General features: G+C 38.7%; 9 protein-coding genes, 2 non-coding genes and 1 pseudogene across 19 annotated transcripts; 6 read left to right on the forward strand and 6 right to left on the reverse strand.

Moving 5' to 3' along the window:
• The first annotated feature begins 955 nt into the window (after positions 1 to 955).
• LOC146462498 (thimet oligopeptidase-like) lies at positions 956 to 8,779 on the forward strand. The gene is made up of 10 exons (XM_085085350.1): positions 956 to 1,058; positions 1,732 to 1,806; positions 3,215 to 3,288; positions 3,384 to 3,487; positions 3,588 to 3,670; positions 4,437 to 4,481; positions 5,704 to 5,767; positions 6,438 to 6,505; positions 7,270 to 7,386; positions 8,357 to 8,779. Exons 2-10 carry the CDS (start codon positions 1,747 to 1,749, stop codon positions 8,438 to 8,440), a joined length of 699 nt encoding a protein of 232 aa, XP_084941476.1. The 5' UTR covers positions 956 to 1,058; positions 1,732 to 1,746; the 3' UTR covers positions 8,441 to 8,779.
• Positions 8,780 to 12,167: 3,388 nt separating this feature from the next.
• On the reverse strand, positions 12,168 to 78,776 carry LOC146462499 (uncharacterized). 5 transcript variants are annotated; one of them, XR_014857102.1, is made up of 11 exons: positions 78,642 to 78,776; positions 52,650 to 53,117; positions 50,215 to 51,055; positions 48,532 to 48,772; positions 46,810 to 46,908; positions 46,314 to 46,405; positions 45,360 to 45,490; positions 20,681 to 20,755; positions 19,025 to 19,079; positions 18,278 to 18,383; positions 12,168 to 13,465 (listed from the first exon to the last, which is right to left on the reverse strand). XR_014857102.1 is itself a non-coding variant. In XM_085085505.1 (7 exons), exons 2-7 carry the CDS (start codon positions 53,093 to 53,095, stop codon positions 45,386 to 45,388), a joined length of 1,824 nt encoding a protein of 607 aa, XP_084941631.1. In that variant the 5' UTR covers positions 53,096 to 53,117; positions 78,642 to 78,776; the 3' UTR covers positions 42,214 to 45,385. The 5 variants fall into 5 exon arrangements, 1 of the variants encoding a protein (XP_084941631.1); XR_014857103.1 differs by lacking the exon at positions 78,642 to 78,776 and adding an exon at positions 53,637 to 53,731; XR_014857104.1 differs by lacking the exons at positions 12,168 to 13,465; positions 18,278 to 18,383; positions 19,025 to 19,079; positions 20,681 to 20,755 and adding an exon at positions 42,178 to 42,204 and having other exon boundaries at positions 42,472 to 45,490.
• Trnat-ggu (transfer RNA threonine (anticodon GGU)) lies at positions 15,909 to 15,981 on the reverse strand. The gene has a single exon. It is a non-coding gene; the product is annotated as a tRNA-Thr (tRNA).
• Positions 16,159 to 16,231, reverse strand: Trnat-ggu (transfer RNA threonine (anticodon GGU)). The gene has a single exon. It is a non-coding gene; the product is annotated as a tRNA-Thr (tRNA).
• LOC146462502 (thioredoxin-like) lies at positions 24,091 to 33,805 on the forward strand. 2 transcript variants are annotated; one of them, XM_085085509.1, is made up of 6 exons: positions 24,091 to 24,137; positions 27,519 to 27,603; positions 29,548 to 29,658; positions 30,959 to 31,018; positions 32,017 to 32,082; positions 33,070 to 33,805. In XM_085085509.1, the coding sequence occupies exons 2-6, from the start codon at positions 27,583 to 27,585 to the stop codon at positions 33,130 to 33,132; spliced, it is 321 nt and encodes a 106-aa protein (XP_084941635.1). In that variant the 5' UTR covers positions 24,091 to 24,137; positions 27,519 to 27,582; the 3' UTR covers positions 33,133 to 33,805. The 2 variants fall into 2 exon arrangements, with proteins under 2 accessions (XP_084941635.1, XP_084941634.1); XM_085085508.1 differs by having other exon boundaries at positions 24,112 to 24,186.
• Positions 35,122 to 40,461, forward strand: LOC146462503 (uncharacterized). Its single transcript, XM_085085510.1, has 4 exons — positions 35,122 to 35,703; positions 37,378 to 37,517; positions 39,098 to 39,234; positions 39,835 to 40,461. The coding sequence occupies exons 1-4, from the start codon at positions 35,344 to 35,346 to the stop codon at positions 40,386 to 40,388; spliced, it is 1,191 nt and encodes a 396-aa protein (XP_084941636.1). The 5' UTR covers positions 35,122 to 35,343; the 3' UTR covers positions 40,389 to 40,461.
• Positions 78,777 to 83,812: 5,036 nt separating the features above from the next.
• Positions 83,813 to 84,801, reverse strand: LOC146462504 (myosin-2 essential light chain pseudogene; annotated as a pseudogene). The gene has a single exon (XR_014857070.1). The product of XR_014857070.1 is annotated as a myosin-2 essential light chain pseudogene (transcript).
• Positions 84,802 to 90,456: 5,655 nt separating this feature from the next.
• On the reverse strand, positions 90,457 to 92,857 carry LOC146462505 (melanocortin receptor 4-like). The gene has a single exon (XM_085085472.1). The coding sequence runs from the start codon at positions 92,405 to 92,407 to the stop codon at positions 91,418 to 91,420; it is 990 nt and encodes a 329-aa protein (XP_084941598.1). The 5' UTR covers positions 92,408 to 92,857; the 3' UTR covers positions 90,457 to 91,417.
• Positions 92,858 to 101,485: 8,628 nt separating this feature from the next.
• LOC146462506 (uncharacterized) lies at positions 101,486 to 104,035 on the forward strand. Its single transcript, XM_085085506.1, has one exon. It carries the CDS (start codon positions 101,761 to 101,763, stop codon positions 102,757 to 102,759), a length of 999 nt encoding a protein of 332 aa, XP_084941632.1. The 5' UTR covers positions 101,486 to 101,760; the 3' UTR covers positions 102,760 to 104,035.
• Positions 103,533 to 114,515, reverse strand: LOC146462507 (uncharacterized). Its single transcript, XM_085085507.1, has 2 exons — positions 112,585 to 114,515; positions 103,533 to 105,237 (listed from the first exon to the last, which is right to left on the reverse strand). The coding sequence occupies exons 1-2, from the start codon at positions 113,306 to 113,308 to the stop codon at positions 105,203 to 105,205; spliced, it is 759 nt and encodes a 252-aa protein (XP_084941633.1). The 5' UTR covers positions 113,309 to 114,515; the 3' UTR covers positions 103,533 to 105,202.
• A 1,913-nt stretch (positions 114,516 to 116,428) lies between these two features.
• On the forward strand, positions 116,429 to 127,251 carry LOC146462508 (very-long-chain enoyl-CoA reductase-like). 2 transcript variants are annotated; one of them, XM_085085474.1, is made up of 15 exons: positions 116,429 to 116,558; positions 118,392 to 118,442; positions 119,981 to 120,032; positions 120,396 to 120,440; positions 120,557 to 120,637; positions 120,762 to 120,784; positions 121,424 to 121,536; positions 122,499 to 122,604; positions 122,764 to 122,780; positions 123,664 to 123,719; positions 124,363 to 124,406; positions 124,870 to 124,927; positions 125,537 to 125,625; positions 126,155 to 126,200; positions 126,811 to 127,251. In XM_085085474.1, exons 1-15 carry the CDS (start codon positions 116,553 to 116,555, stop codon positions 126,936 to 126,938), a joined length of 915 nt encoding a protein of 304 aa, XP_084941600.1. In that variant the 5' UTR covers positions 116,429 to 116,552; the 3' UTR covers positions 126,939 to 127,251. The 2 variants fall into 2 exon arrangements, with proteins under 2 accessions (XP_084941600.1, XP_084941601.1); XM_085085475.1 differs by lacking the exon at positions 120,762 to 120,784 and having other exon boundaries at positions 120,557 to 120,670; positions 121,434 to 121,536; positions 126,811 to 127,009.
• A 951-nt stretch (positions 127,252 to 128,202) lies between these two features.
• LOC146462509 (uncharacterized) lies at positions 128,203 to 138,546 on the forward strand. Of its 2 annotated transcripts, XM_085085500.1 has the most exons (7): positions 128,209 to 128,253; positions 133,342 to 133,379; positions 133,976 to 134,088; positions 134,812 to 135,008; positions 136,139 to 136,247; positions 136,915 to 137,062; positions 137,868 to 138,546. In XM_085085500.1, the coding sequence occupies exons 1-7, from the start codon at positions 128,217 to 128,219 to the stop codon at positions 138,066 to 138,068; spliced, it is 843 nt and encodes a 280-aa protein (XP_084941626.1). In that variant the 5' UTR covers positions 128,209 to 128,216; the 3' UTR covers positions 138,069 to 138,546. The 2 variants fall into 2 exon arrangements, with proteins under 2 accessions (XP_084941627.1, XP_084941626.1); XM_085085501.1 differs by lacking the exon at positions 133,342 to 133,379 and having other exon boundaries at positions 128,203 to 128,253.
• The last annotated feature ends 4,594 nt before the right edge of the window (positions 138,547 to 143,140 follow it).

Genomic DNA, 143,140 nt, shown 5'->3' on the forward strand with positions numbered 1-143,140 from the left:
TCATGCTGGATATCCTTTGATGGACTAGCATCCCATCCAGGAAGGCAGGTGGGGGGGGGGGGGGGGTAGTAACACTCCTAGTCACTTCATGCTGGATATCCTTTGATGGACTAGCATCCCATCCAGGAAGGCAGGTGGAGAGGGGGGAGGGTTGTAATACTCCTAGTCACTTCATGCTGGATATCCTTTGATGGACTAGCATCCCATCCAGGAAGGCCGGGGGGGGGGGGGGGGGGGGGGGTAGTAATACTCCTACTCACTTCATGCTGGATATCCTTTGATGGACTAGCATCCCATCCAGGAAGGCAGGTGGAGAGGGGGGAGGGTTGTAATACTCCTAGTCACTTCATGCTGGATATCCTTTGATGGACTAGCATCCCATCCAGGAAGGCGGGGGGGGGGGGGGGGGGGGTTGTAATACTCCTAGTCACTTCATGCTGGATATCCTTTGATGGACTAGCATCCCATCCAGGAAGGCAGGCGGGGGGGGGGGGAGGGTTGTAATACACCTAATCACTTCATGCTGGATATCCTTTGATGGACTAGCATCCCATCCAGGAAGGCCAGGGGGGAGGGGGGTAGTAATACTCCTAGTCACTTCATGCTGGATATCCTTTGATGGACTAGCATCCCATCCAGGAAGGCAGGTGGGGGGAGGGGGGGGGTAGTAACACTCCTAGTCACTTCATGCTGGATATCCTTTGATGGACTAGCATCCCATCCAGGGGGGTCAGTAGTGAAACTTTTAGTCACTTTGTGTTACTTAACATGTAAACCAGGCTAAGCTCTATTCACGTGGTCCATTCAGGCTTAAGTACTGCTATGCCTACCTTGCCTTTACCTGCAAGCTTGTTACACTGCATGATGCACTCTTTAACCACCAGCAGCAGAGAGCAAAGTTATGTGTATTTGAGACTGTTTCTTTTTTTTTTTTTTGGTTGAGAGGTTGTTTTACAGAATTAACAAAACTATATTATTGTAATTAGAAGCTGTGTCAACTTTTTTTTTCTACTATTATTTTTTAGCCTGGATGTTTGCTGGCTAATGGTACAAGACAGGTACAGATTTTTAACAACAAACGTATCTTTAAGATACTGGAAGTATTTATTTAAATTCTTTATTGGAGATTGGAAGAGCTTTAAATACTGTATAGTACTGAAAAATAATTATTTGTGGCCATCATAATACAAACTTAACACCAAAGGTAAAGACGTTCCTAGAAATATAATTAGACTACCACAAAAGACAATTGAAAATAATATACATATCTAATATTTATGGCTGTACTTATTCAAAATTCCTAGCTAACATGCACATTTTCAATCTGAAAAAGCCTAATAACTGACACTGTGACAGTTTAATACAAATCTTGAAATGCAGCAAAACAGGTAAAATTACATTGATGCTAAGTGAAACTCACAGTAGAAATAGTCATAGTTTATGACCTATACAATACAGTACAAAATTTATTTTGCCATGTACACAACATTTACAGCACAGGGTGGAAAAAATGAAGAAAATTAAGGAAAGAAGACAAATGGCGAGAAAACCTGAAAGAAACCACAAGGCTTATAACAAGTCAGGCTTCCTCACTTAAAATAACTAGTCTAGTCTAATATTAGAAGCTAAGTAAAGTTGCTCAATGACACCTGTATACTTTAATTTCTAATGACTGTGTCATACCAGTCATTGACAGCATCTTGACATAACTATTATTCTGTCTTGTTGCAGCTTTCTGTTGCAGCTATGGTTGCAAACTTCACCAGACCAACAGGGGACCATCCATCTTTGCTGACACATCAAGAGGTAGGAACTTTTTGAGGTGCTGTTTTACCTGGCATTGTTTTTTTTTTTTTTTTTTTTTTGTGGTCTAGAACTTGCAACACAGCACTGTTGCAAGGTAAGCTGCAAACAGAACTGTATGGAGGAAGGAAAGGAGGAAGGAAGGAAAGAGGATAGGAAGGAAGGAGGGAGGGAGGAAGGAAGGAAGGAAGGAAGGAAGGAGGGAGGGAGGGAGGAAGGAAGGAAGGAAGGAAGGAAGGAAGGAAGGAAGGGAGAAAGGGAGAAATGGATTAAGGAGGGAAGGAAGGAAGGGAGAAATGGATTAAGGAGGGAGGAAGGAAGGAAGGAATGGAGGGAGGGAGGAAGGGAGAAATAAAGGAAGGAGGGAGGAAGGAAGGAAAGAAGGAGGGAGGAAGGAAGGAAGGAAGGAATGGAGGGAGGGAGGAAGGGAGAAATGAAGGAAGGAAGGAGGGAGGGAGGAAGGAAGGAGGGAGTAAGGAATGAAGGAAGGAATAGAGGGAGGGAGGAAGGGAGAAATGAAGGAAGGAGGGAAGAAGGAAGGAAGGAAGGAAGGGAGAAATGGATTAAGGAGGGAGGAAGGAGGGGAGAAATGGATTAAGGAGGGAGGAAGGAAGGAAGGGAGGAATGGATTAAGGAGGGAGGAAGGAAGGAAGGAAGGAAGGGAGGGAGGGAGAAATGGACTAAGGAGGAAGGAAGGGAGGGAGGGAGAAATGGATTCAGGAGGGAGGAAGGAAGGAAGGAATGGAGGGAGGAAGGGAGAAATAAAGGAAGGAGGGAGGGAGGAAGGAAGGGAGAAATAAAGGAAGGAGGGAGGAAGGAAGGAAGGAAGGAAGGAGGGAAGGAAGGAAGGAGGAAGGGAGGAAGGAAGGAAGGAAGGGAGAAATGAAGGAAGGAGGGAGGAAGGAAGGGAGAAATGAAGGAGGGAGGAAGGAAGGAATGGAGGGAGGGAGGAAAAGGAAGGGGGAAGGAAGGAAGGGAGAGAAGAATGAATGGAGGGAGGGGGAAGGATGGAAGGAAGGAAGGAAGGAAGGAAGGAAGGAAGTAAGTAGAGAGAAGGGAGGGAATACAGACAGCAATTTATGATCACTTAATGGGGCCACAATAAAGAAGAAGGATTTCTAAACTTATTGATCACAGATGTTACAACCAATAATCATCAGAGTCAAGAGGATTGTGTTTCAAAAAATACCATCAACTGGTAGCTCAGCGTCCACTTGACTCGGATGATAAGTTGTAGAAATGTCAGCCAATGTAAAAACAGGAGGCCATCTCAGGGCTACACTCAACCAGATATCATGAATATTTCTCCAACGGTTTCAAGGGGATTGATGTCAATTTTAATAGAAGTGCTGTTTATTTGTTGTTTTGATTTTTTTTTGGATGCTATTCACTGTGTCTGTATTCTTTTCAGGTGGAGACATTCTTTCATGAATTTGGCCATGTAATGCATCAGTTATGTGCCAAAACAGACTTTGCGTTGTTCAGGTAAATGTTACTGTAACAGTACAGTTTCCTGGTGATTTCAGTAATCAAAGTAACCAGTTTCCTTGTTCGAATCCCCCTATTGTTTGCTCTTGCAGTGGTACTCATGTAGAGAGAGATTTTGTAGAAGCCCCATCTCAGATGTTGGAAAACTGGTGCTGGGAGAAAGAACCTCTTCGCCGCATGTCAAGTCATTATAAAGGTGCAAAAAAATGAATAAATCAATGTAGTGAGAGTATTTGTCTTTCACTAGTGTAGACCAGATTCTGGAGAGACAGAAACATTTTTGTTTCTACTCGCAGACTCAAGTGCTCTTCCTGATGAAATGCTTGATAAGCTGATAGCCTCTCGAAATTGCAACACTGGAGTGTTCAACTTGAGACAGGTGAGCAGTACCATAAGACCACAGGACAGTAGCTTTTCTAAGGAGCTTTTGTTTGAATGGTCAGACTTCAGGATTTCATCCACAGATTCTAAAGTTAGAATCACCTTGTAGAGCGTAATAAACAGCACTACAGTGGCACTGCTCAGTAGCTAAAGCTTTCATTTGAATGGTCACACTTTAGGATTTTATCCACAGACTCAAAAGTTAGAATCACCTTGTACAGCGTAATAAACAGTACCACAGGAAAGTACTGCTCAGTAGCTTTCATTTGAATGGTCACACTTTAGGATTTCATCCACGGATTCAAAAGTTAGAATCACCTTGTACAGCGTAATAAACAGTACCACAGGAAAGTACTGCTCAGTAGCTTTCGTTTGAATGGTCACACTTTAGGATTTCATTCACGGATTCAAAAGTTAGAACCACTTTGTACAGCATAATAAACAGCACCACAGGAAACTACTGCTCAGTAGCTTTCATTTGAATGGTTGCACTTTAGGATTTCATCCACAGACTCAAAAGCTAGAACCACCTTGGGGTGGAAGGGTAGAAGAATATACACAACATGAGCTTGTATAAAATGGTAATAAATTAATGGTTTGCAGCAGTGCAGATTGCCCTAGGACAGATCAGTGGAGAAACTTAGCCACAATTTTCCTCAGAGTTTTGTTAAAAAGCAAAGTTGACATATAATTTGAGGCTCCCAGCCTTTTAATTGGAAACTCCAGCTTGCTCTTTTCTGTTTGTCATGTCTTTTCTTCCGCAGGTTCTGCTGGCAACATTTGATCAAACAATACACACTCAGGCAAAGGTAGCGTGTCTTTTTTCTTTATTTACTTGTTTTGTTTAGTTTCCTGATGAACAAAAACAATTCAGCATCCATCCGCTTAAATCTTCCACTTTGAAAAGGAATGCCTTTTTATTGAAGTAAATCTTCCTTCTCTAAGGTAAAATTGGTGAAAGCTTATTGTGTAGAAGTGCGCTTCATACATTGTTCCAGATAACTTTCAAAATCAGAGAGTCAATGAAGAATTTTGAGGGGTCAATAGCTCTGGTTCTCTTTAAATCTTCTTAAGTTTGCCATTCATTTTGTCGGGTCAGGAAGCCAGGCTTCTCAGGTTTTTGGCCTGAGACCCCTCTCTTATCTGGAACACTGTTCATGTAATCCCTTTGGCATCCAGAATCAATTCATGCAGGAGCAAATTTAACCTTCTTAAATTAGAAAATAGGAAAATCACCTTCACGCCTCTTTAAATTTAATGCTCAGCAGATTTGTCAGAGTGATTAGCTTTGAAGAAGGGCAAACGCTCAAAATGTTAGCACCCAAATCTTCATCGGCAGTTCAAAATATACGTTTCAAATATTTACATTTATTTATTCATCCTTTACGGGTATATAATTTACAAACTCACAATATGACCAGCTCCCAGTTGGCTTGATAAAGATCCTACACAGTACATAAGCTCTTCACCAACAAGTAGTTTTTATCTTTCTCCAATAACGTATTTTCCTCTCCTAAGCCTAATTTAACTAGCAGAGCTCTTCAACCAGTATTATAAATTCTATTTCCCCCTATTTTATTCAACTGCACAGAGGTAGTGGACAACACGAAAGCCTTGCTCCTTTGGCCACTACGTACTTCTTCCGTATAATGTAAAATCACTAAATAAATTGCTCTACACGTTTAATTTTTTTTTCTTCCTATAAAATATATTGTATTTCGTTGTAATAAGACAGTGTGAATAAAATTGAATTGAATTGAATAGCTCAGTTGGTAGAGCACTGCACCGGCATCGCAGAGGTCATGGGTTCGAATCCCGTTCAAGCCTAATTTTTGGTCAGGCTTTCTTTTTGCAACTGCTTAAGTTGCGTAGTAACTGCGAGGATCTTCTATTTGATTTATCAACTCTGTTGACAAAACAAACATTCGTTTCTACTCCCCACTGACACGGCATCTTATCCCCTTATAAATAGATTTGTTTTAATTAGTCAATTTAATTAATTTTGGTTTTTGAATCATGGACTCATGACAGGCAAACACTGCAGAAATCTATGCTAAACTGGCCAGTGAGATTCTCTGTATACCCTCTACTCCAGGTTTGTATATTAGGCACTTTTTTGCCTTAATTTATAACTTGCCTATATGATATGCTGTTAGGTCTTGCTTTGTAGTTAATTCTTCCATACAAACCCGTACCAATGTTGTAATCATTCAAACCATCATGTAAACTCACTCTTTGCTCTTGGAGGCCCCAATGTTGGTCTTTGTTATTTTTGACATGCTCTTTCCATTTTGTTTGTTGTTAACTAACACCCTATCATTAAGTGAAAATTAGACTACGTGATGTCCTGGCCTCTTGCCTCAGTAAATCTACACGGAAACTAGCTTTGGGGGAGGGGTTGGTGGGGTTGTTCCTTGTAGCAGTCTGTATGGGGAGGCTTCGCCCAAAGTGGGTGCCGTTTTTTTCTCACCCTCGTGGTATGCCAAAAGTTAACTTTAAGCAAATTGATGTCCAAGTCCGCACATCGTCCTTACACGTACATATAACAGAATGTAATATACAACCAAGAGGTGTCACTGTAGTTCATAGCCCATTTTACAGTTGTGTGCTTAGTGACCTGCCCTTGGATTGTAAGCGAGGCTCGTGGTGACCTCACTACTTGTGAAAGGGTAAGGGTCAAACTTCAAGCACCCCCTCCCTCCACCCATCCCACCCCACCTCCCCCAAGGTACTGACTTATTGCTGAGGGCCTCTGTATCTTGCAGGTACAAACATGCCAGCATCTTTTGGGCATCTCGCGGGTGGCTATGATGCTCAGTATTACGGATACCTGGTAAGAGAATGTTGTCATTTAATCATGCAGAACATTTATCAAAATGTTACACACATAGTGTCTGTGTTATGGCACAATATTTACTCAGTCTGCAAATGTGTTATCGTGCTGTACTTTTGCTTGAAAGAAAAATTGATTGAAAAAATGTGCTGTTATGTTTTAAGCTTGATCCTGTTTTTGTGGCTTACAAGAAAGTTTTTCAAAATCTGTTTCAGGCAAACTTACGGTTGGTTTCCATATGATCTCCTGACCTCTGAAGAAAATAGTTAGCGATCGTAGCGATCCGTATTGAAATGTGACAGCCAATGGAGTGATTAGTGATTAGGGTTAATTTTATTAGCCTTGGCTGCGCCAGCATGCACTGAAGAGTGAGCATTTTGAGTACAGCAATCTGCCTTTGCTCATCTCTGTTCTGTAGTGGAAATGAAATCAATTTGTTGCTAAATCCAGATTAATCAACTGACTGACTGACTGACTGACTGTTTGGCTGGCTGGCTGGCTGACTGACTGACGGACGGACTGACTGGCTGACTGACTGGCTGGCCGACTGGCTGACTTGCTGACTGACTGACTGACTGACTGACTGACTGACTGACTGACTGACTGACTGACTGACTGACTGGCTGGCTGGCTGGCTGGCTGACTGACTGACTGACTGACTGGCTAATTGATTGATTGATTGATTGATTGATTGATTGATTGATTGATTGATTGATTGATTGATTGATTGATTGAATGACTGACTGATTTATTTTATTTTTCAGTGGAGCGAAGTATTTTCAATGGATATGTTTCACACCCGGTTCAAGAAAGAAGGAATTATGAACCCTACAGTAGGACTGGACTACAGAAAGTTAATCTTGCAGCCTGGAGGCACTTTGGTAAGTAATCAAGTAAAAACTTGCCTTAAGGATATTTAACAAATATTCGCAGAAGTAAATATCCACCAGTGTCCACTCACTCTGACGCAAAGAATTGTTTTATTATATAATTATCAAACTACCAAACAGCGACTAGCATGCCCCCACAACTCAGTTTTTTGTGATACTGGCGAAAATACTCGCACGCAAAATCCAGGACATTCAGAACATTGCATAAATACTGTCCGGCATTTGTTTAGCTAATCAGATCGCACAGAAACCACCATGCAGAGGTTTGGTATAGAACACTTTTGCAGTCGGGATTGCGCACATTAACCAGTATCATTTTGGCGGGAAAAGGAAATAGCTGTTGTCATTTTACTACGAACACTTTTGCAACTCGGATTACGCGCGTCAACCAGTTTCATTTTGGCGTTAAAATAAGATAGCTGTCATCATTTTACTACGAATCTTTAGTGAGAACAGCATAGTGGCAAAAAAAGTCTTCCAAACATTGGTGATATCGTCTTTTTGGTATCAGGAAAGGACTTAGCTATTATCATTCAAAACAATTGTGTCAAGTTTGTCACGAAGCATTGTGGGATATATATCTCTTCTCAGTTCTCTGTTGTTAGCGCAGGAAGAAAATCGTTCCCATTCAAAAAATCTGTAGTACTACCATAGATTTTTATAAATCGGGCTGATTTCCGTGTACTCATTCATTTTCTTTGTCAAAATGGGCCAAATCGGCCTGATTTTGGACATCTTCTGGTGTAAATACGGGCAAAAATACTGGCATTTGAAATGTGTCTTTTCCTACTTTTATGGTTTTCAAAGGGTTTTAAAACACAAATTTCAACAGTTTTCGAACTGATTTTCCTAACGTTGTCTCCAAAAATTGTCAGTATTATGGACATTCGTGAACTCTTTTTAAGAGTCCCTCGTTTCCTATGGAGAGTGACAAATATTTCTCCATTGTTTTTTTCTCCAGGACGCTTCTGAAATGTTGAAGAACTTTCTCGGACGTGAACCTAACCAAGAAGCCTTCCTCACTAGCAAAGGACTAAAGAATTAAAACTCCAATCACCCAACCTGCACTTTATTATGAGACTGTTAGTTTCAAGAGTCGAACCTTCCCATCAGTTGTGTTTGTAAGCAACGTTGCATCTTTTCAGTACCAAGGATAATGTACTGTTTAAATTCTCGGTTGTAAACCCAGCGACCACACGCAAATCAAGTTGTTCCCTCAACAAGTTCCTTCATTGAGAACTGAAAGGTTTTACTTGCCAACGAATATTTGGCACCGTTAGACGGTTTTGTGGTAAATGGACTTAGCTACATGTGATATAGCACACACTAGTACACACCAGATGAAGCGCTGATTCCAAGAATAAAAGCCACTTCATTCTGTTGATTTGTTGTCATTTGAATTTAATTCTTGTTACCTTGTAGGTGGAAATTAAATTTTTTTGTGGTGTCTTTGGGTCGCGTTCTTTTTCAGACAGAACGCTTATCAAAATGAAAGGAGTCGCGTGATGAAACTACATTGTCTGCCCAACTGGGAAGGAGTGTATGTCATTATCTCATGTGCGTTAACCAAGCGTTGGACTAGAAAGCGTCACGTGACATGACTTAGACTGGGAAGGAGCACGTGATCTTTGGTGATGTGAGTAGGGGCATGGTGATATCCCCTGGATGGATTGTCACAGGTAGCCAAAGGGAAATCCGATTTAGAAGCAAGCCTTTGCTGAATAACTGCCGTGATAGTGTAACGACCAACAGCGTGATGTTTGTTCATAGAATGAGTATGCATAAGGGGTAAGTCCGGGCATGAAGCCTGGGTTGGTTTAGTCGTAAAACATCGTTAGTGCCATGGGAATTTGCGAGTCAAGAGGACTCAGAAGAATTGAAGTTAACATCGGGAATAGGTCGACGCCGCTTGGGACAATGGAGCATGGGATGGTCCATGGCACAAACTCGGCATTTGTGATGCCCTGCATCTGATGCACTCATATTATCACATGGACAAGAACCGAGAAAGTTCCACTGCCAACAAGCCTTTGACTGGAAAGAATCGGACTTGGAAGACCGTGTAATGGCATTGCTGACAGAAGAGGACCTGCTCCCAGCCAATGTATTTGAGCATAGCTGTTGGGTCGAAGACCAAAGGTAAAAAGATTTCCAGAGGGGGGTGGGTGTGTATGTGTGTGTGTGGGGGGGGGGGGGGTTAAACAAAGTGCCTTGTAAATGGAAAATCCTAGGGGTGGGGGATTGTATGTAAAATTCCCTCTGCGGTGGGAGGTAAGGATATTTTCTGGACCCACACCTTAAATTTTCACCAAATTAAAGTTGAATTCGTCTTACCTAAACATATCGTTTACATTTCCATTTTAAAAAATGGGAGTCACCAAGCTGTTTCTTTTAGTTACATAATTGTATATTCACACATAAGTTCACACATTTTTTTACAACTTTTATAGGTGCTATAATAGTAACCAATAAAGTTGACAAAACGATTATAACTTTTTCTCCAATAATTAGGCATTTATTAGGTACCATCATTATAGTATCCTCTGATAAAAGGTGGTAGTTACGATTGATCAGATTATAACTGAGGGAAGTACAAGAAACTTGAGGATCGAGGATTGAGTAGTGAAGTTCGAGTTCCAAGGGACTGTCAACTTTTGCGTGGTACTGTACATCCAACCATTTCATGTACAGCTGTTTCGACAAAGGTTGTCCAAAAAAAGCATAAAAGTGTATGCGACAATGCCGTAAGGTAGTCTGGGAAATACCCAATAAATTTCAATAATAGCTCAGAATCCATATTGCCCACCATCAAGTCTTCACTGTACAGTCAAGGCATTATGGATTCTGAGCTTTTATTGAAATTTATTGGGTATTTCCCAGTCTACCTTTCAGCATTGTTGCGTACGCTTTTATGCTTTTTTGGACAACCTTTGTCGAAACAGCTGTATACTTATGCTGAGTATACTAAGTTGGTAAACAGAAGATCGGTGTCATTTGGAAATGTTTTAAAGGAGAATGCTAGCTGAAAATCATTTGGTCATGTTTTATATTTTCTCCACATGCAAAAAGTTGTCCATATGACTTTCTGTAGAACAGCAGACAAGGTGATGTTGATTTTACAAATTTTTAAATTTTCATGAAATAGGATCCCACATTATTTGTGGTCTTGTTGCATACACTGTAGACGCAAATCTGTTATCTAATAACATCAACTGAAATGGTTGTATCTAGTGTGTATAGCATAAAGATTCCAGCATCTATTTTAAGTTTTGGTACAGTGTAGGTATGTCCAGAAATGCACACGACTTAGCTGTGCACACAACAAAGGGTCAAGGGTTTTGATGAAAAGTCAAGGTCTAGATTTCATAATAATTATGAATGAGCTGAGTACAAAAGGGTACAGTGGAAGCGATGAAAATATTAATGAAAAATTAGAAAAGTAGTAAATCTGCCAGAATTGCCATTATGCGCACTTCTGGACATAAGTGCTCCTACGGCCAATGTTGGTGTTGAATTTCCATGTTGTTTAGAAGCAGCTTAGTTTTCCTTAATTGTAAGGTTTTTGTCTCATTCAACCACAAGATGCCACCAGAATAGACTGTAGTTTTTTTTATTTAAGTCCCCAATAAGAAATTTAGGTGGTTCTGAACAATATGAAAGTTCAAGTTCCAGTCATTAATACGATATTTTCAGTTTCAACCATTCAATTGTATCTCTCCTTATATCAATGGGCGGGAATTCATTTTTCGATATAATTCTCATTGCAGATAACTTGATATTTGTTGTTCGCTCTTAGAGTGTATGGTATATTGTAACTAATTCACAGGGTTGACAGGCTTGAAGAGAGGGGTATGTGACTTGGTCTTAAATCCAAATTTTTCAAATAATCTCCATTTGACTTGCACTCAAAGTCGAGGAATTGGCTCATTTCTCGTTTAACTTGACCAAAGAAATCACTTATAAAATCTGCGAAGAACAGCTGTTTTGGAACAATATTCAGATTTGAAGGTCAAATTGTCACTTATGCCTCCTCCGGCAAACCCTTTTGTAATTAGTTGTTAAGAGTGACTATCCTTAAGAATCTCATATTCAGTTTTGATCTAAAAAAAATAGATTTTGCTCATAACTCTTCCATCAACTTCTCTTGGCAAGAAGGTAACAAATATGAAATACGAACAAAGAAAATTAAATTTCTCCGTTGTTATTTCATATTTGTCACCTACTTGCCAAGAGAAGTTGACGGAAGAGTTATCAGTGAAATCTATTATTTTTAGGTCAAAATTAAATACGAGGTTCTTTATTGAAAATTGTAAACATTTAATAAAATAAGCTGTTCTCATCTTTTTAAATTCTGTATTTCCACAAGGTATAAAGTGGCCGTATTTTTCACCAACATCCAATTGTAATAAATTGTGCTGCTAATAAAAAATTGTATGCAATATTGTGCTGAGTTTTTTGGTGTGGATCTTACATTTTGATTTTTCCTATGAATACTCAGAGATGGAATATATTAATAAAAATGAGATGCAGATGACGTAATAAATATGCGCACATTAATATGCATGAGCAATGACGTTAAAACTCATTTGCATGGATGAATATTTATTGGCATTAGACTCAGATTCAAAATCAGAATCAGGTCCAAACTTGATTTTGATACTGATTCCGATTCCGAGTAGACTCAGAATCGGTATTAGAATCAAGTTTGTACCCGATTCTGATTCTGAATCTGAGTCTAATGCAATGCATATTTATGTACATGCAAATGAGATTTGACGTCATCCAGCATTAATAATTGATGCGGACGTTATTCATGAAATTTTAATTCATTCTGTCATCATGCATATTGAATTATCATTCAAGTTTAATATATTCCAGAAATCACAGTACAGTAACCAACACCAGCTGTAAAACACTTCATGGTTTTTATTCATTTTCCTTGTTTACATAGTACCTTCTGATTTCTAACTTTCATATACTAAAATTAAGACCCAATACAATATTTATTTTTATCTATAATTTAAATGCTGTGAACAAGATAACTATACAAAATGACATTTTTAAATTTTAGAGACAAGTTCAAAAACGAATTTGCCACATTAAAAAATAGCAAAATTATAAAATTTCAGCAATCAAATCCAATGAAATACAATAGTCTGTATCATAACATCATCCTACCACTATACACGCTGGTTTTAAGCTTAATTTACATAATACTATACACTCTCCTTTCTGGCTTGGTTTTCATCCTAATACTGAACACTTTGGTTTTCAGCTTAATTTTCATCCTAATGCTTTACACTATGGTTTTTGGCCTAATTCTCATCCCAATACCATACACTTTGATTTTTGGCCTAATTTTAATCCTAATACTACATGTATATACTCTGATTTTTGCCTAATTTTCATCGTAATACTATACACTTTGATTTTCGGCTTAATTTTCATCCTAATACTATTCACTTTCGCTTTCACGTGAATTTTCATCTTAATGCTATACAATTTGGTCTTCGGCTTAATTTTCATCCTAATACTATACACTATGGTTTTTGGCTTAATTTTCCTCCTAATGCTGTACACTTTGGTTTGTGGCTTAATTTTTATTCTTATGCTATACACTTTGGCTTTCAGCTTAATTTTCATTCTAATACCGTAATGTACGAGAATCTGAAGCTTGGCATCCTCTTTTATACTGGTTGTGAACAGCATTTTATTTCCTGCTCCTGCAGTTCAAATTGTGGCCTTTTTAGAAACTAAAATTGTTGTGATGGATATCATTTTGGCCACCTTTCAAGGTTCATACAGTTGCATGCTCAGTTGTTTCTTTTTAAATTTGTGATTCAAAAATTAGAGTGTAAGAAAGCATATCCAAACAGTAAACTACGACAAAATCGAAAATTTTCCGAACGAAAATGATTTAGTCAAATTTCATATTTTTCTTATACAATCTAAATAGCAGTAGACATCATATTTACGGTGTTGTAGTCAGCGTTCCTTTCTTCTCTCCTTGGTGTTCTTTCCTCGCATTTCTTGTTCCACTTTCCGAAATCCAACTTGAGATGGATGGTACCTGAAACAAACGGAATTCAAAATACGTCTTGATTCAGTGATTCATAAATAAGTTCTTTCTTTGGTTATGACAATTAATAGTCAGAACAACGGGTTCGCCAAAAGCTTGCCTTGATCAAGGAATTTTCCTTGATTCTAGTTGTCCCATGCAAATTCCGTTTATCTTCAGGACAGGATACTGCATGACAAAATCAAGGCCAAGCGTGTATAAAATTTTTAACCCGTTCATTTGCCATTTGTTTTGTCAATAAATCCGCTAATTGGTCTTCTTGAAAAACTGAATTTTTTTTACAACTACCTGACCTGATTAACAGTTAAAATCACTTTTTTTTTTTTTTCGGGTAACATTTTGACAGTGCAAATGCCATTTCTGTTATCAATGCTCCTGTTTGATATTTCGCACTTTGCTAAAAAAAACCAATCTGATATTCTAAGATTTTCTTGTAGCCAATGTTATGTGCTTTCCATCAATTTGTTTTGTTCCTAAAAAGCGTGCAACATTGTTCATGTTGTATGAATAAAATATGACCAATTAACGCTCATTGTGATTCACCAAAAACAATAGAACAATAGAACCCAGAACCTACTTCTAGGTAAATTTGACGCTCTTTATCGCACAAAGCCTCCATGGCTCGCGCTTCTTGACTTAAACACATGACGGCCTATATCTCTGCCATCATTTAATTTAAGTTGCGTTGACTTGAGACGAATGGGGAGGGGGTTCCAACCACACACCGGCCGTTTTACTTCTTTTTTTCTGAAGATATATTTTTTTTACCAAGGAATTAGTTTCTTTTTTTTACTTCAAAATTTCGGTAATAATTTTTTTAAAGAGCACACTGTTAAAAAAATTAAAAGTGAAAAAAAAAATACTAATTTCTGGTAAAAAAAATTAATATCTTGGGAAAAAAAGAACAAGAACATCTAAGTTTAAGAAAAAAGAAGTAAAACTGCCGGTTGGTGGTTGGAACCCCTCCTCCCCTCCCCTCATCTTAAGTCAGACAACTTAAATAAACAAAGGCAGAGATATAGGCCGTCATGTGTTTAAGTCAAGAAGTGCGACCTTATTCACTAGGCCACGGAGGCTTTGTGTAATAAAGAGCAGTCAAATTTTCCTAGACGTAGACGTTGTTAACCTAGTAGTAGAAGTCAAGAATTTGTCACAAATTCAGCTACATTTACCCTCAACGACCATCAAATTGACTCCCACAGTTCCACTAATGAAGCCGACTACATATAAACGATGTATACCTAAGAAAAACTTGTAGAGTGCTTTCTCATTTTAACTTGTCTTTAGAATTGAATTTTTCTACCACCATTTGATGAGATACATTTACCCCGATGAGTAAATAAAAAACGGCTATGTACGGTGCAATAACTTAAAGTTAAAATCTGCTTGTCATTAGTGAGAAAAGATAAAGCTCTAAATTTCAAACAAGAGCCAAGTGTAACATCTCTATTCCGGGGTGAAAGAGCAGAAAATCTAAACAAAATGGAACCAAAATGTTTGACTTATGCTAGACAAGAGTCTTTTGAGTCTGTGAATGAAATCCTAAAGTGTGTCCATTCAAATGAAAGAGCTCCACTGAGCAGTACTTCCCTGTGGTGCTGTTTATTATGCAGTACAAGGTGGTTCTACCTTTTGAGTACGTGGATGAAATCCTAAAGTGTGACCATTCAAATGAAAGCTACTGAGCAGTACTTTCCTGTGGTGCTGTTTCCCTGATTATGCTGTACAAGGTGGTTCTAACTTTTGATTCTGCCGATGAAATCCTAAAGTTTGACCATTCAAATGAAAGCCACTGAGCAGTACTTTCCTGTGTTGCTATTTATTATACTGTACAAGCTGGTTCTAACTTTTGATTCTGCCGATGAAATCCTAAAGTGAGACCATTCAAATGAAAGCCACTGCAGAGCAGTACTTTCCTGTGGTGCTGTTTATTATGCTGTACAAGGTGGTTCAAACTTTTGATTCTGCGGATGAAATCCTAAAGTGAGACCATTCAAATGAAAGCTACTGAGCAGTACTTTCCTGTGGTATTGTTCATTATGCTCTACAAGGTGGTTCTAACTTACGAGTCTGTGGTTGAACTAATTATTTTCTTCAGTGACATTTCTGCCAAAATTAATTTTTACAAAAATAGCAAAACCGCTCCATACTTAAACAATTCAAAGTTTGAATGACAAACTAGAACCTCGATAGAAAGAAAAGCGCCAAAATTTCTAACTATATTTGCTAATGTATACAAAAATCAGATACGTAATTCAATTTATTAAATTTCAACCAGCTTTGAGCGCTACCAAAGGCATTTAAGAGTCATGTTAAGAGATACATTGTGAACCAAAACTAATTCCAACAACAGAATACCTGAAAGTGAGAAGTGATCATCGCAGTGAATTTTCCAATTTATGCAATTGGAAATTGGAAGCCTGAAAAAAAATTCAGGCTTCAACGGGATTCGAACCCGTGACCTCCGCGTTACCAGTGCGATGCTCTACCAACTGAGCTATGAAGCCACACATTGGGAGCAAGGTCAATTGTAGGTTCCCATTTTCCCGTGAGAGGAGTGAAACGATGTAAAGTATATGAAATAATTCATATATGAACTGCGGATATAGATAAAAGTGCGAAGTGATCATCGCAGTGAATTTTCCAATTTATGCAATTGGAAATTGGAAGCCTGAAAAAAATTCAGGCTTCAACGGGATTCGAACCCGTGACCTCCGCGTTACCAGTGCGATGCTCTACCAACTGAGCTATGAAGCCACACATTGGGAGCAAGGTCAATTGTAGGTTCCCATTTTCCCGTGAGAGGAGTGAAACGATGTAAAGTATATGAAATAATTCATATATGAACTGCGGATATAGATGAAAGTGAGAAGTGATCATCGCAGTGAATTTTCCAATTTATGCAATTGGAAATTGGAAGCCTGAAAAAAATTCAGTCGCTAGGTGTGAGTGGTCTTTAAAACAAACTGTTGCTTAGTGAATCCTAACCACAAGTTAAACAAACATAAACTTCGTTTTGTCAAAATACATCGACTGTAAGCTGATTGACAGTTTAGCCTTCTTCTTTGTTTGAAAGTACTTTGCAATAAATTTAAAATATCACTTAAAGGTTTAAATTATGTGATTTTGAAAGCATTTGTGTGAAATTTTTAATAAAGAAACAGAAGCTACGTGTACATGTACATATATCATGAACTGACAACACAAAAATATTATAATTTATAATTTTACTGCAGGTGCAAATGTCAAAATTGAAAACGTGTAAATTTTCGATAGACAATCCCAAATGTTGCAGTTATGGAAACAAATTTGCAACGCGACTACTATTTTTAACATGTCAAAAAATTGAAGGCTTAATCATTTTGGATTGTTTTCATTCATGACAGTTTACTCTAAAAGATTTTGTTCCAAAACTGTGACTGATAGAGTGTCATTATAAAGTGTTTAATTAAATTTAAGTGTGCAAATTATTTACAGTGGAGATAAGAATAAAAGTGTACAAGGTCCTACAGGTGAATGCAGAGCAATAGCACAAGCAAATTTACCTTCAATCCAATTACTTGTTCTGTCAGGGTTATAGCATACAAATTTTAAAAAGAAGATTTTGTTATACAGTGACGGTCAGAGCAAAGTGAACCAAAAAAAGCATGTACAGTAACATGCGCCCGTTAAAAATGCACACCAGCATCTGCACGTTTGATATGCACATAAAAAACATGTTCACTGAAGTTAATAAGTATGACGTATTTCAGCTACACATATCTTCAAAAAGTCAAATCACAACTGACACAGTGGTATACTACCATTTTGTCATTCCTTTCGACTTCCTACCCTATTTAATTCACGTTTTCCTTGTCTTTTCTCCTGTGTTGCCTTTAAAGAAGCTCAAAAAATTAAAGTTCTTCATTATTTTAGTCCTCCCAAAAACCTTTCCTTATTCTTGTATCTTTGATATTGTGGCTCATTCTGCCTTCTTACTTAGCATTTAAAGTCATTCTTTCTTTTTGTCATCCTGGCCCTCCTACATTTGTAGATAAGTTTTGCTACCTGTGGCGCCAAGAAATTGTACATGTAAAATTATACACCTAATAACGTTGAAGTTGAAGTTGACCTTACTGTTTGATGTATTGTTTAACGCTGTCATTTTATTGTTATTTTCATTGGCTTTTTTGAGAACACAAACAACGCTAGCTATTACTGTTATTAATAAGAAATTAATTTGACAGTTAATTGTAGCAATCGAAGAGGCATGTTAAAAAGTCTCCGAAGTCGCGATTTAGGTCGCAATTTTTTTTTAACAAAAATTGTGCCTGAATTTTTGCATGTTGCCTTCAACTGACTTTTAAAAGTAATAATACCTTCAAGTTGATGTTTTTTTCCCCCGCCGGTTTACACTTTATTTTCAAGATAAAACAAAGCCAAAATATTGAAGAATCACTGAATGTGTGCAAGGAAGCAGACACTTGAATGTGTTTAACCTTGCATGGACCATGAATCAGGGCTGTCACTAAGATTTCAAGTTGCTGGATAAATGCAACAAGTAGGCGGGGAATCAAACAGCTAGGAATTTCTTTTGGTTCCATTTTAATTTCTTCTATTTTCCTATGAAAATAGCCGGGGGCCACGTTATTAGTAACCGGGGGAAATCCCCGGCCCCCGCCTCTTACTGACAGCCCTGGACCATGCATGACAATATGCTGCATTCTGACCATACAATGTGCCCCCTAACCAAAATGTACGATAAATACATTTAGTCTTTTCTTATGCTTGTTATTAATTAATAAGTAAAATAAGTTCCCCTACCTTTATTTTCTGTTTAAGGTGACTGCATGTCTTTGATTGAGTAGTTGATTTTTTCTCTTAATTAATTCTGGCTTCTTAAGGTTCCAGTACACTGCTAACTTGTACCCTGCATAAAAACAAACAACACAGTTAAGTTTTGGACATCAAAAACCCCTGCAGAACTGGCGAACAGATAAAATATTTTATGCTTTAATCAGCTGTTTTAATCAAACAGCGATACCGCCTTTTGGAGGCTCTTATTTTGTTTTCGATCAATTTGAAAAACACAAAATTTTCCAGAAACCATCATGCATAACGACAGTGTTCTGCACTCCCTATCCATTTTAACCCACAGTTGTAAATACTTTAAATGTGTGAGAATGATCTATATATCATTCAAAGTGACACAGGCATACTCAGAAAAAGGAAATCTGAATGCTCCGATCTGGAGACCTTCCAGTTTACATAGTATCTTACAAACTGAAATTCAATGGTCAGGACAAGATTAAGTGTAAAACAAATAATATTAAATAATCACCATAAAAAAGTGAAAAAGTGCAATTTTACAGGGTTTCATTAAGGGACAAGCAACAGGTAAATTGACCGCCTGAGGACATGATTTTGCCTGGCTGCTTTGAACAATCTCAACCAACTTTTTTCCAGAAAATAACATAATTATCCAAGTTCACTTTCTTGCCTGGGTACACTAAACACTTGCCTGCCTGTTCCAAATCTTAATAAAGCCCCTGATTATCAGTTTGAACTCACCTCTTTATATGATGGTAAAGGTCAATGACATCTCCACAACTGAGATCATCAACACCTGGCAAGAGACACATTAGCTTTAGACAATATACTGTGATTGTACACTGAGAGTCAACCTTTAGCCATGCAACAACTGTGGTTCCAACTTTTGAGTCTGTGGATGAAATCCTAAAGTGTGACCATTTAAATGAAAGCTACTGAGCAGTATATTCCTGTGGTGCTGTTTATTATGTTGTACAAGGTGATTCTAACTTTTGAGTCTGTGGATAAAATCCTTAAGGGTGACCATTCAAATGAAAACTACTGAGCAGTACTTTCCTGTGGTGCTGTTTATTACCTTGTACAAGGTGGTTCATACTTTCAAGTCTATGCAATAAAATCCTAAAGAATGTAAATACCATTCAAATGAAAGCTGTTTTAAAAATGTAAAAGCTGAATATTTTTAAAGCTGTCAGGGTGGGGATGGGAGACGACTTTAAGGAGGGGTGGGGTGAGTACTGTTTGAGAAATGTTTGTTATGGGTTATATCTCTTCATGAAAATATATTTATTTGGTAACAATTTCTGGTACGATTTTTAGTGTCACTCAAGTTGTGGCAAAAGTCTAAAAGGAAGTAGTGTTCGATAAGCTATATGAGTTACGGGACATCTTGAACACGGAATCAGGGGCCTCCAGGGTGAGGACCCTTACAGAACCTGAAAATGTCCATGTCTCACCCCCCTGTCTCACTGCATTGTTGTTGAATTGCAGTTTAAAAAGGTCTCCTTATCAATTAAGCCATGAAAACCAAAAACAACAAACCATGTTTTCCATTGGCGAGTTGATGTCATAGGTAACTCATCGGAAACTCGCTTAATTAACAACCAACAAACAAAATTATACTGTCTACAATGACTTCTATGAACATATACATGTACCTGCCAACTCTCACGCATTATGCATGAGTCTCACGCCTGGGGACTAGAGACATCGATCTCACGCATCAAGGACAATTTCTCACGCCTGACTCACAAATCCAGACAAGTTGTTCTAAACAAACTTCATTTCATTTCAGATTTGTTATATATTGTTTCTTCGCTCCTTGTAACAATCGCAAAAGCTTTCAAATGTTTACAATCCATTTGAATCTTAAGTGTTCAAAGGTCATCGGAATATCGTCTGACATTTTCGGCAACGTTCGGAAGTCTTTGGAAAATCATCGGAAATCTTCGGAAGTGGCTTGAACGTTTTCGGAAATCCCGGTCATGTCGAGACAAAAATCTCATGCGTTTGACTCAGAAAAGGTTGGCAGGTATATGAACAGCAGGTACAAGCTATCATGAAATGTCACAAAGAATACAAGAAGCAACAGGGCAAGTTGACTTTATCAACAATAATTGACAAAACAACTTTAATTTCTACTACTTTATACGAATCCGTTGCATCCCCTTACAAATCTATATAATTCAAACCGTTGTAACACAACACCTCCAAATAATAATGCTGTCACGCAAGAGTCACGTTTCTCTTATCTTAAGCTTGGCTGATAGTGACTGGCTCCTTCTTTTCGTAATTAATAGCTCGGAATTATTAACATACAGTCATAAAGACCACCATAAACACTTGAAAGTAAAAAAAGGAGAGAAAAAGATTGCTTAGCAAGCTTAAATTCACGCTTACCGGTTCGCTTTGGTTGTCCTCAGCTCCGCTGCATTCTCGTGCAGTTCTGATCACCATTGTGAAGCAACTTGTGAACTGAAAGATCAACTAGGTGACTTAAGCTTACCTGTATATGAAAAACTACTAAACGACAGCTGACAGAGAGAACATAAACGCGAAAATTGCAGAGTTAATTTATAACCCTTCGGTTACCATTCTGCACACAGAGCTCTAGACAATTTGCGCATGTCTGGCGTATTATGCCGAGAGGCTCTGGGGCCGAGAATGATCGGGTTACAAAGATTGATGGGTAAAATTTCATGTGAGTTGACCGGACCAGCGGTTTTCCTCGGAATGTATTTTCCTCGTGTAAGTTACAATGGCATATCCATTCGTCATCAATGCTAACAAATTGGAGCGGGAGAATTAGATTACTGGAAAATCAGAAGTGCAAGTTACTGAGTATTGGTCAGTATTAATATTCTTTAGCTGACTGAAATATAAGCAAAAAATAAGTGAAGCATTTAAACAAAAAATTTAAAATATTTTCAATTTGTATTTTAAAAAACTGCTGCTTTTAATAAGCCTTTCTATTTTTTTGTCGTCTAATTATTCAAATGCGATTTTCTCTGTAACAGAAATGAATAAACATGATTATTCAGTTTCATCACTTATCAGCACTGAGACACACGTACCATCCCCGTGGTATGGCCAATACCGTACGCATGCGCACAACCATATCACCCGGGCAGTGTCAGCCATGGACAGCTGTTTCGCCCTTATTGGGGCTCATCAGCATGGCATAGCCGTCGGGTCAAGAAGCGGGAGTAAACCCGCGCATCGAGACCCTTTCCTGCCGGGGCGAGTGCATAGCACTCCTTTAAGCGCCAGCTCAACGTGTGTCTCAGTGCTGATAAGTGTTGTTTACAATTTATTTTGAGCACACAGGTCTGTAAGTGATCTTATCCCCATACGCATTGCCGTGGGAGAACTGTTTTGCGGTTCCCAACCAACAGCTACCACTTGCCTACGGTGGAGCTGGCGCTTAAAGGAGTACTATGCACTCGCCTCGGCAGTAAAAGGTTTCCGATACGCGGGTTTACTCCCGCTTCTTGACCCGACGGCTATGCCATGCTGACGAGCCCCAACAAGGGCGAAACAGCTGTCCATGGCTGCCACTGCCCGGGTGATATGGTTGTGCGCATGCGTACGGTATTGGCCATACCACGGGGATGGTGCGTGTGTCTCAGTGCTGATAAGTGTTATTCAGTTTCCCTTGTTTGTGACCTCTAAGCCTCATTGTGAAGCTAAATTTTGATACAATGGAACCTCGATTTAACGAGGTCGCTGGGGACCGGCCAAATTTGTTCATTAAATCGAGGGTTCGTTATATCGAAAACCTCGATATAACGAACTTGAGGGGAAAAATGTTCGTTATATCGAGGTCATAGTTAATGACTGATTTGTAGCACAGGTGACTTCTGTCACGCAATTCAATGCAATTTTCGTCACCCAGAAGTGCCGCGTTTCATTAAGCACGGTGGCTTTCAGTAGCAATTATTTTCACTATTGAGCAGACGCGCAGCTTTTGTTTACAAAAAAACGACTCTTTCAGAGTAGCGATTTAAAAGTGTTGCAACATAGAGGTTATGATCTGTTAAGCGTTTATCTTCTGTCGTGTGTTGACATTGTAATTCGTTATATCGAGGTAGATTTTACGTTTAGGCTTCCGGATTATGTTTGTTATATCGAAGAGAATTCGTTACATCGAGGTTCGTTATATCGAGGTTCTATTCCATACATTTTACTGTAACTTTGGCCGGGACATAGAATATCGTTCGTTATATCGAGGACTTCGTTAAATAAAGGTTCGTTAAATCGAGGTTCCACTGTATATCGAAAGGAACCTATTGAACTTTATTTCTCTTTTTGATTTGAGCCAATTAACTATTTAGCTTTAAAGTTAGTTAGGCGTAATAACGCCATGAATACAAAATTCTCATTAAACCAACAACAAAAGCAATGTGGATGGAAAATATTTAATGGCTTCCTCCGACCCGACGCCATTTTAAAATTCACAAGGCATGTTTAAAATACATAGTGTGTTCTTTCAACAACATGGCACTTAGCACAATTTAATTACAACGTACATGTTGTATTTGCATTTTCAATGAGCCACTGTTTGGTTTCGGTTGAAGGAAATTACTTTGCACAAATAGTGCCGCTATCGAACACAAGTGAACCTCAAAAAGCGACATGTACGGTAAAAGACAGCGTGAGATGCAATTAGAGGAAATTCCACCTGCTTGAAGGCCTTAAAATAATTAAAAAGAGGAGAAATATTGAGCATTCATAATGTGGACATTAAAAAAGGCTTTTCTCTCTTAAAGCTGAGAAATATGAATGCCTACCATCAAAGATCGTTGAATTTTTTCTTACTTTTCTGTACTATTTCAGGAACCTATGATGGAAAATCGCTTAATTTTAAACGACAGCTGAAAATTTAATGCCCTCATTTTAGACCCTGCAATTGCGTTATTTGTTCTCTATTGTTTAATTTCAAAGATGTTTCTTTTTGCCGGAATGTGCTGTCCGCTATTAATAAAATTTTGAAGATTGTCCTTGATCATTTATGGAGTCTTTGAGTGTACAGATGAAAATTACTATTTTTTGAAACGATATTTTCACCGTACTTGTAAAACTGTGCAATGAAGACAACAAAGTTACAATATAGTTCCCACTTTCTCAAAGACAATTTATCATCCAAGAAAATTGTTTTCCGTCGGAACTGTTGTGCTACGATTAACAAATGGCAATATCTCGATCCGCTAGCTATCTGAAATAGAAACGACAAACTTGTTTCTTTTGGCTAAATATTGAACAGATCTAGAGATCTTCACACTGACTATTGCGCACCTCGGTATTTCTTAATAATAAACGGTATGTTTCCACTGAATACTGCTGTGCGTTAATATATTTACCACAGCCGGATTCGAGCCTCGACTGTTTGCATTATATGTTTTATAATCAATGTTGGCCATTTTGAAGTTCACTGCTGTCTTCAACAGAAAACCTAGCATTTCCAAATCATAGCGGCCACTATTTTTCACTCTGAAAATTGAATTGCTACTATGTCGGTTCGTGCAAAAAATCTTTATGTTTGAGATGAAAAAGAGCACAGTGTATATTAGATAATATAAAGTAAATCTTGTTCGGCAATTCCAAGCCGCGCCAGTTTTTCAGACGAAATGTTCATCCGAAATAAAAATTTCTCTGCTAATCAACAATTAAAAATAAAAGGATTTTGCCTTCGCAGAGAACTTAATATTAATATCCTCCTATCCGAGAATATACATTATTCAATATTATTCCTCTTGGTATTACTCTTTTCTTTATAATAGAAACAATTATTGACTTGAGAAGCACCTGTCTCGATTGCGCGGAACTGAAGCCGACATCAAAACACTGCTTTGCTAAGGTAAGCTATAACAGAGCGGGGCTTTAATAATGACTGGAGAATTTTGAAGGTACGTTGCGTGTTATTTTAATGTTCAGTTTGAATCCTCCACAATATTTTTTTCTGTGCTTTCTATCCTCTTTTTATTCCTAGAATACAAAATGGTATTTTCATCAAAACGAATCCATGATCGTTTGCCAAAGATTTCGAATAACAATATGCATCGCGATTAGTGTTGTTTTGAAAAGCGCAAGCAATCGTGTCGGTTGAAAATCCATTTTTTTAAGAGACGAAAAATTAACTAAAGCGAATCTTAACATCTTGGACTGGTAAAGAATCACAAAAGGGAGTATAGTTTCAGGTCTAAAATGCTCTATGTATGTAGATTTTCCATCCTTTAATCCCGCTGTCAAAGGACGTGAATAGAAACATGATATTTAGTGTTAATTGTTATTCAAAAAAAAGTCCGTGAGAACAACAGTGTATTATTTTATTTGGAATTATTATAACGGCTGGTGAAGTTAACCACATCGTCTTGCCGGCTTCAGAGAACTTAAAACTGACTTGGAGTGGCAAAAAAGAAAAAGAAAAATACGACGAACTGTCATATGCAAAAACTTGAGAGGAATTGCTCGATATTGCAATATCGGTCAAAAGAAATGAAATTATATATACGCCGGGAAAAAAAGGACACTTAAAACTCAAATTCATTTAGCAATGGGTGAGGCTCGAAAACATCGAAGAAAAAGACTACATGAGCCACAAAGTTGGACGTATGGAGCACTACGTTTGTCGATGAAAAATACATCGGCATGTCGCTGCCACCGGAAAAAATTAATTATTTACACCGTTTTCACTTTTGAAGAAAAAACTGAGAAATTGTACGCAATAAATAAAGTATGAAGAGCGACGCCAAATGAAAACGAACGCCTGTCTACCTAAAAATGTACTATGTATTATGTAAAAATGACTCTTAAATTAACATATATTACAAACTTTGACAAACGAAAAAGGAATACGAATTCCGGCTGCAAAGGTGTGATTTACGTACAATGCAAAAACATGAAAGTTCCAATATACACTAAACTAAGTTACTATTGAGTTCGCGCCAAAGTACCTTTTAATAAGAATTTGATAAGAAAATCTGGTCATCGTAAAGAGAAACGAGTGCTGTCGACGTTCCGAGCGATAGCCTTTCGTCAGAGCGAATCGCCGATTCGCTCTGACGAAGGGCCAGCGTTCGGTGGCCGAGCAGTTCGTCGGCTTTATTCGTCGTCTACACCGCCACGGACGCAGCACCACAGCTAACCTTCTTACCTTTTATAGGAATCTGTGGCTTAGGAGAGAAAGGCGCAAAAATGGTTCATTCGGGTTGTTTAATGTATTTTTTATACTAGTATAAAAGGCTCCTAATATTTAGCAGAAGAAGAAACTTTTTCTTCCTTTTTTGACTTTCTTTGTTTCGTTCTCACAAAAGGCACCTTTTTTTTAGATAATTATAGGGTACGTAAACTACGCCGTTAGCCTGGACTCTGCCAAATCTTGGGCCACAGCACTAGCGATTCTGATTGGAGGGACGAAACGTCCTTAGGGAATTAAATTTCCTACCCAGAAAACTCCTGGGTGTTTAATTCTCGCCTTCGATTCAACCGCTGACCAAAACACCGTAGGCATTGGGATCTAAAGCCCAAAAGGTTCGAAGACCGTCCCAGAGAGCAGCGCAACTGGAAATGGAATGTTACCATTTGATCAATTCTGACGCCATCGCGTCTGTAACAGTAAATCACCTAACACCAAAACAAGAGTTTTCCAAACCTTTGTACCAAATCGACGGCAGTTTTCTCGGTCTATACTCTTGTAGTAAATAAAATGACGTGATAAAATGTTCAAAACTCAAATGGAACCACGAGCCGCAAGCGAGTGGTTTCACTGCCAAGTTTTGAACATTTTATAGCATCATTTTATGGTCTGTAAGAGTATAGACCATGGAAAACTGCCGTCGATTTGGTTTCTACAATAACATGGAAAAAGTACGAGCGGAATTGACGTTGAGAAAGCGCGCGCGCTACATCTGACGTCATTTTTATTGTCTGCACCGGTTATAGACAATAGCTACGAGCCAATCAGCGCGCGGGAAATTTGACGGTTATTGTAAAAGCGGAAATATTTTGACACAGGATACCGTCAAATGCCTTTGCGCGAGGAAGGTTGTTTTTTTCGGCAGGATGCAGGAAATGATCGAAGTCCGGTTTCATGTTGAATGCAAGACAACAGCTTCCGCGACCAACATACTTTTCACCTTTGAAGCGTGATCGGGTTTAAGGAATATGATTGGTATAAATTAAACTGACGGCAGGAATCAAAGGAAATTCGGTTTTGAAAACACCAAATAGTGTGACGACGAACGAATCGAATCTCTATAATATTTATTAATTTAAACTGTCCACGGAACATTAGTCACATTCAGGCAATGACGCACGTGATTTCATACCGGCTGATTGCGCATAGAAAAGTTTTTCTTTCCTTAAATTAAAATGATAATGGAACGTCTCTGCTGTAAAGGAAAATGCACCTTTATACATAACTGTGTAATAATTTGTTGAAATGAGAATCAGTCTATTACTTTTCAAAAGATTAAAATAGCATGACTAGATAAGTTACGATTTCAGTTCATTATGCTAAACTTTCGAACATCTTAAAATAGGAACCGCCTAGAGAATTATCACCGCCCCGCCATTTACGTTTATTTTGTGATATGTAAAACTTTTCTAGAGAAGAAGCTGTAATTAAAATTAAAGATGCCTTTGAACGAGAAATTAAAAACATTAACGAAATTTCATTAAGCCCAAGTTGTTATCTTGACTAAAGTAAAATAAGTAGACGAGTTAAGTGAACTAGACAAAATATATCTATAGCCTTAATTGACTAAGGGCTCTGCACCAAGCTTTAAAAGGGTTTAATGAACATAATTTAGGTTCGTTGAAGATTTACTGAGCTTAAATTTAGTTTACTGTACAAATTTTCTGACGTCATGTTTGAGCAAAACCAATAAAATGAAATAAAGTAAATAGAATAAATTTAAGGCACGAAACTTGACATGAGTCGGTAGAAAAAGCTTGAAAATAAAAGCTTAATACACATGAATTAGGTGAAAGTCAAAAGGTTGGTTTTATTCCAAAGAATTCACGGAGTGTTAATGAAATTTGATCGGTCGCTGTGCCGTTTAGCTGTATTTACGCTTCCTTGAGAGCTTAGATTATTAACATGCAGATATCGTTCGTAAATAAAACTTAGGTCATAACGAATGACCACCGAAGCATATACTCATTTGAAATGCAAATCAGTTTTAGGTAAACCGGATAACCCACATATATATCACGCAAACCGTCTTCCTCTTTTCAGATTACAAGTCAGTTAATCACGCCTGGGAAAGCTTGTTCCGTTTACCAACGATTGCTCCAAAGAAATGCATGAGTTTACTAGTAAGGTAGGTTGTATGTACGTAGGGTGAGGTTTAGATAATGGCAAAAACTCTCGTGACACATTCGTTAATCTGTTTGTTGTTACCTACATGTTAGCGCGCTTGATCACGAAAAACTTGAAAACGAAAACAGCTAAGGGCTCTTTGAAACTGAAAATGAAACATTTCATCGCAAAATGCGCGCTAGCTTGTCTCTGTCAGCGAGGAAGACAAGACGAATACAGCGCAGAGCTCACATCAATTCCCGGGTGATGTTATATAATCGCTAAAAATTTAAACGCTATTCGTTAGCTCTTGACTTCTTTCTTTTAACGCCGAATTCTTCGCAAATTTCAGTGGAAGCGATAAAGGTGGGTGTTTATGTATTTATTTTCCACGAAAGAATATGACAACGTTTTGGAGCTAGTATAACTGTATTTGTCTAAGTTTGGTTTTAATCATTTAATTTTGTGTTTAATTTAGGCAGCTGAGTTCAGCGAAGCGTATAGCTGTCGAAATTTGTATGCTTTTCTGCTTGCATTAGCGAGAAACCTTTGTATTTTTGCTGTTTATTAAAATTTGAAGCAAGGATTTCGAGTTTCATTCTCTTGAAAAAAAAAACACCGTTTACCCGTTAAAAGAAAAAAGACTACCACAACGGCGCAAATCATTGTTTAATGAAAAGAATTTTTCAAATCAACTTTTCAAAACACTTCCCTTACGTTAAGGATGTTAATTTGAGGCCAATATCGATAATTCAGTCTACGTGATCGAATTTGCATAATTTTGAATCTTTCCACTTTACACAATCAAACTTCTTTAATCCAGTTTTAGTGATTTGTGGATCAAATCCAAAAAGTCCTCCATTAATTTTTTTAAGCACTTTCTTGAATAAGATCTGTCAAAATCTGGCGGCATTTTTTAACTGTTTCGAACCCTCCTAAAATCCAAAGAGTGTTACCATAATTTAAGGAAGCTATGACACACTACCACGTTTTCCGTGCGGCTAGTTTTGTAAATCTTGAAATTAGTAAGTTCACTGAATTTTCGATGACAACTGTCCAAATTCTTTAGAGCTGTCTCATGAACGCCTAAGCCGGTTCTTCGGTTTCTTAAATGTACGAACCAGTGTTTTACAGGGTATTTCCTAGTCAAGGATTACTATGTATTTCTACATAATGGAACGCACTAGTTTTTAGGAATCGAGAGGGAACGGGGCGAGAGAGCGTGCGACGGTCCGCCATTTTGAATGTGGTATTGACCGTCGTTGGAAGAATACAAAACTACAATTTTCCTAAATAAACGTAGAGGTCACTTAGGAATTTTGCAGCTTAGTAATAACGGAAATACCAGTTCTTTAGCTGGCTTTTCACAACAATGACAGAAAAAGACAACAGTTGGGGCTTCCTTTCGAGAATACGTCGAAACTGTTTTGGCCAACTCGGTTTATTCTGACCGGAAATCCATACGCTTTAAAAAGTAGTAAGAAGTTGTTACTCTAGACCTGAATGGACTTACCTGTGTTTGAGCCTGTTTTGAACCCTTTTTGGAGCAATTTGAAGAATGCTGAAGACACGAAAATCAGAGTTGATACAAAATGTATTTTTCACTAGTCTTAGTCCTCTTGACCGCGAAACGAATAATAATCAATGTTTCTCCTGAGGGACTATCTATCGGGTGTTATTATTCAACACATTGTAACACTGCCCAAACATGGTCATGGTGCACTGAATATTCGTCGCCGTACACAACAGATATCCTGCGACAAAACGAAATTTCGTGTGTGGGGGAGAAAAATATAGCAGTGCGCTTTAACTCGGAAGATAACAGGCTATATATTATCGTGTTATGTGTATTTTTTGGTCAGTAACATAGGCATACTCACAAATATCACATTTCTTTCATAACATTGTGTTGTTACAAAGGAGAACTGGATTTAAAGTGAATTTAGTTTTTCTTGTTGTTGCACAGGACGAATATGACGCCTTTTTGCAAAGTGCAAGTAATAAAGATAAACTGATAGTGGTCGACTTCTACGCTGAGTGGTGTGGTCCGTGCAGAAAAATGAAACCTCATTTTAGGGTAAGAGGGAAGAGTGAGTAACAGTGAGGCATGTAGATTGGTTCGATCTTCCCCCTCCCACCCTCTCCCCCCCCCCCCCCCCCCCAAAAAAAATGAAAAAATGAAAAAGAAAAGAAGAAGAAGAAGCACCGGATGATGGAAGACCAGGCAAAAGTTTATATTGACCCTTATGACAGTACTGATCGGTACCGCTTTCATTTAAATAGATAAACTCTAGGGTTCCATCCATAGACTCAAAAGATAGAACTACTTTGTACAGCACAATACACAGCACCACAGGAAAGTACTGCTTAAGGTGGCCGAACACAGTTTGCGCGCGCCTTACAGATGCTGTTAGCGATGCTATTAAGCGCGCGCTAGGGTTGTGGTACGCAAATACGGTGGTCGATAAAGTGATCCCTCAATTTCACATGAAATGGATAATAAAGTTAAGTTTTGATCCTAAATAACTAAGTTTCTCGTTTCTAAACTCTTTTTCTTTTCTTTACGAGCAAAAAAATCATTCACCAAGACCTTTTGCATGCTTTTCATCTTTGCCGGGAAACCCAATTAAAGCCACGTATGTGCATTTGACCAAAAAATTGTAACTGGTTGTTTTCGTGGAAATGAACTGTTTTCTAAGGAACTGCACCTTAGAATTTCGTGACATTTGGCATGAAAATAGTTCCCTAAAAGCGTAACTCGCCTACAAAGAGAAATCTAAATCTAACATAGGGTATCTTCACAAAACATTAAGATGCAAAATCAATATTTACAGGAGATCTCTCTGTTAAAATTACATGAAAGTAGTGCAACTGTGTCAGTGCTTTGTGTGTTTTTCTGGATACAAAAAATGGAAAAAATCTAATGAGTGCATTTTCTAAAAATTAAGGAAACCTACTATTTATGGACGTTTAATAGTTTGCTGTGTTGCCATGGAAACGGTACTTAGCTCAACAAGACGTACAAAAATACATTCCTTCTTAGTTAGTCTTGCACCATACCAATTTTGGGCGTCCAGAAGTACATAGTTTCCAAATAACGTCTTCTAACACCTGTACACTAAAAAACTGTATTCGGCCACCTTAATAGCTTTCAGTTGAATGGTCACACTTTAGGATTTCATCCATAGACTCAGAAGCGAGAACCACCTTGTACAGCATAACAAACAGCACACCACAGGAAAATATTGCGTAGTAGCTTTCATGTGAATTGTAAAACTTTAGGACTGAGAAGTTAGAACCACATTATATTAAATTAGATTTTACGTGGGATTAATATAAGGGTAATATTAACGCCATCTTACATTTTTTTGTTGCAGAAATTTGTAGAGAAGTTTCCCGAGGTCGTCTTTGTTAAAATAGATGTTGATGATGCAGAGGTGAGTGTTGATTTGTAAAGATATACTGACAACACAGCACTGTTGTTCAGAGAGTTTACAATAGAGTTGTTGTAAAAAAACTGTTTGATCAATCCGCTGCAACGAACATAAAAAAAGAAAATCTTGCAGCTCGTTCGAGTGCGGGGAAACATGCATCCGTAGCCGACTGCAACAAAACATCCGTCCGCGTTCACAAACACAGGAAATTGGAATAGACCCTTCTCCAAAATGGGGGCCGAAAATTCAAATAAGTTAAAATTAAAAACGTATATCAGCACGAGAAAGAGCACTTTTACTTTAGTAACCCTGCAAAGTTTCAGCATATCAGGTGTAACATCAGCTGAGAAAATGTAAGTTGATAAATGAAAAATTCACAGACGTATGACTGGGGGTATGACGTATACCCCCAGTCATATAAAAGTCTGTAAATTTGTCAAATTTCATCTTACATTTCCTAAGCTGATATAACACCTAATATGCTGAAACTTTGCAAGATTACTAAAGTAAAGGTGCTCTTTCCAGTGCTAGTATCAGTTTTTCATTCAGTTCAATTTTAACTCATTCAAATCTGTTGGAGAAGGGTCTATTGGAATTGAATGTAAAACGAGGAGAAATTCAATTGGTGCCAACCGCGGGAAACATCTCTGAACTTCTGCGTAACACACGGAACACTTGAAGCAGGTGACAACGGAAGGAAAAACTGCCACTGATGCTAAGCGTGGGAAAATATGTAATTAGAGTCAGTTGGGGCAGAACATATCACCGATGCCAAGTGCTTAGTAGCTGGAAAATGTGAAAATGGGGCGGAGGGGGTGGGGGTGGGGGTGGCGGACTGGGGTATGAGGGAGAGGAACGTCATATTTGTGACTGCCACATGTTGCATAAAGCAATCCATGAAACTAAGTTAAGTTTGATGTCATTCATACTGTCCATTCACTCAAATTACAATAAAACTTTTGTTTAAGGCTCAAGCATATTAACCCTTGTTTCTTTCTCAGGCCATAGCAGAGTCTGAAGACGTAGAAGTAATGCCCACATTTAAGTTTTACAAGAACGGAAAAAAGGTAATTTAACTTAATAATCTCAGCGCTTGATTTCTTTAAGCTTGATTTCTTTACTTAATTTTTTTTTCGTGGTATGTCTGTAAAGTAGCTGATTAGCTAAGAACATTTACCACGTAAAATAAAGGTATTGTATTGTATTGTATTGTAAGCGAATAGTAGGCAAAAAGGCGAGCTAGCAACAGCTCAAGAAAACGAGTAGCCACGATGACAATTTATTGTATATATTTGCTTCACGCGTTGCCGCGTGCATGTTCAGGCTACGGTATGGCAAACGCACAAAACTTTGAATCTCTCGATGGCGAAAGCTTAAACACAAGCGATCTCTCTTGAAGTAGAAAGACAAAGGGCAAGGGGATAAGTGAAACTGTAAGACCAGGAAAAGCGAGAAGATGGTCCCACGCGGAAGTCAATCCGCGCTCTCGCGCCACTTCTTGGGCAAACCCATATGGCAAGTTGTTTTTTCTGATGATTCTGGGAATATTTTGTTCCAAGTAAAGACCGTTGAGTCCAAGTGTTGCATCAAACATGTTGCATTCGTTTGGCTACCTCGTTCAACATTGTGGAAGATCGTCCAAGAAGGTTGGATACGACAATGTAGGATGATGTTGGATGATGACCAGGCCTTAAACATTTGACCAACAAAAGTTGAACGGATGTAGGGCAAATGTTGGACAAATGTTGAACGGAGTGTTCAAACGGCTTCAACACCATTCAAAGTTTTCTAGAACAAAGGAAATGTTGTGTGGATGTTGACTGAAAGTTTAAACCGATTTAAATTTGATTCAACACGCTTTCAACAAGCTTTCAACATTTTTTATGCTTTTAACAATGTTGGAGACCTGTTCAAACACCCCAACAAAGTGTTGAACGCATGTTCAACTGAATGTGGAAACCGTTTAAAAGGAGCTTTTAAACATAACTAAATCATCGCCATTACATTTCTCTTTTATAATTTTGTTTTTCATTTTTTTTTTCTCCTCCTTGCAGCTACATGAATTCGCGGGAACGGATGAGAAGGAGTTAGAAGATAAAATAAAGGCGTTCAAGTAACTGTTGCTAGGCACATATATCATTGCAGCCAAAAACCTCGTAAATTAGGACGATTAACAAGCAAAAAAATAAGTTGTGTCTTACATAAGACGTGTTAAGACGGTTAAAGGGTCTGACTAGGCTACGAAACATTGTTATGGAAACGTTGCTCCGAAACGAAAAGTTTTCCAGTTTAGCCGCGAGGAAAACAGTTGCGGAAACTGATATGCGTCTCGGAGGCGAGAAGATTTCTTTTTTTTTCTTCACAGCCTGGCAACGATTACTTCTGACTTCACAGTTAAGCTACCTAATATTGAAACAAAACAATATTTCCTAGTCTAGCCAAGCCATATGACAATATTTCGGATCTGTGATATTCTGTGTTTCTGTCGAGTCAAATGTGATTGCGCCCTATAAAAATTTCGTAACTTCGAAAATTGTAGTAAATCAGTCGAATATCCAACGTGACAGGGATGATTTGGCAGAAAGTCATTTAACGTGCACTCGTTGCCTATTTAAGTGCGGCACATACAACTTGGATAAAACGCAACTTACTTTTTTGTCTCACGAAGATCTTATGTTACACACTAGCTGTTAGGTAGAACTAATGATTATATTTGTTGTATTGATACCTGCTTTCTCAATTAACGACGCAAAATTGAACTACAATGTGAATAAATATACCTGAAAGCTTCTTCGTCTTGTTTGATGACCTCTAGCAGTTAGTGGGACTTTGTCCCTCTTTTACCGTGGACCCCTCGGTCATCGGGTAAAAGTTCGTTGGATTCTAACTCGTCGGGTTCTCGGGCGTCGGTACTCCTTCGTCGATTATATACTCGTCAGTTTCATTCTCATTCTTCGTATTGTACTAGGGGTCAGGTACTTACCTCGCTCCTCGGGTAAGCACTCGATTGGTACTCACTCGACGGATGTTTACTGGTCGCGTTCTGTCTTTGCCAAGAGTTTATTCATCGAAACAAAAACGACATGTATGAGGCAATGGGAAAAAGAAAAGCAAAAAGTGACAATAAAAAACAATAGAAAATAGTTTTTAAACGTTAAAACTTTGAATTTTCAGCAAATGGACCGAGACTAAGATGAAACCCTCACATCTCCCTTGGTTGATTGTTCGCCTCTTTTTTCAGGTGTTGGCTATTTAGAATGGGACCAAGTTTTCTTCGAGAACTGTTCACAACTCTATTCTCTTCGCGTGGTCGGTAAACTTTTGGGAACCCTACAAACTTGCTCCTATTCCTAAAGATAAACAACCGCGCTTAAGGTAGTCAACTTTCATCCCTGTTTCTTTTCATAATTGATGGGAGAGGTCCCTGTGAATAAAGGGTGTGGAGAGCGGAATGTTCGTGCTTGTCCTCCCTTCCCCCCCCCCCCCCCCCCTCTCTCTCTCTCTCTCTCTTCCCTAATCTCTATTCAAGAGACTGAGCTTACCGGGAGAAAACCTTGTTTTTTCTTCAAAGTGGTTTTGGTAACAAAACGAGGCGAGTTCTGTTAAACAATCGTAAATTAAGTTACAGCAAAACCGACACAACGGCGACTCTACACTCTATTTAAAATTAATTACATTAATGTTTTGTTTCCACTCGAGGAAGTGTTCAACTTTGCTTTAAATCGTTAAAAATAAAAGCCGAAAAGTCGTCCAGCTTATAAACAACAACAAGTTCACTCATATTGAGGCGATCGATTAAAACAGCTTAGTTGTGAGCAACAATCAATTTTAATGACCAGACTTCTCGGCGAGTTTAAATAATTTACTCCTGTGAAATCATGTAATACATTGTTTTCCTCTTTTGATAATGGTGAGTGATGTTACGAGTGAATTAGGGCAAAGTGTCTGTTAAGGTGGCATTTTAATATAAACAAAAGACGGTTTACAGTTTAAAATTGGGCGCTTTCCAATTGTCAGAACTGGCCAGGAAGTCCTACCAGTCTGTAAATTGAATGCATCGTTTTGAAGGGATTACGCGCTATTTGAAGGAACGCGAAGAGCTAGGATAAAACTTATCCTTCAAATTGCTACATTCCGTTTACAAACTCGCCGGTCTGGCCAGTTCTGGAAAATGGAAAGCGTCCTTAATTAACACGCTATTTTCACCTGCTTGGGAGAAAATTAAGCTCTAAAATGAGTTGGCTATTAAAGCTTTCAAAGCCAAACAGCTAAAAAGATATAATTATTTGAAGTGACGAAAGCGTATACACAAAGTTTTAACTGTTACAATGCTGAGTTCAAGACTTATCGTGTTGTTTTGTCTTCTGTACGCAGTGCTTCGTGAAGAAACATTATGCAACGACTCGGCAACAAATCCTAAGGACCATGCTAATTCTAAATTCACTCAATATGTTATGTTTGAGAATCAAGTACTCGACGCCCCGATAATAGTTTCATACCAAGTTAGGGGATCAGTAGAATGCGCCCTCCGTTGCTCGAGGCGTTCCTTGTGCGTTTCTTTCAATATTGAAGCGGACGAAGAGCGTAAAACCGGAACAAGCCTTCTTTGTGAACTGCTGCCAACCGACAAACTGCAACAGTCATCAAGATTTGGACCAAGTGGAAGATTTCATCACTACAGTGTTTATGTGAGTGAATACAAATAATTATAACTGTCAATCTCTCTTTTTGCAATCAGCTTTATATTGCGGAATGTTACCTTGTTTAAGCGATCTCTTTAAGCTAAACGCTTTTCCGTAAGCGAAAGAAAGGTAACTCTTACGTTCTTTGAAAGAGTTCTTAGAGGGTTCTTATGTATGCATTCTGTCTCTGGTTTATGGACAAACAATGAACGTCAAGACGTCAACTTAACACATTTGGGGATACTAAAACAGCTTTTACAAATAAACAATATGACATAATCCTCTAGCAAGAAAATATAGTGAATTGAAATGAATTATTTTTTAGATAAAATAGATTTTAGCTGTAGCTGTGTGAAAAGGTTTCACTTAAAAGTGATGGAATTATGTTGTGGACGTTAGTCTCCAGTCTCGATCGTTGACCAGGAATACAGGTTTGAAATAATTAACTCGAGCTCATTAGTCTGGTAATGCTCCTTATACTTATCGTGCGAATTCTAATTAATAACGTTCAATTAAGTCGTCGCCTGAAGCAATTAACGACTTGCCTCATTTGTCAAATTCAGCTAACCATAATTGGTAAAAACCAGTAACTGCATGTGTTTGGAAGGACCGCCGCGACAAAATAAAAGTACCGGATTGTTCCTGTAGTAAGTAATGGTAATAGGACTGAGTGGAGTACAATTCAGGGAGTAATCGGGCGAGTAATTTTAAATCGACCGAGCGCGTATTTGAAATTACGAGCCTGATTACCCCTGAATTGTACGACACTTAGTTCTACTACCAATTAATTGTGCCAATAACAAAATGCGAGGACCTCAGTCTTGGAATATTTATTAACATAAGAAATAGATTCCAAAGCAAAAAAAAAAATGACTGGTTTCAACTTTGGATGTGGAAGCCCGACCGCATGTGCCATGTAGTGAAATTTCATTGGCTAGTGGCATTTGCTACTTGATTTTCATTGGTTCTTTAACTGTCCGATTTGACCTGTCCGATTAAAAACTTCTAGTAATCGGACAGGTCAAATCGGACAGTTTTGGAGTTACATAGCAAAATTAAGCTATAAATATGGGCTGTTAAGAACCAATCATATTCAAGCAATTTGTTATTGACACAATTAAGGATCTAATCAGAAACAAATTATAGAATAAATAATGCAAAAAAAGAGCAAGGCTGATTTTACGGTCAGGGAAATAGTATATTTTCCAATATTTTGAAAGACAAGGCCTTTCTATTTCAGGATTTTTTCTTCTTCTAAACCTACTACAGCCTCAGAACGTTTTCTTTCTAACAACCATAACGCTTCTGACATGCTACTTATTCACTCACTGAATCTAATCGTGACACTATAAGCAAAGCTAGAGAGGTATACCTCACCGATAGAGGTATACCTTTATGAGACACGAACATTTTTCCCCTCTTTCATCGTCCAAAGTTATGTCTAATCCAAGATGGAGGCTTAATTCCGCGTCATGACGTCTTCTCATTTAGGGTCTTTGAACGTATCGCATACTCTCTAACTTTCAATGTCATAGCTTTAATGGCCTTAAAGTGAAGGAGTTGGGAGAGACAGAATGGACTCCCCCCCTTCAGTGCCCCCTTCCCTCCTCGCCAGGTTCAAGAGATCCACAAATTTCTAGGCTAACTGGGATTTAAGCCTTTGTTATTTTATCATTTTAGACGCCATGTTTGAATTTCCCGTGTGCCAATGGCGGAACGTGCATTCCTGATTATCACCGCGGGCTGTACAATTGTTCTTGTCTACCTCAATACGAAGGAAAGAACTGCCATTTGAAAAGTGGTTTCCTGAAACCAGGCTAGTATACTTTCTCTATACATCGTGGAAGGATCTTTAGATACTGTGCTTTAATTATTTGTGTTGTGGAGGGTAGGGTCGGTAGTTTAGTAGTTACGGCTTCGGACTTACGTTTGGACGGACGTGCAAAACACGGCTAAAAAATCTTCAGACTTAACGAAGCTATATTTTCGCTGTTTTAACCGGCAAGACTCTCAAACTTAGCCATTTTACTAATAGGCCTTATCACGGTTTTCGACGCCATTTTGACGGGTAGGCAAACAGGCTTGACATAACAGTGTTTGTATGGAAATCCGATGTCAAATAATTTTTGTAAAACATCGCTTCTGAAAAATTCATGAATTGGAAACTTTTGGCACTAGGAAAAGGATTTTGAGAAAAAAAATTGGGGGATGTAGCTGTACCAGAAAGCGTCCAGTCGTGTTTTGAACTTTCCATACATTTGACTGTATTTTTTCCCGCGAACTATTTTTAGTAGCAGTTCACGGCGGTTCGCTAAACAGACAAATGTATGGAAAGTTCAAAACACGACTGGACGCTTTCTGGCACAGCCACAACCCCCAATTTTTTTTCTTAAAATCTTTTTCCTAGTGCCAAAAGTTTTCAATTCATGAATTTTTCAGAAGCGATGTTTTACAAAAATTATTTGACATCGGATTTCCATACCAACACTGTTATTTTAAGCGTGTTTGCCTACTCGTCAAAATGGCGTCGAAAACCGTGATAAGGCCTATTTGTTAGTGCTCTTTGCAGCATTATCAAATTTTTGGCCTTGCCAGGCCTGCATCAAAATTTTAAATAATTGTGATAAAGGAGAAAATTCCTGGGCCCAGTTGCTCGAAGCATGGTTAGCGCTAAACCAGGTTAAATGCCATGACAACCTATAGGTTTTAATACCTCTTAACCAATGGTTAGCGCTAACCATGCTTCGAGCAACTCAGCCCTGGTTGGTACAGAGCCTGGTTTAAGCTTCGCGCGTGCGTGTCGGACACGTAGGCTCGAGTGCAACTTTACCCTTTACCTTATATTCATTGAGTGGGGAGGTCAGTTAGGGGCAGCGAAGTCAGTGCTCCACGATTAAGAAACAAATTTTGGGACCTGAGAGCGCTATTACATGAAACCAAGCATTTTTTCTAAGGGCATCATATATATTAAACATTTTTTCAGGTTGCACGAACAAATTGAGAAATTCAAACATGTCAACGAGAAATTAAATCGGTTTACACTTTATGCAACAATTTTGATAACATAATAAGGGTGTTGCAACTTAACTTGTCTCCGGGCAAAATTTGAATGACTGAGTCACAGCTTATTCTTTGTCATCCGGCCCAGTTAAACGCAGCGACCCAAGCAGAAGAGTCCATTTTAATCCTTGTGCTTGTACAAATGTTTCTAAGTTTTTGTATGGACTCTTGTGCTTGGAAGTGCTTTCATGCCTTCCCTTGCAATTGCGCTCGCATCTCTTGTGAGAACTAGTTATAATGCATGCGAAAGCAATGTGATGTACTTTGTCAGATTTTCTAATATTTATCTGACGATATTTTCGTCATAATTATCCCTTATGATCTTATCAACTCCAGGGAGTTTTTCAAAGCCAGGATTTTCCTGCAAAGACATACTGGACAAAAGCGGGCATTCACTAAGCAGCGGAGAGTATTGGATCGAGCCACGTGGCACATTGAACCCATTCACAGCTTATTGTGACATGACAACCGACGGAGGTGAGTGAAACGAGTTTTAGTTCAGCACTAAATCCTCGCGGAGTCCGATAGGCTGATAAGGACCACCCGGGGGAATTACCTGGATGGATAGTGTACGTCCGCGAACACACCTACCATCTATTTTTCTGCTCAATTAAAAAAAGCAGGTTGATTCCTTGAAATTTTGATCTTGTATCTGATAATTTTTCGTCTTAAACTAAGGTCAAATTGGTGAGCTGTAAATTCAATTCAAGATGCAGAGAAAATTTCGGGATAATTAATAATTTGAGAAACAGAATGTCCCCCTCGAGGGAGTATTGAACTGATTGTCTGCCCTTGGAAATGAATATAATGTTCTTGAAACTAAAAAAAAAAACAGGTTGCTTCCTTAAAATTTTGATCTAACATATTAGAACATCAAAGGACACCAAATTTAAGCAGGGAAATTATCAGTCACCAGCACCTCAGCGGAAGGACTCTGTTATTCAAACTGTGTTTGCCATTTTTACAGCTCATCTTCCCTTAGTAAATGTACCAGATCGTACCATGAACAATTTTGTTTTAACTTCGCTGCAAGGGTCTGCGTTCATACTCATGAGAAGCTGCCTTTCTTGTTTTTAGGGGGATGGACTTTGTTACGACGAGTTGTTCTTCCACAAACGACATTGGATCCTTCACAAAAAGAATTCCATTCGGACGCATACACTTCCATTTCAAATTATTCCAACATATATTCGGCTGTTACCATTCGTGCTATTCAGAGGCTTCGAAAAGCGATGCCATTTCATCAGCTGCGTTGGTACTGTTTCAAGAAAACCAGAGAAAGAGTATTCCACGTGGCCACTAAAAATAACACCGCTGGCAAACGCGTTCTTGATAGTTTTCTTCGGTTTCAAAGTACTGCAGTCGCATGTGGCTCTTTTATAAGATTACCAGATGATAACTCGACCATTTCTCAGCATTGCAATAAGTGGGGGACCACAAACATGTCCTCGCCTATAAATGAATGGGGAAGTCCCTCTAACAACGGAAGATATAGGATATATAGAAACGTATCTCACTTGATCGGTGGGAGGACCTCTTTCAATATCGGGTTTCGAAATTTCTTTTACTGTGACGACCACGTTGCTAATAGTAACACACCAGGTGATACCTGGGAAGTATATGCCCGCTAGCTTCTTTCAAGGGCCTGGGCACGGATCCTGTTCCCGCTTATTCAATCCCAATGGAAATGCAGTTACGTCAACACTAACGCGTTTTGGGCGCCCTTTTTTTGGTCTTCTTGAAAAGGGATAAAACGTTTTGCACCCCTAGCAGCGTTTTGAGGTTTTAGACCGTCTTCACAAGAGACTGGAAACGATTACAAAACAAAGTGTTTCCGTCACCAGTCTCCTTCTCGAACCCTTTTCAATGCTTATACTTAAGGCGCGCGCCCAAATACCCAAACCACTAATTTAATTTATTCACACCATCTTTTGAAGAACAAAATGCTGGAAGTCATGTACGCATTAGTGCGAAATTGATATCTTTTGGGGGTAAATGTAAATCTCTCTCTTTCTTTCTTTCTTTCTCTCTATCCTTTATATTCTATCTTATTGTTTTTTGTTTTTTGTTTTTGTTTTTTTCTTTAACTACTATTTATAAAATAAAGCATTTGTAAATAAACTTTAACAGGCAGGCCCGCCAAGACTAGCACCAAACAATTAAGAAAATAAAGACTATTGTTGTTGCGTTGTTGTTGTAAATTATACGTGTGTGACTCCGTTAATTACGTAAGCTCTGCGTCTTCCAATTTTCCAAAATTTAATCTGACTCTGTGGACGACGTTCTTGACTTGTCTGCTGGATAGACGCTTTCAAATTCATTTGGGGATTAACAGTGTAAGAAGCCAAGACTTCAACGGCAGTTAGTGATGCAGGGGAGCGACACAAACAAAAGGCTTTCATGAACCAAACTATCGTTCTTTCAGAGTTCTTCTAAGTGCGGTACATCTGTTTTTACATAGAATGGAATGCTGATCCCTGCACAACTGAAACGTAAACTAAGTATTTTATTTGAGATTTAGAGGGAACTTGCACATTACTGTGGTGACAATTCCTTCTCTGTGAATCTCGAGAATAGCTGGTGATATAAGTCAAGTTGAATTAGTTGGGATAGAGCGAAATAGATCAAAAGAACGTGAATTCACTTCTAGAGGACGTTTTCCTTGCCGTTGCCGTTGTGGTTTTGGAAGGCGATTTGCGCCGTTTGCAACCGAACGTATCACATTATTGGTCGAGGGGACAAAATAACGGACAACAAAACAATGCGCCTAGACACAAAAAACAATGCAGCTGCAAGTTATCTGGGTCCAGTGAAAAAAGAGCTTAGAAAAAGTGCAGGCCTACTGAGTTTTGGGTACGAGTTACTTAACTTTATGGCCTTACCAGAAATTTAAGTTGCAGTCCGGTATGACATGTTATCAATCATCAGAGTTGCTTCCATGACAAACAGGTCTTTAAGTAATCAATTTTTTTAACTTAGCTAAATATTGAAGTCAACTATTCCGGACAGAATCATATAAGGCATACTTTGCAATAAAAGAAACGTTCTAATTTATATTCATCGTATGTAAACTCGGCGGCCCATTTTGATTTTCTGGTTGGACAAAGAAAAAATCAAAACAGGTCACGTGATACATATTTTTTTTTATAATTGAAGCTAGGAGAGAATTAAGGTCATGAAGTTCTCTTGCACTACAAGTTTGGTGGTCTTTCAGTAAAGATTTAGAGAGTTATGAGTGTTTTTAGATTTTCCCCAGATTTGGCCTGAGCGATGCCTTAACACGCTTGAGAATTTTTTTTAATGTTATCGTTTGATTTATAGTTTAAATAAAAACGATGCTAACGAGACTGTGATTAGTTTTCTTTGGTTTTATTTAAGTTTGACTGAACCGGTTAGATTTAACTAACTAACAAACACATCAATCTGCTTGCTTTTAACTACTATCATCTCTATTAGACACCGATTGAAAAATCCTTGTCAGGTGAAATGTATAAGCCATGAACGATATGATCCAACAGCTTTCTCGAAAGTGAGTCTGTTTGACGTATGAATTTATTTACTTTTTTCTTTTTAGAGAATCCGTAAGCACATGCGGTTTTCAGGGATTAAAATTTAGATATTTCTCACGGACGGACAGAAAATAAAAAAAGGAAATACGCCAATACTTATTTGACTACCCCATAAGACCATCAGGTCGCGCCGTTTACGTTACACAGTTTGCAAGGGACAAACATTTTTCAATCGAGTGTCTACCTGTTATTATTTATTTAATGTCTGTTATTTGCTATTTGGAGCTGAATTTTCTTATTAAAATGTCTCTAACAAGTTACTCAAATCTACGCAAATCCTCTACAATTTATTTTTACGTTTTTACTTCTGTCATCGTCATTACTATTAACTGGCACAACTCCAACGCTTGGTTTCATCAGCTAAGTTGATGAGGTAAATTGCCCACCGCAGAGATACAAAAGCTGCCGTTTCGACCCTTAGCTAGACTAACGCTCTGACAAAGAATGAACACTCGAAACCTCAGCTTTCGCGTCAATAAAATATTAGTTTCTGTCCCCCATTATAGCATCGAAACAGTTTAGAAACTATCATCCTTGAAAGAAAGTTAAGTTGAACATTGACATTTACACTTAAATTAATATTTAGGTCGTACCGAAATATAACTTGTTTCCAACTTAGTTTTTGTCATTTGTTGTCTTAGTACAGTCAACTCTCGCCTTGCGGACACCTCGCTATTGCAGACACCCCGATAATACGTACAGCAGCTAAATCCCCGGCAAAATAAATTACAGGCGTTTGACGGAAATAAATTCCCGCTATTACGGACTCTTGCTATTAAGGACACTAACTCGTGGTCCCGAGGGTGTCCGCAATAAAGGGAGTTGTCTGTAGTTTGACACAATGAACATACTCGGAGTATTTTTCATTCTCTATGTACTGAAATTATCAACAGAAACTGAGTTTTGTGTTATCAAAACTATAACTATAGCTATATTGTGGACCGGAACCTTCGTTTATTCGTTTCATTGTTTTATTTCTCAGTGTTTTATACATGTCCCATAAAATATGTTAGAAAAACGTCTCTGACGAACTATTCGATTGTTGCGAATTGAAATGTGAGTTACTTTTAGCTTAGAACTTAACTTTATAAGTTGTTTGTATATACAATTGCAATTAAACATAAAATTTTGTACATATGTGTAGGTATATACATAAGCACTCCAGCATTACATGTACAAATACAGGAAGTGATGATAGATTAATGTGGATGTCATCAGTTTCAAACTTTCTTCAAAAATTCATTAATAATTCATAAGCCCATTGACCTATCAAATGGTCGATAATACATCACGTGCAGTGACTTTATCAGCTGATAAAACACTCCTCATTAGTATGCGGTATTTTTCTCGCATGCTAATTTCCAACGTTCACAAAAGCATAATTTTTATGAATTCTATTGACACACGCTTTTCCAGGAATGTTTTTGAAGCCGTTCAAAAAACTCGGAGCACGTGTTTTATCGGGTCTAAAACTACTCGGCTGCGCCTCTTGGCTTAAATCCCGATAGAACACTGCTGCTCGTGTTTTAAACATTACATAAAATTTGTATGTTTAGGTATACATAAGCACTCCAGCGTTACATGTACAAATGCAAGAAGTGATGATCGATGAATTGTCATCTAATCAGTTTTAAACTTTCGTAAGATTATTTTGATGGCACGTTTGGTAAGGATGATGGGAAGGTAGGCTTCAAAATCAACCGCTGTTCAAGGAAATGAGCCCACGCTCCTAGAGGAAGAAAACCAAGAAGGATAAGATCCAGGGTTAGCTTCTAAAGAAACTGTGGCGCTGCGTTGGGAATAGGAACGACTAAATGGTTTGATCGAATCAGTTGATAATGTAATATCGCCACCGTAAAGAGATCCAAGAGCAGACATTGCGAGCGTTAATCCTTCGTTTAAGTGAATTCTCTGACGAACTACGAGACTGAGATCCGAGAAAACACCAGAATGCGAACCAAATTGGTAGGAGATCACTCCGTACAACAACTGCGGAAACACCCGACCGTACCGTCCTTTCAAGTCGCCTTCTTTCTGGAAAATAAAGTCTGGGGATTTACCTTAATTCGTAACAACAGCTGACAATTATGTTGGAAAACCGTTGGCTATACAGGAAAGATTGTTTGGCTTGACAAACTCGCATTTGACGCCTTGACGTTTGTTAGCTAAACATGTGTATACGCATAAGAGATCCTTCATGAGATTTCATCCCATGACATGTACACTTAAGCGTCAGAATGCTGGATAGCCATTCCATATTCCGTTGTATTGCATGGATTATATAGAAAGTAGGTTCATCAGTCTGGATACTGTAAGTTTAATTTAAAAAGTTAACGACGGGAAGAACGAAGACCGATCCTCAATCAATTCAAAGTAGGTGAAAAGCACACGATGAAATTACAACGATTTCTTTTAATGTACCCTGAATGCCCCACTTAGGTTTTTTACTTGCATAAGTCCTCTTTGCGGTACATTCATGCGCTTAGAGGCTCGTGTGTGTATACGCTTTCAGGTTCTAAAATTTCAAGAAAGCACCTCTATTCATCACTTTGGATTAACATCATGTCAAAGCGATGACCATGCATTAAGGATTGTATATGTCAGAGATGTCTGTAATACCTGGGAGGTTACTTAATGAGGTTTCATACGGAGGGGCTCTGTCTAAATGTTTACTGAAATGATAACGCTTTCACATACATAACTAGTAATAAAATTGTGTTCCTTTCTTACACTTCAAAGTGAAGTAATATATCCCTACGTTACTTGTACAACCAGACTATATTTGCGTTGTAGTTTCTGCCAGATTTTGCTACCTCTCTCTAATATTTGGATTGTAAGCCTTTCTGTCTTTCTGTTCACGATCTAGTTTTGCGACCCTTTAAAAAACAAGTCAGTAACATTTCAAATTTCTCGCCCCTTTCGGTTGGAGCTTCCCCGTATGAGCCACTATGTGGAGAAAGGGGCTACAAATAATGGCACATGTACGCTTGGAGTACCTATTTTGTGAAGTACCCTACTTTTCTTATATTGTACCTATTTTGTGACGTTGCACTCGTACATCACATCTGTACGAATGCTGAGACAGGTAGTTGTCCTGGAACATTAACACTGTGGAACCTTTCCGTAAAACCCTTGAGCCAGTAGGTTGACATGTAGCCTTTTCCCTGTGCATTAAAACAAACAACTTGATTTAGAGTACAGTGATCGATTCCGAGGTAGGACAGCTTGTGTCAGGAGCCCAAAACTAGCAGCCTCTACCTGTATTAATTTTTTGAGTGAACCCTTTTCCGAGTAGGTTTATTTTTATTTGAACTGTCATGATTTAGCTTTCCCCCCTTTAATTTCCCATTGATATTGGCGATAGAGCGGTTTTCAATTGAGTGTCGAAAGTAATTTCGTTCTTGCTTTGGTTTTGCACCACTACGCTCTGTGATTGATTAACAAAACATTCTCAACCAATGAGAATCCAAACCAAAACCAATCGTGTTTTAGCCGCACGCGTTTTCCCGCGCTTGGCACCAGGTGTATTTGCTTCGAATTCTGATTGGCTCGCTGTGTTGTTTACATCTGTTGCGATTAACCGGAGTAACAGTTTCTTTGGTTTTGGTTTTACGAACTCAATTGGAAACCACTCTAATACTTCTTGTACCAGAAAGTCACACAACTTTACATTTATTCTTTGTAAATGCTTATGTCTTCTTTTTTTTTGCGCGGTTTAGCAGTCTGGAACGATCTCACTTTCAAATCGTCTTTCTGACCTCATAAATTTATATAACAACATTGACCGCCCATTGCCTGTCTCATTAGCATGTCCGAATTGGTAATTATCTTGATTAATGATTAAAGATTAAAGATCAAGGAATTCAGTGGTTTACAAATTCTGATCGGTACCGATGGTTTTGATAAAATTCACAAGCTCATCCGAGTCAAAGATTTTTCCGCTTTAGTATGCGCTTTCTAGGCCATGTAAGCGCACAGAAAACGTACCTTCACTTCCAACTTGCACCTGAAGACGGTTTCGTATCCACCGATCCCATCCAGTGCTTCTTTGGTATTTTCTGTAATTTGTATTTTTTGGGCTAAAGAGAAAAAAGAACAAGTGTGGCCATTGAAATGAAGGCTACTGAGCAGTACTTTCCTGTGGTGCTGTTTATTATGCTGATGTACAGGGTGATTCTAACTTTTGAGTCTGTGGATGAAATCCTAAAGTGTGACCATTCAAATGAAAGCTACTGAGCAGTACTTTCCTGTGGTGCTGTTTGTTATGCTGTACAAGTTGGTTTTAACTTTTGAGTCCGTGGATGAAAAGTTCAAGTGTGAGCATTCAAATGAACGCTACTGAGCAATACTAGATGGTGCTCTAAGGAGTGAAGGATTTCGTCAATAATTCTACTTTGCGCTTAAACCTCTTCTTTTCCTTTCTCTTTCGGAAAGGAAGTGAACTGGACCAAGAATAAAATTTGCGCGCACGCAAGCTCCTTACGTTCGCCTGTTGTTTGCATTCTTGATGCTGTGTTCACAGTGTCTCCAAACAAACAGTATCGAGGCATTTTGTTCCCCACCACACCGGCAACACATGGTCCTATGGGTAAAACAAAAGAAGGAAGAGTCACTTAGTCAGTAAATCAGTTGATATACTGCTTGAAGGGGGGGGGGGGGGGGGGGACTACTCCTCGGAATTTTGTCGGGGCTGTTGCGCAGTTTGGTTCTCCAAACCCTGTCCCTATTTGAGACTAAAATATGTCATTTTCCGGTCCCCTTTTGCATACCAGAGCCCCGTTTCTCCAAAGTCCCGGTAACTTACCGGGCCCAATAAGTATATTTTTAAATGTTTTTTCGCCGATTACACAGTGATTACATACATGGTACTTGGCCAATAGAAAACCTTTTGAATGCAGAGGTCCACACAACGCAGGAATTAAACTTGCTGGTAATTTTGCCGGATCTCTCTTGTGAAAGACCTCGTGTCAGGCGTCACTTGAACGTGAAAATACAAAACTGAATGAAAGGCTGGCAGTACGGCAGGGGCAGGGGCTGGCAGATTTATTAGTGGCCAATAATTCGACTAATAGAATTGGTCTTCCTCAGGGCCAGAGCTATACTCCTAAATGTATAAGATTTTAAAATTTAGTTTTCAAAGCTAACAAAAGTTGACTTCTGTTAAGAAACATTTATCACGAAAGACACTTATCGGGCCCGGTAAGTTACCGGGACTTACGAGAAACGGGTACGTCTCTGGCCTCTAGAATCCTAGTAAATACACGCGTAAAAGCAAGATATAACACACTACAGTCAACTCTCGCCTTGCAGACACCCCGATGATACGGACAGCAGCTAAATCCCCGGCAAAAATAAATAACAGACGTTTGACTGAAATAAATTCACGCTATTACCGACTCTCGCTATGGTCCAGAGGGTGTCCCGCAATAAAGGGAGTTGACTGTATGTGAAAATGTGGTTCACCGGCGGGTGACTCGAGCGCCAGTCTCCTGCATTTGAGGCCGACGTGAAAACCGCAACACTACAGGCAGACCCACCATGAACTAAGGCGGGCGAAATACCACAACTTATTCTCGCTAGATATTTTTTAACAAAATTTCTTCATTCAATAGGTCAGTCACTGGGATATGCTACGACAATTAGTATTCTCTCTGTGGGTATATATCGCATAACTTTGAAGGTCGATCAAAAGTCTCGAGCTTCCCGGCCTGAATTGTTAACAAAGAAGCACTGTTAATTTTCCTGTTTTCTATAAGGACATAAAAACGTTTCCTTATTTCTATAGAGTTAACCAAAAGTAAACTGAGAGAAGCACTCGTAGAGCTTAGGTAGAAATCCAAACCAGTACAAAAAAAAAAAAAATTATGAAAACGCATCAGTTTATCGATCTCCAAAAGTTATTTGTTACTTTCTTTAACTGTAGATAACTAATGCTTCCCTCATAAAGGCGCCATAATTTTGCAATTAGCCAATGGTTATTAAAGCGCTCAAGGCCAGCGCCCATTACAAAGGGCACATGGACATTCATAGAGCTAAGTGTTCCTGTAGGTTTGCCTCCAAAAAATGCCCACATCAAAAGCAATAAAACACGATTGTCTATGTTTTATACCGCGATAAAACCTGTTACTTAATCAGTGCTCAAGAATTTCAATCTTCTAAATTATATCATTTAGAGCCCGGCTATACCTCTGATTCAATGACTGACCTGTATGTATCCCAATGCGGACTGACAATTGTTTGGAGAACTCTGGTAGAGTCAGTCCGCTAACAACGTCAACAAGATCGAGCGCCATGCGAGAAATTTGGTCAGCGTGCCGCATGTCGTTTCTCTGAGGAAGCCCAGATACCACCATGTAAGCGTCACCAATTGTCTCCACCTTGTATACGTCGTAGTGGCTGATTCGGTTGTCAAATACGCCATAGACCGTATCAAGCATGGCAGTCACCTAAGGCAAAAAAAAAAAATTAATTCTGTGAGCTCGCTTTCGCTGAACGTTTTGCCACTGAAACACGTAAAAAAACACTACTCAGGCATATACTAACAGCAAAAGCCGCACAATGGAACATAGCCTTTTCCTCAAACGCTTAGGGATCAATAAACAAAACGCTTAAAGTCCATGCTCAAGTGATTTTCATGGCGTTCCGGTTGCCAACAAATAAATTCCAGCTGACTAGTTTAGTCGATGTTATCACTACTGTGATTACATTCGAACAGACCTAAAAATGTGACGTTCTTTCTTTGTTTTTCTCGTCCAAAAACTGTGCCGTTATCGTCTGATAACCACCGTACGATTTTGAATCACGTGACGTGTTTCCTCCAGTGAAAACGCGTGGAAAATAATCGGTTGGTTATAATGTATTTTATTAAAAACTGGATCATTGAATAGTGCAATTCTAGGGATTTGATTTGCTTAGAGGTCATGGTATATTTAACAATTAGACGGCGAACTCGAGGTTTCTATCGGCTGATAGTTGGCGAGGGGCGAAGCCCCGAGCCAGCTATCAAAGGCGATAGAAACCGAGAGCAAGCCTTCTAATTGTTTTAGCATACCTCAGTGATCGATCTATGAAGCAAAAAAATCTTTTTATTTCATAAATTTTGATATATTTGTGCAATGATGCATGCTAAATTGCGCGCGCTCTGACAAACTGCCGTCTATCGATCGATAGACGGCACCTGTGTAGCCAATCAGATTGCGCGTAACGCGATAGTCGGTCACTGAGGTATGCATGACCTCTAAGCAAATCAAATCCCTGGAACTGCACCATTCAATGCTCGTTGGCTGTCTGTCATCTCATATCCAACGCGCACTCGTTGAATAATTGTTAAGTACTGCACTTAATTGCCTAGAAAACATAGACTGCATAACAGTCGTTCTTGCTTTTGAAATTTACGGAGGGAGAAGCGAGTCACAGAAAGCTCGAACTTGTGAGGCGCACAGCGCCAAAAAGCGTGGCTTTTCTCTTCCCCGCCTCTTTTTCCATTTTCTTTCTTGGTTCGGACTTTTCCTTCAAAGACGCCACGTTGAAATGGTACAAATTACTAAGCGAAATTAAGGCTGTTTTGCAGTTTGGATAATACTAGACCTTTAGAGCGGTTTTCAATTGAGTGTTGTAAAACCAAAACCAAAGTAATTTCTCTGGCCAATCACAACAGATGTAAACAGCACAAGTAGCCAATCAGAACTCGAAGCATGTAACCAGCGTCAAGCGCGGGAAAACGCGTGCAAGCAAGGCACGATTTGTTTTGGTTTGGCTTCCCATTGGTTGAGAAAATGGCGCGAACTTTGACAACCAATCATAGAGTCGATTAAAGCAAAACCAAAGCAAACTATTTTCCACACTCAACTGAAAACCGCTCCACAAAAAAATCAAATGTCTTACCGACCTGCAGAGGTGCCATAGTGGAGCACATTTCAGTAAAGTTGACAATGTCACTGAAGAAGACGGTGACGCTACTGAAGAACTCGGCTGGAATCTGCTGATTGTTCTTTAACAGCTCCGCTACGGGATGCGGAAACATCTGGTAGAGCAGCTTGTCTGCCCTTGTCTTCTCCTCTTTTAGCTGCAGCGTGGTCTGCGCCAGTTGAAAAGTGTAGTTTTGGATTGTTCCCACCATGCGATTGACCGATAGAACAAGCACTGGTACCATAAGTAGGGAGAAAATGAGAAATGATAACCTCTTAGCTAAATTTGACTTGGATGTCTGCTTGTCAGCTTCAAGGCGCTTGGTGAGAGAAAGCCCAGCTTTCTCTTGAACTTTAAAAAGATCATCAAGATACGAAGTCATCAGATCAAACCATTCTGCCCCTCTCTTCACGGACGCGTTGTTTAGGATGTTAGTTAAGATAACGCTTCGTTGTGCTTCAATTAAATCCAGCACTGTATTATTCACCTCTTCATCAGCCATTTTTTTAATCTCCGGCATGAGTTCTCCACTTGTTTCCAAGTAATCCTGTCCCACAATGCTGTGATTTGCATACCGTATTAGACGGCTTGTATTCGCGAAAGGGCCTGAAGCGAAGAAAGCTCCACCCAACGCTCGCTCAATCCCGATTTTATCTTTACCAGCGAGGAACTTGTGGTAGCCAATTAAATGCTGGAGAATGGAATTCTCGGAAGTTGCCTGCACTGTTTTGTAGAACCAGTCCAGCATCAAATCGATGGGAATAGTGTAGAATTCAATTTGATCTTCAGGATTACCATCTTCACACGTTTTAACTGTGTACCTGTGCCCAGATTTACACACAAAAAATTACAACCATTACAAAAAAGCATATTGGAGCGCTTTACTATAGGCCTTATCAAGGTTTTCGACGCCATTTTGACGAGTAGGCAAACAGGCTTGAAATAACAGTGTTTGTATGGAAATCCATTGTCAAATAATTTTCATAAAACATCGATTCTGAAAAATTCATGAATTGGAAACTTTTGGCACTAGGAAAAAGAATTTTAGGAAAAAAATTGGAGGGATGTAGCCGTGCCAGAAAGCATCCAGTCGTGCTTTGAACTTTCCATACATTTCCCTGTAGTTTTTCCCGCGAACTATTTTTAGTAGCAGTTCACGGCTGGTTTGCTATAGAGACAAATGTATGGAAAGTTCAAAACACGACTGGACGCTTTCTGGCACGCAGCTACATCTCTCTAAGTTTTTTTTTTTTAAATCCTTTTCCTAGTACCAAAAGTATCCAATTCATGACTTTTTCAGAAGCGATGTTTTATGAAAATTATTTGACATCGGATTTCCATACAAACACTGTTATTTCAAGCCTGTTTGCCAACTCGTCAAAATGACGTCGAAAACCGTGATAAGGCCTATTGAGTGACAAAGATAATTCGCGTTTCCTATACGTTTGCTGTTCTTTGCTGTGATTGGTTGAAAAACTGGAGGCACTTTCTCAACCAATCAGAATTCAAACCACAACAAATCGTGATATGGTTTGCTTGCTCTCGTTTTCCCGCGTTTGACGCTGGTTACACGTATTTGCTTCAAGTTCTGATTGGTTCCCCAAGACTGAGAAGGATAATTAATTGTTTTGTTATTCAACACATTGATAGCGAAGTACAATTTAATTGCAGAAAAGCTGGAGACGATCATTTTTCTCCCCGAAACACGAAATTACGTGTATCAGAGGATATCTGTTGTCTACGGACGACGAATATTCAGTGCACCATGACCATATTTGAACAATGTCACAATGTGTCGAATAATAAGATGGAACATTTGAATGAGATTTAAATTCTATCACTGTCTAGTGAGAAGAATGGCAAACAACCCAGGTGAGGGGTGCAAAGGATATTCTAGAGCTCAGTTTGCCAATGACAACTGTCAATAATTGAAGGGTTATGAGCATAATCGTCTTATGTCGAATTTTAGTCTGATTTTCGTTTTGCCCAAGAATGTCTGAAATTTTTCAAGAGGTCTCTAATTTTCTATCGTCAGAGAATATCACTTTGTGTTTCTTTTGCTGGTTTACGTTTAGTTTTGGAGAAAAAAGAGGCCAAAACATCGAGTCAGCGAATGGAAAAAACAAGGAAAAAAGCAGAACAACAGACGCTTTGGAGTGAAAAGAAAAACAGAGAGTGATGTTCTTTGATTAAATTGAAAGGCACATGCAAGAGTTCAGGCACTTTACAGCAAAACGAAAAAACGACCTAAAATTCGACATAACGGCGGTTACCGTTCTCAGCCATTCAATAAACTCAACGTGAAAGGTTTAAATTTAAATCAACTGGATGCTCAGAATTTAGTTGGATGAATGGATAAAGAAATGGATGAATGGGTTAATCTTTATGAGGCTTCAAAAATCCTAAAAAAAATACCTGTTATTGTTCAAGTGCGTTCGAAAATTGTGAACTCCTTGAAGAAAGTCAGCTCCAATCGTCTTGTCAAATGGCCAGCTTGTGTCCGAAAGGGTTTTGTCAGTTTGTTCTCGAGCTCCTCTCATCCGTTCATAAGCCTCTTCTCTGTCTTTTACAGTGGTAGACCCCAAGCATAATACCGTGAGACCTCGTTCGATTTGCAGGCGATGAATCAAAGATGCGACCTCCAGGCTTGATTGCATATTTTCTTCCAGCGCCTTGGTTTGCTGGATTTGTTTATTCGCATGGTAAACATCTTCAACCACGAAAAGAAGAAGACCAAAAACGGCCACCAACGCAACACCAATGATCTTCAGGGACTGTATACGCCGGCCAGTGGATGTGGTGATGTCATATCTCCAGCACATGTGCAGAAATTTAACAATTTTGTTTTGACTGTTTTCCATCACGATTGGCTCTGTAACGGCGCTGGAAAATAAAGGCAGCTAAATAAGGATGGTCCAATAGATGGTCCAATAGCCCCGTTAAGACTTTGGTATTTACTCAGAAAAAAAAAATAAATTTTTTACTGTTACAGTTGTCATTAAGTTTCGACTTGTCATTTTCTTTTTGTCGTATTCTTCAAATATAATAGCGGGTTGCTACTGAAAGCCATTCTGAAAGGTAAACTTAACGAAACTGCGGTGTTTGCATGCTAATCAGATGGGAAGTCATAATTTCGATAAAATTTCATTTCTAAAAAATTCAAAGCTTAAGGCAACGGACGAGAATTTACACTGAACAAATCTGAGGTAAGGGGCTATGTGTGGAAGCGTACGGTAACATTTTTAGTTTTGCATGGAGAAATCTAGCGAATTTTCAAACAATTTTGCGCAGCTTCGGTCGTGATACTGCCAAATTCTCTGTCGTTCAAAAAGATACCGCCTCGTAAAGTCGGAAGCTAATCTTTTTTTTTCGTTTTTTTCGTTTTGCTAAATGTGTATTTACCTTGAAAGTTTCGTTGAAGGGAGAGTTGCAATGTCCACTGAATTGGTGAGAGAACTCAGTCGATTTGTCTAGCCCTTGTTCGATTTTAATATTTCGTCGATTAGCAGTTAGCGAGCGAGTTCATTGCATAAAGAGCGTCACGTGATCAAGCTTAGATGTCAAGCATAAGACATTTACCCTTCTCAAACTTATTAATAGTGCATGAAGATATAAAATTTGGTGAACTTTGGGTTTGAATTTCTGCAAGAACTTTTAATGGTTTAAGAAGCTCGGTATCAAACACTCGAAAGAGTGTTTCATGTGATTTCGAAAAGGCTCGAAGTTGGCTAAAAAAATAAAGATCAGATTAACTCACACTCTTCCTTGCGTTTGACATATCGCTTCTACTACTATCGGTCTTAATCGGCAAGAACAAAACAGTTTCTATATCTGAATAAATTTCACGAGACAACGTCGCTCATAGCTGTCGACATTGTAAACAAACCGTTGTTCTTTCTGTCAATGATAATGTAGCGAGTGATTACTCAGCTTGTCTTTATAGCTGCTAAAATGCTACTCTGCCATTTTCTCTGCCTACTGTGGCAGCTACAGAGTAATTAAAATTATAAAATATTAAGCAATGAAGACTTCCTCAACAGCTGCTTTAAATGACTAAATTACACTAACTATAACCCTACTAGTGCACATCTGTGACTACGGATGGCCAGGATGGAAAAGGTTTACAACTTGAAAAAAATGGCCAGTTTTTTCCAAGTTCCTTCGGTATTTAGGCAAAATGGCTAAAAACCGATTTTTAAGTTCATTCTTCCTCTGATAAATCGTTTCGTGTTTTCCTCCCTTCCCGGTGCTGTGAGAGTAATTTCATGTTAGAAAAGAGGTTCGTAAATAAAAAATTTTAACATTAATTTTGATCAACATACAACATCTTTAACATTTCTCGAGCAAGCACTTGCGGACATGAGGTCGTATTATGTGTTGGCAGTGGATCCGAACATATATGTTTTATTGCTATTCAAGATGAAACTAAATGTGGGTGGCATTGCGCATTTTAACGAGCCCAACACGATCCAACATTTCTTTTAGAACAAAGAAAGTGATTAAGCGATGTTGAATAATAGAAAAATTTAACTAATTTCAATTTGTTTCGACATGCTTTCAACACATTTTCAACAACCTTTCAACTCTCGTGTTCCAATAATGCTGAAAGTACTATTTTGGCATTTGCCTGAACAAATGTTGAACGAATGTTGAGGCAATTCTCAAGAAAATTTGAGCTTCTCCGTTCTTATGGTATGTCAGATTTCGTTCGTGCCGGATACAGTTCAAACTCGTTTCAACATTTTCCAATGAAAATTTAATTGAGGCATGGGTATTTAGCTGTCATACCGTAAAAAGAGATCGGCCTATCTTCTGAAGATTTAGCACAACACCTTAAAACTTTAGCAGCATAGTCAACATAACAACATACATACATACATGAGATATGTAAATTAGGCCATGTAAACTGTTACAGCAAATAACATTGAAAAGAACATTTTACCAAAAATACCTTCTGAAGGCTGCCTGTAGTTTTAAAACGAAGCTATTAGGCACCTTATTTCCGTACTCGAACTTTTAAAATATTCGTTTAATTTTTAAAATAAATGGCAAATTTTATTTTGGGGGAATTTGAAAATGTCAATATATTGACATTTGTAAGAGCGTTTTGCTGACATAGTCTCACGATGTTTAAATGACTAAAATTTTAGAACATAGACCAATCCCTTGTTTTTTCTGTAAAATAGCTAGAGACCCATTCCTTTAATTTTCATTTATATATTTCTTCTTCTCCAGTCATCTCCGCAATATACATTGGGAGAATAAAGGTATTAAAATAACGAAAAAAGGGCCAAAAATAGAAAGACTAATACTTAGCCCTAAAGATGAAAAAAAAAAAAAAAAAAAAAACAAGGATCATAGATTATTGGTTTTCAAGGGAGAGATTATATAATATACGTAATAGAACATAAACACACATACATAGACACGGAACAAAACTATAAGTCAGGGCAACAGAGCAAAATAATTATACAAAGTCAAACTTAATATTGGGAAAAGTAGAATTTCAAAAGAGTTTTCTTAAATGATTTCTTGTAAGGTTTTGTTCGAATATTTGGAGGAATGTCATTCCAGAAATACCGTCCAATAATAGAAGGACAAAATTTACGGATATTAATTCGGAATGAAGGAATCTGAAACTGTTCTGTAGAGGCACTACGAGTAGCATAATTATGTTACTCTGACATAAAGGAAAATGGAAACTTGGAAGATTTCTTGTCATGAATGTGATCCTAAAGAAAAAGACAAGTATGTAATTTAACTATATCTGGAAATTTTCATTGAAAGGAGTAGGCCAAAATTCTGGAAAAACCGAGACGCGAACTGAACTGAACTGCTTTCAGGAAGTATAAATCTTTCCTAAGATCAGCCGTAAGATTAAAATTGTAAGCTTTGGTGATGAACAAGCTTCAACTGTTTGCTCGTCGCGGTTTAGTACTTCATGAAGGCGGAATCGAAACGTCAGCACTCGACTCTCTCTCTGCGGTGGCCAAATTACCACATCAATGACTCTGTTGATAAAACCAATTCGTTTCTACTCCCCACCCCGGGTCCCCACCGTCGCAAATGATGAGGTCGTGGGTGATAATGGTGGTCCTTGCGGCAAATGTGAACATGAAGGGTACAAATGAATGTTGTGCCGCTAGCACTTAGGACACAAATCAGAGAATTAACTCTGCAGTGTATGTTAAAGTACTAAAATGAACCCATGAAATTCCGGGCACTGAGCGTTAGCTCGAGCTCTAGTAAGGAAATGGGAGATCGCACGAATAGCCCGCCAGGTAATGAATTTCTAGCTAGCGACCTGCAATGCTGAATGTAGGATCTTGGCTTAATGTTGTATTAATACATTTTTGTACTATGTCTCCTTTTTAACACCATTTTATCGTTGCAATTTCTTAACCGTAGTAATTGATTTTGTGAGCGCTTTTACGCATAAACTGCACATTAAGTTACCAAATGGCGTTTTTATTGTGTTTGACGTGTGTTCTGTGCAACTGGTCTGTTTTTAGTGGTCAATCTATATTAAGTAGTCATTTAGCAATTCCCCGAGGGTGGCAGGTTCGACTGCCTCTTTAAAACCCGACAACGATTTCGAAAAGAGAAAACGACCTTTAAAGTCTTTTCGTACTTTCCTCGCCTACTCTGAAAGTTTAGCTATTGCATATACATTTCTAAGCTGTTCTGTTGTTAAATCAAGTATCTTACACTCTGTTCATCCGTTGCAGTTTCTAACAGAGGAAGTGATTTTGTGAGCGCTTTTGTGCCTAAACTGCACAATAAGTTATCAAATGTGAAATGAAATGGTATTTTTATTGTTTGGCGGTTCCGTGCAGAGCACTAATCGGGGACACTTTCCAGATCGAATTGGAATTTGGAAATGTCGATTTTTGAAGAGAAGGGAAAACCGGAGTACCCGGAGAAAAACCTCTCGGGGCAAGGACGAGAACCAACAACAAACTCAACCCACATATGACGCCGAGTTCAGGAATCGTTCCGGGGCGACATTGGTGGGAGGCGAGTGCTCTCACCACTGCGCAAATTCTGCTCCTTTAAATTTTTTTTTTATTGCGTAGAATTGATGCCAGTCGCATCAAATGCAATTCAGGTTTTACGATAAGAAATAGAATATGTTCTCTGTTTGGCTTTTATGCTACTCATCTCTCGACGTTAAGTGTATTACTTGTTGTATGTGTGGCCATTGGCCGGATCATTGAGATTCTCTATGGTTTGAAAACACACTACAAAACCCACTTGACTGAAGTGCAGATTATGAATTTCGCTAAAGCTTAATCCATGCAGAAAATGACGAAGTTTTAGACATTCTAAATAACCGATCTTTGATTCTGACACGTTATAATTGTCCTTGCTGCTAAAAATTTCATTTGATTCGAAAAGCTAATTCTTTAAGAATGCAAAATCGAAAAATGCCTATTTACCAACTTCTTTTCGCGCAAGATTAATATAGACAATTAAAGATACAAGGAAACGCCGTCGAAATGTACCAAAAAGCGCGAAGAGAACTAGAAAAAGTGCGTCTTTCACTCACCATTGTACACAAGTATTTTCTTGGTAGACAGCCATAATATAAGACGTTGTCCTCTCGATATAAGGTCCGAAAAGACACAGTATCTTTCGATTGGGATTAAGCGTTTGTTTTGGCCAACGAAATTCCCAACACCTGCTTCAAATTAGTTTGCACAAAACCACGACGTCATCAAAAACTCAACTGCCGATTTTAAACTGGGGCCATTATACAAAATAGAGGCACCTTATTCAAATAGCTCACCAAAACTAATTCCCGTAGAAGCAAAGTGTCCGACAAGCAATTATTAAAATAACCGTGATTAAAACTATGGAAATTGAGGCAATTTTCGGCCTGCTGACAATATTTTGTGCACCCAACAGCGAAATTAAAGGAAAACATTACGGCCTCCTTTTTTGTTATTAATATTTTTATTTCAAACCTTTATTTACTCTCCTGTAGAAATTACAGAGAGCTCGCTTACTTTGTTATCCTGCCGAAATACAACAACAAGCAAAGTTCCCGAGTTGTATTTTCGTGCTCCCACTGCATGTTCTATGATGAACGAAAAAAAGTTAAACATTGTGTTGATAGTTTTGTGTATTGTTTGGTCTATCCACGCACACTTTCCTTATCGCGACAAAGAGATGATGTTTCAGATATGATGCCTTGCTGGTCGAGTAGTAATCACGCGCTGTGGAAATGGCCAAGTGGCAACAATTTTTAAAATTTGAGCCCAAATGAGGTTAACATCATATGTCTGAGTTTTGAAAGGACAACTGTGCCCCGAGGTGATTGTCCAATTTCTCAATGGCATACACTCTGCTTACGAGATCCGACCAGGTCGAAACAGCTGTCCAGAATCTACTTTTTCTGGCTTGGTTTTTCAGTTCTACGTATAGTGTGAAAGGGGTTAGATTTGAAAGCAACTGTGGTGCTGCGTAGGTGAGACAGCAAAATGACTTGGTGACCAATTTCCTGACCATCTTCGAGACGTTGAAAGAAATAACAAGAATGCATCTGAACCAGTCACTCAACATTTTTTAAAATCTGCTTAACCACTATTACAAACACATGGCAGTCTGTGGCCGATTTCTCTTCATCATGGTAACACAGAAATCCGCAAAACTTTAGAACAAAAATTCATCTTCCAAATCGGCACTCTTAATCCTCACAGAATCAACGAACGCGTCTTGTTTTCCACGTCACCATCTTCCCACCAATAGCATAGATCCACTGTTCACTATATCAACACAAACAACCCACGAAACGTGGTTTGAAGGGAGTTTAGAAAAGTGTTAAATTGAAACAAAAATAACACAATCTTTCACTTTTTCCCTATAAATTCTTACCCCCGACCCCTTTTTCTTCATTAAAAGCATTTTACAATTCATTAACAAAAAAATTCTCAAACATATATGGCGCTAAGAACTACATACTGGTAACGGGAAACATGTCTCAGGCCCGTACGCTGGGAGGAGGGGAGGAGGGGTTCGTCCCAACCTACCCATTGCCTCTAGTTTATGCGTGAAAGGAAGAATATTCCGGTTATTAAGGAAAAAAGAAAAAGAATTTTAATTTTTGGTTTATCTTACACAAACACACTGTTTCAGCAAAAATGAAGAAATTCTCCTAAACCATTTGCGAATTTATCGTATTTTGGTTTTCTGAGTGGTACAAACGGCGTAACTTCTTTATAAGATGTCTAATGAAATCACGTTTTGAATGTCGCAGCCGTACAAGCTCTGCAAAATTCTAAACATTTCACTCGCACTCCATGCCAGATGTAAGAGGCTACCTTAGCTTACTCGGCAAAAGATACAAAGGGTAAGATCTTAAATCGAACAACCGAGCATCAGCTAACAATGATATTGGTACAGTTGGTGAGATATCTGTAAAGATTTCACCGACGAAATAAATGTAGATGTAGATGTACGTGTAGATAAAAATAAAATATGGGAACTTCATATTAATTCTGAATAATTGGATAACACAGACCCTAAAAACTTCTCTTACTTCTTTGTTATGTACTCACTCACACACCCTGGCTACTATAAAACGTTAATTTCCAACTTACTGTGAAAGCAGTTCTTATATCCTTCATTGAAATGCGCAGTTTTTTTTCCTTTTCTTGTCTGCACCAGATACTACTGTATGAACATTTTTTCTGTATATGCTATTGTGTATTCATTGTCAATGAAATGTCCTACAAAATATAATCCTTGAGCAACGCAATAACTAGAGTCGTTTGCTTGTACGATTATTATTAAACCTATACCCGGGCGAAAACCAGCCCACGGACCTACGTCTATTTTTAATCTTTTCTTTGTCTTTCAGCTGTGTACATGGCATGTGACTTGTCTCTGCTGCGCACGAAACACTGAAAAATAACTGTAAAAATACGACGCAGTGAAAACTGTTCAAGAGTTTTGTCATCGACAATTCTTTCTCGACCAAAATTTTATGAATTAAAAAGTGATTTTCCAGCTTCTTTAAAATTCGTGCAAAATGAAAGACACCTCTACATTATGCCATAAAAGGAACACGTTAAAAAAACGTTGTTCGGTAAAAACGTTCCGGCAACTTCTTTAAATTTCCTGAAAGTAAAGGCCAACACAACAAAGAACAACATAAAGGAAAATGCGAAAACAAACAGTCAAAAGCTTTAGTGTGTTGCCAAAAAGGCTTCCCACAGCATTGTCTTTTGTCACGTAAAGGATCACAAGTGGTTAATATATTTAGAAGCGTTGCAGGTAGATTATTGAGAAGAGGCTCGTGCCCGGAATCCTAGCTTTGGGCTTTCTTTTCAATATTCTCGACTCAAATTATAACTGTTCTTTGTTTTCTCATTTGAGTTTTGGCTAACTGGATGAACTATTCGCTTTTGCAATCCTTATTTAGGTCGTGTTCGATTGACCCTATTCCAGAAATAACAAAAAGCGGAATAGCGTAGTGTCAGGCTTGCTTATTGCATGTCTACTTACTTATTGTCAGCAAGAAAACCGAGAAGAGACTTGTGATAGATGTGTAGCGATTATCTTTGGACATGTTATATTTTTGATATTCAATGAAGGCAGGAAGCTGCAGGTCTACAGTGAAAGCAAAGCGGTAGAAATCGATTTTAGGTAATAGGGATGAATTTATTCATCATCAAACTGCATAGAGAATATCAACTCACTTGACTAGCAAATTCACGGTAAGAGCTGATGACCACTATTGCAATACTAGACATAGAAACAACATTGCCGGCCAACAGTTGACCGACAGTCGGTAGTGGGGAGCTTTTTGTTGACAATATACCGAAACAAGCGCTTGATGTGCCACAATTCAGAACAACTACCGGCCAATGATCCTTTGAATATAGAGACGTTCGGCTTTGGAATGAACTCCCTCGATCTCTAACAACTGTAAATACTTTTGCTAATTTTAAGGCTACTTTTAAGAGTCATGTTGTAGAGGGATTCTTAGATTCTTACATTTTTACATTTAGATGTCTTAATATTGCATATTCAGTGGGTTTTTTTTTTACATCTTTTACGTTGATTGTAACGGTTACTGAAGAACCATTTAGCGGAGTGATTACTAATAAAGTCATTGTCATCAAATAAAGTGGGGTTTAAAGGGAGTCTACAAAAATATGAATTAAAAAAAGTAACACAAACTTTTACTTTTCCCCTATAAATTCTTACCCCCGCCCCTTTTTCTTCATTTAAAACATTTTACAAATCATTAACAAAAAATTCTCAAACATATATTGCACCATGGGCTACAAACTAATGGAGATGCATGTTTGAATCGAATGTAATCTCACCGAGATAAAAATTTTAAAGTGTTGACATGTATAAAAAAAATGCCCCAGTTGACCGGAATGCCCCTTTAAAATAATTAATCTTGAACGATAAATTGACTTTTTTGCATGTTTACGCCTTGCAATCAAATTGCTGGATTATATCGAAATCACGGACGAAGGCCAATCGAGAACGCTTAGGCCTTTGGAATTATCCTGTAAATTGTGAGCCAAGCAGGGCCACCACTTTTTTAGCATAACCATTTGAGGTCTGCGGTTAAATGACTCAGGCCCGTACGCTGGGAGGAGGGCGGGGTGGGGGAGGGTTCGTCCGAACCTTCCCACTGTCTTAAAAGGTCCTGTTTATGCGTGAAAGGAAGAATTCTCCGGTTATCTAGGGAAAAAAAAAGCCTTTTTTGTTTATCGTACACAAATGCATTCTTTCAGCAAAAATGAACAAATTCTATGACACCTTTTTGAGAATTTATCATATTTTGGCTTTTAGGGTAGTACCAAGGGCGTAACGTTTTTACAAGATGAAATCACGTTTTGAATGTCGCAGCCGTACAAGCTCTGCAAAATTCTAAACATTCCATTCGCTCTCCATGCCAGATGTAAGAGGCTACCTTAGCCTTCTCGGCAAAGATACAAAGGGTAAGATCTTAAATCGAACAACCGAGCATCAGCTAACAATGATATTAGTTCAGTTGGTGAGATATCTGTAAAGATTTTACCGACGAAATAAATGTAGATGTAGATGTACGTGTAGATAAAAATAAAATATGGGAACTTCATATTAATTCTGAATAATTGGATAACACAGACCCTAAAAACTTCTCTTGCTTCTCTGTTATGTGCTCACTCACACACCCTGGCCACTATAAAACGTTAATTTTCAACTTACTGTGAAAGCAGTTCTTATATCCTTCATTGAAATGCGCAGTTTTTTTCCTTTTCTTGTCTGCACCAGATACTACTGCATGAACATTTTTCCTGAATATGCTATTGTGTATTCATTGTCAATGAAATGTCCTACAAAATATAATCCTTGAGCAACGCAATAACTAGAGTCGTTTGCTTGTACGATTATTATTAAACCTATACCCGGGCGAAAACCAGCCCACGGACCTACGTCTATTTTTAATTTTTTCTTTGTCTTTTAGCTGTGTACATGGCATGTGACTTGTCTCTGCTGTGCACGAAACACTGAAAAATAACTGTAAAAATACGACGCAGTGAAAACTGTTCAAGAGTTTTGTCATCGACAATTCTTTCTCGACCAAAATTTTATGAATTAAAAAGTGATTTTCCAGCTTCTTTAAAATTCGTGCAAAATGAAAGACACCTCTACATTATGCCATAAAAGGAACACGTTAAAAAAACGTTGTTCGGTAAAAACGTTCCGGCAACTTCTTTAAATTTCCTGAAAATAAAGGCCAACAAAACAAAGAACCACATAAAGGAAAACGCGAAAACAAACAGTCAAAAGCTTCAGTGTGTTGCCAAAAAGGCTTCCCACAGCATTGTCTTTTGTCACGTAAAGGATCACAAGTGGTTAGTTTATTTAGAAGCGTTGCAGGTAGATTATTGGGAAAAGAGGCTCGTGCCCGGAATCCTAGCTTTGGGCTTTCTTTTCAATATTCTCGACTCAAATTATAACTGTTTTTTGTTTTTTCATTTGATTTTTTGCCAACTGGATGAACCATTCGCTTTTGAAATCCTTATTTAGGTCGTGTTCGATTGACCCTATTCCAGAAATAACAAAAAGCGGAATAGCGTAGTGTCAGCCTTAGTTATTATCTTCTTACTTATTGTCTGCAAGAAAACCGAGAAGAGACTTGTGATAGATGTGTAGCGATTATCTTTGGACATGTCATATTTCTGATATTCAATGTAGGCAGGAAGCTGCAGGATTAAGCTTAAGTCTACAATGAAAGCAAAGCGGTAGAAATCGATTTTAGGTAATAGGGATGAATTCATTCATCATCAAACTGCATAGAGAATATCAACTTACTTGACTAGTAAATTCACGGTGAGAGCTGATGTCCACTATTGCAATACTAGACGTAGAAACACCATTGTCGGCCAACAGTTGACCGACAGTCGGCCGACAGTCGGTAGTGGGGAGCTTTTCTTGACAATATACCGAAAAAAGCGCTTGATGTGCCGCAATTCAGAACAACTACCGGCCAATGATCCTTTGTATATAGAGACGTTCGGCTTTGGAATGAACTCCCTCGATCTCTAACAACTGTATAGTTTTGCTAATTTTAAGGCTACTTTTAAGAGTCGTGTTGTAGAGGGATTCTTAGATTCTTACATTTTTACATTTAGATGTCTTAATATTGCATATTCAGTGGGTTTTTTTTACATCTACTGTATTACGTTGATTGTAACGGTTACTGAAAAACCATTTAGTGAAGTGATTACTAATTAAGTTATTGTCATCAAATAATTTAAGAGGGCATTGAAGTTGAAATTTAGAAGAATTGTGCGGTTGGAAGGGAGTTTACAAAAGTATTGAATTAAAAAAAAACTTACCCAATCTTTCACTTTTCCCCCATAAATTCTTACCCCGCACCCATTTTCTTCAGTACAAACATTTTACATATTGCACCGTGGGCTACAAACTAGTGGAGATGATGTTTGGATCGGATGTAATCTCACCGAGATAAAAATTTTAAAGTGTTGACATGTATTAAAAATGCTCCAGTTGTCCGGAATGCCCCATTAAAATAATTAATCTTTGAACGATAAATTGACTATTTTGCATGTTTACGCTATGCAATCTGCTGGATTATACCGAAATCACGGACGAAGGCCGATCGAGAACGCTTAGGCCTTTGGAATTATCCCGTAAATTGTGAGCCAAGCAAGGCCACCACTTTTTTAGCATAACCATTTGAGGTCTGCGGTTAAATGACTCAGGCCCGTACGCTGAGAGGAGGGGGGGGGGGGGGGGGGAGGGTTCGTCCGAACCTTCCCACTGTCTCAAAAGGTCCTGTCTATGCGTGAAAGGAAGAATTTTCCGGTTCAGGAATTTAGGAAAAAAAGCCTTTTTGGTTTATCTTACACAAATGCATTCTTTCAGCAAAAATGAACAAATTCTATGAAAACTTTTTGAGAATTTATCATATTTTGGTTTTCAGAGTTACAAGATATCTAATAAAATCACGTTTTGAATGTCGCAGCCGTACAAGCTATGCAAAATTCTAAACTTTCCATTCGCTCTCCATGCCAGATGTAAGAGGCTACCTTAGCCTACTCATAAGATACAAAGAGTAAGATCTCAAAACGAAATACCCGGCATCAACTAACAATGATATTAATACAGTTGGTACGATATCTGTAAAGATTTTACCGACGAAATAAATGTAGATATAGATGTACGTGTAGATAAAAATAAAATATGGGAACTTCATATTAATTCTGAATAATTGGATAACACAGACCCTAAAAACCTCTCCAACTTCTTTGTTATGTGCTCACTCACACACCCTGGCTACTATACAACGTTAATTTCAACTTACTGTGAAAGCAGTTCTTATATCCTTCGGTGAAATGCGCAGTTTTTTTCCTTTTCTTGTCTGCACCAGATACTACTGTATGAACATTTTTCCTGTATATGCTATAGTCTATTCATTGTCAATGAAATGTCCTACAAAATATAATCCTTGAGCAACGCAATAACGAGAGTCGTTTGCTTGAACGATTATTATTGAACCTACCCGGGCGAAAACCAGCCCACAGACCTACGTTTATTTTTAATTTTTTCTTTGTCTTTCAGCTGTGTACATGGCATGTGACTTGTCTCTGCTGTGCACGAAACACTGAAAAATAACTGTAAAAATACGACGCAGTGAAAACTGTTCAAGATGTTTTTTCATCGACAATCCTTTCTCGACCAAAATTTTATAAATGGAAAAGTGATTTTCCAGCTTCTTTAAATTTCGTGCAAAATGAAAGACAACTCTACACTATGCCATCAAAGGAACACGGTAAAAACACGTTGTTCGGTAAAAACGTTCCGGCAGCTTCTTTAAATTTCCTGAAAATAAAGGCCAACACAACAAGGAACGACATAAAGGAAAACGTGAAAACAAACAGTCAAAAGCTTCAGTGTGTTGCCAAAAAGGCTTCCCACAGCATTGTCTTTTGTCACGTAAAGGATCACAAGTGGTTTTTAGAAGCGTAGCAGGTGGATTATTGGGAAAAGAGGCTCGTGCCCGGAATCCTAGCTTTGGGCTTTCTTTTCAATATTCTCGACTCAAATTGTAACTGTTTTTTGTTTCTTCATTTGAGTTTTTGCCAACTGGAAAAGTATTCGCTTTTGCAATCCTTTTTTAGGTCGCGTTCGATTGACCATATTCCATAATAAGAGTAAGCGGAATAGCTGTTATATTTCTCCTTTAGGTAAATTTGGGAAAACGCATCTACAAAGTTTTGGTGAAACACAATAATTTAAGAGAGATTTTGCATTCCACTCACTCCAAAAACCTCATGAGGCATATCTAGCGATCATTGTTTGAATTCCTATTCTGGAATATGGTCAGTTGAACTCACGCTTTAGTTTTTGCGCTTTGCAGATCGTCATGACACCCACATTAATATCTGAAACACATTGTTCCTTTTCTTTCTTTATCTTTCTTTAATCTTAATTTTCTTTTATTTCTACCATTCGAAAGCAAATTTTCTTCCGTAACAGCTGACGCACTTCTTAAGAACAGAGACGCGTTTTGTGAAACATTGCTAACGACATTTCCTCGTTTACAAAAAGTTTTCAACAAACGTGTAACCGATTTTATCAAAGATTCGTCAACTGCACGAAAGCTCTCCATATTCATGGCCACTTCCCAGGTCTATTTTGGTGCAATATTTGTTCGGGGAGCCTCAGCTGCCTTAGAAACTCGGAATAAATTGTGATGAAAACCTGGAATTTTCCTTGGCAAAATGTCACTTTAAACTTTCGTGGAAATGCAAAAAAAATTCCTTTGCTTTCGGATGGACAAAAATGCTTTTAAGAGTGCGAAATAGCTCACGTTTTTGGGAAAATCAACAAAAGCTTGGCAATTTGAGGAATACGATTTTCTTTCCCTAAAACTTTCTACGACTTTTAAGTACATCTGTTTGTATTCCGTCTTAAGCTGTATTTAACTGTGTTAGCGTAACCCTGGTAACGCGATAAACTATGCCTTCAAAAAGACCATACACAAGACAACACTCTTAGCGATTTCCGTAAATGTTCTCTATTACTGAGGCTGCTCACAAACTAATAATAACTCAATTTTTAAATCTGTATTAAAGCCCGGTAAAGTAAATTGAACTCCGGATATGTGGTCAATTATTTTACTGACCAAACGTGAGGCCCAAAATAAGATAGGCGTGAGTAAGGACGGCGCCTACTAATAAGGAAGTATTTTTGCGCGGTTTATGACTATGCGGGGAAAGCAGATCTTAACAAGGGCTTTTGAAATCCAAAAAGAAAATTGGGGGTAACCACGCATTTTTTAGAGATAATTAAGCAATAGTTATTCTAAAAAACAACATAATACAAAGCAATGTGTGACGTTTTTTTCCAAATCGAAGCTTTATTATCTCTGAAAAATACATGGTTAACCACAATTTTCTTATTGGATACCAAAAGCACTTGCTAAGTTCTGCTTTCTCCGAATAGTTTTAAACTGCGCAAAAATATCCCCGTATTAGTAGGCACCACCCATAGTAAACTTGAGTCTCTTGAGATGCGCAGAACGTACGCGTAGTAACAAAAGTAATCTATGTAATCTAAATAATTTTCTCTCAGCCTTTACAAACGAACGCATGGAAACTTAAGACATCGAATGCCTGCTTTTCCCCAAGCCTTCAATTCGCAAAATGTCTTAATTTTACTAATTACTTCATCAGATTACCATACATTGTATTTTGCGCCTCGTTTGTCTCAATTCAAAATGGCGGCCAATTCGCGTGAAGGGGGCTTATTGCTCGTCTCGCCGTGGATTTCTCTCCTTTCAAAATGTTTTGTTTCTGTTCTTTTAAGCCTGAAAAAGTAGCTTAAGTTATAGACGACAGTGTAAACAAAACTTAGGGACTCAAGGCAAGAAAATTAAAACTAAATACACATAAAATAAATTAAAGGGAACCTCCAGTCCCACAAAAAAATTGACGGGTAAGCGGTGGAAACAGTGTCTAAATTCTAAATTTTTGTCTAAAACGTAGAAATGACATTCAAGTGTGTTAAAAATTAGATATGATTTATCGACAACTTTCGCTTTTAAATTTCCTGGGGGCAGCCATTTTGAATTTTATGACGTGTAATGGTTGCCGCTATTGTTATTCAGCAGAAGTTCTTTTGTGTAAAACAATTGAGCAACCTTATTACGTCATGAAATCCAAGATGGCAGCGCGCGGGAAATTTAAAAGCGAAAATAGGCGATAATCAAATCATGTTTTTTCCGACACTGAAATATTGTTTCCATGTTTTCCAATGAAATTTCAAAGAAAATATGTATTTTCAATAATGTAGCCTTAAATCGTTTCGAGAGTGGAGGTTTCCTTTAATAACAATAAATTTAATAAATCATTTTATTTACGTGTCAATGTATTTAGCGGAGAGCACTAATTGGGGACACTCTCCTGATCGAATCGGAATTTGAAAATGTTGGTTTTTGAGGAGAAAGGAAAACCGGAGTACCCGGAGAAAAACCTTTCGGAGTAAGGAAGAGAACCAACAACAAACTCAACCCACATGTGACGCCGAGCCCGGGAATCGAACCCGGGCCACATTGGTGGGAGGCGTGTGCTCTCACCACTGCGCTAATTCTGCCAGCTAACACAGTTTTATCTGTTTGGATTTCTTAGCTGAAAATTTAAATCTGAGAAAATTTTAAGGAAGGGAAACTTATTACCCGAATTTACGAGCTGCTGGTTTATCGAAAGCGCTATCTGGCCGTTTTTCGCATTTTTGATGACGAATTTGCATCTTCGAAAACAAAAGCTATTACTTTTTCAGCGTTGCCGGCGAAAGTTTAAGATAGCCTTTCGCCAGAAAGAAAACGTGGCTAGTGTTTCTTCACAATTTCATCAGAATTCCTGAGGCGGGTTATGTCTTTCGGAACAAATATTCCACCAAAACTCTTTGAATGCCCTTGAAAATAAACCGAAATTGGCAATAGTTAAAAGTCCAAAATTACTCACCGCATCGCTACCAGCAGACTGTTTGGGAAAATATATGAGCCCACTGATCATTGAGCAAACGATTGTGAGAAGGATAATTATATTTCTATACAATAATTTCATAATTCAATGCCACTAATTTGTTATAGAAAATTAAGCAAGCTTGCTTGCGGGATTGTAACTTTGAAAAATTATATTTAAAGGCGATGAACCTTATACTACGCCATAAAGCATATGTAATGTCTGTTTTCTTTCTTGTTAAAGATGAATCCTGCTCATAAGCGCACCGTAGGTTCGTGCGATACTTTTTTTTTGTTCAAATGAAAATGAATACATGAAACATATATTTGAGCTATTGATGAAAGATTAAATAGAAGAAAGATCCTCGCAGTTATTTACGCAAGCCTGACAAAAAATTTCAAGCCTGCCTTTTTTTCAGGCTTTCTTTTCGCAACTGCTTAAGTTGCGTAAATGGATCTTTCTTTAAACCTTTTTGTGTTTCTTGGTCAAAAATTGTTGGCATTGGCAGAAAACAAAATACACAGGCACTAAACGAGAACATTTAAGGAAAATACTTAAAACGCCATCTTCTATGTTCCCAGATCATTTTGTGCCCTTTCAAAAGTATATTAATAATAAATAACAATAAATGTTATTTGAAGGGGAAGTATCATGGGGTTTTTCATATCTTTTGTTAAAAATGATGAAATAGGACCTTCAATCAGCTGCCAAATAATTCTAGAATGACGAGAAGAAAGAAATCATCTCAATTCTTGAAAGGAACAACTCGTGATCTGTTCTAGCGCATTTTGGAAACAAAAATGCGACAACTTGAAAAACATTAGCCTAACATTTTTCAAGTTTCAATCCATACCGGCCTACTCTGTCTCCGGCCAATCTCGTACCCAGAGTCCTCAGGCTTTTTGGTCAGCGGGGCGGCGCCAGGAGAGACTCTGGGATAATGGAATTTCTTATCCCAGAAAACGTGGGATTCCGGTCTTTGTGCGCATGCTTATGATTAAAACGGAAGTCAAATGCCCTAAAATGGCAGTCGTGTTGATGTTTTCGGGCCTGAAGGTTTTATCGGGCCTTGAAAGTGTTCGAGAAAGCCAAAGTTGATTCTTGCACGCGATCGAAGGAACTGGATTTTTTTCCCGTAAGAGCGGATCAAAGCAACTGGATTTTTTATCCTGTAAGAGCGAGCGAACGATGGACTTGATTCGACATTGCTACAACACATACAGACAAGTAAATAACATAATTATTTCTTTATTACTTTTTATACTTATAAATAAAAAGGAACTTTCACTTCCCCTCTCACAGAGCTGTGCAGCTGACTGTGTGTTGAATTTATGTTTAAATTACCTTCCCCCTTCCCTCTACAGTTTATGTCCAAATGGGATTTGTTTAAGTTCTGTCTTATTATAAATTATTGCTTCAATGAACACATAGTGTAAGTTATCATTTGACAATTTAAATCACCTCTTGATATTTACTGTTGTAAAGTTTTTTTTGCCCCTTTTTTAATTGCAATAGAATGAATTGTGTGCACGCTTTTCTTAAAGTGTATATAATTAGAATGATTGTTTTATCTGTTCAATTGCAAGCTAGCACAATTTAAACATCAGCACATTTTTATACATCTGTCCTGAATGTCATGTCATGAGAGGCTTTGAAGTTTTTCTTTCTGGATAGACATTCCTTTCGCCAAGCTTCTGATAGTCTGAAATGTCAGCCGTCTCTTCTCCCTAACGCACAGGGGACGCGCCCCCTGTGGGTTAGGGAGAGGAGTCGGCTGACATTTCAGACTAAACTTCTGACGAATCTGATAGAGAGTGCTCACATCTTGCATGGTTTTAGTGCTGTAGAGTTGCTCCCAGGTATACTATATATCTAGAAATTAAATGAAGTAGTAATAATTTTTTAACAGTGTTTTAAATGCATTCCAATGCATGTTTGGTTTATTCAATTCAAATCCCAATACTACCTAGTACCAAAGTTTTTCCTGGCACAGGCTATGAAAATAAGGAAAGTGAGTTGTGTTGAGGTTTGTTAACATTTCTGCCTAAACACAGAGTATTTACATGAGAACTGTATAGGGAGTGGTCATCACCTCTCATCAGTAAATTAGTTATAATGTGATTGTTGAGAGACTGTCGATATCCTGACTATGATATTTCACTTAGTCAATTTCTATACCATGTATTTAATCTCCTCAGTACTCCTCCTTGTACATTTAATCAGGGTAAAATTAAAACTATCTTATGTGAGTTCTCATATTTTTGGGTGTGTACTATAGGAAGCACAGGGAAGGGGTCAATAGATTAGGGAATTTGTGTTTATATTATTAATTTACATAAATTGGTGGGGCCCAACTTCATTTGCTTGTGAAGTGTACTCTTTAACTAAGAGCTGAGTCAGATAGCGCAGGTACTGACACACATTACCTAATTTATTTTGATTAAAGGGTACAACTGGTAAATTGATAATTTCTGAAGGATTTGCCATTTCTTTTCAGTACTGGATGGTGATCTGATTTGGTATCACACTTTTAATTATTATTAACTTCAGGCAAGGGAAGTACTCAACCAACACTTTGCTGAATAGTATAATATAATCTCTTCTCTGATCTTGCAGCTCTTGCTTTGATGACAGATAATTACTATTGTCAAACTCCCCAATATCCTGAATGATAGGCACAGTGTTGTTGAGACCTTTGCTGGACACCCTGTCAAAAGTAATGAACTTTGTAAATTATCCAGTGCTTGTGGGAATTTGTTGCCCCTTGACAATAATGTTAGCTTAAAGACCTAAAAATCAAAAAACTATTGACTCTTAGTTCAAGCCATTCCTGGACTCCAATGGTCTATCATGCCACAATCTAGGTCATCCAGCATATTGCATAATGTTTGGTGGGACTGGGCCAAGTCTAATGAGCTGCATTGACCAAAAATCTGCAGCAGAACTGTTTAGGGCATTAGAGGCGTCAACAAGAAGAACAGCGTCTGTTCCATTGGCATCAAAAATATTGTGCATTGCATGAATGAATAACAGCCTCACTTCCACTTTTATGGCCTGCGCACACCTGCAGTGAGCCGCTTGCTTTGCATTGGGTTGTGTTACTCTCATCACCCACTTCCCAATTATCCTCCGTATTACTTCACCAACCCCAAGCGGCTGGACCGCGCCCTCTCCTTAATAACAACAACAATAATAATAATAATAATAATAATAATAATAATAATAATGATTGTTATTATTATCATCATTGTGGAAAATATTTAATATTTTTGTTGTTTAAATGAGTAATATTAAAAAGGGAAACTTTTTTAAGGTGGGTAATTGATTTTAGTGCTTTTTGTGTTAAACTTGTTTTAATAATTACATGAAGAAATGATAGGAAGGGTTGCCAAAATAATTACGTTTGTTAATCTCCCAATTACAAGTGGAGTGTTTGATACCAAAGATATTTGATGAAAGTGGTCACTTTCTGTACGAGGCTGTGCAAACATCATCTGGTTATATGTCACACAAACGGGGGGTACTTGGCTCCCATGTTCATGTACAACAGGTACACTTGCAGTAGAATGAAATCGAGCAGAGACCTCCTGTATCTCTTCAATAATAATTGTGTCCCAATTGAACCCTTCAAGGGAAGTCTTGGTGTTCTTCCTTATGACATATAACACAGAGGGTCACAGCACTGCTCATCTATTTTTTTCCAACAACTGGTACTTTAGGCATGATTTCACACTTTGCAATAGCATAATTGCTTTGGAAATCTCAACAGGAATATCTGTCTGCAAGGGAACCCACGGTTTCCTTGTCTCATCCTTCTTCAATGGAGTTTTTGCATGTTTTTGTCATGATCAGATGAAGGGGAAAAAGGAACAGTTTAAAAAAGTTAGATCATTTTTACTTACATATTGATGTACAGCCTTTAACAGAGTACAATTAAACTATCGTTATCTTTAAATTTTTGCCATCTTAATTTTAAACTCAGAGTGCATTATATGTTTGGTTATATAAACACTCCAAGCAATATTATAACTTTTGTATTTTAAGATTGAGGAGGCTTATAAATATTCATAAGCCCCATGGTTTCTTAGCCTCCTCTCCACTTATACTTTTCTTTTATTTGTTTGTCTCTGTACGTTGGGAAATAAATAAATGTAAATATTTTTAAAGTATATCTGCATTTGGACGACCAGCTTTCTTCAGCATTATCTACACCTGTTCTTTAACAGGTCAAGTTGGGTGGCTACTTCACTGTCACAATGTGTTGACTTTCTTGCAGAGAAGATGGTTGTAAGTAGCAGACAACAAGTCTTTATTCTCAACTGCCCCTCTACTGTAAATCTGTATGTACTGGCTATTACATTTGAGACTTAACTTTCATCTTAAGGTAACCTATAAAACAACGGCCTAATTTCACACTTTTAAACGTTTACACTCAAAACAAAATCTCTCAACATTTGAGAAAATGTTCCACACACCATTATAATGCTGAAAATAAAATACATTACCTCCGCCTCTAAAAGAGAATTTTTTTCCGAGTGGTTAGCTAGCTTTGGCAAGATGGGCCGTGACTGAAAAAAAGTGAAACTTTTGCTCTCGTGTGCGGCGTTTGATCATCGTGGAGATGTCTTCAGCGTTTCCCTTGTGGCAAAACCGAAGGGGAAACGGCAACCTGAGATGGACTTCTCTCCACAACAGATCTCTTCATCTCCAAATTTTCATCCACAACAAGGTAAGTAGCTGCTTGCATTTTGCCGTATGGCAGTAGTGCAACTTCCCACGCTAAAACGACTGATGTTTCGTCGGCTAGAAATTGTTGCACTGACAATGACATAATTCAAAACCCGTCTTTGAATTGGAGTGTTTCTAATTTTTGGTGTGCTTTAAGCTAGGGGTAAATGGAGGCGATAGAAAAAAAAAACCGTGACACACACATAAAAATTACAACGCTCCGAGTTTGACATTTCCAAAACAGGGAAGTTGGTTCGGAGGGTTTCCGGTTTGGTTAACTTCCGCAAATGACCAACGGACTTCCTGTCGGTCTTCCATTGTTATGCAGACGACCAATCAAAAAAATTATATTTTTCCATTATCCCAGAGTCTCTCCTGGCGCCGCCCCGCTGACCAAAAAGCCTGAGGACTCTGGGTACGAGATTGGTCTCCGGCCAGAGGCACTTTTATTGCACTGGGGTGATAATTTATAACAAACTTGACAATTTTTTCGTTGTTTTTGCTGACAGACAAACATTTTTGGGTTTTGAAATGACAGCAAATTTGCGTGATACTTCCCCTCTAACGAGGGTAAAACCAGAGTAATATTTAACCATTATTTAACCAGGGTAATATTAGCGTATTAAAATATGCTAATCCAGTTTGATCTGCTCAGTGATGCTTCAGCTGAAATTTTTAGCTGCTGAAAAGTTTATGGAATGGATTTTATTCCCCTAATTTACTCGCTGTTGTTGGCTTTACCAAAATACTTGATGACCTTTTTTCGCCGTTTTAAAATCGAAAAGAATTAGTTTTCCACTGATATTTCATGGGCACCCAACGACAGTTTTCTCTCAGATCCTTTGAGACACTATTTTAGGCTATATGGAGTGCCTTTACAGCTCTGTAGGTTCATTTTAGCCTTCGCTATAATATTTTTATCTGTTCGGTCATTCTAGGGCAACTTGAGTCTTTTCGAAACTACTAGGGGATTTTTGTCCATTTCCCGTAAACCTTAGGTCTTATTTCCTTTCCGAAAATCTTAGCTGACCTTTTTTCGGTACCCGAAACGACATTTTTGTCAATCCGAAAACACTAGGCCTTGAATTTCCCATATCACGAAAGTTCGAAGTGAAAATTCCCTTCAGAAAATTGTAGGGGATTAAGGGCCTATCGAACAGATAATTTACCGAAACGATCCGTTGGGTGCCCCTGATATTTAATTTTGAGCTGACAATTTGCTTGATTAAACTTTAGATTTTTTACTTTACGAGTAAGCTTAAATTTCTGGGCGATTAACTCCTTCCGGAGAAAACTTTAGAATTTTTTTACGACAAAGCCCAAATTTCCGAGGCGATTAGGGCCTTCCAAGCAAATATCCACCGAAGGTACTGTTGGGTCTCCTTGAAAATAGAAACGAAACTATATTCAAAATCTGCCAGCGTAAGAAAGACATTTGCTTCTACCAACAGCTTATACCGACAATAGAGTTCTTTAGCACGAAAAATCCTCAACTGCAGCGGAAAGTACTAATTCCGTTTCGGCTCTACACCACGACTTTAAATCTAAAATTATTCTGCACACAACTCACCTTGACGCCGTTAGCTTGCACGGATGATCGACAGGGCAACCTAGCTAAGACCAAGCGGTTTACAAACGTTATAAAAGCTGCCCTGGCTACGAATCAAAAAGGTGTGCAGTGACGTTAAACGTTAATAATTAACATAATAATGACAATTGAAACATTCATTTGACAGATGAAACTATTCTTAAGCCTGTTCTTTTTTCAGGTTTATTGAGCATCGCAGCTAGATCGACCATATGTAATTATTCTGTACGTATCCTTTTAACAGCTTAGCGATCATAATCTGAAACACCTTATTAGGCTACTTGGGGACTATGCGAAGTTGCCTATGGGATTCAATAAGGATTAATATTAATACTGATATTGACTGTGCCGAATATTTCAGGCTTATAGCGGTGCCTTGTTCTGAACAACAGCTAAAACTATTGGTAGATTGTTACACAAATAAGTTACAAATTTACCGTTCCGTTGTCAAGAAAATCTTCAACACAAAAGTTTCAATTCCGGACAGGTGCACCGACTGAATTTCTAGTGTCATGAACACCGCGTGTGAAAACAGAATATCAAGCAATATGATATGACACCTTGATCAGCGAAATTAAAATGTCGTTAAAAGAATGTCTACTCCAAAGATTGGTTTCGTCGCCGTCTTTGATTCTAAATTGACAAGTGGTTTCCAGTTAGACGAGTGAAAAGCTTCCCTAAAATTCCTGCAAAAAAAGGAAAACATTAAGGATCGATGGTGTTGTTGTTGTTGTTGTTGTTGTTTTTTCCGTTATGTAGGATCACGAGTTTATTTTGGAAGCGTGGGAGTTGTATTACTTGCACATGAGGCGCATGCGCGGCACCCCATAACACTTTTCCTTGCCTTCCTACTTTGCTTTTCGATATTCGCGAACCAAAAAAAGTTTATTTTCCCTTTTGAATTTTGGTCAACCGTGTGAATATTCGCTTAACAGTCATTTTTCAGTCTTTTGAAACGAGGAGATATTGTGCAGACATTTAAATTTAGACGTGTCTTGGTCACGTTTTAACAGGAAATAAGATTCCTACTTCACGTTTTAACCGTAATAAGATGGGCCTTACTCCAGCAAAAAAGGCGACACTTTGAACACATATTAAAATGTCTTGGCACTTCAAAAACATGAATTGAAAAATTGCTATGGCAACGTTTCTCGATAAATAAACAAGTCAAAATCTCACGAATGTGAGCTTAATTTGTCACGTACCCATGATATTAAAACGTGATCAAATGACATACTCGTGAAATAAGGAAATAATAGGCCATTTCCGAGTTGCTGTGAGCCTCACTATGAAAGCGAAGCTAAGTGCAAAACTTTTCATATGAAAATTAGTTCTGTTTGCATATGAATAAGAATTAATTTTTTAACGAAAACTTTGCACTTAGCCTCGCTTTCATAATGAGGTTCAAAGCAACTCGGAAATGGTCTATTTCACTTGCGTTTTGTCAAAATTGGAATAATTCCCCTCGCCTAAAGGCTGGGCGAGGGAAATTACCATTACCATTACATACCCATACTAATAAAAAAAAAAACAAAGGAGACTTTCTAAATAACAGTGCTTTGAAAGACTTGAAAGCGTTAATTATCCCATAACTGTTTGTCTTGCTCTTGCTTTTTGGTTGCTTTCGATCTTATTTCCTCAGTTCAATCTTGGATAATCGTGAAGTAGTCGCTTTGTAGTCATGATAGATCAGAGAATTAACTCCACAGTGTATGTCGTACTGCTAAGAGAACCCATGAATTTCCCACTTACCGTTTTCCCCAAGAAAAGAAGTGGCAGACTGCGTGAGTCAAGTTCAAATCTTTGACCGCTCGGAGGCAATCATTTTTTCAGTTAAGTTTCTTTGTTATGTTTCAAACAAGGACACACCGTGAATACATTGATTTCTCAGTTTAAAGATCCTCTCCTTTTCTTTCTTTCTTTCTTTTTTTTTTTTTTTCTATCCGTAAGCAAATTTTACTTCCGCAATTAAGAAATCCTTCACTTGTGCAGAAACTCGGCAAACCGTGAGAACGAAATTTCCACGTTTACAGTGCGGATCGTTTCTCATTAAACGATTTTAAAATTTAATAGGGATGGCGCAGTGGTGAGAGCACTTGCCTCCCACCAATGTGGCCTGGGTTCGATTCCCGGACTCAGGTTCATATGTGGGTTGAGTTTGTTGTTGGTTCTTGCCCTTGCTCCGAGAGGGTACTCCGGTTTTCCCCTCTCCTCAAAAACCAACATTTCTAAATTCCAATTCGATCTGGAAAGTGTTTTACGCCTAGAATCATTTATCCCAATCATTCACTCATTTTTACGCCGTTTGTTAAAATTATCATAGTAATTACCCTTTTGGTATTGCAATACTGTGTCATCTATTTGAAGCAAAACATTGAAATTACACATTGTCATCAAAGACAGCTGAAAAACTTATGGCCAAGATTTTCAGGAAAAGGAATGTTATAACGCTACGGATGGCAAGGATGAAAATAAATACCAGCGTGAAAAAGTCGAGAAGACATTTAAAACTCTTTTCTTGTGTCTTGAATGGAACTGGTAAATATTTATTGCAGTACGTTCTTTCTTTGAAAATTTATTTGATTTTGTTTGATGGTTGTGTTCGATTGTAGTCGCCATCTTGGCTCATCAGAAAATGACGAGCGAAACCTGGGGAGAGTACCAATACTATTAGTGAATGGAGGTGTGACAAACTCCTCAGCTCGGCAATTTGAGGAATACAATTTTGTTCCCTAAAACTTTCTACGACTTTTTTAAAAGTACATCTGTTTGTATTCCGTCTTAAGCTGTATTTAACTGTGTTAGCGTAACACTGGTAACGCTATAAACTATGCCTTCAAAAAGACCATGCACAAGACAACACTCTTAGTGATTTCCGTAAATGTTCTCTATTACTGAGGCTGCTCACAAACTAATAATAAATCAATTTTCAAATCTGTATTAAAGCCCGGTAAAGTAAATTGAACTCCGGATATGTGGTCAATTATTTTACTGACCAAACGTGAGGCCCAAAATAAGATAGGCGTGAGTAAGGACGGTGCCTACTAATAAGGAAGTATTTTTGCACGGTTTATGACTATGCGGGGAAAGCAGATCTTAACAAGGGCTTTTGAAATCCAAAAAGAAAATTGGGGGTAACCACCCATTTTTTAGAGATAATTAAGAAATAATTATTCTAAAAAACAACAAAATACAAAGCAATGTATGAAGTTTTTTCCAAATCGAGTAAAATAAATACCAGCGTGAAAAAGTCGAGAAGACATTTAAAACTCTTCTCTTGTGTCTTGAATGAAACTGGTAAATATTTATTGCAGTACGTTCTTTCTTTGAAAATTTGTTTGATTTTGTTTAATGGTTGTGTTCGATTGTGGTCGCCATCTTGGTTCATCAGAAAATGACGAGCGAAACCTGGGGAGAGTACCAATACTTTTAATGAATGGAGGTTTGACAAACTCCTCAGGTTTCGATTGTCATATGAATTCAAGATGGAGACCGTTTAAACACAAATCGTACGGAAAACGTCTGTTGGTGGGTGACTATAAGCAGTTTAACACGTACAATATAACAGGCTTAGATTTCACATACCTTTCTTTCGTCCAAACCTTGCTTTTTCCAGATCGGAAGCTGTTGGAACAGAATGCACTGAATTCGATCTTCTGTCGGCCTTCCTTGCTTGCCAAGGTGGGACATACGCAGGTGTAGCCCACGTGCCGCGACCGGCAATTCTCGTGCGCTGGTGTCTTGCAGCAAATCCCCTAAGTCTAGACGAAGATGACGAATTGCCAGCAACTCCTTTACTAAATGTAGTTGATGAATCTCTCCTCAAAGAACGACGCCTAACATGCTCATTGAAGTCCTTGATGTCATCTTCTTCCGAATCAGATTCCAATCCCCAGAATTTATCTCTTTCTTTGATGAGTCTGTGACACTCTTCACAGCGAGTGCCAGGTTCGCCTTTAGCCGTTCCCACTTGGCAAACTGCAGCATGTATTGCACTTGTCTTCCCCAAAGTGACTTCCCCGAAGCGTGCAATTCGAGCAGTTTGTAAACTCTTCTTGTTGTTTCGAGCTGATAAATCCGCTGAGGCGATTAGCGCAGAACTGACTTTCCTATGTCTCCTGGTCACTTGCAAGCGTGTTTTTCGCTCCTTCAGAAAATCTCGAAGATTGTTAATTCTGCTGCGAATCAGTTGGTCAGTTGAATATGTTTCGTAATCTTTCTTTTCATCGGCGCTTCTCTCTTGCCAATCTTCCGTCTCGTCTTCTTCAGCTGTGCTAACCCGAACAGGTACTTGGGAACGCAAATCAAATCTCACTTTGTACACAGATCGAGGTGGTCTGGACCTCAACCACAAGCTTGATTTACCAAGTATTTCTTTTCTTTTTGCACTTATCCTGCTCCACATCTCATCGTCATCTGGGTACACAAATGAAAAAATAATGTTGAGATTAATCAAATGTCTTATTTTCCACTCCCCTCGGGGCTTTTCAGGGATATATTAAAATAATAATAATAATAATAATAATAATGCTTTATTTAATGAGGGTGACATCAATTACTGATGACTCAGTAGTTAACATAAAGGCCCTCCCTAAACTATCCTAAAACAAAGGTAAATTAAACTGGGTTTTTTGTTACTTTATTTAACGTGGAAAAACACACTTAACTATTCGCTAGTTTCCAGGTGCTCCACGATTTAAAATTAAGTAATGGACGGTAACTATAAAAAAATAAAAATTAAAAAAAACTTATTTACATCGAACTTAAAATTGAAATTGAAATTTATAATTTAAATCAGTCGGAAAATATCAAAATATCCGACGAACTAAATGTGATAAATTATAAGTCAACGGGTATTAACATGAAAATCAGTTTGTCGAATCTTCTTTAAAAAGTCATTTGAACCTGCCATGGAACGAATATCTCGAGGTTGTGTGTTGATACAAGTATACTGTTGATACAAGTTAAGGACGGTTACTACTATTGTTACTGCGCATACGTTCTGCGCATCGCGAGATACTCGGGTCTCCTATGGGTAGTGCCTACTAAAACAGGAATATTTTTGCGCGGTTTAAAACTATACGGAGAAAGCAGAACTTAGCAAATGCTTTTCGTATCTCAAAAGAAAATTGAGGGTAACCATGCATTTTTCAGAGATAACTAAGCTTCAATTTAGGAAAAAATCCCATACATTGCTTTATATTTTGGAGCTTTTTAGAGATATTGTTCCTTAATTATCCCTGAAAGATGCGTGGTTACCCCGAATTTTCTGTTTCGATTCAAACATCCCTTACTAAGATCTGCTTTTCCCACATAGTCATAAGCCCGGTCATAAGCCGCACAAAAATACTTCGGTATTAGTAATTAGCATAGTCAATGTACGTCAAAACACTGTGTGGGGGCCTTTGCCAGTCGACTGGTTGTGGCGCAGTCTAGTCTACAATGCCCCCTTATGTGAATGTGAATTTGAGTGATAGACACTAGGGGTAGTATGAGACGGGGCATACGGGCAAGCGTTTCCTCTCTATCCTTTCCCCCTCCCCTCCTCCGATCTTTCGTTCTTGTCCCAACTTTTTCGCGCTCATAAACGACAAATTCAGCAACCCCTCCCATAGAAATTCTTACGGCGCAGACTAGGATCTCTTGGAGACAATCATAATCCTCCTACCGCTCAACTTGAACCAGTTTATCTATCTAAAAGGTACATTTATTCATTTATATAGTATTAAATATAGAATACCACTAGATATAAGCAACCGCAAGTTCTGATTAGCTCCCTGCTAGTAGGCTATCACCCGGCTTATAATCCATGAAACAAATAGCATTATTTTTGCATGGTCAAAGTGCGTCACGTCTCGAAATATGCCACAACTGAGACGGAGACTTATCAGATGATATTTTCCAGCCCAGTCAGGCGCTTCAATGCCATAAAAACTGAGGTTATTTGATATAACATTAACCGTAGGAACGTTTTGCTGTCGGAACAGATGAGAAATTCAAAATTCTTGACGAATCGAAAAGAAGCCCCGAAAAACACTTTAAAAGTGTCAACATTGAAGTTACGCGCGCTTTCTGCAAAAAGAAACAACTTTAAAAACATGAGCGATTATTTTTTTCCTTGAAATTCATCTGTTCCGCGAAGCTGTAGTTTTCCACGAGCCTCGCTCTTGTAACTGGTCGCCCTTAGAAACCGATGTGCGCGGACAAATATCCTGGCAGATATTAACACATTTCGCGCCAAATAACTTGTGGTTATTGTTTATATATCATATGATTAGGTACCTCACCCATGCAGGTAGGTGGAGAAAATAAGTACAGTCTAGAGATCCGCCAGTGGTCACCTCCCCAAAACGGCCTTATTTTCCCTCGCAAACAAGTTGATGTGATGTCTTACAAGATTTTATCAACTTAATAAATGTAGATGTAGAAGGCTCCTCAAAAATTGAAGGGCCCCTTCTCTCAGAGTAACAGCCAACAGTGGCCATGATAGAGAAGACCGACTACAATTTAGAATGTGGTTTGATTATACACTGACAAAAATCTCACCTTCGTCGTAGAGGAAGGTTTTTGAAAATTCCTCAGGTTTCTCTACTTCCCATCTTTTCTCTACCACATCCATTCTCAATTTTAACTCATTCACTTCATCGAACAAGTCATCAAGCGCGATTGCTTTTACATGACTGTTCAGATCTTTCAAAACCATTTCAATGTCTGCGATCTCTTTCCTTCTCAGAGGCTTAGTGATATGACTTTTCGTGAGGATCTCGCGGATATCTCCCAACGCCTCTAAAATTGTTAATTTGTCTTCTTCGTCTGCACTATCTTGAAAGTTTTTGAACAGATCTATAACGGACTCCAGTTTCCATAAAAGACGTTCTTCTTTGGCCGCTACTGTCGTACTTGTCCACATATTTAAGAGAAGATTGCCCTTGAAAGTTCCTTTACATTATTGTTTTTACAGTTTACGATTTTTTTTTTTTCATCCATGGTGAACACAACCTAGAAACGTCTGTTTACGTCATATCTTTTGATTAGAACTTATACTTCGCGCACGCGCTGACATAACATTCCTTAAGATCGAGGGTTTCCTCTTAAAACCAGGAGCCCATCACCCGCTTAAACCTCAAACCGCAAACGTCGCCCAGCAGTTTACAGCTCGAAGTTCCCCGTATGTGCAAGATCCGGACTGAAGATTGAGGGTAACTTTTTACCTATGTATCATGGGATACTTGCAAGAAAACAAGATGGCGGCTGCATGGAGGACAGTATCGATGCGTGCACTAATGTGGTTGGTAATTCTTGTAATCTCGCAAATGAATCAAACAAACCTCTCTTTCATCGAGATAACTCGTTAATAAGGAGAGTAAATTTGACGTTTTAACGTAGCTTTTTGGTTTAAAAACTAGCGGAAAACTCTGTCGTAATTCACTTGCCTCAAGACAGTATCCTTGATGGTGAAACCTTAAAACCCTAACCTCAAACATCAAACGGGACAGGAGGATCGGAGTCACGTGACTCTTACAGGTTTGCGATTTTGCCGGAAACGAAGAAAAACCTCCCATATTCCATTGCTTTCCTCTGCAATTAAAAATACGCGTGTATTTAACTGTCGCTTACGGGAAAAATGCGCGATACGCGATAAGAAGTTTCTATAAAATTAGTGAATACACTTTTGATTGGTTATAAGAATACACGTATACGATATGCAAAATCTGTGTGGGCCATTTTATACAGAAAGTAATTGCGTTATAAAGAATGAATGAATAAAAAACACTCATAGATCTGGTGAGTGAGACCAACTTGCAGGTAGAGCGAAACTCGCCGGTGTCACTAATTTACGCTCCAGTGATGTAAGAATCAGGCGAAAGAGGCTACTGAAGGAAGCCAGGGAGAATCCACCACTCCCCCACCACCCCCCTCCCCCCAAGTAAACCTGATGGTCCTTCAGTAGATTGGAGTCAACGAACAATTTGCATACGTACGTTTATTGAAGCTCCCTTTACAGGGCTAGGCAATTTGGATATAGAGCCAGGTAGGATACAAGAGACAGTGCACCCCCGTAGGTCACCAGCGGACAAATTTTGGGTGTTATCTCCTAGGCAACGCGAAAGAAAAGTGTACTCAGAACAGGATGGTGTTAACTAGTATCACTTATAATGGACAAAAAAAACTAACTGAAAAATGCACATCTGCTTTGAAAAACTTGCTCCCCAGTCTTAGTGTCCAGATCCTCGTTCGCTCCAGACAAAACCATAGGCGGAAAAATAACGTACTGTTTTGAAGTCTACGTTGGTGCTAATGTTGAAACCTCTACGAAATGAATTTGGATTTTTTTAGGCCTTGTCACGCGAGAGCTAAATTCTGTCACGTACGAACTAAGAGTTAATTCTTTGTAGTTTGTTTACACAATAGAATACGTATACCTGTCCAACTGTATCGATATCAAGGCAATTTGATTGCCAAAGCATAACAACCTTGCCTTATCTGAGAACAAATTGTCTGTTGCAATTAACAAAACTCTGTTTGGTAACAGCTCCATTTTGAATTACCTAAGTCGTAGATTATCATTGCAGAAGCTAGATTACGAAGACAAATCAAATATAAGTTTTATGGTTTTCTCTTCTTGACCAACATTCGACCGATTGTAAAGATAAAATTAAAATCCGGCGTTCGAGTCACGCCCAAAGAAGAGGTCAGCTATTGTCAACACTGCTAACCCCATAAACATGCATAAATAATATGGTAGAGTGAAGCTGTCGGGTAAAAAAGAACTAAATTTATTGAAGATAAATCTAAAAAATTGTTAACACACTTTTTTTAATATCTCGAATCGATGAATTGTCTTAGAAACTGTCTCAATCATGATGGAACCTTACAATATGAGTTTGTTACTTAATCAAATTTCAACAGACAGTTCGCTGAGAAAACAAATCATTGCATTTTTCTGCCAGCAGAAATTCAATTAAGGTTATTTAAAGCATGCAGCTACAGTTGCAAATTTTTTATAAGGAAACCAAACGGTAAAGTTTCATTAGAAATACCAGCTATAAATTCATCAAAACGTTTTTCACGGTTCAGCGTTTATGTTCGGCAAATGTTCGGTTGTCGAAAATAATAAATGTTCACAATAAATGATATATTAAAGGTCTGTACTCATTCAGGCTTCTCTGGCTTTGACATAACCATTTTGATAATTTCCTCGTAGTTTACAATACCATTCTTGGCGTCCTCGACCGGCGCTAACAACTCGTTGGCTTCCTCCTCAGTAAGCTTGCTATCCCCACGAAGACATAGCATGCCTCTCAACGTACCTCCGTCGATGGTCCCGGAATTGTCGCGATCGTAGCATTTAAAACCCTCGATGAAATCCTCTCGAACGGGCTCGGGTTTGGCTCGGAACTGCGCGTAGATCCCTAGAAATTGCTCGAACTCAACTCTCTTTCCTTGATACTCATCGGTCACTGGTGTCAGATCCGAGCCAACAGGATTCAACCCCATCGAACGGAGCAGGTCTGGAATTTGGTCTCCATCTATTTTCCCATCTCCTATGCGATCAAACAGGGTGTAGGCATCTCGAAATTCGGACAACACGTCTTCACTAAGGTCTGCCATTCTTTGAAAATTTCAGCTCAACTCCCAACAGTAGGTACAGATTTTAAGCTTTGTGTCTAGCGTTCACTTCTTCTATTCAAAGGGCTTGGCTGAAATGTGACAACACTGGCTCCGCTTCTTCGGTTTATCAGCGCTAATTTGTTTTTGAAGTTTCCCGAGATGTTGTCATTTTAAAACACAACTGACCAATCAAAATCACATCACAATTTAGTTATTAGATTTGTAATAATGAAAGGCACTTGCGACATCTTAACACTCTAACAATTAGCTAAGTGTTTCAGTAATAATAGCAGTCAAGCAGCGAGCGCAGTTGTTTTTAGTCCACACGCTAAGCATCAAACAATGCCAGGGATTTATCAGGAATCATATTGTAGCCATTTCAGAGAGTACAACACAACCAAAATGTTTTGAAAACATACCTTTCTCACAAAAAAGCGTAGCATGTGTGTTTTTAAAAATCGTCTGGCGTTCAGTTAGCGTGACGGGTTTTGTCTAGGCTCCCTTGCCGAAAAGTTCTGTTTCGCGTGTTTAATAAACGGGATAAAATATTGAAACTACTGGTTTTACTTACTGATAGCAAGCATAAAAGTATTATAACCGTACTAGTAACATTGGGAGAGACGTTGTTATTTAGTCAAAACCAAAGACATTCATTTTGAAGCCTGAATACCACGCAATACACCGGATAATTGATAAGAGCGGACCCCACCTGTAATAGATATTCTGAGAATGTAAGCCTCTCGCCATATACAGCCCGTGGGGGGAGGAGTGGGTACTCCATGTAGTGTTGCAAAAATGGAATATGAATCTCTGAGCCTCTTTCCATATTGAGCCCAAGGGGAGGGGGGCGGGGGAGTGGGTACTCCATGTTGTGGGCTACCGGTACGGGGTAGAAAGGGAACGAACACCGAGCTACATGCAGGCGCATATTACAACTCATAGACTACGCTTGCCTAGTGAAGATGGTTGGATCAGAGCAACAGAAGATGATCAGCAGTGCTCGTAAATTCTGGAATTTGAAGAGATCGGAATCACTCGTAAGCAAGGTCTTCGGAGCATCGCGCAGAATGCCTGGACATCATTAAGTCATCGAAGCAGCAAATTTGAATGCGAACGCGCTTTGAATTCTCGAATAGCCCAGAATTAGAAGAGAAAGGGCCTAAATTGGTCAAGTAGGACTAGTAAAACATGCTTTTCCTTTTTTCAGAAGTTGTAATCTTACTTTTGACGCACGGCGTTTTGGAAAGCAATGATGTATGAACACTTTAAGACTTAAACAAAGAAATATAAGGAAGTATAAGGACTGTTTTTTTAAACTCGAAAATTCCGGGAAAAATCGGTCGTTTTCAGTATGGACGCCACTTTTGACAGCGATTTTCTGAACATTTTCTCCAGCTTTCATATTTTGACGCGCGGTAAAAGAAAGATGGCGCCTTTCTGGAACAGAATTCGTTTTAATTTTCAAAAATGTTAAACAAGAACCACTGTTCCTTTGGACTTGAAAACTGCTACTGGCTGCTGAGTTTGAAAATGGCGCACTTTGGGAGAATGGGCTATTGTTTTAAGTCCACGACTGAATAACAATGGTTGTCAAGACTGACACAATGTCCATTCAAGAAAAATGGTACAGAGAAGCCGCGAACTTTTAAACTGATCACGTTGCGTCAGCTGGTTCATTGCACCTGGCGACCAAATCTTGCCATCTTGCCATAAACATGAAAAAAGAAAATGTCACGGATCGGGAGCTCTTTTCAGAGCTCTTCGAAAACCCGATCCACCCTTTAAAACTTCCATTTGTTGACGAAAACAGCTCGAAGATTTGAAATCTCCGGAGGACACTCGAAACTGCTCGGCATGAGAATGAGAGGGACACCATTAATACGATACAATTGAAAACCGCAAATAAATAAATAAATAAAATAGCGTGAGAAGTAAACGACGAGAAGATGGAGTGTTAAACACCCTCTACGCTGTCATCGTGTTCAAAGTTGAAGAATTGGGGTGCACGTAATTTTGTCAGTGTTTTGAATTTATTCAGCTTTCAATTTCAGAGAAGCTTGGTATGTTTTAAAATCAGTAGTCGTGTTCCGACCTATATCGTTGAGTTCTTAAATTTTATTGCCTTTCAGAACCCTGGTTGTTTATTAAATATTGCCCCTGTGGGTCACCGTAGAAGAAAGAAAGAATAATACATTTTTCTTGTTTATTTTTGAAACGTGATATGTTCCTCACTTTCCAAATGAGGTAGCCTTCGATGCAGACAATGCAGGCGTTTTCGGGCGGCGTGCGAAAGCCAGAATCTCTTTTAGACGTTAAATTGTAGCCATGTTAGAGATTTGGGAAAAGAGGGGTGGGAGGGGTAGTTTCCCCTTCCTCTCCCTCCCTCCTCCTTTTTCTTTTGCCCTAATGCCCACCCAGTTGGTCGCACTTTCTACTCTCCCCAATCTTCCTCTGCTTTTAACATTCAAGATGGCGGCTATTGCGCTCAAACAAAATAATACACCTGTATTGCAAGCTACAAATGAGGCACTCCTGATCCTAATATGTTGTGTCAGATACCTTTAATTGGTGAAAATCAGATTGCTGAAAAACTGTAATATATATTTCATGATTGCCTATATTGTAGTTGTGTGCTTAGTGGCCTAGTCGCGACCTGGACTTTGAGTGGAGTCAACTCCAGGCTCGCTTCACTCCGCAAAGGCCAGGTCAACAGTTGTCAAAATTACGCTATTTCCTTTACTTTTATTGGCCACTCTTATCTCGTTTACGTTTTTCTTCCTCAGTCAGTCGCAACCGCGCTCAAGATTACAATCTAATCACAGAGTATTCGCTTTCAAACGGGTTCGTTCAAATCTAACGCCCTCGAGTAAACAATTCATGCAATCTTCTTGGAAGCTATAATAATTACAAACTCTTTTGTAAACAGTCTCTTTATGCTTTGCCACTGATAATTTCTAACAGTTCTGCCACTCGCTGCGGGTTACCCCATTACCCAATTCTGGCTACAGATAATCGACGCCAGATAATTTTTTCCTATTTATTAACAGGAACCATAATGGCTCCCGCTTTAATTAATGTTATCATTTTGCTAAAATGGTAACCAACCAATGAACACGTACGACCGCTTTGAACTTGAACCTCTAAGTAAGTTTGCAAGTCAAAGCTAACTCCCTTCTAACATCGTTTCCCAAACTATTTTCTTTAAATATCGTTGAGATCATCAACCGGCATTAACAAACACTTAACTTTTCTCTCGATAACTGAAACGGTTATAAAATATTAATTATAATGTTTTTTAAAATCGCTTTTTTGTAAGGTTACGGAAAAGCTTATGGGATGAAGCTTCCATCATTCGAAAATTTCTTTTATCAAATTCATATTGTTCTACTTCACCAGGGATGAGCGGCTTTTCATCTTTGGATTTGGTCAAGCTGTAGTTTCTTCTCAAAATTTTCATGAACTTGATTACGTTCGGCTCTTATCTTAACCTAGCTTTTTTTCCAGGCCAGATTTCACTAAAAGCACGTATACGGATTAAACGCCCTCCAGCAGATCTTAATATTACGTTTTGCAAATTACAATAAAAAAATCTTTTATTGCAACTTTCTTTTTTTGTTATTAAAGATTTAGACAACTATGGTTCGCTTGCTCTTTATGTCTTTTCACTACAAATCTTACCAACCGTGCTCGGGGACGTCAGGAGAAGGGCTTTCTGCCTGTTTGTGTTTCACGGCTAAGACTTAGAATTGAAAATGAGAAACTCAAAATGCTAGGTCTCTTGGTAACATGTAGCACCAAGGAAAGTATTGATCATATGATTTTCATTTGAATGGACATACTTTAAGATTTTATCCACAGACTCAAAAATCTTATACAGCATAATAAACAGCACCACAGGAAAGGAATGCTTTAGGATTTCATCCACAGCCTCAAGAGTTGAAATCACATCGCACAGTATGAGATGTCAACAGTACCAAAGGAAAGCCCATCCACAGACTCAACAATAGGAACTACCTTGTACAGCATAACAAACAGCACCACAGGAAAGTACTGCTCAGTAGCTTTTATTTGAAAGGCCATACTTTAGGATTTCGTCCACAGAGGCCACAGTCAGAACCACCTGTTACAGCACAATAGACAGCACCACAGGAAAGTACTGCAAAGTATCTCAAATTTGCTCATTAACAAATTTCTATTGTTTGAATATTCATAGACGATTTTCTCCGTTTCTAAAAGAGCCGTAGTGGTGTCATTTGCACAACATATCACTCAATAACTCTATTTCAAACATAGAAGAAAAATGTTGGAAAATCCCCTTTTCCAATGAAAATTAACCCATGAATATTGAAACGATACAAACCGTATTGTTATAAATTACTATCCCAGTGTACTTCAGCCGTCTTGATTATCCCTGGACATAGATGGACTGGATCGGAATGGATTGCAACTTGAAAAAAGGAAGGCCACCGGTTCAGTACAAGTCCTCGCATTTTCGCCTCCAAAATGAGCTAGAACAGGTCATGAGTTTTTCCTTTAAATAATTCAGTTGATTTCTTCTCTTGGCGTTCTAGAATTGTTTTGCAACTAAGCTAAGGACTTGTGGCACCATTTTCACCAAAAATGGTCAAAATCTCGGCGACACTATTAAAGCTGTAAAAACCAATTCAAAGTTAAAGGTAGTCTTGAATTATTTTAATCCTAGCCAAGTTTAAATCGATACAAGAAACCATTTTACTTACACAGAAGGACGGAAGTTTCAAGACAATTTTTTCGCGCCTACGCGTACGCAAAAAAAAAGATTTGAAAAGTGGCGCGAAAATGGTTGACGCGAACGCGACGTCTATCGTTTACATTGACCAATCAGATTGAAGAACGTGATCGATTCAATAGCTTCCAACTCAGTCCACGATCCACGACTCAGTTTTTTCCCAGACATCCGGGTACAAGATAAGGAAGTACTGTTGCGTGGTTTTTATTCAGAAGAGCACTAAACTAATATAAAGAGAGGTTGAATGTTGATATAACATCTGTTTTTCACAATTCTCATGTTTTTTTAGACCTTTTTCGGTCGAACACAATGTCCCCAAACTGTGAGAATTCCCTATAATTGGAACTAAAATGCATTTCACAGAAATTTAAAACCCGAACTATGTTCGGGTCTAAGATAATGTATTCTGTGTGAAATCAAGGCGGGTGATTTTTCTCGCGAAGTAAAATTATTACTTTTTCACGATGAGTTTCGCAGTGTTCTCAAACATGAAGTATAGTACCTGTAGTATATTTGTTTAATTAAAGGTGGGATTTTAGCAAACTTCATTCTTACAAGAGCATGTTTACGTTAAAATGACAGTTTCCTGTGCAAAATTTGACATAAGTCCTTGCATGAATGACAAGTTGTTCGTTTTGCTAATGAATTGTGTCGTGTATCAAGTTGCCTCAGTTGTTAAAAACTGGAACAAATTTTCCGGAATTTTCCGTAGACAGAATAAACAGAAAACTTGAGCGTGTCAAAGAAAAACTTGCATGTGTAATAGGCTTTTAATACTGACAATTCAAGCACTTTGTTTCGCGGCTATAATTAAGACTAAGTAAAGATTTAAATATTATGCAAAAAAGTCGTGAATCTGCATTGTAAATTGTCGCTTCGCGTCTTACTCAAAACCAAATTGACGGTGGTAATTGCCAATGCAAATTTAGGTATCTTTCAAAAATATCCTTAAGCTCTCTCCACGGGAAATTTTCTCAACCGGATAAATATTTGAGCGGGCAAAAAACAAAATATATTAACTGTGAACAAGACATAACTTTATTTTCGTTTTCTGACAGCTGGAAACATCAATTAGAGAACAAGCTTAATTTCCATCAGTTTAGAACCCAAAGCTTGGCAGTAAATTAATAAACTCAAGACGAACTGCTTCTTCTCGCAACGATTGCAGCAACGCTGAAACAAGTTTTTTGAGCGTTGTGTGTTCCAATTCCATCTGGAGAGTATCCCCAATGAGTGCTCTGCTCTACATGCACTGATACTTAGAAAAAGCGATTTATTTTTATTCATTTATTTATTTATTTATTTATTTATTTATTTGTTTATTTGTCTCACGACTCCAAGATGGAGAGGATATTTTAAACGTTGCGAAACACTTCTGACACTTCGTTGCACGCAACATTACCTGCGGTAAAACTGTCGATCTTTGCACTAGATTTCTCCGTTTACGAAGACGCTTTTCAATGACATCACTAATTCTATCAGTATTTAGAAGATAGTGGCTATATTTCCTTGTTGGTTTTCTATAAAAACATATCTTTCATGTACTTCTCTTGCTGGAAACTATATTTTCAATCGCGTAAGCGATATCTTGTGTCAATAATGCCGTGTACATAAACGTGTGAATTCAGGCTCTGAATAAATCAAGCTAAGCTTTAGAATAATACGAGGATTAGCCTCTTAACACTGTTATCTTTAAAATATGGATTGAAATTAAAAAAGAGATTTTATTTCAAACTCTTGTGTTTGTAGACTTCTTCAGCGAAAAAAAATCAATGCTTTTCGCAACATCACTTTCATTTCGAGTGTTTACTTTTTAACTTAACAGTTTTCAAATCCCTTTAAAGGTGAATAAATTCAACTCTGATTTTACAGCAGCCTTATTTATGTGCGATCTAGCTTGTGATACCGCTAATTGACATCATTAAAGTCAAAACCATTTCAAGCAACTCTTTACGAGAATCAGGGCCCGCCGGTGGAAAATTTATTCGTTCTTACTAAACCCCTCGTTTAAAATACTAACTCGATACACTTTACTTTCTATTACGCTCTCGTGTCCAACCCCGCGTATTTTTCTCAGCACATTGTATGTGGCAAGGCGTATCTCTTGCATTCTGACCCAGTAGAGAAGCGGATTCAACGAAGAGTTCAAATAAACCACAGTTGCGCCCCACTCATACGCCATCTTGATAGCCGAGTTATAGCCAACCGTAAGACGCACAGCCATTGCTGTTAGAAACGGAGTATAACAGGTCAGGAACATGATCAGGACATACACCATGGTAAGAACCGACTTCTTGTATTTCTTCATGTTGGTGACGTTATTCCAGGCTGACAGAGTTTGTGCCCTGATTTGATTTTGGTGACGACGCAGAACACGGAAAACATTGATGTACGAGACAAGGGTGGTTGTTAGGCTAATGCAAAGGACAGGGAGGGGAATAAGAGTCCAGTATCGATCGGAGTTCGCTATGAAAAGCGAAACGCCAGCCCCGACGCAAAAGAACCAATACGCGAAGACAACTTTCAGCACGCGGGAAACAGTTATAACTTCTTTGTATCGAAGATGCAAGTATAGCGCCAGCCATTTGTCCACTGATATAGTAGCGATCGTCATGACGGAGACACCAGCGCAGACGAAGCCAGCTATCCAGTGAATCAACCGTCCAGTACAAGCAGTTTTTTCATTGTCAGTTAACTCGGCGATTTTATAAGCGACAAGCAGAGGCTGTGCTAAGAGTCCTATGACGAGATCCGAACATGCCAGACAACAAATCAGGACATTGGACGGCGAGTGAAGGAAAGGTGTTTTCCAGATCACAAAAATAACTAAAATATTAAACAGTGTCGCTGTTACGGAGAAGACGGAGTTTACAATGCAGCAGATGATTTCCGAAACGAGAACATTTCCAACGTGCGACAGTTCAACACTTGACAAGAAAAAACACTTTGTGGTGTAATTTTTAACTTCCATGAAGAACACAGACGTTTCCAGATGTGAACTGTTGTGGGAGGATGCGCTCGAACTTTCTGCAGTGATAATTCTATCGCCAGTATTGCGTCTTCAATTAATTCTCAAGCATTATGAAATAAAAGAAATTTGACAAGTAGCAACCGAGACCAAATGGCAAAAGTTGGCTGTAAAGGCGTCTTGCATCTAATCGTAAGCTTTTGAAGAAAAACAACTGCAAGCTTTCCGTCTAAAAGCCAAGATTTCTTTTTGAGCTCCCACTGGTTCTATTGTCAACTTCTATCGTTTAATGGAAAGTACAATGTAATTTAAATCGTCACTTTTAGATATTGAGTATAAAGAATAGGCCTTTCCAGAAAAGGTCATGAATAATTAATCATTACTATATGTTTTTGCGATGCGTAAGCAATTCATTGTGACAGGTGTCAGAATTGGGGACTTGGAAAACACAAAACCGCAAAAAAAAATTATCTCAGCCGAGTGTCAACAAAACTAAAGCCTTTTGACACTGGGTGTTAGTAATGAGAGACCAAAACAAAACTAATATAACGGACCTCTACTGAGCTCAAACAGTGAAGTTTTTGTGGTGCAAATTAACTGATATAAGCCAGTGCGCCTCCCCAGTTGAACATTTGAATCATTCAGTATTCTTTTCAAAACCAATAAAACGATTTATTTTCTGTCGCTTTCTGACAATGACACACTCTCGTTAATTTTTTTTATTTATGGAAAATGACCGCCAGAATGTGATGGTAATTCGCCAGACATCTTATTTGATAGAAAGACGGCACAAAATCGAGAAATTAATTATACTTTTCTAGATTATAAGTGAACTTTACGCACGTCATTATTTAGCTGTATTTATTGTAGCTAAACTACTTCCCACCTAGCAGGAAAAATCCTAATTCATCTTTATAACGTCTGTCCATAATATAACGAACATGGAGATGAAGATTCAATATTTAATTACCAATGACACGTTCGGCTAAAATTCACCTGCCGTCTTATTTGCTTCAATCAGCCACTCTACATGCTGTTGTTTTTAAGTATACTAAGCTTTTTGTAAGGTTGAAATTCTAATCTTAACCTTTTTGTTTAAATTTAGCAATATTTGAGCAGATCTCCATTACTCGAGGATAAAATCTTTCAAAAGCAAAGTAAAACTTAATTATCCTTGATCAACCTCTTTCTTTGTTTTCGCCTTCTAATTATTGCTTTGCGAACGCCGCAGCCAGTAATATAAGCAGTCTTAGAAGAAAACTTCATTATCGCTTGTGAATTTCATTTCCTGAAACGCCGCCGTCAGCTCAAACTACTGTAAACCTTTATTAGGACGTACTAAAAATCCTTTCCTTCATTTTAGTGGCCGCTTTTGTTTAAAAAACGGAAGAAAAACTCTTCTTTGAATAGGCCTATATAATTGCATTTTTACAATATAGCTCATTCGGAAATATTCAATATCCAGATGCAGAACGTTTCAATAGATCATGAATATCAATTTCTAAAAGCCTCTTGAAAAACTCTTACGATTCAAGTTAAGTTACGATTCAAAAAATGAAAGGAAAAAAGGAAAATTCTTTTCAAAACTACATTAGCTGACTTTTTTGCTGGTTTCTACGAAAACCAGTGGAACTGAAACAAAATGAAAACACATCATTGCTTGTTTACTCTGTAATAAAGAGGTTTGAAACATATTGAGGCAAAGCAATTTGTTATTTTAAGAGCCAGCCTTTTATATTAAAACCCCTTTATTCTTGTAGTTTTTTTCGTTAAGAAAACAAATCATTGAGGGAAAAAAACGAAAAAGGCACAGCGCAGACGAATAATTCTTCTGCCAAGATCAATTGTCAGACGCAAGAAACAGGAAGAATTTCGAAGATGAATTTAATTAATAATCAACAGAGAGATTAGGAACAACGCCAACCGAGAGAATAGAAGGAAAGATTTTTGAAACAGTTTCAAATTCGCAAAATGTTGCGGGCTTTGCTTGCTTTCAACTGAATATTCAATCGGAGGAAGTCATAAGCTTCAAAAAGAAACAACTTTGTGCTACTTTTAAACGTTCCTGGGCACGTTTGATTATATTAAGAGTGAGGTACCGAGTATCAATATTATATTGTGAAAAAAAAAAAACAGAAAGATTCATTGAGGGAAAAAACAAAAAGGCACATTGGAATATGCTTTTTTGCTCACGGATGAAACGTGCTCAAGATGATAAATGTCAAAAATCGCCGTAAGCGAAACGTTATCTCGTAAATCGCGATAAAGCTTATTCGTTATCTTTCTGCCGTTTTTAACGGAAGGGAGATGGAATCGCTAGAAAAGAGGAAAAGCAAATCAAAGCTACTTTTCGTCAGAAATTTGGGTAAGCAAAATTTTATCCAAATCAATCATGATCAAAATCCATGAAGCTTCAGAGGTTTAAGTGGACCATAAATAAAACAAGAGGTAAAATCACTTAGAAATAAAGGATTTTAACGATATAATTAATCAATACTGAATCATTCATCATCGTATTCTCATGAAGAAACCTTTGATTGCATCTTGATCAGAGAAACTTTTCGTTGATATTCCAAAACCGCAGTCCCTTGCTTAAACTAAGTGAAATAAAAAATAATTTATAAAAAGCTACGATAAAAGGTATTTTAAACGGCTTAAAATATACCATCACATTTATCCTTTTGTGCATATGCCACACATTGACATTCCAATCCTTGCAGTGTGCAGGATGTTCGTCCCATGAACCTAGTTTAATGTCCGTAGCTCCCACAAGTCTCCTGTAGCTCAGTGGTAGAGCATCCAAACTAGTAATCAGAAGGTCTCAGGTTCGACTCCTGATAGGAGCACTCGGATTTCTTTTTGCCGAGTATGCCTGTTTCATTACTGAATAATACATCATTCCCAAGAAAGCCTAAGTTGTTTTTCACAGAAATTAAAAGAGAAAAGAAAAGATTTACTCCGCCCTTTTGACGTTGATATATTAAACCTCCCCTTCACATCCTCTGCTTACAGAGTGAGATGATGGTTTCATACTGCCTTGCAGATCAAAAGTGAATTACTTTTTGGTGAAAGCTCCAAATTATTAAAAATTTTCTTGATGTCATTATATTTTATGAAGCTATTGAAACAAACAGCAAACGCAGTCCGCGTAGCCTTCTTTTCAGTTTATGGTCACACTGTTAGTATTTCATCCACAAAATCTCAAACCGCGTTTAAAGAAAATAACCACAGGATAGTGAGTCTGTTTTCATATAAATTAAAACACAAATAGAGAGAGAAGAGATCCCACGCACCGCCCTCATCTGGACATTAGAGGATAATGGAAGAAGACAAGGAGATCAAAAGAGATATGGAAGGGAACAACGGAGATAAAATTACAGGAGTTGAGAATAAGATCATTATCTTAGGTCTCAACTGTTGCGTGGGACAAAGATCGATGAAGAGAGTTGATTTCTCTAGCGGGGAGAAGGAACTCATGATGGCGTCTTCTGATTTGAATGGAAACACTTTAGACTTCAAGAAAACAAAATTAAAGTTAACATGCAGCCACCTTACACCTCACTCAGTAGCTTTCGTTTGAATGGTCACACCTTAGAATTTGATCCACAGACAGCTCAAAATTTCGAGCCACTTTGTACAGCATACTTAACAGCACCACAGGAAAGTACTGCTCAGTAGCTTTCATTTGAATGGTCACACCTTAGGATTTGATCCACAGACTCAAAAGTTAGAACCACCTTGTACAGCATAATAAACAGCACCACAGGAAAGTACTGCTCAGTAGCTTTCATTTGAATGGTCACACTTTAGGATTTGATCCACAAACTCAACATTTCGAGCCATTTTAACAGCACCACAGGAAGGTACTGCTCAGTAGCTTTCCGTCGGAATGGTCATACCTTACGATTTTATCAACAGACGCAAAAAAGTTAGAACAATCTTGAACAGCGTAATAAACAGCATCATAGGATAGTACTACTCAGCAGCTTTCATTTGAATGGTCACACTTTAGGGTACAGTTTCAATAGTAACAAAGTAAAAACGACCTTTCACAGCATAATAAATAGCACCACAGAAAAGTACTGATCAAAAGCTTTCATTGGAATGGTTATGCTCAGTTCAATTTACATTTTCATTAAAAGAGATCCAGAGTTCAAAACACTTTTTGCAACATAAAAAAACTGTTACAACAACAAACTACTGTCGGAATTCTTTCCTAGCGTTGCATATCGTAAAGTTAGTTTTCGAAGACGAATAATTGTTCGGCCAAGATCAATTCTGAGACTCAAGAAACAAGCAGAAAACGAATTTAACACTCAAGGGAAAGATAAGAAACAACGCCAACCGAGGGAATAGAAGAGAAGATTTTTAAAGGATCGCGAGTTTCAAATTCGCAAAATACTGAGCGCTTTGTTTGCTTTCAACTGTATCTTCATCAGAGGAAGCAGCTTAAAAACAAACTGCAGCTTTCTCCCAGTTTTGGACGTTCTTAGGTGCGTTTGATTATATAGGGGAAGTGATCAAAACTATACTATACTCGAACAAGACCCACCAAACCACAAAATAGATGGTGGTCTCTGCCTGCATCCCCTTCCTCAACCTCAAAAGATGGTGTCTTTATTGCATACCCACCCCTCTATCAAGCAGTAAAAAAATAACAATGAGATTCAAGCCTCTCTTTTCTTGTTTATACAGCAATGCTAATTCTTGCTAGCTGAATATTTCTGTGTCAACTCAAATCTTAAAGCCAATAAAATTTTGTGGGTAATGTCAGTTCATGAGATGGGTGGTGTCTTCGACAACCTCCCCACCCCAGGCAAGATGGGTCCTCTTTGAACGAACTTGTTCTGACCAGTTCCCTTAGGGTGAGTTATCGAGTATCAAGATTATCAGTATTAGATTACGAATCTATTGTAAGTAATTACTCGACAAGTTTTGTTTTATTTCTGAAAAGGCCCCCCTTGTCTTGGCATACAAATCCCCGGAAAATGCCTCAACGGGCAATTTCCTGATGGAGTTTAAAGCATTAAACCAGATGGTAAAGGCGTGGTCAAAACCGTATGTGATACATTATGAACGTCGGAGATGGACGCTATCAGATCTGTTGCCAGCTACACCGTAATTGGACCAAACTAACGTTCCGTAAAAGAAGAAGTGGATCCGAGACCAAAGGACAACTATTGCATTCTCTTCAAAGCGGACGACTTTTTAATTTAAGGCCCATGGAATACGAGGTGTGCAAGTTTAGACACTCGGTTTAATGCCTAGACGAAGGACAGTTGTGATAATGTCTGAATCAGCATTTAATTTTGAAGGGTGTACTCTTGAACTTCAACCGGCGATCATGACTGGCAGTTGACCATTTTTCAATAAAATCGAGTTGCATCCAGTCACTGTTGCCCCGTTCGAAAGTCTAGTTCCGTCTAGTTCCGTGTTTACCGCCGACCGGTTAGCTCAGTTGGTAGAGTGCCGGACTACCGTACGGGAGGTCGCGGGTTCAAACCCTGAGGAGAAAGTGCTGCCTTTGCTCTGACATCTGCAAATGGTTAGACTTTCTAGTCTTCTCGGATAAGGACGATAAACCGTAGGCCCCGTCTCACAAACCTTGTTTGTTAATAGGTCTGTGGGACGTTAAAGAACCCACTCACTGTTCGCAAAGAGTAGGGGACGTAGGTCCCGGTGTTGTGGTCTGGTCTTTGTGCGTATATTCCGTATATCCCGGGTCCGCGGTAATTGGCCTTAGCTGTTGCGGTATCCCTGTCCATATTGGACAAAGCTAAATAAATAAATTAGTCCGCCAGAGTACCTTAAAATTAGTCTAGTTCCGTTTACAGCTTTGTAACAAGTTTAAACCACAACAGTTTGCCGACTTTCCAGCATTTCATACGAGTCCTCCCTTCAAATTGTATGTGTAGCGAGAAATTAAAGTTCAGCGCCGGTTTTAAAACGCTGCTACTGTGAACTAGACATTAATATAAGTTGCCTACAGGATGTCTACCTGGCCATTAAAATCATGTCTGGCAGTATTAATTGCCCGTTCCGAAGTTCATAAAGAGACTGAGCCCTAGTCCACATATTGTTCAAATTGCATCATATGAAGAAATGATCCCCATCATCAGAAAGATCACATAAAGATTAGAAAGTTTACCAAGTTTGGTTATGTTTTATGGCGAAGTAACCAGGATGTGACCTGTCAAAGGTCGCCAAAACTCCCTACAAATGTCTGTAATTTTGAGATGGTGCCCCCCAATCCATACAAAAATCTCTTATTTTTTCCCGATTTTTGAAAGCCTTCTACACGGTTGCAACCTAACGACAGAACCTCAAACTTGGTAAACTGACTAATTTTAATGAGATCTTTCTTGTGATGGACTCCAATTTCTGATTAAATCTCAACTCCAGACATGGCGCTAAAAAGACGCACAACATTCAGTGGCACAACAAATTAACCGCGCGTATCAGCTCTCTCTTAGAAGTACACCCCCGGGAACAGCTCTTTTTTTTTTTTTTTTTTTTTTTGCCTTAAAGAAAGTTTAGCAATTCGTACACGCGAATTAAATTTGGCAGGGATCTACCAACCTGTCCAATTTGAGAGAGTTGTCAACTATAATCAGAGGTCATGGGCCTCTGCGCGCTGTAATCTATCCTTCGACAATCGAATAGGCCATTTCCGAGTGGCCTGTAGCCTCCTTTTCAAACCGAGGGTATGTGCGAAATCTTTCATATGAAGATGAGTTTTTGTTCACATGTAAATAAAACTCATTTTCATATGAAAGACTTCGCACCTGCCCTCAGCTTAAAAATAAGGCTACAGGCAGCTCGGAAATGGTCTATTGTCGCATGAATGTTGCAATCACTTTATACGAGAATGTCGCCGCACTTCCAGGACTTCTCTCCAGTCACGAACGCTCCAGGCCATGGGTGACGTCATGAGAAAATGGAAATGAATCAAAATTGGAGGCTTAGTCAGGAGTTTACGATTATCCTAACGCGTTATTCATCTCAAGCGAATAACTTGCCGACGCTTCTTCACCATGTTTTTAAGGTCTTACGAATAAATCGTCTTGGTTTGATAAACTCAGTTCGTCTTCCATTAGGTATCTAAGATAAATCGGGACCATGTAAAACTAGTTTGATGTCGAATAATACGGCCTCGTCGGCTAAGTATCAAGCGATATTCCGCGCGATTTCGCAGGACTTCGTTATGGATCAAAAATTTGTGAGCTCGAAATAAAATTATTGAGCTTCATGATAACAAAACATACCTGATGTTAACAGTTGCTTTACAGATCACTCGAAGGCAGCTCGAACTATTTGAGCGAGGTTAACAAATCTTCTCTTCAAAAGCTGTAGATGATACAAAGGAGAGCAGATTGTTTCTTGCCAAATTCCGTGGCTACCACATCAATCCTGACCACTAGTTTCAGAACATACCACAACATTCACCGACTTCAAAGCTTCCTTTGTTCGTCAAGTTAACTGGAAAAAAGGCAAACTGTGTTTCTTCCTGCACAGCTAAAGTCCACGCAAACTGACGATCAGAAATTTTAAAATGGAGCGGGAATTTGGTGCATGCAAATCAACAAGGTCAAACTGTGCGAGAGGTTGCACGTGCATAGCTCATCTTTGAATTGCACGTGCGAAAGCGCCTTTTGTTTTCAACTGTTCAAAAAAACAGCTAATTCGCAAGGGCAAATGCGAAAACTTTTCGCATATATTAACAAGTAATGACAATGACAATAATCAAGATAATTATTCGGTGAGGTGCTCGCCTCTGACCGAACAAGCTTGCACACGAGGCTTAAATGGGGGGGAATCTATTCACATGCAAATATATTTTTTCAATACATCCCTCCGCAAGAGCATCCATTGAAGCCATATGATTATGCTATTTAAATATTCAGCAGTGACGACGAGAAAATTGGCTGTCTTGGCAACTTACCCTCCATGTCAACATCGCAGTTAACAGCTGAAAGCACTAGCTCACAAAACTAATCACCTAAATAATCTTTAGCCATTTTAAGACTGAAAAATATAAAAGTAAAACTGCGTTTGTAAAATAAAGAACATTCGTTTCACTTCGCCCCACCTCAGGGGGGTACTCAGGCATAAAGAATGTAAACCCCCCTCCATCAAAAATTTAATCCATTCGCATACGCATAAGACCCTAAAATATCTCTTTTCAAATTTGTCCTCCCAAAAACATCAACCAGGAAATTTTTTACCCCAAAATGTCCCCAATCGGGATCGCTAATTTCAAACCCAAAAAGTTCTTCGCACCTCCCCGTCCCTAATATTCCTGAACCCCACCCCTGCCCCCCCAGGGGCACCGCAGTTTTTATTATGTTTTAAATGGATCATTACGGTTAACGAGCTAGCGACGGTTGAATTGCTTTTTTCAGAGTAGGCACAACACAAGTTTTGTACGTTGGCCTGAAATACTCAGTGTAATGACTGGCGCTTTTTTGAAAAGGCATTCAAATGTACATGAAATTATATTATATAACTCGAAATTGAAAAGAGCGATTTAAATGTAAATTGGGGGGTTATTAGCATCCGCTGTCTATATTTTTAAGTAACAGCTGAAATGAAAAATTAAATATTGGAATTATTCCAGCAGCAAAGCTCTGTTAATTTGTTGTGGAAAACACTAGGTAACTCGAACTAGTGGAAAACGTCGGTTTTCTAGTTTTTAAGATCGTTGGCGCGAACATGTAGATAAATTAACAGAATTGTTAAAATTTTCACGTTTATCAAATGGAACTCCACAATTGTAAATCGGGCATTTTCAGAAATGAAAGTATTAGTTTTATTTCAAATTCATTTCATTGTACTTTGAATCATTAATGGTTTTCCGTTAAGTTCGCCGGTGGCCGTCGAAAAACTCGACAAAGCACCGCAAAAAATTTTGCGTTAAAAAATTGAAGAACGTTTGTACCACGTTTCTAATGGTAACGGAAATTCTACGGCCAGAACTTATTAATTTAGAAACCAAATGTCAAAACTCTGACTGGTAAAGCGTCAAATTTACTTAGCAAATCCGTCAACGGGCAAAAAGAGTTGTTTAATTAACACAAACTTAAATCAAACCAATCAGAATTCTTCGTTTATACAAACAAACTTTAATGATCCTATGATGGCTCGGTACAAGTTTACATAAAGCGAAGTAGGCAATACCTTTTGACAAAGGTCTTTTTGGACAGCTTAACTACCTTGTGCTCACAAAAGACTAAACGCAGCTGCTCCGGAAAAAAGTGTTCCCCACATTTCAATTTCACTGACAAGTAGCGCTCGTTCGACGATTTTGTGCCAGCTCTTTTAGCCTTTCTTCGGCGCTTAGAAACCATCCAAACAGCATGGAAGATCTAACTTCAGTTAAAGTAAGTGCCACGATGCGAAACGCGATAAGCGTAAACTCACACAAAACTCATCAACTCGAGAAAAAAGTGAAGAACTTGGAGGCTGAGCGGGACATGCGGCTTTTAAATTTGCAACTTAAAAGGGACCAAATGTACTTTGACTCTCCATCAGCGCGAAGGAAATTAATAAAATCTCCGTCCGCTTCTGATAGCGTTAGATCTGGGACGCCAGTGTCGCAACTCGAAATTTTCGACATTAACACAAGTTTGCACAAGGATGAAGAATCCACGAGCCTTCAAAAATCTCATAATCTTCCACCATTGCATTTGGACCAAGCTGGTCTTATCGCTACTCCACCGAGGACCAGAAAAGCCGGCGGAATGGGGACTCTTCGTCCACCAAATTCTCCAAATTTGATTCCACAATCACCATTGGAGTCGCCTGTGCCAAGCCACAAGCGTTTAGCGCGACAATCAAGCTCGCCACTGATGCTTTTAAACACTAATTCGACGGCAAATGTGAAGGACCTGCGGCGAGAGAATAGCACGGAATGTAAACAACAGTTTTCGCCTCGGTTGCGATGGTCAAGTGTGGAGTCACCTGCGTCTCCAGGTTCACCCGAAGTCTTCAAATTTGACCCGGGAAATATAAACCTTGGGCCAATTCCTCAGCGACCGTCCACGGCAACTTTCAGCAGAGATCAAAGCGGAAAAGAAGTTCATCGAGGGCTGTTGTTAAGGCCTGTCTCATCATCCAAAGAACAAACGAAGCCGAAAGAGAAAAAAGAAAGTGTCTTCAATCGGCTGTATTCGAGCGGTAAAAAACGTGATGTTAAAATCACCCGAGAAGCGCCCTTGCCGCTGGGCAATCCGAAGTTGGATGCCAATACGAGACGTCGCTCGATCTCGCTTTCCGATTTGTCGGAAATACTTGGGAAACTGAAAACCTGTCGCTACCTGAGGGACAATAGCCACGAGTCAGAAGCTTTGGACTAGTATATCAACCGAATTTAGGTCATAAATATTTTAAGTAGAAGCTAAAATGCAGTATAGTCTCTCTGCAAATTCAAACCAAAACACCCGATTGGGACAGGATTGATGGGCAGTTCTCGAAAGGCAGTTAGAAGCAATAAAACTGAATAGATTAGCGGCCAAAACACCACTGTTGGAGAAAGTAAACTGAGTGATAAATTCGACTAAAATAATTTGTATCTGTCCCATTCGAGGGGAGAGAAAACATCGCTAGTATTTTCAGTAAAGTTTTCTAACAGCCCTTCAGTAGAAGACGCAAAACCAAGATGGTTTCAGTTTTTGCTTCCAGTGCATTTTGCGACTTCACAATAGCGCGCACGATCACCTCTAATTCCAAACAAATTAAATTAACTAAGTAATCTTTGTTTAACTTTGTTTAATTTAGTCAGTTTGCAGTCAGGATTATAACTAACCAATTTGTAAGTTTCTTAACCTTTCAGAAACATGTTAGAACTGAGAGCCGGATAGTCTAACATAACGGTATTTAGAATTTACGCTAAGTCCAGCGGTGCTTAATTCTAATTACCAACCGCACTGTCTTAATTAGATGTTCGAAGTTTTGTTTTTCAATTAAGAAAATCCTTCTATGTAGCTTACAATGTTATCGAGGTGCCTCTTAATTGCGTTATCAAAATCACCAAAAACAATTGACTCATTGCCAGTTTGAATTGTATAGTTGTACATGTCTATTTCTTGCTTCGAGGAGGTCTGTTGCATTGTTAAAAAATTGAAATATGTGCTCCAAAAGTCTTCTTCATTTATAATCACATGGATAGCTTAATAAGAACAATTGTACTATCATAACGACTTTGTGATTATGAGCGTCGCCGATTTCAATTGCGTCTAATCCGCACTCTGTTCAACTTAAAAGCTCTTGAAATAAAGCGTATTACTTGTTGTTTCTGTGGCTGGCGGGCTGATTAACTGTCATTTCATTTACGTACTTTTGTTGGGAATTTATTATGTTGGACGCGTTAAAACTGGGCCTTACTTCATATAAAATGGAATGAAAAAACCCGCACGTCCGAAAAAGCTTCAGTTGGAGTCTGCTGAGCGAGCACACAATTAAAAACATTCATTTTTTATAATTGTTGCAATTTCAATTCTTACGTATTTATTTACAAATTGTCGTCCGTTTATGCTATAGACACGTCGATAATTGTTATAGGACAGATTTGGGAAAGCAACGCTAATTCAGTATAGTGAATCTACGTAATCATGCACGTCTCATTGCTAGTTAGTATAAAAACAAGCGCAAAATCTTTTATGCAAGAGTAGTAGCTCGAAGCGAAAAACATGGAGCTCTGTTATACGTATCGTAACTAACCACATAAAGTGGTTTCCAATTGAGTGTCGTAAAACCAAAACCAAAGTAATTACTCAGGCCAATCGAAACAGATGTAAACAACACAACGAGCCAATCAGAATTCGAAGCAAATACATGTAACTGGCGCCAAGCGCGGGAAAACGTGTGCGGCCAAAACGCGATTGGGTTTGGTTTGGTCTCCTTTTGGTTGAGAAAGTGGCGCGAGTTTTGTTAATCAATCACAGAGCGTAGTAAAACCAAAGCAAGCGCGAATTACTTTCGACACTCAATTGAAAACCGCTCTAACAGCAACCAGAATTTGCCTGATACGTTTCTAAGGTTGGAACATGAAATCGTGGAAAACGATAACTGCGATTTCTTTGTACAGACTGTGAACAGGTTCCCCCTAAAGGTTCCTGGGTGGAGTAAAAGGTAACGAGAAGAGGCTTTGAAAGAAATTATATGAAAGAAGAGACGGGAGGAGGAAGCGGGTCCGAGTTATGTTCCTTCCCTTTTTGTCAGCCTTCCATATTGCTCCCGCTATGCAGGATAAGAAAGCCTTTCAACAGACTAACAGACTGACAGCCTAAAATTACTTTCAAAATGCAATCCCTGTTACATTGTTCTTAAGGCTTCAAATAACATCAAACACTTAATTTTCCGTATATTCTTCAGTGGACCCAACTGAAATTCTTGAATATCGCAATGCCAATTGCAGGTGTAAGTTATTTAGAAAGAATCGGTTCTTTCCTTGCTGTAGCCATTCTCACTGGACCAGGCGACCGAGTATTAAAAGAGTTATGCCGCTTCAGGTTCGCTGCCTCCAACATCGCCGCGAGGTCTGGTAACGAGCTAGACCGACGGCGACTTTTTCTAAACGATTCGTTGCTCGTGGTCTGCGGTTTTGCCCCACCTTCAAGCTGCGTGAATTCTCTGCGTATGCCAAACTGTTTTCGGAACCATTTCTTTGTAAGCGGGCTTAATGGCGGCTTTAGGCTCCCAAGTTTGTCCATGTCCTTTACAGTCTGCACGTTAGCGTTACTTGTTTGGCTCTCTGGTGTTTCCACGTTCGCATTGATGTCCTCTTGCTGTAAAACCAGTTTAGCTGGTTTGTTCGTTTTCGTTGTCATCGTTGCCTTGGAGAGGAAATTAAAGAAAGAAGCCATTTTAACCCTTTAACAAAGAACAAATTCTCCTATCTTGTCCCCATACTTTTCTTATAAAAGTACTGGGGAGTAGTTATTAAAATACGAGAAAATTCACCTTGGGTGATGATATCTTTAATTCTCATGACCTCAGGGATTGAATAAGCATTGACTTTTACAAGGAGAAATTTGATGCTGATCACTGTTAAGGCTTAAAGGATAAAGGATGGTAACTCCTAATACAGTGGTATTTTTTCGCAGTTGATGGCTAAGAGCGAAATGTAGATCTAATTAGCAAGGGCTATTGGAATACAAAAAGAATCCACGCATTTTTCAGAGGCAATTAAACAACAATAATTCTAAAAGGAGTTTAAAACATATAACAGTGTCTGGTGGTATTATATTTCTACATTGAAGCTTAATCAGCGGCATTTTTCAGAGACAAGTTGTATCTGAAAAATGCGTGGTAGTTTTCTTTATGAATTTCAGAAATCCTCTCCCGCATAGTCATAAACCGCTCAAAAATACTTTGTATTACAAGGCATTCAGGTCTCTTGGACCATCAAGATGGGCAGAAGGTGAATGTTATTTCAAAACCCAAAAACGTTTGTCTGCCGACGGTCAACAAAATCAACGACAACAACAACAAAATAATTGTCTAGTTTTGTTCTAAATTATCCGACCCCAGTGCAATTAAAGTGTCGATTTGTCCCTTTGGCCAGAGACCGGGTAGGTCGGAATGGATTGAAACGTGAAAAACATTAGGCTAACGTTTTTCAAGTTCTCGAATTCTTAATTCAAAAAAATGCGCTAGAACCGACTCGCACAAGTTGTTCCTTTCAAGAATTGAGTTGATTTCTTTCCTCTTGTTGTTCTAGAATTATTTTGTAGCAAAGTGAAGGTCTTATTTCACCATTTTTAACAAAAGAGGTCAAAAACCCCATAATACTTCCCCTTTAAAATTGCTGTTACGTTTTACGTTTGTGTAAAGATCGTGATCCTTAGGCGGCAATTAAAAAAATTATTGAAAGTTCTTGCAACCGCTTTTCAATTACCTTTTGCAGTTGTTCAATGAGAAAACTGCCTAAAGCTATTAAATGATTGTCATATATTAAATTTTTTTCACTCCGAATTTCTGCAATCATAGAATTGAGCGTTAAAAGATATTCTTTCTCACCCATTCAATGTTATTGCAGAAAATATGCTTGTTGAATTGAGTTTCTATTTGATGAACTGACGGGGCTAGGCCTAGACAGCAAAAGCCGGATTTTTTTTTTTTTTTTTTAGGATTTTTAGAGCATCGGGAGATTTTTAGAAATTTGGGGGATTTTCAGGGGAAAAAATGGGATTTGGGGGTATTTTTAGATAATTTGGAACAAAAATTGTTCTATTTTCTTTGCCGTTTTATTTAAAATTCCTATCAAATGAAAATTTTGTCCCATTGTTCACTATACTTGGTGAGTTGGTGACTGCTACACTGCAATCCAATTGTGCATCGGTGTTTCCCATATCTAATGTATCCCATCATTCCAAGGGAAGTAAGTTTCAAACATGGCGGAGCCCGGAGCGGAGCCAAGTGAAGTTATTTCTGTTGAAGATGATAATGATTCCAGTGTCACTCGAGAAAGGCAGGTAGTCTCGACACTGATCCATTTGAGTGCCTTTTGTTTAATAAAAGTGCTATCTAGCGTACAAAATGTCTTTGCCGTTTTCTTTTCAAGGGAGAGCTACGGTTTCATTAAAAAATAATTGTGAGAAAAATAGAGATTTTTAGAAAATTTTGGGATATTTAGGAAGTTTTAGAAACTTTTAGGGATATTTAGAGATTTTTGGAGGGATTTTTAGGGAAAAAATTGAGAATTTTAGGATAGATTTTTAGAGCATTTTTTGGGATATTGGTGTCTAGGCCTAACGGGAGCAGACGAAAATTTCTAGTTATACAATATACGCTTCAGCAGACTTGCCACGAGTACACGTAGACCTTAGAAACTTCATCGAGATCCTATTTATTCCGGAAGGAGACGAATCTACCAACACAAGAGGTTTCGAGCTGTCCCAACACATGGGAAAATAACATTGCAAAGAACTACTAGATCGAAGATAGTCTAGATCGTTAACCCAAGTGTTATGAAAAATATATTCTCCCATGTTTCAAAATTCATGCATTATTCCTCCAGTAGACTACGAGTAGTCCCCCATTTTTCCTCAGGGATAGTAGGGCGAGCGAAACGCGAGCGCGCGTGAAAATCACCCCACGCGAGAAAAGGTGACACGCGGCGGGGAGAGAGAAAAATGAGGGTCCCTCATTTTTCTCTCTCCCCGCCGCGTGTCACCTTTTCTCGCGTGGGGTGATTTTCACGCGCGCTCGCGTTTCACTCGCCCTACTATCCCTGAGGAAAAATGGGGGACTACTCGTAGTCTATTCCTCCAGAATATAGATATACAGTCAAACCTCTCGTAAGCGACCACCCAAAATGTCAAGCCCAGGTGGTCGCTTACGGGAGGTGGTCGCTTACGAGAGGTCAGACCACAAGGGGTCTAAATTTTGAATTTTGAAAACATTTTTAAACTTTCCAAAATTATATTGCCAAAGAATTTCAGTATCCAAGTTACTGGTTTGCCTGTGAAAAATCACCTAATACGGCAAATGAGACAAATCTATTTGGGGAAACCCGGTACCTCCCTTGTGACATTCATGTCTCCTGTACTATCCAAGAATGTATATGTGATAATGTTGCAAAGGCAAATTGTCAAACTCCCGACAGCGGATAGATATGAGGACGTATTTGACAAGTGGTCGCTTACGGGAGGTTAAAAACAAAAGAAAATTGCAAACTGTTATCTCGAAACGTGGTCGCGGTCGCCTACGAGAGGTGGTCGCTTACGAGAGGTTCCAACTATAGTGATTTGACTGGGAAAATTTTGGTATTTTGGAAAAGTGGTCTTTTAGGAGAGGTGGTCGCTTACGAGAGGTGATCGCAAGGAGAGGTTCGACTGTATGTTGTTTGAATTTAAAACCCGCTCTTTAGATCCTACCGCAAGATCGAGTAAGGCCCAATGGGAAACTTTTCTTGAAATACTCACAGCATTTTTAATTTACCGGACTTCCGTTTCTGGCTCTGCCAGCAACGATAATAATTATCAACGATTAAGAAAACATCCTGGTCGAAAGAATTGGACTACCAAGGGCATGGCAGAACATTCAAAAAACCAACAAACCGAATTTGCATTTGTAGTCAATGAAAGCAGGTGTCCAGACAAATAAGATACACCAGAATTATCCTTGCAGGGGAGGCCATGGGGTGTTTGTCATCTATCTGCAGCAGGTGAAGGGAATGAAGACAGTTCACTCATTTACAGCAATTTGATATGATAATTTTTCGAAATTTGCTTCGCATTCCTCGCCTTCTTAGTCAATTCACCTCACCTCCCCAAAGTATTTGATATCAGGGTTTCTCGCCGCCGGTTAAAATATGCCGCCACAAATGCACAATGTAAAATATATTTTGTTTATATGAATTAAACGATAAGCAATGCGCGTTAAAATGTGCGATGCTCCAGTACGGATTTTACCCTATTCTTAAATAAGTAGAACTGTGCTCTTATACTCGATTTTCAACTGACTGGCTTCTGTTCATCAAGCATTTTTCTCTTGTGTTACTAACCAAAACAGGAACACCACTCATTGGTGGTCTGGACAAAACATAGATAGATGGATGCATATACGAATATCGACCTAGTCATTTAGCCTGTCTCATATAGCTTTAATTTAAAATTCAACGAAGTTAATAATGAATATTACATCTATTTTCTCACCTTACAATTTAAAAACACTTCCAAAGAAAGCTTAGCAACTCGTGCATTGATCTCAGGCAAGTTATTTAGGCGCATTGAAAGTCAAATTTCCTGACTAGGAGACTAGTTTTCTCGCTGTTTGTTGTTCTTTTGTTATGTTTTGGTTTTCCTACCGTTATAGTGTGAATTCTTTTGCCTGAAGTAGAAATTGAGACACCTTTTTAATGGCCAAAAAATTGTTCAAGTCGTAATCGTCGCACAAAAGACTCCAATGGCCTCAAACGAAGCGGCAAAATTAATTTGGCACCGAATGAATAGAGCCTAAAGGAATACATATATATATACAGCTAGCACAATTTTACGCGTTTATACCGTTAAGATGTAGTGAAGGATGTGGTTAGGCGTTTTTAGATATTTTAAAAAAGTTCAAAAGGATATAAGTCTGAATGCAGACTAAATTCTGTCATGTTATCATTTCAAACAAGCACATGTACAGACGGGTAAAAATGTTTCATATCAGAAAAACAAACAAACCTAGAAAGATGTTCTTCACGAAACAATAAAAGTTTACCTTTTCTGAGCCAGGGAGGAATGTATAAAATTAAAAAAAAAACGACGTTGCTTACCTTGGGCTTCAATGAACGAATGGAGATTTTCGAACTGCACGTTTGTCGATCTAAAACCACAAGAAGGCTTTTTGTACACAGTCACGTACAAGATAATTGGACGACAGGCGTTTGCGAGTGCGAAAATAAAAGAAATTTGCATATATCAACTGAACATGTTCGAACAAAAGCTTCCTTTATGATGCTTATGTCCAATAACGCGAAAATAATCTCGCGCAATTATATTTGACAATTTTACACATGCGTAAATCAATCAATCCTCGTACGTTTCAATTGATTCACAAAAAATATTTTGCGAATTTTGAAGGGTCGGACAAAAAAAAAAGTGAAATATCAAATGAGCTTGAAATAGGAAAGAAATATTTCGACACTAAAATTCCAATTAAAACATGAATTCAATTTAATTTGCAGCTCTGGTGACAGCACTCGACAGAATTTAGTTCGGAAATAATGCAATACTCGATGAATTGACTGCCAATAAATTTGAGGAAGAAAACAGATGTTTAGGAATGGCATATGTCCTCCACACTAGTAAAGGAACTAAGATGTATTGGTCATTAATTTTTTCCTGTCGTTGGAATCGCTTAACGCACGAATTACTCGAGGTAAGAATAAGTGATTTTATATTACAGTTTTGTCTTACCTTTCAAAAAACGCAAAGCAAAAACTAGGACCCCAAAATCTTCAACACAATTGCAACCAGCCGTGCAATGTTTTGAAATTGTCCGTGATCATAGCCGCGAAGATCAACCACAAAACATAAACTATAAACAATGTGCAGCTTTGGAGGTTATTGTTTGACGAAAGTTTATTGTATAACTTGTGTTTTGGAAATGAGTTTGATCCATTATCGTTAACATGTCATGTCGGTTCAACTACAAAAGAAGTGCGGTGAAATGTAAACAATACATACTTCAGAGATTTCGTACAACCGCCGACAAAACTGTAAAACAGTGACCTCGTTTCTGTTTTTCGGTTGCTTTGATTTCAGGACTTTTAAAGTTGTTGTCTTGAGATTCCATCTTGGGTTAGCCATAACACTGAGGATTCAACAAAACATGCTGGTTCCCACTCCTTGTGGGGGTGCTTTTGTGAAAACTCGCGGAGTCATGGGACATAGTTGAGAGCGCGTAGGATTCTGGGACACATGACTGATACGATGTAATTAAATCCTTGCCATAAAACCTTTAAATAGCGACTAGGAAAGCCTCTGAGAGAACGCCATAATTCAGCTGAAAATAAATTGCTGCTTTAAAAAATAGTTCTGGCTATCATATCAGGGACATTGCTTGTAGAACACGGTCATTTTTCAGGGAAGCAGAGACCGATACAACGTAGAATTACGTTTTAGAATATACTATATTTCGGCAGGCCAAACCAGCCTTCTTCAGGTACAATGAGAATTTGCATTGGGACATGCTCTTATATATATCACAAGTATTTGCGAAATAACGGAACTACGTAAAACTAAAGTGATTTACAGTATAAACGATGAAGCAAATGAAATAATAAAAAAGGAAAAAAGCTAAAAAATTTCTTCGCGAATATTCAGGCAATGTGGAAGAAGTGTTCTACCTTTTGAGATTAGAAAGGCTTCCCTCGCCTTACGGACTGAGTCTCGGTTGGAGTAGACTTTTTCTATGGGGATTAATTGCGTGTCGTTAGCGGTGTGGTTAAGAGCGGTGAGGAAGTGTTCTTCGGCTGTGGTGGGTTTAGATTTAGTGTTAGGGTTATCTATGGTGCGACGGTGTTCATTAAAGCGGTCTTTTAAAGGACCCTAGTTAGCCTCCGCCATTTTCGATGCCATCGAAATAATTGATATTGCATGGTGAAGTGAAATCTTATTGCTTTACTGTAAGTTGTGCTCCTGAAAGTATGTTTCATTATCTTTAGTAGTTTCACAGTGGTTTCGTTCATTTCGACATGCTTCAAATAAAACATAATAGCCAAACTCTCCCATATAAACAAAACCAAAGGTGTGGCTGACTAGGGCTCTCTGACTAGTTTAAGGTGGCCTAACACAGTTTGCGCGCCGTACAGATTCTGTTAGTGATGCTATTAAGCGCGCGCTAGGGTTGTGGTGAGCAAAAACTATAGATCCCTCGATTTTATACCAAACGGATCACAAAGGTAAGTTTTGCTCTTAAAATATTTCAGTTTCTCGTTTGTGAATCCTTCTTCATTTATCGCCGAGCAAAGAAAGTGAGTTCGCAATGAGCTAAGCCTTTTTGTACGCTTTTCATCTTTGCTAAGAAAACCAAATTAAAAGCCACGCATGCGCATTTGACTGGTTGTTTTAATGGAAATGAACTGTTTTCTAAGGAACCGCTTGTTAGAATTTCGTGAAATTTGACAAAACAGTAGTTTTCTAAAAGCGTAACTCGCATACAAACCAAAAACAAAATCTAACAGAAAGTTACTTTAAAAAACACTAAAGTGCAAAACCAACATTTACAGGAGATCTCTCTGTTAAAATAACATGAAAGCAGCATCACTCGTCAGTATTTTGTGAGTTTATCTGGATACAAAAAGTGGAAAAAAATCTAACGAGTGAATTTTCTAAAAATTAAGGAAAACCATTATTCGAGGACGGTTAATAGCTTGCTGCGTTGCCATGGCAACGGCACCTTGCTCAACAAGAAGTATCAAAATTTATTCTCTCTTTGTTAATCTTGCACCATGCTAATTTCGGGTTCTCAGAAGTACGTAGTTTTCAAATAATGTTTACCAACACCTGTATACTAGAAAACTGTGTTCGGCCACCTTAAGCGTCGTTTAGTCTCTCCTATGTATTGTAAATTACAGCGGTTACTACATTGGATCATGTAGATTAGATTTTTAGTTTAACAGGTCAGGTTGTTGCTTGGACATTACTCATTTTTCAGGGGCATTGTACAGCAAGGCAAAATATCATTACCTGGGGGGTGGGATGCGGGGACGACTTGTTGTGGTTGTAAAGCCCATGGGGCATCTTTATCCGAGAGAATCGCTTGTTTTCTTGTCATCCTTGCTGGTGTGGGAGAATAGGCTGTGGAAGAACCATACCCCTTTAGGTTCTCTGTATTTAGCATCCAAGAGAGGTCTGGTACCGACCTTGAACGACGTCGACTTTTTGGAACCAATCCGGTACTTGTGGTATGCGGTTTCGCCCCTCCTTCAAGCTCCTTTCCCATGTTTCCTTTCGCTTTTCCTTGCTTCACCTCTTTGTTCCTTTTCATTCCCTCTCTTTCTTTTCGTCCTTCCGGTTTCTTCTTTAAATTTTCAATGACCTCTTTACTTGCCAATCTCGCTGGTCCAGGGTAACAAGTTATGAACGAACCGTATCTCTCGAGACTCGCTGCGTCTAACATGGCAGTGAGGTCCGGCAATGAGCTTGATCGACGGCGACTTCCTTGAAATGGTGCGATTTTTAATGGCTGTGGCTTTGTTCCACCTTCAAGTTTTGCTGTACCTTTGCGTACGCCAAACTCCTTCAGAAACCACTTCTTGGTGTGGAGAGACTTTGGATTCCCAAGTTCGTCTTTGTCTTTCGCAAACTGTAATTTTTGGTTGCTTGTTTGGTCTTCCAATGTGACCGCGTTCTTATTTGTGTCATCTTCCGGTAAAACCAGTTGTAGTGATTTCTCAGCTCCCGTTGCCATCTTTTTCTTTGGTTAAAAAAGACTGATAGCTGTTCAAAAACCTATACTGCGATGATTTGAAAAACGACAACTTCGCGTCGATGAGCGATAGATGTATATTACTCCACAAAGCACAAGCAATGCAAACGCATGAAGCATGTTATTGTCTGTCACTTCAGCCAATCCCATTAAAATGCGTCGCCTTTATTTATAGAAATGCCAATTTGATGGTGGAGATTTATGGAGTGCGGTTACCGTCAAAATTCAGAGTTGAAGCGTGATATTCAAATAGTTGTAAAACTGTAATATTCCATAAACACTGTGCATAACGGATCTGTGATTTTTCACCCATTCAAAGCACAATTTCCCCAAATAATCTTTAGATGGTAAGCCTGTGCATCGACATTCCATTTTGACGGCGGAGAAAATGTGTTTTGGACTAATTTCCTAAGAAACCTACGTGAGAAAAATTGCAAGTTTACAGTATAGAAGCACTTTTCTCTCTCTTATTTTATTATTATTTTTTTTTCGTTAGCGTATTAATTAATTTCATCTGATTTCATTAATGATCATAAGTGCAAAATAGGTTCAATTGTTGCCTCGAGTTATGAGCATGATGACAAGTTAATCTGAATGATATTTTCCAGCCAGTACAAAAACACAGCAAACTATAAGAAGTGATTAGATTTCTTTCTGTTTTTTCCATGACCCACGGAACAAATCGTGATAACCGCGTACCGATGATTTGTTAGATTGATGCGTTGACACTAATCTGGGTTAAACATTCCTAAGAAAACCGCAAATCCGAAAAGTCCACAATCATGCCAAAAATCAGCAAATTTGTTTTGAATTACACCAGAATTGGAAATAAATTAATCACCCCTCTGTTTTGTTTATATAGATCATTGTAGAGGGGACCCATGATCTGTAATAAGAATTACTACGGAAACTACGCTTTGCTCGACTATGTAGCTATAGGTGCCTTATTAAAGTGGTGACTGAGACGGAAAAAGGGCAAAACGGAACGTTCGGCTCGATCAAGTGATTCTCTTTTCGACCTACTCAGCATTAGACATTAAAGGAACTCTTAAGGCGGCTTCAGCACAAGATAGCCTTCAACTGAATTTCCTTTTTTTGCGGTTAGACCTCAGTTAGACGGCATTAAATGTGCGTTTGAACGGATATGAAATCCGATTGAAGTTCTAAACACGAAGTACGTATACATTCCCTTTCAAAGCGTAACTAAACTTCAGCGACTGAATACCTTACCTGGCTCAGTAACATCCCGTTGTTTCGGCAACCCTTTGCTTTTTTCAGTCGAAACATGGTAACAAATATGGTCGAAGACGAAGCTGACTTTATTATACATTAACTTTAATCCCAAACTATTCTCTATTATATTCTCCTGCAGAAAATATATTAAACCTGGGCGTCCAACGTCTGGCGAAACATATCAAGTTGAGTTGCCAGCTCAATATCATAAAGATATGAAAGTAGAAATGAATCACAAACGGCTGATAATGATCTTCGATTTATCCACCGAAAACGAAAATCCCAGCTCGCATTCACTCTTGTTTTGCAAGCGAATATATGGCTCGTGTTACACCCCATCCGGTTATTTAAAAATTCCCTTCCAAACCAAAACGATGAACTATTTCATCTATTCTGATTTCTGATGCTATCAAAACTCACACAGACAAGAGTCAATACCGAAAAAATCAAATCTTAAGGTGAACATGTAATACCGGCGTATATTGACTGACTCGAGCCTTCGGAAACTACTATATTTACATTTTTCAACCCCAGGAGCTTACAATTTTATGCTCACCACAAAAATGGAGCTATTTAAGAACGGCATTCAGGAACTCAACTGAATTTATCCACAGAGAAGGACGAAAGAACTCTACAAGTTTATTCCTTAGATGAGGCCATAACTTTATCAATGTTTTTTGACGTGATCGATAGCAAAAACACAATATTGCAACGCCAGACTTTCAGTACGTACTGAGGCGGAACATACTTTTGTTTTTATTTTGCCAAGTGTTGTTTAAAAAATACATGACGTTATGCGGCATTAGTTAGGAGAATTCGAATAATTAAAACGTACTTACCGTTAATGAAGAATCTTTATCGACGTGATAAATTCCACGATTTGTTGACTACTTCTTCTGAGATCACAAAGCAGATTAGGATGTTTACTGCTGATTGCTGAAACCCCCAGCTGAGTTAATATTTCGCTTTCACCAGTCTGGCCCGCGAACAGACGTATTGTATATTTCCCGTTGACGCACCCAGCATACCGTAAAGATTCTGTGGAGGTTCTTTATTTTCAGGCAACGAGAGGTGGTTGGGGGGCCGAGGAGTATTTCAAATCAAGAATTCTGAACACTGGTAACTAGCTTCTTTATTAAAATTTACCTCACAACCAGACTTCACTGACCGAAACATACAAGAAATGGGTCGTATATCCAATTTTCTCTATAAACAATTTACTGAGTGCATGATGTCTTGACCACTGGTACATGGAAAGACGAGGGTTTTTACACACAACTAAAAAGAAGCCTGTAGAATCGTCGGAAAACTGGCTGAGTAATCTGCGTCTCTCTCTAGAACTTCTGGAAGCACTGTGAATCTCAAGATAAAATATCGGCTGTTTCTCAAGTTAGAAGTCCCTCCCCTTCCAAGGTTTTCCTTCGAGTTCTCTTTCCCCTTCTGCCACCCTCACCCCCAAGGTAGTTTGTTTGCAGGTTAGCGCGCGAGACCAGACCTTCCTAAGGGGAGGGGGGGAGGGGACAGAAAGGGAAGGAAGGCTCTCCCTTTCAACTCGTCTCCCATTCCCCCTTCGAAAAGCCTGATACTCATAATCACGCGAGACCAGTGGTTATCCAAAACATTTTGTTTACCCGTTTACTGATTTTAGAAAAAGAATAAAAACTGTTGTATAGTTTACGGGTTATTATGCAGGACTCGTGGATGTAAAATTTTTTTAAAGAGGGGTTTTCAGTCGGCGTGAGCTTCACGTGAGGCCAGGGACGGGTCAAATTAGAATCAGAAATGTTTGAGAAATAAGGCAAAGCTTTTCGGTGGAGTTGTTGTACCACATGACCATTACATGAACATACACCGTTTCATTAATATTACCGCTGAATGACCGCGCTCACCTTGTCACGTTGAGTCTGTCACGTTGCGAACTTTGGAGCAGCTCTTTGCCCTAAAAACTGCCTTTTCCTTCTAAAAACAGGAGACGATCGTGGGTTTGATCACTATGCAGGTAAGCTTAATACTTTTACTTTACTTTGTACCAGGTTGGCTTTGGAATATTTGCGCACACTGCATTTGAAAACTAGTTTTCAGTATACGCCTGGATTGTGAAATGGCGCTCATCTGGCTCTGTTAGTGGGAAATCCTCTACTAAAGATCACAGAGTTTTAAATGTTTAACTTGTCCATATTTGTATTCTTCAATCAGTAACCGAAATGGTTTCGCTATACTGTTGTTTTCACTCTTTGCATCGTGTTGATCTCGATGGAATATTCTTAAGTTAAAATTAATCATAAGCGTAAACAGGATTGGATAGCACATGTTAGTTATGACAGTCATTTGCACAGGTCCAAAAGGTACATTTAGTAGGCCTTCAATATGCACAGTTCCAAACTTCCGTCTCTTTTAATTAATTTTTCTCCCTGGTGTAGTTTGGATGCATTGAAAATTCTGCAGGGAACTAAACATGCATGGATATACGGGCCACTGAAGTTACAACATATGAAACTATTATTTCTCTAAGAATCAATTTTGTATATATTTATACAGCTTTTTCGACAGAGGTTGTCAAAAAAAAAAAAGCGTAAAAGCGTACTCGACAATGCCAAAAGATAGTCTGGGAAATACCCAATAAGTTTCTATATAAGCTCAGAATCCATATAGTGCCTGCCATCTCAAGTCTTCGCTATAGTCGGTCGAGGCACTATAAGGCATGGATTCTGAGCTTCTATTGAAATTTATTGGGTATATGCCAGACTATCTTTCGGCATTGTCGCGTATGCTTTTACGCTTTTTTTGGACATCCTTTGTCGAAACAGCTGTTTGAACTCAAGTTGGTTTTGAGTTGTTGTACAATGATATTGAGTGGAATGATTGTTTTATAATATACTCAGCCACGGATAAAGTGTTGTTGCCAGAATAATTATGGAGAAAGTAACAAAAGAAAAGTCCAGTTTTCTTTTTCTGAGTTTTTAAGTATGATATAACAATAGTTTACTGTGCTGTAGACGTTAAAAAGGAAACCAGTGAAGTGGCTGAAAACTATGATATCCTTTTAATTAGTTGTTTATTATAATCTGGGATGGCAGGTTGTTAAAGATCCAAAGTGGACTCTGTAGAAATTGTGGTAACATAGCCCAAGCTGATTTAGGTTTTCTTGTGGGACAAATTCTAAGCTTATTTCAAATACTTAAAAGGTCTGCAATATAGGGTAACCTATTGATCATAACAAGCATGCCTGTAAAATCAGTAAGGCTTATGTACTTTGGCTCTTGGTCAGACGGTCATTGCATCCACTGTCTACAATCAGCAATCATGATAGGAATAAAAACTTCAAAAATTTACTCGATATAAAATAAGCATGGAGCAAATGTGTATTAAAATTAACTTTTTGCAATAACACTTTCTCACACACCTCTGGGAACCATTGTCAAGCTGACCACCGCCAACTGACTCTTTTATTTCTCAAACCAATTCAGCCTAACATTATACGTAACGTAGGCAAAAATACAGTAATATTAAACAACAGACTTAAGCTTAGTAAGACTCTATGCTGACAATTTTAAAAAAGAATATCTAACCAACAGAGTGTATGTTATCAACTCAAAGAAAGGGTTGGGTGGGAACTGGAGCTCTGAAATATATGTCAGCAATGGCGGACAGCAACTGACAAACAACACTCAGCATGTAACTCAAAAAACAACCCCTCGGGCCCAGGCCCCAGCAGTGTGCGAGAAAACATTTTCCACTTTTTCATTCCTCAGCCAGTGGAAAATACAACTTAATTTGCCAACAATAAGCAAAATATATGTTGACCTACACTTTGCATTTTATTCAATCATAGGTGGATATTTTTCACTTCAAAAGCCAGAAGAAGCTTTGTACCCTTGAAGCTGTAAGTCACATGTTTGTCATTCCTTCACCCTTTTAGCCCCAGTGGTGACCAACATGTAAATTCGCCTTACAATGTCGCAGGGCTGTCAACCTCAAACGTCTTCAAATATGGAGAAAATGACTTCCCCAGCCAGCAATAACAAAGCGCCTTACAGAGGCGTCGCATCAAGGCAAAATTCACAGGTTCAGTAGGGGAGGGGGGGAGTACATTATACAGTACCAGAAACAACGCTACACATTTCAGATTTTCTTCGTCAATTGTCCAGGAGATTACAGACATAAATCTGGAGACCGGGAGATACGGTTCAAAATGTGGAGACTCCAGGATTATCCAGGAGAGTTGACAGCCCTGATGTCGCTGCTTGATTCAACATTTAAGTGAGGAGAATAAAGGAAATAATCACCAAAGATGAAATGCCTTGATTTTTAAACAAATTCTCCCAACTAGTAACATAAAAAATATATGGAGGACAGTGAGGAGAATGTACATGTTGATATTAGGGCTGAAAAGGTTAATAAGATATTGACAACTAAGTTGGTAATTCTATCACCAGGTAGCTATATTTTGGCAGATTCTCTCATGGCTCCAACTGCTTCTTTGGCTGCCCTCACTGATCTCATAAAATTATGCTTTTAAAGGGACAGTATCACGCTATTTTTAGTAACACATTGAAAATCGGAAAGACGCTATTTGGTTGATAGCAGCCAAGATATAATGACAAAATTCCATTAAAAGACTATCAGAAATTATGCAAAGAAACTATCCACGGATATTCTCGCCGGCAGATGACCAAGATAAAGGGGGGTTCAAATTTGAAAACATCTGGCGGACGTTTTCAAATTTCGCTGGTGTAACGCACTTAAAATCGCCGGTTGTACTATACTTTGGTTCAACCTTTCGTCTTAGAATCGCTATTAATATTTCTTTAAATTAGCGATCGAGAAATTAATTAACACAGTGTTCAAAGTTTAAATTTAGTGAATTTTGGCCAAAAATCATGATATCTCCCATGATACTGCCGATGGTGCCTACTATTGTTACTGCGCATATGTTGTGCTCATCTTAAGATACTCGAGTTTCCTGTTGCTTTTGCTTGCTAATACAGGGATATTTTTGCGCAGTTTAAAACTATGAGGAGATAGCAGAACTTAGCAAGCGCTTCTGGTATCCAAAGAGAAAATTGGGGGTAACCATGCATTTTTTAGAGAAAATAAAGCTTCAATTTGGAAAAAACGCCATACATCGCTTTGTATCTTACTATTTTTTAGAATAATTGTCGCTAAGTTATCTCTAAAAAATGGGTGGTTACCCCTAATTTTCTTTTTGGATTCCAATAGCCCCTGCTAAAATCTACTTTTCCCGCATAGTCATAAACCGGGCAAAAATACTTCTTTATTAGTAGGCACCGTTCTTAATTTGCAAAATACATTATCAGGGTAGCGTTTTCTGAGAAGCAACAAGTTTTCTGAGAACGGAGCGCAAAGAAAACTGTTACTTGATATTTATAACAATATTTACTTGATTGTTTTCTTGTTAAGTTGGACCCAGCTGCTACTATTTCTGATGTCAAAAGAGAGTACCTTAAGAAATGTAAGTACATGTACATGCATTGTAAAATATTATGGTGCATCTTTTGGTTAGTACATGTACAAGCATTAATTGGCTGAGACGGCATGCGGGGGGCTGGTTGGGGGGGGGGGAGGGGTGGAGTAAAATTTTCAAACCAGTTAAATTTTCTTTTCCTTTTTGCAGTATTCAAATTACTCTTAAAATCAAACTGGTTTGAAAATTTTTAAACCAAAAACATTTTGCACCAAATTACTCACTACTTTGTGATGGCAGCCATCTACTGTACATGCATTTTAAGGCCTTGTGCATACTGAGATGTTTAATTACATTTTAAACCTAACTTGTATGCATTGTTGAAACTCGTTTTTGCCATTATTTATTCAGTTCCTGCATATTACCCTGAAAGACAGTCATTTCGTCTTGAGCCAAGTAAGGACATTGAAACAGTAAATAATTATTTAATACTGTTCAAGTATTCAGTGGATGTTTTTTTTTTAACTTGTCTGACATTTTATTTGTTTGCAATCTCTTTTCCACTATTTAAGGAGGAAAGTCTTTAAAAGATGAGGACAAATTGGAGACCTTAAATGTTAAAGATGGAGGCAGATTATACTTCAAAGACTTAGGTAGCATTTTATCATATATTTCATATATTCTGTGTGTACAATTTTTCTACCTGCAAGTTCTCAACATATATTTTTAAATAAATGTTGTTATTGAGACAACTTTATATCACTTTGGTATTTTCAGGTCCCCAAATAAGCTGGAGAACAGTAAGAAACATATTATTTTTTTATTAGTTTGGTTGTAATAAGTGAAGTGCTGAGAGTATAACCGTCTCAGTTGAATTTCACTGACTGAATATTTCGGTTTCATTTTTCTTGAAGCCTGGAAAAAAGCCCTAAGTGACTTCTGATAAATTGCTAGATTCTCCTTCCAATTTTCATTGTATTCGCTTGTGAAACGAAAGGAGAATTTGACCTTACATCAATATTCACTTAGGGCCTTAATCCATGCACCCCTTCAAGTGTAAACCAGCAAAAGAAATATAATAATAAAACAAATAAAGAAACACAGCAATGTTCTCTAACTAAATTGAAGGCCTCATGCAAAAATTCATACCCACCCCATGGAAAGGTCATCGGAAAAATTCCTAGTGGGGGGTGGGGGGGTCTTAAAAGTCAAAATTTCAGAAGCAAAGTATGAAGCTAAACTGGAGTTTCCTGGAGGGAGGGGAGGGGTGCAGAACAATAAACCTTTCATGGAGGATGGATATTTTCTGGAACCACACAATTTGCTTGACATTGACAAATAATCTAATATTTATTTTAACGTTAAACTTAACTGACCATGTGTAGCACAAGAATTGTAATCCTAGTAGAACTGTTATTTTTCGTTTCTGATATTTTCAGGTATTTTTAGCGGAGTATGCAAGCCCTTTAATTTTGTACATGTTTCTCTATCTCCGACCCTCCTTTATTTATGGGTCTGGTGCAGCAAGCAAACCTTATGCTCCTGTTGTGCAGTAAGTTCACTCTTTCCTTGTTTAAAGTTAAAATCTAGTGTTTTTTTTTTTCTGATTACCCTTCACTTTCCTTGGATAGTATGTAACACATAATAATACATCATTATAAAAAAATATTCCATCACATTTATTTCATTGCGCATATGCCACACATTGACATTCAAATCCCAGCAGTATGCAAGATGTTTGTCCCATGAACCTAGTTTAATGAGCTTAGCTCCCACAAGTCTCCTGTAGCTCAGTGGTAGAGCATCCGAACTAGTAATCGAAAGGTCTTAGGTTCGACTCCTGATAGGAGCACTCGGATTTCTTTTTTCCGAGTATGCCTGCGTCACTTTCTGGAATAATCATCATTCTCATTCATTCACCAGGCTGGAAATATACCATCACATTTCTTTCATATACCACTCGTTCGACATTCAAATCCTAGCAGTATGCAGGATGTTTGTCCCATGAACCTAGTTTAATGGCCTTAGCTCCCACGAGTCTCCTGTAGCTCAGTGGTAGAGCATCCGAACTAGTAATCGGAAGGTCTTAAGTTTGACTCCTGATAGGAGCACTCGCATTTCTTTTTTCCAAGTATGCCTGTGTCATTCACTGAATAATACATCATTCTCAATCATCTTCATTGCTATGTATGACATATTCCAAATTCTATAATATTTTCTACCCTACCAGGGGTTTTATTAAGATTTGGAACGGATAGGCAAAAGGTTATTGCACCTTGGAAGGAAAGCTGCATTGTATGTTGCATATAGCCAGGCAAAGTCACTAACATGCTAACCACTGGCCCCCCCCCCCCCTCCCCCCTTCCCCATGCGGCGCATCACATAGGGGAAGTGCCTACTCAAATAGAGGCACTAAATTGAGAGAGATGGAGTATAGTATTGGCTGAAATATTGTGCATGAAATAACTGTTTTCTTTTGGGAGTAGATTACTGTCCCTTTGGTTTCTCTTGCAGTATTGCTGCAGTATGTTGGTCTGGGCATTTTGCAAAAAGATTGTTGGAAACAATTTTCGTTCACCGATTTTCCCATGCAACAATGCCCTTCTTCAATCTTTTTAAGGTAAGAAAGTTTTACTACTTATTTATTTGGATTCTTACTTCTTGTTGGGTGATCTTGGTAAGGAGACAGGAGGGAAAGAAATGTGCAGTAATAATTCAAATGAACTAATGTGTTTTTTTTTTTTTACTTTCCTCTTCCTACATGGAATTCTGTGCACAGAACTGTACTTATTATGGGTAAGGAATCATTAATTCATTTAAAAGTAGAAGCTATTTTTGTTCTTAGTAGAACTGGATTATGTCTAGAAGTCTGAAGATTCCCCAACTGAGTTCTAATATTATTCATAGTTAAATTATGATTCTTCTTCTACAAGTTGTAAATGTCAAAAGTTGAGGACACAAAGCTCTCAGAACTCAGCCAAGTTTCTTTTTCTCAAGGTGAAAACTTGTTTTGAAGCTGTGTGTCCTCAACTTGATACTTTTATCTGGTAGAGGAATCTGTATTAGTCTACATATATTCCTGACTCTGTCTATATAGCCCTCTCTCTCTAATTACCCTCTCCCCATTTTACACCCTCCAGCCAACTCCCCAGAGCACCTGAGAATTTAGATATTTAATTAGTAAATTGACTGACATTTTTCAATGTAAACACATTGTAACTGTAACTTTAAAACATTTTTGTCATCACCTCAGACCAAGGTTTTATCCAGAATGGACGCCCTATTCATAGTCACTTAAACTCAATTTTAGTCGAACATGTGGAAATAAAATTATTGATCACAAACACCTACTTTTTGAGAAAATTCATTGAAAATTGAGCCAATCTCTTTTTAAAAAAATTATGAGAGATACAGATAGGCCATTTGGGTGCTCAATTTAAAATTTCTGGCCCGTGAGGTCCCATTATGTTGACTGTTGCCTTGAATCTTTTCTTCTTTGTATATCTTCCTTTGATCTTGTATTTCCTGTGCACTTCAAATTTGGACTTGTAACTATTGAATTATTGAGCCTGCCACCCACCCCTCCCCCTTCCCTTTCTTATAAACCCCCTGGGGGTCAGGTGAAAAGAGGAAATGCAGCTTTCCGCAGAGATGATGACGATCTTGATGTGTTTTTCAGGGGTTATGGCGTCTTCGTTGGATATTTTATCAATCATCCTTTATACACACCACCAAGTAGGTTTTTCTTGTTTAATAATGCTTTTTTTCTTACTTAATGATTTTTCTGTTGTGTTCGGTGTCATTTTCAAGTTGTTTGTGAATTTAAAACAAATTGCTAACAATGCAATTTTAACTGATAGATGTATTTTTTCAGTGAGTGACACAGCTTTACTCAGTAAAAGAAAATCCAAGTTCTCCCAACAGGAGTCGAACCTAAGACCTTCCGATTACTAGTTCGGATGCTCTACCACTGAGCTACAGGAGACTCGTGGGAGCTAAGGCCATTAAACTAGGTTCATGGGACAAACATCCTGCATACTGCTAGGATTGGAATGTCAATGTGTGGCATATGCACAGTGGAATAAAATGTGATGGTGTATTTGGTGAATGAATGAGAATGACGTATTATTCAGTGAATGACACAGCTTTACACAGTAAGAGAAAATCCAAGTTCTCCCAACAGTACTTAGTCGAACCTAAAACCTTCCGATTACTAGTTTGGACGGCTCTACCACTGAGCTACAGGAGACTCGTGGGAGCTAAGGCCATTAAACTAGGTTCATGTTACCCGTACAGCTGTCAGTTGTGGTTGAGAGGGGCAAGTTGCACCTTATGTTTCTAATAAAAATATATTTCTCGTTATTTTCGCTTTTTTTAGTGTTTGGAGAAGCCCAAATTTACGCTGGTTTAGCTCTGTTTTTGGTAAGTCGCACATTACACACTTGTTATCCTCCGTCACACTTTGTATAATTCGGTATTTATTGACGCAACCAAGTCAGTAGTGGACGCAAGGTGAAATATAGAAATCATGTGCAGTGTTTCACCGTTTTTTGCGGCGTGAAGCTTATTTTTCTGTCTCATCGTACTCTAGCCTGAATCTCAGTGGGTCCGAGGTCGCTTGCTAGGGCGACCTGCGCCGTTTGCAACGTCTTAAATGGTTGGTAGAGAGGACAAAAGAACGAACAACAGAACAATGCTCCCAACCCTAAAAACAATGTAGCTGCAGGTTATCAGAGTCCAATAAAAATAGAGCTTTTGAAAGGTGCAGGTTTATACTGCGCTTGCTGACCTCTCCCTCAGCGAGAGACCTCGGACCATCCGAGAATGAAGTTAATTGTATTCTATCCTGCTAGGAAACACTTACGTTTTCCTCTCTGTTTACCAGTTCAATGAGTACGGCAACTTTGTCATCCACTGTGCCTTGCGGGATCTGAGGCCTGCAGGTTGGTAATTTACATTGTGTTACAGCTGTATTTGAAACAGGGTTCGATTTTTCCCCGTACTGTATCTGTTGTCTTACAGATCATATCAAGATGTTTTACCTTAAACTTTGCATATGGGTGTTTCCGACTGTTTTTTTTTTTTTTTTTTTTAATGTTGGATCTTCTTTGAGTTATAGCCCATAATTTATGAAAAAAGCATGTGGGTCGCGTATTGACGCCAAAGTGCTGCAAAGGACTAAGTTAAATTTTTCGATGCGCTCCAACGAGCGTATCAAAAATCGTATAACTTGTTAACGCTCTGGTACTAAGAAATTTATACCCGGAAAAAAAGTTTTGTTCCGACCAAAGGAATTCAAACGAAACTCAAACAACAAAGTGCCCCTAGCTCGTGAAAACATCGCTCGTCCAGTCAGTTAATGGATCTGTCCCACGAACTTGAATGGTGCTTCGAATTTTACCATTTTTATCTCCGTGCTTAAATCTCAGTATCATTGAAATAAAACACACCTTCCCTGTATGATATGGGTGGCATGTTTTAGACCTGTCCCCAGCATTTTTAGACTGAAAGAAATACATGTAGATACCTAACTTTTCTAATCTCGTTTGCAGGTTCCAAAGAGAGGAAAATCCCTTACCCAACATCCAATCCGATGACCAAATTGTTCGCGCTTGTTTCCTGTCCGAACTACACATACGAGGTACTAAGATGTAACTCCAATAAACAATCACCATAGAGACTCCATCGTTCACCATTCCAACTGAACAAGCACGAGGATGTGTCTGAAAAACACATATAAATCACGCGATAAGGGAACTTCAACACGTAAATCTTTAAATTCAGATTACTTGAGCGACTTCGCGATTATTTCAACTCATTCAATTTGCACAGTACAGGAACTAAATTCGTGCGGCGACGTGTACCATTTGCAACACCTTATACATGGTTGGTCGAGAGAACAAAAGAACGAACAACAGAACAATGCTCCCAATCCTAGAAACAATGCAGCTGCGGGTTATTAGGGTCCAGTGAAAATAGAGCTTTTGAAAGGTACACGTTTACTGAAATTCCTGGGAATGGCCTTCAATTCACAACAGTTTACGTTGTTGTTGTACAGATCCTGACGGCTGCAGCCACTGTGTGTCTCACCGATAAATCGTTTCTCTCTTTTTTTTTCTTTATTTCCTTCCGAGACCTGGAAATTGAAGTTACGTTTTTTTCCTTTTTAGGTTGGCTCTTGGATGGCGTTTTCTGTGATGACTCAGACGTTAACAGGTACCGTAAAAAAGCACAATAAAACGCGAAAGCCGCCTCGTACAACATAATAAACAGCACCACAGGAAAGTACTGCTCAGTAGCTTTCATTTGAATGGTAACACTTTAGGATTTCACCCACAGACTCGAAAGTTAGAACCACCTTGTACAGCATAATAAACAGTACCACAGGAAAGTACTGCTCAGTAGCTTTCATTTGAATGGTCACACTTTAGGATTTCATCCACAGACTCACAAGTTAGAATCACCTTGTACACTGAGCATGATAAACAGCACCACGGGAAAGTACTGCTCAGTAGCTTTCCATTTGTCGGATAGTTAGGCCTTAGGATTTCATCCACAGATCCATAGAATCGCTTGTTCAGCCTAATGTGCAGCACCACAGGAAACGACATCTCAAAAATGGTCCTTTTAGCGCTCCCACATAGGAATTGAGTCAGTGACTCGTGTTAGAACCACCTTGTACAGCATAATAAACAGCACCACATGCAGGAAAGTAGCTTTCATTTGAATTGTAACACTTAAGGATTTCGTGCACGGACTCAAAAGCTGGAACCACTTTATCTGGTTTAGTAGATAAGTTCTAATTGTTATTCGCCTTCTTTTGCAGCTGTCCTATTTACTTTGTTCGGATTCTACCAGATGGCAGTGTGGGCAATGGGCAAACATCGCAACTATCGCAAAGAGTTCAAAGATTATCCAAAGCGAAGAAAAGCTATCATCCCTTTTCTGTTATAAAGAAAACATTTCATATTCTCGTTATGCGTTCGTGACGGACCAATAAAGAAATAAAGAAGTGATCAACCCCAGTTTTAATTACCTTTTGAAATCCTGCTGTCGACCTTGTATGACGAAACCTCCTAACGCAGCTTGTCACGCAATTCCTATTCCAATTGGGGATAGAGTTGCGTGACGACCCAAAGAAGGTATTGCGTGACAAAAAATGAACTTTTTTCAAATCAGTTCTGTTTTAAATGCGAGTTTGTTGTTGTTGTTGTCAGTTGTTTGTGACATGAAATCTCATATGAATAAAAGTAACAAAAAGATGTGATATCTGTTTTGTTTCACCGGTGGCACTCTGAAGGATTGACCATGGCTAAATAAATTATGTCAAGCATGAAATAAAATCCCGGGGGGAGGGGGTTACTTAAGAAAGTTGTTTACGGCCCGGAGGGAGGCGTCGTCCCAGGGCACAAACCCTAACCCTTTTTATATACCATCTTTGACAGAAAAGGTAACCCTTTGATTTTTCTTCCATAGAAACTGGTACCCTTTCTCGTTCGTACAGTCAAATTGAAACACTGCATCCCTTTTTAGACTGTTCGCAGCCCCCCTATTTTTCCGTGGGGAGCGGAGTTGGGAGGCTTCCCCTCCCCCACTATACTAACACCCTTTCCCGCTCCCCTCGGGACCTCCCCTCGGTAGTTTAGACACTCTCCCCAGATCGCGCTCGCTATTATAAACCAAGATGGCGGCGGTTCCATCGAAGCTTACCGGTCTCGAGAATCCCACGGAAAAATAGGGGGACTGTGAACAGTCTAATCTCTTTTCGGTAGGTCTGTTGTTTGAGTCGTTTTGGAAGTACCTTTCAAATATCTAAACGCAAGGCTCTTGCTAAATGGCAGTTTTCCTTACTCTTGTCTATACTTCAGCTCTTGTGAAATCCCTACCCTTTATATGCTTCCAGTCTGAAAAAGGTACCCCTCACGTACGCACCCCACCCCGTCTATCTCCAAACAGCCCCCAATTCTAATTTGGAGATGACATTTTTTTATAATCCTCTTCTTCTTATGTTTGAAAACACGGAAAAGTACTTCAAAACTCAAGCGCACCAATAAAAGACATAAGTTATAAATTTTATTTTTAAACCACTGTAAACTGCACCTTCAACGGTTAAAAAGTATTATTGTCCTTAATAGCCCAATCCCCACCCCCTACTCTCCTCCCCTCGATTGATCTAATGCTTGGGATACCGCTGTCCCTCTTTGAGTAAGAGCCCATAAAGTTCCGTGCAAAATGGACGCTTCCAAGGAGATCAAATCTATGAAGCTGTGTAAGTAACTGATTAAGCAGTTAATTTGAGAATTATATTAAGGGACAACTTAACTTTTCTTTTAAGGCGGTCGATTTCGAAATATGGTTTCGGAGCCCTGACATGACTCGACACAACCCTCCCAACGAGTCGTCGGACGAGCTTACCTTTCGCTCGCTTCTTCAAACAGTTCTGCCAACCGTTTATATGAATGAACTCAAGATTTCACTTTTCCTCTCAGATGAGCGAGACAACTCATGGAACCCTTGCAGTAAGGCAACTTTTCCTTATCAATAGTTTGATTCGGCCACTGACCCGAGACGATACAGAACAAAATACAGCTGAAAATAAAATGCCACGTATTTACTTGAGCTCCAGGTTTTGGGTCTACGTACAATCGCATATTTATTCACAAGAAGTGATAGTTATTAGAGATATTCCCACAGTGATAAATAAAGGATAGAACGACTCAAAGATATATAATGACAGCAACAGAACAACTCGGTTCGGAGTGGAATGAATATTTAATTATTAAACTAATATTCTATAAACAGTTACTGGAGCAAGAATGAATCGAAGTTTGACTATATTCAGTCGAATTAAACAAATATATACAAAGAGGAAGGGGAATTGAGGATTTAAATATTTCAGAATCATCTTTGCGACCTTTGTCTCCGTAAAGCGAGCAATTTTCATATGCATGAATGCTCGCTTAGTATAGTCTCCTTCGCAGCCGCTCTGGCCGGAGACGGCAGGTCTATTCCGGAGGTGAGGGGTGAGGGGTGAGGGGTAAGGAGTGGGGGTGGGGGGTGAGGGGTGAGGGGTGAGGGTGGGGGGTGAGGGGTAAGGGGTGGGGGTGGGGGGTGAGTTTAACAGACGTGGATCTAGACTCTCATTTACTCTCATATATGTTGACATTTGCAACCATGTTACTCTCCAAAGTCTCACGACGTTATGGCCGTACCACGTAACTCAATTTACATACATCGTGTATGTCGATACTTTGACATTTGCAACCATGTTACTCTGCCAAAGTCCCACGAAGTTACGGCTAAATCTTCAGATGATAGGCCACCCTCTTATTTTTTCAAGTAAATAACTAGAGACCCATGCCTTAATTTTCTTGAGGGGGATACAAGTCAAGATGTAATCCATGCAGGTTACTTTCACGGTATCATATTGGTGCGAGCGAAAACTGAAAAAATTACATAAAAATAGAAATGTCATCGTAATTGCATGCAGCAAAGGACGGAAATTTCCTCCTGTGCATCCTCGTTCAGTATAGTTCTGCTTGTAAGCACCAACATGACTACAGTGAATACCACCACTAACATGAGATTCGTTGGCTTGTGTACATTATTAAATGAATTTTTCGCGACACGTGAATTTCGAGATTTTGAAGTGTACATCGCAGCACTTGACTTTGGCCAATTTTCTAAAGGCTTGCACGGCAAGTCACTTAATTTAATTTTCGTCACTGAATTTTCCCGTTTTCACGAAATATGCAAAATTAGAAAGTGTCGTAAAAAATTTATGTGCTAAGTTTGTTTTTCGAATTGAATTGATAATTTTATCGTCAGCTGTAATTGTTTGTGTCACTGAAGTCCCAGTACACGTTACTTCAGCTTTATTTACGCACGTACGTTAAAAATTTTAAGGACCAATCTTATCAGCGGCCAACCTCAAGCTTTACTCATTTGGACGATTCGACCATTGAAATGCCTTAATCGGCAACGGCAAATACACTAGAGCTTATTGTCGTGAGAGTTATCTCTCGAATATAAGTGATACCAGCATATTTTAGTTACTAAAAACATGTTTGTTGTTTATTTTTATGTTCCGTCTTCTATTAATGGAACTCTGATTACAAAGAAGGGAAAAACGGAAATATGAAATTAAAAGAAATTATAAACTGAAGGCAGTGAACTTTTTTCTTTCTTTTTTCTCTGATCCTAGAGAAGATTAGAAATGAAGATTCGAAATGTAACATGCTCAAATCCCAAATACAAACGAGAAAAGGGAAAAACATTTTTTCCCTGCCCACCAAAAAAAAAAGGGGGGGTGAAGGAAGGAAACTGCTCGCTAGTTAAAGTAACGATTCAACAAAATCAGTCTAGATTCCGGTTTTTCACAAGCCACTTTGGCAAATTCATAAAAGTTAATCCAGATTATTTACAGTTACAGTTGTGTTGCAGTTTTAAGATTCCGAATTAATATGAGAAAAGAGGGTTCATATCTCAAGAGCAGAACGTCTGTTTGTGTAATGACAATAACGACATTTGTAATTGTATCATGACAATAGCGACATTTAGTAGTATTGACGCTTGCTCCACTTAGTATCATTGACAAACCAGCCTAACAACCTGTTTTTCGAAGGCCATATGGTAAATGATTAACCAGGGAAAGTTTATTTGTATATATAAAGTTACAGTTTTGTTACAGTTTGAAGAATCAAAACAAATATGACGTCTGTTGTATCATTTAGTCGATCCAAGATCCAAGATCCAAGATCTTACGAGTCTCAAACAAAAAAGCAATACAATAATCGATAGCCACAGTTTGGATTACTTTTATGTGTTTGTCGAACTCAATAATGTTAAGGTGGATCGCAGATCCCGACAGCTCGCGCCATGAACAAATTAAACGTACCCTCACCCCCCGAACTCGTGATTTCGTGTGAGATTGCAGGATGTTCGTTTATCACGTATATGAGAGTCTAGATCCACGTCTGTTAAACTCACCCCCCACCCCCACCCCTCACCCCTCACCCCTCACCCCCTCACCCCCACCCCTCACCCCCTCACCCCCCACCCCTCACCCCTCACCCCCGGAATAGACCTGCCGGCCGGAGAGCGTTGCGTGACTCCGGCCCTAGCCTGCGGATCTTTCAGGTTTTATCCTGCTTGATGAAAATGTAAGAAATGTTTCTAACTAGAGAATTGACACTGGTCTGAACACTTTCGCCGCTAATCTTTTATCGCGTGATTTAGGTGACTCTTGATTATGCGTGACTTTAATGAACGATCCTTTAGTGATCGTTTGACAGCTTAGGTGTCACGGGTGTCTCAGGTGTCACGCGGATCATTTTGTTTATCCTTTGTTTCGCCGTCGTTTAGTTCCTATACAAGCTACAGAGATCCACTCTTCAGGTACAATATTTCGCGTTTGTTAGTAAGTTCCATTTTCGGATAATTTTCCATAGATTTTGCCATCCTATTTGTGAAGCTTTAATAACTTTAGGAAAAATTCCATAACAATCGTTATAATTTTGCTTTCAGAATCCGTCTTTGACTAATGATTAAAGAAATCTTGATGCGTTCGTGACCTTCGTACCGGACACCATCTCTATCACACGAATTTGACGTCATTTCAAAACCTAGTCTGAAATGTCAGCCGTCTCCTCCCCCTAACCCACAGGGGGTTTTTGCTCCTCGTGTGGTTCTCTCTCTTTTTTTTAAGCGGCCATCTTGAGAATAATGTATTTTTCGGCGAGTGGCACAGGTATACTCGGAAATAGGCAAATCTGAGTGCTCCTATCAGGAGTCAAACCTAAGACCTTCCAGTTACTAGTTCGGATGCTCTACCACTGAGCTACAGCAGACTCGTGGGAACTAAGGCCATTGATTGAGGCCATTTTACGAACGTTTGGTTCTTATTGTCCGATTATTAAAGCTGTTAGAGTTCCTTCTTTGTGCCGTTCCTGTCTCCTCAACACTGGTGTTAAATTTGATTTTGTATTGTGTCTGTATTCAATAAAGTTATTACTTATAAAAAAAAATATATACATGAACGCTCGCTAAAGTTGTCTCGGGTACCCGAAACCATGTCATGAGCTCTTAGTGATGAAGTCTAGCCTTGCCCCTCCTGTGTTGCGAAGTCTCGGCTAAATCAACCACCCCTCCTTGTACTTCAACGTTGAACACTTCAACCTCTTTTTTAAGTAATGTTTAAAACACGAGTAGCACTGTTTTATTGGGATTTAAAACCACGAGGCACAGCCGAGTGGTTTTAGACCCGATAAAACTGACGTGCTGCGAGTTTTTTGAACGGCTTCAAAGACATTCCTGGAAAAGCGTGTGTCAAGAGAGTTCATAACAATGATGCTTTTGTGAACGTTGGAAATTAGCACACGAGAAAAACATTAAACACCGCGTACTAATAACAACGAGGTTTTAGCAGGCTTTAAAACCACTGGACGTGATGTTTTATCGACCATTTGATAGGGAAATGGGCTTATGAAGTATTAACGAGTTTTTGAACTGGGTTTCGTTAAAACGCTCACCTGAGGTCAGCTGAATCTATAATTCTTTACTTAGCCCCTAACTAGCCCCCCTCAAAAATTCACAGGATAATCTACGTGAAGTTTCCAAAATGACAGAATTGAACCACACTGCTTCTCAGTCACCATAAACCAATGTCTCGTTTCGTCCTGTTCTCATTACGGCCAAAATAATTTGAAAGGGCTCCTAGCCAAAATCGCCACTAGAAATTCAAAGGCGTATTCAAAGAATTTATCAAACATAGAATCGAACTTCCCTTCGCGTGAAAATCCCAGCCCGACTCGATGACGGGATTCTTCAAAGGCAAGTGTAAATAAAGAGTGACAAGCCTGCGCGACTCCCTTAAGCAAAAATGTAAAGTCTTGTAGAGATCAAGGCCCGGTTGTTCGAGAGCCGATTAGCGCTAATCCACAATTAAAAGTTAACCGAGGTTTTCATATTGCTCGTTTAAACTGGTTTTAAAAGCTTACTTTCAGCTAGTGTTAAAGAAAAGTCTAAATCAAAACTGAGGGCCAAAAGTTTTGGAAGAATCTAATTAATTAATTAGTCATTAAACTCAAATCAAAGTTCACGTTAATCCAGGATTAGCTTAAACGGGTTTTGAACAACTGGGCCCTGATTGAGCACGTGAAGAAATATTCACTTTTTTTTTGAAACGTCACACTTTTTCGAAATTTTAGACCATTATACTTTGTGGTAAATATGTGTTGAAAATTGTCCGAAACGCTTACCACAACTACTGCTTTTGTACACTCAGATATACTTTTTTATCGTGTTGTTATTGCACTCAGATGTACTAATTAATTATTATTTCCTTGTGCATTTGCAGATGACCACATTGACAGAGTCAACAAGGAATTAAAAGAGGTGTGCTCCTCTTGTTTACTTGCAGTCTTTTGAAGGAGGGAGAAGTAGGGTAAAGAGCAAAGATAAAAATTGTTGAGCCATGCAAGCGTGGCCAGGGGGCGAGAATGCCATGTAGTGTATCCCATGGGTATCTCCTGAATTTTATTAGGTCTGTCTTATGGTTTATAGATAGCGCCCTTATAATCACTTGAACGAGTTATGTCCAGGATTGAAAGCTGTCGCAAAAATGTGCTATATTTGCGATTTTTGTTAACGAACAACATTTATTTGCATTAGAGGCAAAATCCTTGTTAGTTTTACTAAAATTGTGTTAAATTTTTTTCTTTGTCCGTTTTTTTATTAAAAAGTTAACAAAAGTAACAAGGATTTCGCCTTCAACGGCAAATAATTTTAAATAGCAAATCAATATTGTTTATAAAATTACAAACATAGCACATTTTTGCGACAGCTTTCCCAATCCTGGACATATAGGTGACTTGACCGGGATGTGCCTACATGTAACTAAGGAAATTTTCAACTGGAATAAAAGTTAGCGAAAGGTTTTTAGCTTTTTTGGCTGTCAACACTGACATATAAGTATTCCTTAATTCTTCCAGCTTGGATACAATGACGGGGATCCCTTAAAAGTTGAAGATCTCTCCAAGTTTGATCAGATGCATTATTTTGGCACCCAGGCTATTGACAAGGCAGTAGAGGCACTAGGAATAAGGTAATGTGATCTAGAGGCTGGCAAGTTGTGCATGCACACTTTGATCAGGACGATATAAGATCGTGGAGGCCTATCTTCCCTAAATGCAACGCCGCCCGCAGTTTGATGTGGCAGCCGTCGTGTTGTGTCTAGTCTTTTTTGATAATTAATGTATGCGTTCCCCTTGTTTTATGTATTATTTTAAAAGTAAGGGGACCACTGTTATTGGCTCTTGTTGGAGTGGCTCTCCTGCCTGAGTGTCGTCTGTGTATCTATTTCAAGACAAAGCTCAAACAATAATAATTCAGGCTACTGTACTCCACATGGCCGCTAGCAAATAAAAATATAAATAGGGAGCTTTAGCAACGACGACGGTGACGGGCAACGAGATCGTCGGTAAAGCAACAGGCTTACTCACCAAAATGACAACTCTGCACGCGCATGACACTTTTTGGTACATTTCTTTGCCGTCACTGCACGACTAGCACGTGAAATTTCCTGATAGGACATTTTATGGAGGACGTTACTGAGCACGCGACAACGAATTTCATTGTATCTTGGAGGATGCCACTCCACCCCTCCCCTCCCCCATAACAACAAGGACAATGAAACCGAAGACAGCACCACAACTTCTTAAGCCTAGTTTATACCATGGTTAGAAGTCCATGTGACATTGTTTGATCTAAGTGTGCCATACTTGCAATCACAATACTCGATACTTTCTTCACTATTGCCTATATTCAGCTCAAGCCACCAAATCCTTGATGTTGGCTCAGGTCTTGGTGGACCAGCCCGTCACTTGGCTCACACAACTAGCTGTACTGTCACTGCACTTGAGCTACAAGAGGATCTGCACGAGGTAGCAGAAAACCTGACCCAGAGATGCAATCTAGAGCAAAAGGTGAAGCATATCACTGGGGATTTTCTGCAAATAGACTTGGGTAGGCTCATAGAGATGAATGGTTGAGAAACTAGTGAATTGTTAGCAACTGATCTTTGGTACTGCTTCATAAAGGCCAAACCAGAAAAGTATGACGCCATGATGAGTCAATTCTGAATTGACTGAATTGAGTGACTGACTGACTGTCTGATGGACTGACTGACTGACTGACCGACTGACTAACTGACTGACTGACTTACTGACTGACTGGGTGAACTGACTGTTGACTGGCTTGACCGTCTTACTGACTTACTGACTGACTGATTACTGATTTGACCGTCTTACTGTCTGTCTGACTGACTGACTGACTGTCTGTCTGACTGTATGACATACTGTCTGATGGAATGACTGACTTAACTAGAAGACTGACTGAAGGATGGGTGGACAGACCAATTGACAGTCTGGCTAACAGACCTGCAGACTTTGTATACCAAACACTGAACTGACTAAATGAATTGCTGGCTGGCGTTGGCCAACTGATGAACAACCATCAAGTTACTGTCCTACCTACTAACCATCCAAACAATTCACGGACTCTGACAGTGGCTCAATAATAGCTGGTCACATGACCGGTAGATTGACTTTATAATGTCTATTTATAGAATCATTAATTAAGTGAAAATAGCTTCTACTGAAAGCATGACTACCTGACTGACTGACTGACTGATTCACTAACTAAATGGTAGACCGCCAAACGTTCTTTTTATCTCTTGACATTTTCCTGAGAGGAAGACCCAAATCAGTCACCTAACAAAAGCTTAAACGCAATAAAAAACGAATATGGCGTCGATGCCTAGAGTCGAACCCGGGCCACATGGGTGGGGAGGTGAGTGCTCTCACCACTGCGCCATCCCTGAAGTGCAAACTCGCAAGAGCGTGAATTCTCGCACGCGTCTCTCCCTTTCCATTCCTCAATGTCTGCTAGCATTTCATGCAAAGACTACTAGTCACATTTGTGTGATATAAGGACCGAGGCAAAAAATACAGACTGTTGTCTATCAGAAGCGTTATCCTTCATTCTCTACTAAGTAATTTAGAACACTATCAAAAACAAACCACAGAATGCAATCCGGGGCCACTCTTTCAGACTACTTGAAGATTTTAATTTAGTATATCTTTTTTTTTTGTCAGGAGCTGACAAATTTGATTTCCTTGTCTCTTGGCTGGTGTTTTTGCACATTGTGGATAAAAAGAGATTGTTTCAACAATGTTGTCATACCTTGAGACCTGGAGGAAAAATGTAAGATTTTTGCATCTTTGATATTTGGCTTGTCTGACCATGTAAACTTGATTAAAGCTACTGAGCAAACGGATGGACCAAAAACGTAATTTAACGGTGGTTATATATCAAAACCAGACTTCAGGAAAGTTTGTACTTTCCTGTGGTGCTGTTTATTATGCTGGACAAAATCGTTCTTTTTAATTTTAGAGTCTGTGGATAAAACCCTAAATTGTGACTATTTCGGAATGAAAGCTACTGAGCAGTGCTTTCCTGTGGTGCTGTTTATTATGTTGCACAAGTGCTTCTAACTTTCGAGTTTGTGGATGAAATCCTGAAGTGCTATGATTAAAATAAAAGCTACTGAGCAGTACTCTCCTGTGGTGCTGTTTATTGTGCAGTACAAGGCAGGCCTGTAGGCTGGGGTGGTTTTTTTTTTTTTTTTTTTTTGGGGGGGGGGGTGGTCGGACGAACCCTTCCCCCCCCCCCCACTGCCAGAAAAGGTCCGCTAGAATAAGCCAGCTTATACAGATTTCAAGGTTTACTTATCTCATCTGTAACTAACTCAAAGTAAGTACATTTTCCAATACTTTTTAATTTTTTGTCTACTTTGATTAACCTATTTTAATGGCATGGCCTAACATATATTATACGTATTCCTTATTTAAATGAAATGATCTTCTTTTAGGTTCATAGAAGATTTCTTTCAACAAACTGGTATAACCTTGACGGAAGAAGACAAAAAAAGTTATGAAAGAGATCTATATATGCAGAACCTGCCAGAAAAAGACGCTTACATGAGCCTTCTAAAGGAAGCGGGATTCACTGATATTCAGGTTTGTTTGGTTTGTTGATTGTTCATACATGTTTCGTTGATTTTCCGCGCTATAGTGCCGCAGCGTTGCTCAATCCGAGCTTGAATTGTTGCTGGATGCGTTTTGGTTTCACTATTAGTGTGGATCGATACCAGTTATTTCAAATCGATTCGATACCAATACGATAATCACCGATATTTGGCGTTGTTTTCGATACAATTTTGTGACGTCATTATCCAAGACTTTTCTGTGATGTCATCACCTACACTCTAAAAGGACCCTTGATGGATGGTAAACACAGCACAGCCATAGCAAGAGTGTTTCAACTTTAATCCATAACTAAATATCCCTTCTCTTCCCGCCGCACCTGTTAGCCAGACCGCCTATCCGTGCAAATTTTTGTGCCTGTTTAAGAACCAGATAGTCTACGTTTTGGAGTCGTACTAGTAAGATGTTAGCACCTCGCTTGAGTTTACTGTACAACAATCACTCAAGCTGTTCTGGTACAATGCTTGTACGGGACCAAAGTAGGCTTGTGCAGTCTGAACTGTGGTCTCCCTCGCAGCCGTTTTTTGGGCTGTCACGCAACGCTCCCGGACAGCCGGGGGAGCGTTGCATGACAGCCCAAAAAACGGCTGCGAGGGAGACTATCTGAACCGGTACACAACCAGGAAACTGTTCTTTTCCTCTGACGCGTACCCTTGCCATATTTGTGGGGCATGGTATAATGGCTCATACACGATGGCCGCCAATCCAATCAAAACTCTAGAACTGAGTTATCCAATGAGTCAGTATTTAATAATTGTTGATATTCGTTTGGTTTCAGTTTGAGGATCTCACCAAGGATTTCCTCTCGTTCGTTTCAAAGCGACTACTCGAGTTCAGCCAACAAAAGGAGCGCCATGTCCGAGTGATCGGCCAAGATGCCTACGACGGTCTGCACTATTTCTATACATCAATTAAAAGACTGTTTGAGAAAGGCCTTGTTGGAGGATGCCGTATAATTGCAACTAAGCCAGCGACGTAACTACCTCTACTTCGAAATTTGGCTACGAGAAGCTCTTGAAGGGATTATTGAGAGAGATTAACACGTGAACGCGCACGAAAGTTGCCATTCACCGGCGCGAAACGCGTGTCGCGCGTCTCGTTACGCGCGTTTCATTTAATGCTTTGAAATCTTCTTCTCTACACTTCTAAACAATTCTACATTCCAATTCGATCTGGAAAGTGTCCCCAATAAGTGCTTTGCGCTAAATGCATTGACACTTAAATGAAGTGATTTATTTATTTTTATTTCCTCGGGGTAGACGCCTTTTGCGCGTGTTCACGTGCTCTTGTCGCTTTACTAACCATGTTCCAAAGGAGCCTATCTTTAGCGCCCACATCAAAAATGGCGGTCATGTGCGCCTTTATCTTCTCTTTCCGATTAATTTTATTTTATCAAATGCTCCGAATGTATAAAACAATCAATATTTGTCTTATAAATCCTCAAAGGTATTTTGAAATCTTCTTGTCTACGGTTGCCATTTATATTCAATATAGATTTATTGGTCAGTAATCCAGCTTTAGAACTCATCCTTGAGGCGTCTAGGCGACATAAGGTTAGGAGGTCAAGAAACAAGGCAACAGCCATCCGTTGTAAGAGGGGTACAGGGATCGGAAGTATGACCTTTCTTCTTGTCGATTGGGCATAAAGTTACCTTAAAATTCCGAAAATAAGCCCCGGGGTTTATATTTTTCAAAGGACTTTTTTGAGGGGCTTATATTCGGACGGACTTATTATAGGAGAGAAATTTGCGTTACAAAATTGGCTTGGCTTATAATTGGAGGGAAATTTGTGTTGACAATTTTTCAATGTGCAAATAATAATATTAGGGTGTTAACTAGAAATTCGGGGAAACGTATAAACGGCCTCTGAACTTTAAACACGACTGCAATAAACTTTTACATTGAACATGCAATACCGAGCATACCGTAAAGTCATACCAGTTTATAGTTCATACCGTAGTTTATATATACTGTAGTTTATACGGTAGCTCAAAGTTCATAGAAATCTAACGTGTGAAAGGTTTGGTTTATTTTGTATTTGAGGGTGATTCCCGAATATAAGACCCCGTGGGTTATATTCGGCGGGGCTTATTATAGCAGCTTTTGGGTGTTTCAAATTTGGAGGGTTATTTGCGAAATTTTGCGTTCTCCTCTTTATAGTGATCGGGTGACTTTTCCACCCTTGCAGAAGCGAAAGGTAAAATTTTAGTATTTTAAAGGGCCACAAATATAGGCTGTGAACCGGTGAGGCTTCGCCCCGAGGTCCAAAGCCTTACCCTAGTATATACCATTTTGGACAGGAAAGGTAACCCTTTCTTCTACCTTCCATAGGAAATGTTAACCCTTTCACATACCTACAGTAGAAACACTATCTTTTTTCGTTGGGTCTGGATTTGTTCGAGACATTTTGAAAGGCCCTTTTAAATACCTAAATGACAGTTTTCCCTACTATTTTCTATACTTCAGCTCGTAAAATCCCTTCCCTTTCATGATATGTCTCCATCCTGAAATAGGAATCCCTTTCGGGGGTAGCCTCCCCGTATAGTCTATTATACTGGGTACCCTCCTCCCCTCCCCTCCTCCATGGGATCGAAAATTCGCGTGAATGATAGAATCATACCCCGACCACCCATGCACGCAGGGGGGAGGGGGGTGTTGATTAGTAGCGAGGGGAGGGTAGGGAATAAGAAAGGCCTTGGAAAGTAACGAACTTTCCTGGCCACCCCTCCCTAAAGGAAGAAGTTGGTTAGTAGTGAGAAAGGGTGACGATGATAAATCGAAAGACTTTGAAAAGTTAACAACCTTTACGGGCAACTTTTGTTTTGTTTTATGGACTTTGCATTGTGTGGATTTCAATGCATCTCCCTATGGAACATGTGCAATATAAGTATTAAAATTATTTATTATTATTATTATTATTATTATTATTATTTATTATTATTATTATTATTATTATTATTATTATTATTATTATTATTATTATTATTATTATTATTATTATTATTATTATTATTATTATTAGACTTTACGTTTTTAACAGGAATTTCGAGAACTCCCACTGCATGAAAGGTGATTATTCAAAACCTTGTTGGAGATAATTAATGAGGTTCTCCAACTGCGACAATGAAAAGGTGAGAAGGTCAAGGAGAAATGCAGGGGGAACAAATTCACGTAATTCCTTTTTCAGAGGTAAACTCTTCGTGGTTGTCAATCTTTGCGAAATTTCGTAGATAAGTTTACTTCAGGTGGGTTGCCATTGAGCCGTTGAATTTGCCAGTTGTGTCAACTCTGTGATTTCTTTTGTTTTGTTTTGTAACGCCTGGGGGAGGGGGTTAATCTGTTTAAATCAGTGCGGGGTGTGTGATTTCAGGCCGACTGTCACAAGTCGTCGTGTTGGACAGAAATAGTAATGTAATTGCGGGCATTTACAAGCTCTTTGTTGAAGCTAATGGTAGGCACGAAAAATGGTAAGATGCTTGAGATCAAGCAAATTATAGGTGTATTAGCGCAAGCTGTTGACAAGGTTATATTCAAGGAATGTCGCTTAAGACCCTGAATCAAAGACCAACCGACTCGGAAAGAAACTGAAGACTTGCGTGTATAATCGCATTTTTGCCTTCCAAGGGCGTGATCTATTTACACAGTAAACAAGATTTCAATCATACCTTACGCCTGCCAACATGGAATAGCGAGCACAAGTGAAACAGTGTGTATGTTCCTCTGGTGAAAGCGGTGGAAGTTCCTTAATGTTTCCTTGTAAGAGAAAATAAAAAGGAAAATCTGCGTTTGGGCCAAGGTTACCCGAAATAGGTTTCTTTAGCGTAAAGCAACTAACTAGTGACCCCAGAAGGATGGGGTGGTATTCCATCACAGGATTACCCCTCTCCTCTTCGTCTCCCCTATTTTATATAGGTTTGCACGGCGCCAAAATGTATGTTTTTTTTTTAGCTTTTTTTTTGTGTCTGAAATACGGTAAAGATTTTATTTATTTCGGTCTGATGGTCTGAAAACGAACTGGATTTTATACAAACGGGTATGGATTGTAGAAACCATATCTTAGAATGGGTAAGACGTTCAGCGACCAGGGCCCGCTTGTTCAAAAGCCGGATAAACGTTTATCCACGATTAAACGTTAACCGAGGTTTTCATCTTGCTCGTTAAAAATGTTTTCAAAATCTAATTTTAAGCCAATGGTAAAGAAAAGCCAACGTCAAAACTGAGGGACAAAAGTTGCTTTGTAAAATCTTTATTTTTTAGTAATTAATACTGGAATCGAACTTGGAAGTTCTCGTTAATCCAGGATTAGCTTAATCAGGCTTTGAACAACTGGGCCCAGGTCTGATAAGGGGTACCGGAAAATTGCATATTTTGATCTGAACCGCAAATTTCCACCAATTTCCGGTTACCCCCAACATTTTATTGTCCGCAAGGCTGGCACTACGGCAAAGGGCAGATTTATTAGTGGCCAATATTTCGACTAATAGAATTAGTCTTCCTCAGGGCCAGAGCTATACTCATTCAAGTGACGCCTGACACGAGGTCTTTCACAAGAGAGATCCGGCAAAATTACCAGCAAGTTTAATTCCTGCGTTGTGTGGACCTCTGCATTCAAAAGTTTTCTATTTTATTGTCCGATCTATACGTGACCATTCAAATGAAAGCTAGTGAGCAGTACTTTCCTGTGGTGCTGTTTATTATGCTGTACAAGGTGGTTCTAACTTTTGAGTCTGTGTATGAAATCCTAAAGTGTGACCATTCAAATAATAGCTAGTGAGCAGCACTTTCCTGTGGTGCTGCTTATTATGTAGCCTCCCACGCAGACGTTCTTAGGGACAAGGTGGTTCTACGTTTTGAGTCTGTGTATGAAATCCTAAAGTGTGCCCATTCAAATGAAAGCTACTGAGCAGTACTTTCCTGTGGTGCTGTTTATTATGCTGTACAAGGTGGTTCTACGTTTTGAAATCCTAAAGTGTGCCCATTCAAATGAAAGCTACTGAGCAGTACTTTCCTGTGGTGCTGTTTATTATGCTGTGCAAGGTGGTTCTACGTTTTGAGTCTGTGGGTGAAATCCTAAAGTGTGCCCATTCAAATGAAAGCTACTGAGCAGTACTTTCCTGTGGTGCTGTTTATTATGCTGTACAAGGTGGTTCTACGTTTTGAGTCTGTGGGTGAAATCCTAAAGTGTGCCCATTCGAATGAAAGCTACTGAGCAGTACTTTCCTGTGGTGCTGTTTATTATGCTGTGCAAGGTGGTTCTACGTTTTGAGTCTGTGGGTGAAATCCTAAAGTGTGCCCATTCAAATGAAAGCTATTGAGCAGTACTTTCCTGTGGTGCTGTTTATTATGCTGTACAAGGTGGTTCTACGTTTTGAGTCTGTGGATGAAATCCTATACAATGTGACCAGTTAAATGAAAGCTACCAAGAACGAAAGAAACCAAACTGATTGCAGGGCTGACACTACGGCAAAAGGCTTATTTATTTGGGCCAAAATTTCAACTAGTACAACTAGTCTTCTTCAGGGCCAGAGTTACAATGAAAAAAAAAACCTAGTAATAAAAGTTTAAATTAGAACGTAAAGGTAAATGGTGTTTAACATAATTTGGTTTATTTACACGTAAAGTGGCGTCTGGCACGTGCATTTCTACTTCAAGAGATCCGGCAACGGAACGTATTCAGAACAGTTTATTTTGCGTCGTGTGGTCCCCTGCTACCAAAAGTTTCGTAACGAAAGAAAACAAGGGGGCTGGGGAGAGAGGAAGGAAAAGATCTTTCTTCTGCTCTCCCCAGTCCCTCCCTCCTTTCCTCGCGGGCTCGCTCCTTTTGCGTTTCTCTTGCATAGTATATCGAGAGGCTGGAACAGTCTAAATCAAAGGATCTGGATATTGTTTATTTATGTTGTATAGTGCGGTCTAAAAATTCCAGAACTCCAATAAATGTGACCTGATTCATTTTTACCCCCTGAGTATTAATTTAATTCTATGTAATTATAAATAGTCAAATGACAACACCACCAAACGTATTATTTCGCGCGGCTCTAGCGGATCTGAGTT

This window comes from Pavona decussata, unplaced genomic scaffold, assembly GCF_977016875.1.
Source record: "Pavona decussata unplaced genomic scaffold, jaPavDecu1.1 SCAFFOLD_186, whole genome shotgun sequence".
Classification (NCBI taxonomy): domain Eukaryota; kingdom Metazoa; phylum Cnidaria; class Anthozoa; order Scleractinia; family Agariciidae; genus Pavona; species Pavona decussata.

Bases quoted from the DNA above. Each gene is read 5' to 3' on its own strand.
- LOC146462498 (XM_085085350.1), top strand. From the start codon at position 1,747: ATGGTTGCAAACTTCACCAGACCAACAGGGGACCATCCATCTTTGCTG. The intron at 3,488-3,587 runs GTGCAAAAAAAT...TTCTACTCGCAG, and splicing joins CATGTCAAGTCATTATAAAG to ACTCAAGTGCTCTTCCTGAT. The intron at 5,768-6,437 runs GTTTGTATATTA...TGTATCTTGCAG, and splicing joins CTGTATACCCTCTACTCCAG to GTACAAACATGCCAGCATCT.
- LOC146462502 (XM_085085509.1), top strand. From the start codon at position 27,583: ATGCATGAGTTTACTAGTAAG. The intron at 27,604-29,547 runs GTAGGTTGTATG...GTTGTTGCACAG, and splicing joins TGCATGAGTTTACTAGTAAG to GACGAATATGACGCCTTTTT. The intron at 29,659-30,958 runs GTAAGAGGGAAG...TTTTTGTTGCAG, and splicing joins AAATGAAACCTCATTTTAGG to AAATTTGTAGAGAAGTTTCC.
- LOC146462503 (XM_085085510.1), top strand. From the start codon at position 35,344: ATGCTGAGTTCAAGACTTATCGTGTTGTTTTGTCTTCTGTACGCAGTG. The intron at 35,704-37,377 runs GTGAGTGAATAC...TTATCATTTTAG, and splicing joins TTCATCACTACAGTGTTTAT to ACGCCATGTTTGAATTTCCC. The intron at 39,235-39,834 runs GTGAGTGAAACG...TCTTGTTTTTAG, and splicing joins TGACATGACAACCGACGGAG to GGGGATGGACTTTGTTACGA.
- LOC146462499 (XM_085085505.1), bottom strand. From the start codon at position 53,095: ATGGAAAACAGTCAAAACAAAATTGTTAAATTTCTGCACATGTGCTGG. The intron at 46,909-48,531 runs GTCAGTCATTGA...TTTTACCCATAG, and splicing joins CCGCATTGGGATACATACAG to GACCATGTGTTGCCGGTGTG. The intron at 46,406-46,809 runs GTAAGGAGCTTG...TTTTCTCTTTAG, and splicing joins AATGCAAACAACAGGCGAAC to CCCAAAAAATACAAATTACA.
- LOC146462505 (XM_085085472.1), bottom strand. From the start codon at position 92,407: ATGGAAGTTAAAAATTACACCACAAAGTGTTTTTTCTTGTCAAGTGTT.
- LOC146462506 (XM_085085506.1), top strand. From the start codon at position 101,761: ATGGAAGATCTAACTTCAGTTAAAGTAAGTGCCACGATGCGAAACGCG.
- LOC146462507 (XM_085085507.1), bottom strand. From the start codon at position 113,308: ATGGCAACGGGAGCTGAGAAATCACTACAACTGGTTTTACCGGAAGAT. The intron at 105,238-112,584 runs GTAATGATATTT...TTCCTCTCCAAG, and splicing joins CCCCGCATCCCACCCCCCAG to GCAACGATGACAACGAAAAC.
- LOC146462508 (XM_085085474.1), top strand. The intron at 123,720-124,362 runs GTAGGTTTTTCT...CGCTTTTTTTAG, and splicing joins TCCTTTATACACACCACCAA to TGTTTGGAGAAGCCCAAATT. The intron at 126,201-126,810 runs GTACCGTAAAAA...CTTCTTTTGCAG, and splicing joins GATGACTCAGACGTTAACAG to CTGTCCTATTTACTTTGTTC.
- LOC146462509 (XM_085085500.1), top strand. From the start codon at position 128,217: ATGGACGCTTCCAAGGAGATCAAATCTATGAAGCTGT. The intron at 128,254-133,341 runs GTAAGTAACTGA...GTGCATTTGCAG, and splicing joins GATCAAATCTATGAAGCTGT to ATGACCACATTGACAGAGTC. The intron at 135,009-136,138 runs GTAGGCTCATAG...TTTTTTTGTCAG, and splicing joins TTTTCTGCAAATAGACTTGG to GAGCTGACAAATTTGATTTC.